General features: G+C 45.0%; 1 protein-coding gene across 3 annotated transcripts; it reads right to left on the reverse strand.

Annotated features, from left to right (window-relative positions):
• Nucleotides 1-13,689: 13,689 nt before the first annotated feature.
• On the reverse strand, nucleotides 13,690-61,380 carry LOC144799207 (SURP and G-patch domain-containing protein 2-like). Of its 3 annotated transcripts, none has more exons than XM_078670469.1 (11): nucleotides 61,221-61,380; nucleotides 59,480-59,608; nucleotides 57,414-58,652; nucleotides 56,422-56,521; nucleotides 54,557-54,960; nucleotides 51,313-51,424; nucleotides 49,572-50,074; nucleotides 37,804-37,859; nucleotides 28,162-28,307; nucleotides 21,054-21,168; nucleotides 13,690-13,937 (listed from the first exon to the last, which is right to left on the reverse strand). In XM_078670469.1, exons 2-10 carry the CDS (start codon nucleotides 59,598-59,600, stop codon nucleotides 21,054-21,056), a joined length of 2,796 nt encoding a protein of 931 aa, XP_078526595.1. In that variant the 5' UTR covers nucleotides 59,601-59,608; nucleotides 61,221-61,380; the 3' UTR covers nucleotides 13,690-13,937. The 3 variants fall into 3 exon arrangements, with proteins under 3 accessions (XP_078526595.1, XP_078526596.1, XP_078526597.1); XM_078670470.1 differs by lacking the exon at nucleotides 61,221-61,380 and adding an exon at nucleotides 61,008-61,218; XM_078670471.1 differs by lacking the exon at nucleotides 61,221-61,380 and adding an exon at nucleotides 61,026-61,137.
• Between the last annotated feature and the right edge of the window lie 63,850 nt (nucleotides 61,381-125,230).

The raw sequence follows: 125,230 nt of genomic DNA on the forward strand, positions 1-125,230 counted from the left end.
CGAACTTGTGGTGGCAGTTCTTGCAGAATTTAAATGGCGTCTTGTACATCCCTGTGCTCAGGGGGTCCCCTGTGTGCGCATTCCTTCAAGGGCGGTGAAGATTTCGAAGTTCTCTCCTTTCTTCGTCGCCTCCTCGCTAAAGGTCTTCTTCTGTCGATGTTCTCAGGTCTTCACCTGTGAGTTTTTGCTGTATTTTCCTTCTTTCTTCCTCCAAACTTCTGGAGCTTCACGCGACGATCCAGACCCAACGGCGGAAAAAAGAATCTGAAGATGGCGCCCACGGGTGGTAGCTTCCGCCGGAAGCACGCCGACGTCACCGAAAGGACACCAAATGGTGGGACGTCGACGCCCACCTGGGCTACAAAAAAAACAACAAAAAAAAACAAGAGAAGAAAGACTACGATTCCGGACCCAACCACCAGATTGCGGAATATGCACAGCATAGTGAATCCAGAAAGATTCACGCTGCAAAACGAATAGTTTCTTACCTGTCGGTGTAGTTTTGCAGCTTGAAGATCTTTCTGGATTCACTATGCTGTGCATATTCCGCAATCTGGTGGTTGGGTCCGGAATCGTAGTCTTTCTTCTCTTGTTTTTTTTTTTTTTTTTTGTAGCCCAGGTGGGCGTCGACGTCCCACCATTTGGTGTACCTTCGGTGACGTCGGCGTGCTTCCGGCGGAAGCTACCACCCGTGGGCGCCATCTTCGGATTCTTTTTTTTTTTTTCTGTCTCTTTTCCTTGTTTGTCTTTGTAGTGAATCCATGGCTATGTATGTTAATCGTTCTTTCAACGTTGGTGTTTCCACGTATTTTGTAATTGTTCCAACTTGCTTTCTTTTCCATGTTTTTCCACCCTCTTTTCCAGCCTCATCTTTCTGGCGGAGGCGGGTGGGTTCGCTAGTGAATCCAGAAAGATCTTCAAGCTGCAAAACTACACCGACCGGTAAGAAACTATTCGTTTTGCAGCGTGAATCTTTCTGGATTCACTATGCTGTGCATAGATTTTGTAGCGGTTTTCGTTACTTTTGTGGCGGTTGGGTGGAAGATGAGCGTTGGTTGCTAAAAATATGTTGAAGCACTTTTTGTCCTACTTGTGCTTCCTTGTTCATCTGTACATCCACACAGTAGTGCTTCGTGAAAGTGTGTATTGAAGCCCATGTTGCCGCCAGGCATATATCCTGAATCGGTGTATTGGCTAGGAAGGCAATTGTTGCTCCTTTCTTCCTGGTGGAGTGGGCTCGTGCCCCTCCCGTTAGCTTCTGGCCAGCTTGCTTGTGGCAGAACTGAATTGTTTGTGTGATCCATCGGGCTATGGTGTTTTTCGTAACTGGTTTGCCCATGTAACTGTTGGCGAAGGACACAAAGAATTGTTTCGTTTTCCTGTGGTCCTTCGTTCTTTCCATGTAGTGCATAACAGCCCTTCTTGCGTCTAGGGTGTGGAGCGACCTTTCAGCACTTGTAGTGGGGTTTTGGAAGAAGCTGGGGATATGAATACTCCGATTCGTGTGGAACCTTGACACCACCTTTGGAATGAAGTGTGGGTCCGTTCTCATCACGACCCTGTCACTGTGTATCTGTATGTAGGGTTCCTGCAGTGTGAGTGCCTGCAGTTCGCTCACCCTTCGTAGTGAGGTGATCGCCACCAGGAAGGCCGTCTTCATTGTTAACATTTGCAGTGATGCTTTGTGGATGGGTTCGAAGGGTGCTTTCATGAGCTCAGTCAGTACCACGTTTAAGTTCCAGGCCGGCGGCGGCATTCTCTTTGGCGGCGCTATTCTTTTAGCTCCTTCCAGGAATCTTTTCACGACCTGAGATGTGAAGAAGCTTCTCCCTGTTTCTCCTCTTGTGTATGCCACAATTGCTGCTAGGTGCACTCTCAGAGAGGATGAGCTTAGCTTTGCCTTGATTAGGTGTGTGAGGCACCTTAGCACCGTGGACTCCTTGGTCATTCTCCTTTGGAGTTGTTTCTTGCAACACCATTGAGTGAATCTTTTCCACTTTGCCCCATAGCACTTGCGTGTGCTTGGTCTTCTTGCCTCTCGCAGCACCCGCAGGGTGCTCTCTGGTAGTTTCAGGTGTGCAAATTCTAAGTCTTCAGGAGCCAGGCTGAGAGGTTGAGGCTCTCTGGCTCTGGGTGAAGGATTCCTCCGCTTTCCATGGAGAGTAGGTCTCTTCTTTTTGAGAACTTGTGGGGAGGCCCCTGCGCCATCTCCATTATCTGCGAATACCACGTCTGTCTGGCCCACTGTGGTGCCACCAGGATGACCGTCATGTTGCTCGTCATGCATTTGTTGAGCACCCTGGGGATCAGTGGTATCGGGGGAAAAGCGTAGGCAAATGTTTTTGACCAGCTTATCCATAGGGCATTCCCCTGTGACCGTGCCTCTGGTTGCCTGGATGCAAAGTATTGGCATTTTGCATTCCGGTGTGTTGCAAATAGGTCTATTGTTGGGGTGCCCCACTTCCTGAATAGACTCTGTTTCTTGACTGTTGAGTTCCCACTCGTGGGATGCTGAAGTCTGTCTGCTGAGCCAATCCGCTTCCACATTGTCCTTCCCTGGCAGGCGTATGGCTAGCAGGTCTATTTTTTGTGGTATGGCCCATTTCCAGATCTCTTGTGCCAAGTTTGACAGCGGGAACGATTGAGTTCCCCCCTGTTTGTTTATGTAAAACATTGTTGTGGTGTGGTCTGTTTGTATTAACACCATCCGGTTGTGTAGGTGTTTCTGAAAGGCCTTGAGGGCTAGCAACACCGTTTTCAGTTCCAGGTAGTTGATGTGTCTGACTGCATCTGTAGGGCTCCACAGACCCCTCACTCTGAGCCTGTTCATGTGTGCGCCCCACCCCTTCTGGGATGCGTCTGTGGTGATGGTCACTGTTGGGTCCGGTGGTGTTAGAGGCTTCCCTTCTGTTATTCTCTCCTTGGTCCACCACCTTATCTCTTCCTGCACCCTGTGCGTTACAACCACTAGATCCTCCCAACTTCCTGTGGCTTGTGACCATTGTTGTTGCAGCCACTCTTGGAGTGGTCTCATCTGTAGGCGTACATTGGGGACCAGGTGGATGCATGATGCCATCATCCCCAAGATCTTGCTCACAGTCCTCACTGTCAGAGATCGCCCCTTCTGGTAGTGACGTTTCTCCCTCAGTAGGCTGAGCGTTCTCTTCTCGCTCGGTAAGACTCTGCATTGTTTGGTGTCGATCTGGGCTCCCAGGAAGATCTTCACCTGCTCTGGTTCCATCGAGCTTTTGCCCCAGTGTATGGAGAAACCCAGGTTTGCCAGCGTTCCTGTCACCTGTTCTTTGCATGTCCTGTAGCAGTTTGCTTTCACCAGCCAGTCGTCGAGGTAGGGGTACACGTGTATCACCTTTCTCCTTAGGTGTGCGGCCACTGCCGCAAGGCATTTGGTGAACACCCTTGGTGCGGACTTTAGGCCGAAAGCTAGGGTTGTGAATTGGTAGTGATCCTTGTTTACAGTGAACCTTAGCATGTGCTTGTGCTGCTTGTTCATGGGGATGTGCAGGTATGCATCCTTGAGGTCTATGGTAGACAAGAAGTCCCCTGCTTTTATCTGAGGAATGACCTCTTGTAGGGACGTCATTTTGAATTTTTGAGTTTTGACGTATTTGTTCAGGAACCGTAGATCCAGGATGGGTCTTAGGCTTTCGTCCACCTTTGGCACTAGGAAGTAGTTTGAGTACACTCCCATGTTCCGTCCTTTGAAGGGGACCCGTTCTATGGCCGCTTTGAGGAGGAGTTCTTGGGCTTCCTCTTGCAGTAGTTGCAGCTCTCTTCCTGAGTGCTGTCTTTTCCTTGGTCTTCTGTTTGGTGGCCTTTTTTCCAACTCTATGCAGTACCCGAACTGCATAATATTGAGTATCCACTTGTCTGTTATTTTTCTCCATTCCTGGAGAAAAAATCTCAATCTTCCTCCTACCGGAGTTACATGCTCCTTTGAGTCTTGTCCGTGTAGCCCTCTCCTCTTTGTTTTCCCGTGCTCCTCCCCCGGAGGGTGTGGGTGGTAAAGCACCTTCTCTCGTGTGAAGTCACTTTGAGGGGGGCTGTTCGCCGCCTCTTCTTCTCTGGCCCCGTCCATTTCCTCTCGATCGAAAGGACTGGCCCCTGCCTTGGTAGTTCCAGTTTTGCCTCTGCTGCCCCTGGTGGCCTTGGCTGTCACTCTGTTGTCCCTGGTGGAAACTCTGGTGAGAATCTCCTCGCTGGTTTCCACCTCTGCCGTTCGGCCTCCGCGACGGAGTGCCCCTTCTCATCCCTCTGAACTGCAGGGCTCCCATGGACCTTGCCGTGTCGTTGTCCTTCTTCAGTTGGGTGAGCTTATCATCAACTGGGGCTCCGAACAAAGTTTCACCGCTGAAGGGCGTGTTCAGGATGTTGTTCTGGACTTCAGCCTTGAATCCTGAGATCCTGAGCCATGCTTGCCTTCTTTCAGTGATGCCTATAGCCATCAGTCTGCTGGATGTTTCTGCCCCGTCCAAGGCTGTCTTCAGGCATGAGTTGGCGATGTTCTTTCCTCCCTCTACCAGGTGTGCTCCTCTGTCACGGTATTGTTCCGGGAGGTGCTTGAGTAACTGTCCCATCTCCTCCCAGTGCTGGTATTGATGCCTATTCAGGAGGGCGTTGGAATTCGCCATCCGCCAGTGCGTCGCAGCGTTCCTCTCAATTTTTCTGCCCGTTAGGTCCATCCTCCTGCTTTCCTTGTCAGGGGGGGGTCCGGACGTTGTTGGGACGTTTGCCCTTTTCCTGGCCGTTGCAGCGATGATAGAATCTGCTGTGACGGAACCCTTGATGTAAGCTGGGTCTTCGGAGGAGAATTTGTACTTCTCGGTCCTCGGCGTTACAGATCTGCATGTAGCCGGGTCCCTGAAGGCCTCCTTTCCCTGGGCCGTGATGCTCTTGAGCATGGGCAGGAACTGGCTCCTTGTCTGTATGGGGAGCAGTGTCTCGAGCAGGAAGTCTGGTTCTGGCTTCTCCTCTTCCAGCTTAATTCCATAAGCTGTTGCCGCCTTTCTTACCACCTCATTGTATGCCCCAATGTCATCCGGTGGCGAAGGCCTCGAGGGGTATGTCTCTACCGCCTCCTCTGGGTTTTCGGTCTCGATGTCCTGCCATTCCTGGTCTTGGGCCGTCGAGGAACCTGAGCCGTAGCTCGACTGCTGTTCGCCATAATCCCCCTCTGTGTCGTAGAGGTCCTCCTCCTCTTCGTGCTCCGAAGGTTCCGGAGTTTTCGGCGGTTCTTCGATGTCGAACTCTTCGACCGCTTGTACCTCAGCGACGGTCGGTGCCGGCTTCAGGGGAATCTTGTAACTTTTCATTTTTTCATCGAATTCCTTCTTTCTCTGAAGGATATTCTCCATTTCGGCCTCGAGCCTTCTCTTTTTCCTCTGCATTTCTGCGGCCTGTTCGTCGTCGAGCGTTTCGGCCACCCTTTTCGGCGTCGTCGACGTCGAAGCTTTCTTCGGCTCTCTTTCTTTCGACGTCGAAGTCGAAGGCCCTTTTTCGGGGGCTTGCTTCGATGACCTTTGCTTTTCGCTGGCCTTCTGCCTCCGGGAGTCCTTCTCAGAGGATCCGCTGGGCTCTTTTTCGGCGGATGCAGCTTCGGTCGTCGATTTGCTCGGCGCCGGTGCTCCTTTCGAGGCTCTGTGCTCAGACTTTCGAGAGTCTGCCTCAGGTTTTCGAGGCCCTGTGGGATTTTTCGGGGTCGTAGACTCTCCTACCTTATCAGGCGTATTCTTATCGGTCTCAACAACCGTGGAGTCATCTAGTCCTTCGGCGATGTTGTCCTCATCGTCGGTGGAAAGGCCAAGATCATAAAGCGTCGGGGCTTGGCCTTTGCCCTGCATCGTGTGGTGAGCCGTCCGCTGTCTCTGTCGAATTCGGAGTGTCTTCGGCTTGAAGACGGAACAGGCGTTGCAGTCTCCGCTCTCGTGGTCGATTGGCAGGCAGAGGTTGTAGACTGGGTGCTGGTCCTTCTGTGCGAACTTGTGGTGGCAGTTCTTGCAGAATTTAAACGGAGTCTTGTACATCCCTGCGCTCAGGGGGTCCCCTGTGTGCGCATTCCTTCAAGAGCGGTGAAGATTTCGAAGTTCTCTCCTTTCTTCGTCGCCTCCTCGCTAAAGGTCTTCTTCTGTCGATGTTCTCAGGTCTTCACCTGTGAGTTTTCGCTGTATTTTCCTTCTTTCTTCCTCCAAACTTCTGGAGCTTCACGCGACGATCCAGACCCAACGGCGGAAAAAAGAATCTGAAGATGGCGCCCACGGGTGGTAGCTTCCGCCGGAAGCACGCCGACGTCACCGAAAGGACACCAAATGGTGTGACGTCGACGCCCACCTGGGCTACAAAAAAAAAAAAAAAACGAGAAGAAAGACTACGATTCCGGACCCAACCACCAGATTGCGGAATATGCACAGCATAGTGAATCCAGAAAGATTCACGCTGCAAAACTTCACTTATCCATTTTACTTTGTCTTTTTATTGTCAAATTAATCCCTTGCTTTTCACAGTTAAAGTTAGTTTTAACAATCACATGTGCGACGATAAATGTATTTCCAACATTTCAAATGTTGCAGTTTGCCATTACAGGCCTTTCATCCTGCAACACGACGGGTACATTTAAAACATCCTCAATCAAATGCATTTCGGGCATTTTTCACCCTTCATCAGGGATACACTGCAAATAAATAAAAAAACGTTACATCATGAAACTCACAACCTCGAATTAATATACAGGTTTACTTCACAATGCCGTAGTTTTCACTTGCCCCTATCTAACGTTTTCCCTCTAATCACAAACCATCAGAAACTCTGTCAGACGGACTTCTCCCACCCAGCGGCACACATATCCATCCAAAACCACCCTCTATTATTCCTGTTGCGCTCTACAACGCAGCCCCTCAATCCAAAGGTTTTCTTCCGTACTTACTTTTACAAATCTTCCTGCCACATTTCCTTCCATACTAGCTTCAATATGTGACCTCGCACTCTAAACTACGGGTGTCTTCTCTCCACCGCCTTATTCCGCCAAGCATCTGACTTCCTACTTACAAACTACTTATCCCAGAATGCCTCTTTCTGAAGAATTCATGTTATTGTGCTGAATTATGCATTTAAAGATGAAAATAAACATAACTCATATATTCTACCCCTCCCTCGGATGTTTCACAACACTTTAAATGTGACATTCGCCACGTTTCGTTTATCAACCTCAGCGAATGTACAATGTCATGGCGTTCATGCTTCCAGGTACGACTCACGATCATCCGTGTACTTTAAAACTGTCGATCTTACAGATGTCGTTACGTCTCGCATGTGTGCATCTGGATTAAATGGTGTGCATTTTGTCACTCGTGTTTGTAATTGTTACGGTTTGCCTGCCGACATGTTGCACCCAGCAAGGAACATTAAAGGATTCACCATAATCACATGCGAGACGCAAGGTCATTTGTTTGTAAGATCGACTGCGTTGTAGTAGAGCGCACCAAGAAAAAGAGAGGGTGGGTTTTGACGGATAAGTGCTCCGCTGGGTGGGAGAAGTCCGTTTTGACAGTGTTTCTGGTGATTAGAAGGAAAAAAGTTAGATAGGGGCAAGTGAAAACTAATGCATTGTGAAGCACACCTGTATATTGATTCGAGGTTGTGAGTTTCACGATGTAACGTTGAGGGAAAAGCATACTCAAATTTTTCTGACCAGTCTATTGATGGGGCACTTCCTTAGAACCAGTGGCTTGTATGCCTGGAAATAAAGGTTCAGCGTTTTGAGTTTTCTAGTCTAGCGAAAAGATCCATTTCTGCAGTGCCCCAGCGTTGAAAGACATTTTCTAATAGTTTGCGCTTTATTTCCCATTCGTGTGAAATATTTGAGGGTCTGCTTGGATTGCGTGCCTCCAAGTTTTGTAAACCTGGTAGGTGTATTACCATCAATATTATTTTCATTTGAATTGGCTATTTCTAACTGTTTGTGGCAAATTTACCCACCCATGCTTGTTGAGATAAATCACTGGTAGTTTTGTCCACATGTACAGCGGCCTTTGTTTTCCACTACGTCCCAATGTTCAGGTTCCCCATGTGTGCCGATACCAATGAAATGCCTCTACAATGATGGTCACTGAAGGAGCTGGCAGTACAAGAGGTCTGCTTACTGCTACAAAGTTTCACCATGTCATTTCCTTTTGAGTACCAACCACTAGATCCTCCCAACTCCCTGTTCTTTGAAACCATTGGTCTTGAATACATTCTTGAATTGGTCACATGTAGTCTGGCATGACGTATTAATGAAATATGCAAAGCCATCACAACCATTAGTTGCCAACTGTCGTCACTGTTGAAAGATTAACCTTTCTGGCAAGGGTGACCTTATTCTGTCAATGCCACAACTCCCTTGGTAGTGGGGAACAAATCAGACTCTCTGGAGTTGGATGTTGACCATAAAGACTTTCTCTCCTGCATTGGGGATGATTTCTATAAATGTATTGAAAGACCCAGTTTGTGTAGTGTGAACTACTGTCTCTCCCATCCTTTCCCACTGTTTAAACATTTTTATTAACCAAGAGTCTAGATATGGATATACATTTATTCAGTCTTCTTAGATATGCCGCTACTGCAGCAATACATTTCGTAAACAGTGTCCTGACGTTGTACCACAGTGAAGTACATTTAACCAATGCTGCACCTAATTGATGACAAAGTGAAGGAATCTCCTATGCGTTTTGTTGATTGGAATTTTTTATTTATTTATTTGTAAAGTTTTATATAGAGTTCAGGTTGTTTTTTTATTTAGGTTTACCGTTGCCATATACCTTTTGAAATCTCCATCTCTTGAACTTTGTCTTTGTGAGTTTGTTAAAGAACCGGAGAGCCAGAATTGGTCTGTGTTCTGTCTGGCTTTGGCATTAGGAGAAACCGTGGATTCTCTTGTTTATCTCTTCCCTTGGTACCTTCTTATTGCTCCATTCTGTGGTAATTCCTTCACTTCCTGCTACAAGCATTGTTACTACTCCTTTGTATGTGTTCTATTTTTTGGTTCAATACTTGGAAGGATTTTTTAAGAGCTCAATGCAGTAATCATGCTGCACAAATTTCAATATCCACTATAGCCAGAGGTGAACCCGCCCTCCTAGAAGAAGCCTCCTATTCTACCCCCACTGAAGTCATGTGGTTGGGCTGTCCATTGATGAAGTCAAATAGGGCTGCGCATTTGCCCTGGCTCTGCCACAAAAGGGCTGCTGAGGGGCTGATTGAAATTTGTACTGCGGTGGTGTGGTTACTATGAACCTGCTTGTTGATAGGCCTGCAAGGTTGAGTTTGGATGCCTCCACTTCCAAAAGATCATCTTATGGAGGTACTTTCCCTTCTCATGTTGCAGCAGAAATGCATGGCTTCACTGTCATGTTCTTTTTGGTTTGTTGAAAGGTTATCAACCGCCAATCAAGAAAGACAAACCAAATGTAAAAAGTTTTGAAAAAACTAGGATCATATTAGACATACCTTTCTTGCCAATAAATAGAATGATGGACGTATCTAATATATAAAAGATCTTTTTATGGAAGACTTCTTTCTTTTTTGTATGAAATAAGAGACAATGTAATCTGATGTAATAGAGGAGGATGATAAGCTTTATGTAACACTTCTGAGCTCTCACAATATGAACTAGTTTTTGATCTAAGGTAGTGTTATGTGCCCGAGTTAGGCCCAAGTAACTAAGCTGCACAATAACATTTCTGCTGTGACCGTTTGCACATATTCACATGTGTGACAACGTTGGCTTTGTTTCTCTTTAACTACAGCGGTTTACACATCTAGCTTTGCATAACATTATCACAATGCCTTGAACACCATGTACAAGGCCCTTTTACGTATTGTGCAAATTTATTTCTCTCTTTAACCACAGGGCATCAGGGCTATCTAAATATCCATAACATCGCTAATCTATATATATACATCACAAGGATGCGTTCTATTATAAATAATGAGCATACCAAGAGATTGGCAGAGGCATTTCAGCTGACAAAGAGGGTCCTTGCATGCTGAGACTTCACCACGCAGCACTCGGACATCTCAGTGAGGGTGTGGCCAGTTCATGACCAAGACAGGCTCCTACATTATCTCCCACCAGGAAATGGGGTTGGATCGTCCCCCGGGGAGGGGGTGTTCTTAGCTTCACAACTATACACACTCTAGGTGCACACAGAGTAGGGTTTGCATAGGAGGAGTACGCCCGATTACTGCCTTGTATCATATGCCTGCATATTCAGATGGTATTAGCACCATGGTAGAACTAAATCTGCTTTTTACTCTTTTGGTGCTTGTAATCACTTTCATCTGCCTCCATCTACTGATTATCGCAGCACATGTATTTTATACAAGAATAATGTTGTTTCAAGTAATATATTGCAAACTTCCCACTGTGTATGCTCTATTTCTCTGAGAACAAAAGAGCACAAGTGATTGCCAGAGAGGTTCTAATCGGTTACCACAATCCCAGAGGTGTCAGGGTGGCCATGCTCAGAGGTTGCCAGAAACCGTTCGCTCCTTGGTAGGGCTTGGGCGGGCGGGGGGTTCGGCACAGCTTATGGTGGCACCGTGATCTAGCTGGTCTCTAGGCCAACATATCCTGCGCGGGTGCCCGGAATCAGACTAGGCACCTCACCCAAAGTTTATGTTGTCCAAACAAAATGTGCAGATGCAACGGATTAGTGGAAACTACACAACAGTAGTATTCCTTTAAGAGGAGAGTTTTCAATTTCTTCCCAAATTGTAGGACAGTTGGTGCTGTTCTTATGTCGGAAGGGATCTAGTTCCATCCAGATCCTGATGCTTAGGTCGCTTTTCCTTTAGCTCCTGCAGTATTTAGTCTCTAATCAGGGGCTTTTAAGTGACTTGGCTGCTTTTGAGTTAATCCACTCTTCCAGGGAAGCTAATGTAAGTTTAGAGCAAGGGTGGTGTGATCAAATTTCTTTAATGCCTTCATAAGTCATATTGTTGCATGCAGGATGTCTTACAAGAGAGTGTGTGCTTTCTGCAATGCCATTAAGCAGGGTATTGCCTTAATCTACGAGCAGAAACCAGGGCTTGAACTGAACCGCTCTCCTGAAAAAACACTTTTTCCAGAGATGAATTGGACCAGCGTTCCTCAAGTGTTCTTGGCAAAATATTCTTTGCGTGAGAGGCTAGAGAAGAGTGTGAATCTGAAGGATTTGACCAGTCTGTCAGTTGGGATTGAGGTCGGTTACGTTTTATGAGTTGGAGAGCATTGGCTCAGTTAAAGAATCAGTGGCATGACTGTGTCTAGTCACGGAGAGCATGATTGAAATTAGGAGAGGATCAGCTGAGAAAGAGGGTTCAGTTCTGGAGGCACACTGGGACAGTGGTAGCCGTTGCTGGAGACAGGACGAGGGCAATGGTAGTTTCCAGAAGGTCATACATTAAAGCAGTGATACACAATATGGCCCGAAAGCCGCGTGCAACCCTCATGAACTTTACATGTAAAACATTTTTTTTTTTTTACAATTTGCCTTTTCCAAAAGAGAAATCACCGCTATGTATATAATGTAAAGGCTGCTCCAGAATATTTCAGTGTTTATGGTGATCAATGACGATACCTTTGTTGGGTAGTTCCTATAAATCTATAGAAGACCTGCGCATTTTGACAAACTGTGGAACTGGTGTCCAGACTGACTCTAGACACCCCCACCGAATATGTTCGCCTGTATAGCAGCTTAGCTCACAGTGCACTATGAACCCCTCTTACTAAAAAGAGAATGGTTTCTGGCAACTATCAAACATGACAACCCTGACCCCTCAGGGATTAGGAAACAGTAAAATACTTTTCGCTCAGTGACTTGTGCTCACTTTGTCTCACAGATACACCGAATAAACAATGGGGGCCTTTTTTCAATAAGCATTTGAGCCAGCGTCATTCTAGGGTAAAGAGTAAACGGATGGTAGATTTCTACCACCCTGCTAAAACAATAGATATATGTAGGTATACTGTATTGTAATTAAATTTATATAGCGCTTACTACCCCCGACAAGGCATCGAAGTATCATGCTACTCTGGAACTCATAAAGGATTAGTGTTGAAGTAGTATATTGAAAAATGAAAGTAATTTGAGTGATGGATAGGTTAGTTAGATATTTGGATTGAAAAGGATAGTGGAGGGATGGAAGAGGGAAATAGGTTAGCATTTATATAGTAATGCTTACCCCTGATGGGGCGTTGAAGCGCTTTTTTTCGGCGCGTAGCACGCTACTCCGGAACCCATAAAGGATTAGTGGTGAATTAGTATAGTATAGTATAGATACAAGACAGTAATAATGTGGACTCCTACGATGGTAGCCCTAACTAGATGTACCTAGCATGTATTTAAGTGTATAGCCAAGAATCCCCCTAGGACAAAGCCAACTATATTACCTGAAGTGAGAAACTGAAGGACCCAGTCTTTGCCTCGGGATGGACACCCCGCAAGGAATGTCAGACCACTGCGTGCTGGAGTGCCTGCGTCTAGGAGCTTCTGCGTCTAGGAGCTTCAGCGTCTCATGTCAGAACGGAAGTCTTTCTCCTCGGCCTCCCCCAGCAAAGATATGGTGTTTATATACCAAAAAGGTACCCACAGGGTTTCTACCATGCTGTGTCATGTCGGGCGAGGATGACCCTTATACATAGTTATTTTGCAGAAGATGGTAGTCCTGCTGTGATTCCGAGAAACCTTATGCACAATAAATGAGGCTAGTTTTCGGGGAAAACCACACGACATTTATGCACAACCCTGTTATATTGTACAATGGCACGGTAAAATGTAGGTGAAAGGTTAGGGGACTACCTAAGCCTATGTTGGGGTGCATTACAAATCATAACATCTTAGAGAATCACAAATTTAGCTGGGGTGCCAAGTGACACTAATGAGCTTAACTATCACCAGTTCTAAGCAGCCACATGTGCAGTACCTTGCCTCCTTAAGTTTAAACTCAATGTTGATCACAGATTAAATGTCCAGATAGCAGGCTAAATATTCATCTTCCTGAAGGAAATGATGACACCATTCACCCCAGCTTTGATGCACAACAATGATTGTGTGACCCAATCTCAGGCTTCCAAAGTAGATGTCAATCTGGAGCACTTCATGCTCTCTCTACAAGCTAATCTTGACTTTGGCTAGGAGAGCTAATAAAACAATTGAATTAGCATTAATTAACATAGCTATACCTCTGCCCATCAGCATGTCAGGGTGGAAATGGTGCTTGCATTCGGATTCTCCATATCCAGTTTTTTTTGCAGATTTCTGTGTGTGCTGTCCGCTTTAATTATGAAGCCGCCCCCATAAAGAGCTCGTTCACTCTGATGGGTTCTTACACCCCACTAAGAGCTGGGTGTTGCTAGTCCATTAACATCTATGCGACTACCACAGCCCTTACCGCCAACCTCTTTCGCCTCCTCAAAGGATCATAGGGAGAAGATTGCCGGACCTAGCCCAACGGCTGCTATGTTCCATGTCTTTTTTAAATTAGGTGGCACAATCTTTGTTTTACACAAATATATTTGTTTAAAAAAAAATTGCTTTGTATAGATGTTTACGTGTTCCCAGTAAACACAGTACCCACTAACATCATAAGACTGCTAATGATAAGCCCTTCAACGCATAGCAATTGATCACACCAATACTCAAAATAAAAACACAATTTGTTTAATTGCCACAAGTTGACATTTATTGACAAAAGAAAAAATACTTTCAAAGCCTTTTTTTTTTTTTAAACTAATCAATGGGCATGCAACAGGACAATTTCCATCAACCACTACTGTCATTTTATGCAGCAGAATAGATACTTTCACTGGATTCCGTATTAAAAACATAAAATATTGAATACGCCACAGAAGTTTTAACAAGTTTGTAGATGCTCGTTTTCGCCGCAGAAGGTAACCTGCAAAACTAAACAAAAAGAGCTGGTGAGTGTTTTAAAGTTATCATAGTTAGACAATGCTTTATTTTTGCACGTTAGTAGTTCTCAACTCGTTATTTTCCCGTATTGCAAAATCTATGTAATGGGAGGTCTTCAAAACTCAGTTGCATTGAATTGCAAATTGAACTCACTAAGAAAAAAAACTCAAGAACAAGAAATTAAATGTTTTGTAAGAAACTTTAAAAAAGCGCATCCAATAAACTGCCCTATTTAATTTCCGGTTGCAGCTTACTATGCCCTTAGAGATCTTGCCATGAAGGCATGGAACGTTATCCATACAGCAGGGGCAGATTGTAACTTACTAAAATGCTATAAAAAAAAGTGAAGGTTGCAGCAAATCAGAAACTTGGTGGTTGACAGTCAAAGTTCCAAAGCCTGCTTGAAATCAAAATTAGTCCCTGGTATCTTGAAGAAAGCATGCATCCCAGCACAAACTGCTGTGGAGAAGTGTCAATGGACTGCCTTGAAAGGAGAACATGAGCGAGCATCAGATATCTTGCACATGTTAAACCAATTAATCTACCTTAAGCCAACAACCTGAACAATACCTTAACTCGAAACTAAGAAATTAGTGATGTCCACCAGTTTTTAACAAGTGAGAATACCATGGTTTTACGCTTTTTTTGACAGCTGAACAGGGACAATTTGGTTGGCCAACTAGACGATAGGTGCAGGCTAAGCAGCAAAGAATACGGGTTTTGAGGCACCATAAGAGAAGCCTGATGAAGCAGAGAAAAACCCAGCAGCAAAAAGATTGCTCCACTCCTACAACTCAGAAGGCATAGAGGTTTATAGGCCACCGAGTCTGCTGAGAGAAATCAGTTCACTGAATGAGCGTGTGGTGCTCCAGGCGTTCGTCATCCTATCTACAGAGTCAGGCTGCAAAGGTTTGGGTACGGGTGTTTGTGCTTCTGTGTGTTTTCAAATCCATTGTGCAGATCCAATGCGTGGACCATAACCATAAGGAACCTAAAACCGCTATGTCACGAGTTCCAAGGAAAGAGAACGAATAGCTTCTAGTCTCTCTGATAGAGACCCGTGGAACAAAGAATCGTCAACCAAAGACATCAAAGCCGATTTAAGAGATAGGGAAGGTGGGCGGGGAGGAGAAGTCTGAGCAGAATACTCTCCAATAGCTTGGAGAGTGAAGGAGTTAAAGAGATTTAAGTGTCTCACGTTGGAGTACAAAATAAGAGGGCAGATTAAGACAAGATGATCCAGCCTAAGATTTGTAAGGTTAGTTGTATGGACTATGTTGTTTCTGTTCCACAAAATTCTGAAAGTGCAAAATTGACTTAATAGTTCGAACAGGCGACAATGCAGAGTGGAAACATTGATGGAGTAATATTGCTGGCAAACTATGGGACTTACTGGTGAAATAGAGAATTCTTTCTGACAAGAACACATTCTAAGTAGGGGTGTAGACTGCTAAATACTATAGATCAGCAAAGTCCAGATACACTAGGACCTTTGTAAAAAGTTTTTTTTAAACGAAAAAGAAAAAGTCAAGTCAAAGAACAGACAAAGTAAAGACTAACTAAGTTGGACACGGTCCTAAGGAAGGTACTTGAAAGGGCAAATTGAGGTGCCATAACGTTAAAACTGAAAAATAAAGACAGGATAGCACCTTCAATAGTTGGTAAAAACAGATGTGCCACACACTGCTTTAAACACTGATATAGGAAGCTTGCATATGTTTTTCTGGGGTCAGTTATGATTAAATTAGTTGTTTAAAAGTGAGGGCGGAGAAAGGAAGACCTAGAGAATTATGCAGCGTCAGGACGAGAAAAATGGAGAGGTCCGTCAATTGAAAGTAAGAGTAGCTTCCTGAAGGAGGTAGGCAACAAGGGGACTGGACAATATAAGAGCAAAAGAAAGTAAAGATAGACACTAAATACGTTTTTTATACATTATTATTCCCTTTTTGAAAATCCATGGTGCTATCTCTACAGGAGTGCATGTTTTACAAAAGGATGCTACGAAGTTCCAACAAAGGAGGTACCAGCAGGTATACTTTGTTTCGACAAAAGGAAAAAAAAGGACGGGTGGGGGACAAAACAAATCTCCACACCATATGCAGAGAAATTACAAAAACTTCAGGAAAGAGACAGATAATTAGGAGTGATTGGGGGGGGGGGGGGGGGGGGGGGGATTGCGAGAGAACTGTGTCAAATTCACTGTAGGGAACCTAAAGTATACCAGAAGGCTTTCCTCTTCTAGGAAGTGGATGTGATGGAGACATTTTGGAGATGCTTGGGCAGCACCACAATGCATTGTAATATTTTGATATACTAAAATGAACCGGTCTTCCAAAACAACAGCATACAAATACCTCAAGAACAAAATCTCGGGAGTGAGACTACATATTGCAAAGAGGTGTACAAAGACAACGCATTTTCTCACATGTATGCTGAACATACTCACAAATCCATGGGATCAGACGAGGAGCTGCTCCAGCATCTGCAGGCAGCATATTATCTGAAGTTCATCCACTGCTTATGCTCAAAGTAGACCTTTGTGCAACATTAAGCCAGCAGAGGCTTATTCTCCCTCTAAGACCCCAATCTGAAAAGTATATCCATTATCTGTTGATGCCCTCTTCAGCTGCAGATCAGATTGGCCCAGATCATAAGTTAACGAAAGGTGCAAGTGACACCTTCTAGCCAAGATACCTCTTAATTGGGTTTTAGTTTCATTGCTTTCGCACATATTCCATTTAAGAGAAGTTTTGTTTAGTGTTCACCTTAATTGTAATTCTTGTGCATATTGTTTTATATACAAAAAAAAAAGGAGTTCACATTTGAAGCTGATGTGCTTCTCACCCTAGATGGCTCATTGTAGCCCTGCGCTCTTTCAAGGCGGAGGATAGCCAACACATATGCATATATAAATATACTCTAGTTACAGTAATTGACACAGGACTATAAACAGCATAAAATACAAAAAACAACCAGTGTGAATGCACAGCAAACCTATCCGATTGACTTCCATGTTTGTTTCCTCATACAATCTGTAAAATAGATTGAGTTCAGTGATGGCTATTAATTATATATTCATGTGTGAATAGTTGTACGCACTAACCTGTAGAGTCCTACATATTAATGCTTAGATCATGTTTGAACTAAACTATATGACAATGTAGAAAATAAAATGACTGGAACAATATCCGTTGTGTACAAAGTAAAGGTACTTGTATACTATCAAATTCTTGAATGAATAAGGTTTGTGGCTGTAAGGATGTACGACAGAGTTGCATTTAGTAAAAGGCAGTATCACCACGTCAACTTTAGTTAATGGGTTTGACAAAAAAAATTGCTGCTTACCCATTGACGTCCGTTGCATAATAAAAGTCATAACAAATTCTCCAAACTGATGTACGTAAACATAGGCGTGGACTGGGTGGTCTATTTAAAGAGATCCATTGAAGGTCTAGGATAAACTGTTGGTGAACCTAAAGATGTACTAGAGGCAGAGGGTTTAATCTGTGCGTGCTGGAGCGTATGATTATGGATATCATGCTGGGTTTGCCCAAGTCCAGTAACATGATTTATGCTATGTTAAGCACCATATAAATTATCGGTTAGAACATCAGCATATCATATCGTCCAAACTGGGGTATAATAGATTTGGTTTAGATTTCATATGGAATCTGGAGCTGCACAGGGCAGAGGTGACACACTGGATCAACATCTGTACTCCTCGATGTTAAAATACACACAAGAATTAAAACCCAACAACACTAAACATTTCTTCTCTGAAATAGAATGTATGGTCATGGTATAAAGCAAAACGAATTATTGGCATGCTTATTCTGTATATTATTCCACTATACATGTATCTACGCCACTCCCGCTTGAAGTCCATTTGAATAGGACAAAGACTAGAGGAAGGTGCAATGATTATGAAGCACATATATAGGTGTCCACAAGAGACTGCAGTGGACTGGCTGAAATGTGCATAGTGAAGTTGATTTGGTGACCATTAAATATCTTAAAGGCAGTAATTGGAGGGAACTAGATAGCAATCAAAGACCAGATGAATTAATAAGAGGCTAAATATACGAAAAGCAGAACACTCAACCCTATGTGGCAGAGCAAAATAAGGCCACAGCTATAAGCTAATTACTGAAATTGAGACCATGCTTTTGTAACACAGAGGGTGTTTAGGTCTTCGAGGATATCTGGCTGTGTGGCACAGAAGTTAACAAAATAAATGAAAGTACTGTTTCAAGAAAAAGGATTCAAACGAAAAATGATACCCAATGGCACAGAAAATAGAAGCATCTGAAGTAAATATTGCCTAGACCTAAAAACTTAACTGGGTGAAATAAACTCCTTTCTGAACCACATCTAAGCACCTACTGTGAATGCCTGGGAATTTTACAAGTTCTCCTCAATGTAATTTGAAGGCCATTTGCAGTTCTCAAGTGGGAAGATGTTTATGCTATTTTTGGGGGGAGAAAGTATAAAGATCTGCTTAAATTGCCTTATATTGAAAGGGCACAAAGATTATTCAGATCGGTTAGAAAACGTGAACAGGAATTCAGAGATTCTGTGTAGAAATGTAGTAAGTCAAAATGGGAAGGACAGAACCAAGCCAAACTATAGCATACTAGTGGCCCACATCATATCGGAGAAGGTGGAACTAAAACTAAAACACACCAAATATAATAGAAAATACACTTACTAGTTAAAGTGCACAAATAGGAATCGAAAATACCCTACTGGGATTAAAAGGAAGAGAAAACAGTTTTCAAAATCTACGTTCAGCGCGTTATTGCAAAAGGCATTTATGGAGTTTTACAAAAATAAACATTCACATCCTGAATTTCCAATATTCACTGAAAACAAATGTCTTACATTACCATATTACGTCATACATTTTATTTGAATGCCAACCAAGATTAAGGACGTTCACTTCCAAAACAAAGCAGATGAGGAGATCAAGGCTTACGAAATCCAAATATTTTGTGTAATTAGACGCTCTAAAAGAAGGCTGAATTTATGAAGCACCCTAATTCTTAAAAAGGTTGAAGCCTACATGTAAACAGAGTGCAATAGGTAGCTTTGATCAATTCTCACAATTCTGGCTAAGAAGTTACTGGTGCAAAGTAGAACGAAGAGCACCATTAGTTCACGTAGTTTACCTGAAACCCAATTGTACATATTCAATAAATCACAATTTGTGGGGTTTTTTGGGAATGAGAAAAGCAAAGGTAACTTCGAATAGGCATTTGGCAAACATGTCAGATGGAAAACAATTAGCCTGATTGAAATAGCCTAGCAGGATGCTGGGTTTTAATCACTTACATTATGAGAGGAGCAGGTAATAAAGATAGGCTGTAGTCATTTAGAAAATTCCAAGTTAAAAAATCTGTAGGCTAGCTGATTCGTTTCCGGCCCGGGATTATGAAATGAACATTCTATTCCTTAGCAGCCTGAACAGATGAGTGCCTGCCTTTCTCTCTTGAAGCAAGGGGGCAAGAGTCCAGCTGCAGTGGACAATCACAGATACAAGTCTCCTTAGCACACTGGGTTGATAGTGAGCTTTAATATAAGCAAGCGTGAGCAAGTTAAATGCCCGATGGATAATGCAAAGGCTCTTAAGAAAGTCACTGCAGTTTACCAAGAAACAGAAAGATATGCATGCCTCTATATAGACCCAGCATCAGGCGTGCTGCCAATCCGAAAAGCAAACCTTAAGAAGCATCTGAATACAGCACATTACAGTATTCCAGCATAAATAAAACTGGCCTGGAATGCGGTTTTCTTACCACAAAAAAAAGGTAGGGTTTTCCCAATTTCATTAATATAAGATGCGGTTAGCTTGTAGTCTACAAAACTATTTACCACTGAGAAAGGAGCCGGTGGGAATGGTTGGTGTAGGGCTAATAGTGGTGGGGGTTTGGTATGGGTGAATGAAAAGGTTACTAACTTGTATCCCTGGTTGTGCATCAAAGGAATTTTCATTGAAGTCAAACAATAGATTAATTCCACACAGGCAGCGAGGAATTATTCAAGAGTTTATGACTATCAATTAAGATCCTAAGATGCAGAAACCTAAATATGGGGGTCACTAGCTTTCAGATCAAAGATACTGGGAGTTTCAAAATAGGACAACCTCAGTCTACAAGACAGTTTTTCCCCCCATCTAGAACCCAGCTGCAGAGAGGCAATGTTAAAAACTACCAGATTATCCAAGCGAATGATTAGCTGTGCATCTCCAACTTAAGCTCCAATGTGAACTTGTATCGAATCTTAAGTGATACCAAACTACTAACTTTATAGGATGTAAAAGGAAAATGTATAAAGTATAGTGAAAAAGCAAAAAAATTTATTGAAAGCTTGGTTCGAACTAGTAAGGAAACGTTTTGTTATAGTACCAAATGAGTTTTATATTACAAGCAACCACGAAAAAGTAGGGTAGGAAATGTAATGATTCCAAACTTTAACGCTCACTTTGATACTATGAACAGAGAAATATGTGTCTTTCAATATCTAGGTCTGTTTTCGTAGAGACAAAAATATGCCCTAGCAAAGGCCCATTTTCCATCCTGATGACAATACGTGCAAAAGTTGTAACGAAAAGGCTTTTGAAAGGGGCTATAAAGACAACTGTAATGTAAGCTCCTGGTAAAAAACACAACTAAGTAGGTAAACCTGTCCAGCTAGGGTATTTTTCACATTAAGATTTAGCAAGTACCCAGCTATAACCAGAATACACAAGCCGGTAACAAGTTTAACAAATGCCTTTTTTTTAAGCAAAGATTTTTCAATGTAACCAAAAGGTAACGATGAACGAGGGATAAAAATTGAATAAAATAAAGACTCTTTAAAAATGTACATTTTTAAAATAAACATACATTGCTTTAGATACCACATTTGGGTGAAATTCTAGGAAAGATGTTGCATTACAGTAAAATGCATCATACTCTTGGTTACTGCAACTGTTAAAAGGTTGATCACCTGGACTACCATAAAATATTTTGCTGTACTCTAAAACAGTTTCTGAAAACAAAACACTTATAATTGTATAATGTTTCATAATAAATAGAAAATCATAAAAGCAACCGCCACTTCACTTACCTAACTGTTGACTATTTTATCCCTGTACATTTGGATCATCCTTTGACGAAAAGACTCAAATGAATCTTCTTTCGGTTCTTCAACACCCAAGCCCTCCCCTCCAGTGATTGAACCCCTGTGGAATAAAATGCAGAGTCAGCACTATTTTTGCATTTTGCCTTGCTTTAGGAATTACCAGTTTCCATTGGAGATATTCAACTCATTTAATACAAGGAATCAATTAATGAAAAATTAACTTCGCAAAGCACCCAAAATAAAGAATACACTTACCTAATTAACTGCGAGAACAGTGTAAGACACCCGATACCGAAATATACAGATAATCAGAACTAAGAAAAAAATCTACAAGTCTAACAATGAAGGATCACAAAGTAAGAACCACTGCCAGAATATTCATGCAATTTTGTAATGCCACAAATAGGAACAGAAAAGAAAGTTCCTAATAAGTTTTAATGTCCATGGCTATTTACAAAAATGTTAATACCAATACAGAGATAATATCCTCAAGTTTGAGTCCCAAACATACAAAAAAGAAAATTCGCAGTTATAGACCGGACAACCCTCAGATGAAAGGCAGAAGGAAAACAGACAGCCAGCAACTGGGACTAGCATCAGTACCGACAGGCAGCAGGTAGCTGATCCCCACCATCTACAGGATCAGAATGAATTATGAAAGCTGCAGTGAGACCATGCATCCGCAGAAAACATCATGCAAGAAGCACAACCTCGACCTACAAGGTAGCACCCTACCAGCAAGACACCACCTGAAAGGAACACTAGCAAGACTATCAGAGACCCAAAGATTAAGAATTGCCAAGACGGTTCATCTGATGAGGAACTGCACACAAAACTAGGTAATATTTACAAAGCAGAGACAAATGTGTAAACTGATGCTCTGCTAATGAGAAATGCATTCCTTAGGTTTGCTTTATGATGAAAATCAATAAAATGTTTAAAAAAAAGTGAGTTTCAAATATTTATAAAGTAACATAATAGCTCTTGCTCACATAACGGGGGAATTGTCACTAAATGTCAAAGTATAAAACTAAACAATATCTACAGCAACAATGGATTAAAATGTCCAAAGTATTTTTTATTAGCGGCTGGCGAGCAAAATTAATTACATAACTGAGGTATAGCAAGAGTGCATAACACAGTGGCTGCCTGGAGGGTGCAAGAGGAATTAGTCTAAATCAGAATTATTTCATTTATGGAATCTGTAGTCCAATAGTGTCCTGCAAAGTTGCTGCAGAACGGTTCAATATCTATGCTTCAGTGCTTGGCACAGAGCTTACACTACTATTGAGTCAATAACAACGATTCGCCACTATTAAGCCCAACATTACGGTTTATTTCTTCATTATAAGGATTAACAGACATACTTTGTACAATAAACTGCAACACCAGGGTAGATGAAGTAACTAATGATCTGCTAACCGATGCAAATCAAATTAACAAATTGTAAGGAAAGGCATCAGGATAATACTCTACAAACACTAAACAAGACGGCGCAACCCAGAATACCCCATGTCTGGAACTAGAAGTCAAGACAAAGATGCCCAGCTGCAGACAGCATTTTCACAAATACCAAGGCGCTCTCAACATTGCACCGTAAAAGCATTAACTACTGCACTGACTAGATGTAGTGAACAGTGAAGGCACTGAGCGATTACTATAAAACACTGTTTAGGAATTACAACATGTTCTTGGACTACACAAAGACATCTCACGTGATAATGCAAGGTCTTCAAATAGACACCGTCCTCAAGGAATGGTAAATCAGTTTGAGAGAATCAAATTAGCAGGAGAAAACCTTTTCTACTAAAGAGTAATCAATTTAAAAAATTCAACACAGAACGTGGCTTAAAAAAAAAAGACATTAAGAGAGCTTACACAACAGAAATTATGCTAGAAATCAATCCTTTTGTGGATAAAGAATGGGTTTTGCAATTAGTGATTAATAAGTGAGCATATCCTTCCATTTATCTACTGAAAGACAAACATCGAAATTATTCCAAAATATGCAATGCAAAAAAGTATAAACTGTTTAGATTTACTTTACATACAGACAAAAGGCATATAATCTATTTATTACATGTTGAAGATTAAATTGGAATAAGCAGGGTGAGAAACACTAGCCAAACCTCAATGTGCTTCTAAATAGACACTTTGGTACAGGATTTCACTAATTAAGAAAAGAAATCTTAAATACAAAACATCACTGACCGCAGAAGAAATTGAAAAACTATATAGAAATGGGTTAAGAAAACAGAGGCCTGAGCCACAAAGGAATGACGAGTTTTCCACAAAGTGATTATTATCCTGCCCACCATGAAGCGGCTGAACTAATAGTCGCTGAGGATCACAAAATTGTTATAGGCTAATTAAAAAGCGTATGCAAAAAGAGTTCTTGCATAACAATTCCATAAAGTGAAGAATTCTTTGTTTACGGGACCTAGAAAGAATATTAGCTGGCCACCTAAAACAATCTATTTTAAGTTAGATATTTTAGTGTGAAAGTCAGTCAAGGGATATACAGAGGATCCCCAAATGTAGTACTGTCTTCACTAACCACATCCAACTTTTAGGATGAGCAACAATGAAAGGTGAAGAATTAGGAAACAATGGTTCGGAGAGGAACAGGAAAGATGAAGGGGGGGGGGGGGGGGAAATCACATAAAAATAAATGTAACGGCAAGAGAAAGTAAAATATAGGTTTAAGACATGAAAGACTTTACAATTTATTAGATCAACAAAATCATATTCTTCCAAAACGTCCGGTGTGCTTCAATAGGTCCAGGGACACTTCATGCAATCAGCAGTGAATAAAGTTTCACACTCCACATAGGTCTCCATATTTTTCTTCCTCCAGCTTCCTAATGTCCTCCGGGAACATTTGTGCCACCTCAGAAGGGCAAGGTGAACATAACACCAGAGAAAAGCAGCAAAAATACTTCAAAAACACAAAGAAGATTCAATAAGCACCCTTTCCAATCACCAGGGCCATCCTTTAAGCAAGATAGTCTATTTGCCACCGACACAACTCACTCTACTTTGTGATTGTGAGGTGCAAGACACTCTTAGGAGTAAGTTAAAGATATATCTGCATGAAGGCCAGGTAACCCAACATGTGCACCGTGACTTAAATTCCCCAACATTTTAACCCGCTATCTAGGGTAAGAAGAGCTCTCGTCAACCTTCAAATATATTCTAATGTTGCCACAGGTTATTCCTTCATCCGATGTATTGGGAGTTTGAGCTACTGCACCTTAGATGCCCATCCCAATCACAGAGAACTCAAACCCCCTCTAATTACTTTCTAATCGCTTTAGGCCCCACTCCACTGCGGCCTTTTCTAAATTTGTACAGAAAGAGTGCAGGTGTACCATTATTTCTCAGGGGCCCTCTGCCATGTCCCCGATAGCTTTTCTAGACGTCCTATTTTTCGAGACGTTTGGTTGGGGACATTTTTTGTTGCATTTCTGGTCTTTTTATGCCGAGGTGCACCACTGTTGCAGTGTTCTCATTCAGAGATTAAATATTCACAGTGATCTGATCCTTACTAACCGCATGGGTGCGGGCGGAATTCCGCTCGTACGCTGAGATTTTTTAAAGCGCACTTTACGTGACGAGCTGGGCTCGTCATCAGCATGCGAGGAGGCTACGCCATGACGAGCCCAGCTCGTCATCAGCGTGGAAGGGGCTAACAAGCCTGGCAAGTGCCTTCTTTGAGTGTATGTTCCCGATCCCAGCTCAACCATGCTAAAAGGACCCGCTGTTCGCAGCAGAGTGAGAGCAGTTTAATTCCGCTCCACCCAATTCTCTCATTAGGGGTCCGCAGAAAAACTCAGGTAGCCACCGACATCAGATTGTCATTGCCACCACTTAAAGTACGCTGCAAGCTCTATATTCGCTTAAGTCATCAAATTTAGATGTAGAAGGCTATCTTGGATGCATGGGGTACATATTTTTCGGACTGTACTTGCGGAGCATAGATTTCCAAAGTAGTTCATTTGTTTATTTAGCAAAAAAATGTTAACACGGCAAACAAGAGAACAAGCAAAAAACAGGAGGCGTCCCTGTACTACTACTCAAGCATGAAGTAAACCTACTTCTGCTCGAACTGATCTAAACTAACAGCGTTTCACCTGGGACTGCACTATCATAGCAGTAATAAAACACCTTCCTCCCAACTCGACAATTAGCCCACTGGGCAGAACCACGTACATCACACATCAGGGAATGTATGTGATAACGGAGCAAGAGTAAATAGTCTGCAAAAAAATTAAAACATTTCCAAAATTCGCAAATAACTCCTTCACGTGAACAAGCGCAGGCACTATCCACTTAGAAATAATTCCAATAACTTTTGGCACAACACAAGTCAAATTTACCATGTCGTACAACACAAGTCGGCAAGGGAAAATTAAAATAGTTTGAACTCTATCAAAGCACTCTGCCCTCCTAAAAAGCACATTTACCTCCGCTGAGCACTTTATCGAAATACTTACAAAGAACAGGATAATTGCATCCACTGCATCAGGACTCGGACACTCTTTAGTGGACAGAACTCATCTCTCAAAGCAATGCCCCACAATCAAGTTCTCAAGACTGAGCAACACAAATAAACCACTTCTTTTAAGTGAATGAACACAGCATTGAATTCTAGACTACCACGAGACCAGATGCCATGCCAGAGAAGTCAGTCCAAAAGGACTGGTTTACTTAATCCAGTCATCGTGTTTATGCTTAGAGGAAGTCTTTCTTATAACTGAAGATGATTTGTGGACTTCAAAATAAGAAAAGTTGCCTCAAAACCACACTTAGCAATCAGTTTAATTTAGAGATACTAAAAACTAACACGAAACAAGGAGATTGTCACCAACTTGACATCATGCATCCAAAGGGAAAACATTTTGGGGCAGAAGCCAAGTTACTGATCTATTAGGGAATTAAACATTTCTGCTCTGATGAACATGTAGGTTAGTTGTATCAGAAACTTAGTAAAAAAGCAATCTCACCACGATATAAGAGGCGATAAAGCAATTAGACATGTGCTGATCTCCTGTTTAGAGAAGGCGTCTGCTGGAGAAATAACTGGTTTTAAGAAATATGTGTAATGTTCTACCAAGTTGTGATTTTGTAGTGGGAAGCGAAGTATAAAAAGTAATTTTTATTGACCTCTTGTATTGTTATGAAGCTATTCTATTAAAAAGCTTTCAAAATGACTTGCGAAAATGGTAAAATGGTGAAGGTGCAAGAGAGTTTTACACTAACTTGCTTAAGTTACAAGAAGAAAACGAACATCTGGATCTGTGGTGTAGCCATGCCGGATGACATCAGATTGATATCTGAAAATTGTCCTTGAAACAAAACCTATCGAGCACAATTTGATTCCAGTTTCCCAATTACCATCCTCATCTTTAATTTTCTAAAATGATTTTAGCCTTTCAACTGCTTAACCAGCACTACGCTCACTAACGAAAACGGTGTTAAGTGCAATATGCGTTAGATGAATAACTTCTTGTGATTAGATTTTAATTAAAAAATAGTCTGTGTGTCTGTGCGACTGTACACAGTGATTAATTTGTAAAATAATGAGCATACAGCTCTGAATGCCACGACCGGTGCAATTAGATGTCAGCACGCCAAATACCGAGGCTGCGTAGTCCGGAATCCACCTCAGGCCTCTTTAATCCACCACAATAGACTTCTTGTCCCTCTATCTCCATCTTGCAGGTTCTTGTCTTCTACCTTTGGGAATGCCTTTTCACTTCTTTTCCTCCTCCATTCCGGTTTGTTTTTCCCTCTCTTGCTAAGTACCAGTCCCCAAAAATGAGTGCTGGTGCCAACCAAAATTAAGCACGGTGTACACACACGTCCCCTTATCAAACGCCCACAATAAAACCCCTGAGGGCAAGAAGAGGGTCAGTGGTGTCTTAACCCCTTAAGTGCTGCCGTCGGCCAACGGTCGTCACGGGCACTACCTCCCCAGTGCTGCGTGCGACCGCTGGACGTCCAGTTCAGCACCGGATAATGGACAGCGCAGCACTGGGGAGGTTTGTTTACTAGCTCCCAAGTGGTTAACTGAGGCACATAACTACAGAGGGTCCAGAACAAGTGGTTCACCCACTGAATTGGACTATGTTCAAATATGTTAAGCAGCATCCAAATAAGTTCAAGGAAAGGACAATCGTGCAATCTGAAAAACTGTTGCATGTAGGAGGTTAAAAAGGGGTCTTGTGCAACCTTTGACAATCTAACTATTAGTATCCCATAACTAGAAGTTGGGGAGAAGGGAAACTGGAGGGAAACAAGTCTTCAATAGGTTACGCCCTACTTGAGACATTTTCTTTAACCAGACATCCGATAATAGATGGTCAAAAAAACCTCAAGACATAATACCATAAACTGTTTTTCAAAAACGTGGAAGCTGAACAGGATTACTTCAAAATTAACCTATTTAAACAAAGGACAGTATCCAGTAACATGAATGGATCTTGGAAATTGTTTACAAGAGATATAGGGATTCAAAATCCTAAAAGATTTGAGAGACAGATGTAGTAATTAGAAGACGTCTAAGAAGAACAGCAATATAGTTAAGTCTACTTATACCACAGAATCGTAGGCCCCTACAATCCAATCTAAAAATATCACACACATGCCCTTCTATTCTTAACACAACAGTTTGTTGTTAGCAGTATTTAAATAGGTGTTTTACCAAGAAAAACACCAAACCATCTCTGCTCCGATTAAGACAAATTTCCTTGAAAACTGTTTTCAGACTTGTACTCTCCAATAAAGGCAGGTATCAAAAATTGACGCAAAGCTGAAGGGCAAGTAAAACAGGAGTTGTCCCTAAACGAATTGTGTTACATAAATAAATAATAATCATGAACAACTTTGTTGAAGGATAAAACAGGAACGCAAATTTCTTTTACTATTTCCAACACCATACAGACTGCTATACCACCACAGCAGATTGCATGCCATTTGCAATCAATGTTCAACAACAAATTTTCATTTGTGCGATTCCATGAGAAGCAAATTATTATATTCCCCTGACAAAAACACGAATATGTAATAAAATGACATTCCTACTACATACACTTTGACGGGCTCTTTGATTCCAGCTCCCACAGTACCAAGACCTTGCCCTTCTTGCCATCCCATCTTCTGCAGCATCTTAAAACCCACATTCCCGTCTGTGATTTTCTTGTCCTCGTACACTAAATCCTTTGGTTTTGGTACTTTCTATACAAGGAAAAAAAACATTTAGTTGCTATGTACATTTGAACATCTTAACTGCAGAGAAATCCGAAAGTCGAATTTCAAACTCAAGCAGCATGACAGGAAACTTGTTTGTGATTTACCTTGCACCAAAGTAAAACAAACTAATTTGTCTGGCATGTGCAGCTACATTTTCTACATTTAAGAATCAGGTTTTTATTTACAGCAAATTAGAAAGTTACTCGCCAGGAACTCCTGTGTAAAGTATACAACATTTCAGGAAAAATACATAAATCATCGACATGCATTTCAGATCATCTCAACCTGTAGTTCCTCTGCATGCCTCTTGAAGAGGGCAACTAATAGCTCCCTATACTAAACCTGAAGTCGAAGCCTAGACTGGAAGAAAGGTATGGTTGGTAGCAATAGAAGACTGTTCAGCAAGTAACTCCTACATTTCACTGACCAGTTCCCATATCTGACTCAAGAATTTCGGTAATGGAACTACTTTACTTTCTCGATCAGCTCTTCAAGGAAGGCTATATCTTTCCTTGCTCCTTTCTACCCATGTGCAGTATCCCCTCACACATGCAAACTCTGGGTTCCTGTGTTACTCACCCACCACACAAAGTTTGTTGATTTCTCGCCCTAGTCTGTCCAGCTCAGCGCATTCTCTATTTAATGATTCCTACCACCACCATCTAGCAGCCCTGTTGTAGTGCTCTCCCCCAAAGATAACATGCACCGCAATTTAATTTACCTCCCTCCACCTCCATCACTCTTACCCACACCACAACACCAATAATTGGAAGGACTCTTCAGCTGCAACCTGAAAAAAATCTATAAAGAAAAAAAAAACTTGGGTGCACTTTTTACGCTATTCTCCACAATGGGAATATGACACCTTGGAATGGTAAGCTAAAGAGAAATAAAATGCTGCAGCATGTGTGCACAAGCATACGATACCACAGATTGACCACCATAGCATCACAATGTAGAAACATGCATACACGATGACAACTGTATGTATGACGATACATGGGCACGTATTTATCAGATCCTACACCTTTCAGGTGCATGGCACTCGTAAAGCAAAATTCAAAGACAACTGTTGAGATGGCATATTTATGTACTCGTTGAAGAGAAAAACACCAAAAGAGCTTTTTAAAATATTCCACAAAAATGGCGAAAAATAATCAGCAAATCACTTTTTATCCAATAGCCCCACAATGTAGGTTTCTGGAAGAGAATTGTAAACCATGTCTGGCTAAATATTCAAGGTTTGGAAAAGTGGTCTCTACCCAATACATTTTGCGATTAAGACTCCGCAAAGCAGCAAATTTAGAACCTTTGGCAGAAAACGAATAGTTTTCTTACCTGTCGGTGTAGTTTTGCAGCTTGAAGATCTTTCTGGATTCACTATGCTGTGCATTATTCCGCGGTCTTGTGGTTGGGTCCGGATTCGTAGTCTTTTCTTTGTTTTTTTTTTTTTTTTTCTCTTTGCCCAGGTGGGCGTCGGCGTCACACCCCCTTTGGGTGTATTTCCGGTGACGTCGGCATGCTTCCTGCGGAAGCTCCCACTCTTGGGCGCCATCTTCGGGTTCTTTTTTTCCGTGTTTCTTTCGTTTCCGAAGTAATGGCAATGTTCTTCTTAGTTTGTATTTACCGCTTTGTATTTTCAAAGTCTATTCTTTAGTTAACCACCTCTTCTCTCTCCAGCCTCATCTTTCTGGCGGAGGTGGGTGGGTTCGCTAGTGAATCCAGAAAGATCTTCAAGCTGCAAAACTACACCGACAGGTAAGAAAACTATTCGTTTTGCAGCGTGAATCTTTCTGGATTCACTATGCTGTGCATAGATTTTGTAGCGGTTTCTCATCTCTGTGGCGGCTGGGTGGAAGATGAGCGTTGGGTGTTGAATATGTGCTGTAGCACCTTCTGTCCCACTTGAGCTTCCTTGTTCATTTGTATGTCCACACAGTAGTGCTTCGTGAACGTGTGCACCGAAGCCCATGTTGCCGCCAGGCATATGTCCTCTATGGGTGTGTTAGCCAGGAAGGCTATTGTAGCGCCCTTCTTCCTGGTGGAGTGGGCACGTGTCCCCTCAGCCAGTTCCTGTCCTGCCCGTTTGTGGCAGAGTTGGATTGTTTGTGCGATCCATCGTGCAATGGTCCTTTTGGTTACTGCTTTGCCCATGAAGCTGTTTGCGAAGGACACAAAAAACTGTTTCGTTTTCCTGTGCCCCTTTGTCCTTTCAATGTAGTGCATGACTGCCCTTCTGGCGTCCAGGGTGTGCAGAGCTCTCTCTGCGCTGGTTGTGGGTTTTTGGAAAAAACTCGGTATCTGTATAGACTGGTTCATGTGAAAATTGGATACCACCTTCGGCATGAAGTGTGGGTCAGTCCTCATCACAACTCTATCGTTGTGTATTTGTATGTATGGTTCTTGTAGCGTCAGCGCTTGAAGCTCGCTTACTCTGCGTAAGGACGTTATCGCAACCAGGAAGGCTGTTTTCATAGTTAGCATCTTTAGGGAGGCCTTGTGAAGTGGTTCAAAGGGCTCTTTCATGAGTTCCGTTAGGACTGTGTTCAAGTTCCATGCAGGTGGCGGCACCCGCTTGGGTGGTGCGATCCTTTTCGCTCCTTCTAGGAATCTCTTCACCACCTGTGATGTGAAGAAGCTCCTGCACGTTTCTCCCCTTGTGTAGGCTACTATCGCTGCCAAGTGAACTCTTAACGAGGATGAGCTAAGGTTCTTCTCCAGTAAGTGCGTCAGGTACCTTAGCACTGTGGAGTCCCTCTTCATCTTATTGTGGAGTCTTTCCTGTCTGCACCATATTGTGAATCTTTTCCATTTCGCAACGTAGCACTTTCGAGTGCTGGGCCTTCGTGCCTCCCGAAGTACCCTCAGGGTGCTTTCTGGTAGTCTCAAATGTGCGAACTCTATGTCCTCAGGAGCCACGCTACTAGGCTCATGCTCTCTGGCTCTGGATGCAGTACCTCTCCGTTCTGCATGGACAGTAGATCTTTCCTCCTGCTGAATCTGTGGGGTGCACACTGTGTCATCTCCATGATCTGCGAGTACCAGGTCTGCCTCGCCCACTGCGGTGCGACCAGTATCAGTGTCATGTTGCTCGCTCTGCACTTGCTCAGTACTCTGTGCATCAGTGGTATCGGGGGAAAGGCGTAGGCAAATGTCCTTGACCAATCTATCCATAGGGCATTCCCCAGTGTCCCCTCCTCGGGCTGCCTGGATGCGAAGTTTTGGCATTTTGCATTCTGGCGTGTGGCAAACAGGTCCACCGATGGTGTCCCCCACCTGTCGAACAGGTATCTTGTCTCCTGAGCATTGAGCTCCCACTCGTGGGATGCCGATGTCTGCCTGCTGAGCCAATCGGCTTGTATGTTGTCCTTCCCTGGTAGGTGTATGGCTAGCAGGTCTATCTTGAGAGGGATGGCCCATCTCCATATCTCCTGCGCCAGCGTTGAAAGCGGTGCGGACTGTGTGCCCCCCTGCTTGTTGATGTAGAACATCGCAGTGGTGTTGTCTGTTTGTATCAATACCCTGTGCTTGTACAGTCTTGTTTGAAAGGCCTTCAGTGCAAGGAAGATTGTCTTCAATTCTAAGTAATTGATGTGCTTTGTGGCATCCGTCGGTGTCCACAGTCCCCTCACCTTGAGCTCCTCCATGTGAGCGCCCCATCCCTTCAGGGATGCGTCTGTGGTGATGGTCACTGTTGGCGTTGGGGGCGTTAGAGGCTTTCCCCTTGCTATGTTCTCCATGGTCCACCATGTCATCTCCTTCTGCACTGCGTGCGTTACAACCACTAGATCCTCCCAACTGCCTGTAGCTTGTGACCATTGCTCCTGTAGCCATTCTTGAATGGGTCTCATGTGGAGTCGTACATTCGGTACCAGGTGGATGCATGATGCCATCATCCCCATGATCTTGCTCGCCGTCCTCACTGTCCGAGCTTGTCCCTTCCGGTAGAGGCGAGTTTCCTTCACCAGCGCCCTCGCCCTCTTCTCGCTGGGGAACACCTTGCCCTGTAAGGTGTTGATCTGTGCTCCCAGGAAGATCTTCACTTGTTCCGGCTCCATTGATGATTTCTTCCAATGGATGGAGAACCCCAGGTTTATGAGCGTGCTGGTCACTGTATGTGCGTGCAGCTTGCATTTCTGGTATGAGTTTGCTTTCACCAGCCAGTCGTCCAGGTAAGGGTATACATGTATTCCCTGCCTTCTTAGGTGCGCTGCGACTGCTGCGAGGCACTTTGTGAAAACTCTTGGTGCCGATTTTAGACCGAAGGCCAGTGTCGTGAACTGGTAGTGGCTTTCTCCGACGGTGAACCTGAGCATGTGCTTGTGCTTCCTGTTCATTGGGATGTGCAGGTATGCGTCTTTGAGGTCTATAGTGACCATGAAGTCCCCGGTCTGCAACTGTGGGAGCACCTCTTGCAGGGAGGTCATTTTGAATTTTTGCGTTCTTATGAATTTGTTCACGAACCGTAAATCGAGAATGGGCCTCATTGTCTCGTCTACTTTTGGTACCAGGAAGTATGTTGAGTATACTCCTGTGTTTCTTTCCTTGAAGGGTACCCTTTCTATGGCCTGCTTCTGCAGGAGTTCTTTTGCTTCTTCCTGAAGGCACTGCAGCTGCTTGCTTGCTAGCGGCTTTCTTCTTGGTTTTCTGTTTGTTGGCCTCGCCTCCAACTCTATGCAGTATCTGAATTGGATAATGTTGAGGATCCATTTGTCTGATGTGATTCCTCTCCACTCCTGGAGGTGGAATCTTAATCTTCCTCCCACTGGTGTCCTGTGGTCGTAGGTGTCTAGTTTGTCTTGACCCATCTGTACGTGCTGCCCCCTGGGATCTTTTTTGTGGGTGGGCACACGGATTTTTTTGAAGTCACTTGGAGGTGGGCTGCTGGCCCCCTCTTCTATTTTGTCCCCGTCCATTTCTCCCTCGAAAGGACTGGCCTCTTTGTTGGTACTGCCAGGGCTGTTTCTGATGGCCCTGCTGACCCTGCGAGTCTGCCTGGTGCGTTTGCTGGAAAGCCTGGTGTGATGTACCTGGCTGGTTTCCGCCTCTTCCGCCGGGCCTCCGTGACGGGGTGCCCCTCTTGTTCCCTCTGAACTGCAATGCTCCCATGGATCTTGCTGTTTCGTTATCCTTCTTAAGTTGGCTGAGTTGCTCATCAACTGTTTGTCCGAAAAGCGTACTGCCGTTGAATGGTGTGTTCAGGATGCTGTGTTGCACCTCCGGTTTGAAACCGGATATCCTGAGCCAGGCGTGTCTCCTTTCCGTGACGCCCATCATCATGAGCCTGCTGGCGGTGTCTGCCCCATCCAGGGCCGTCTTAAGGCAAGAATTTGCAGCATTCTTCCCCTCTTCAATTAGCTTTTCGGCTTTCTGCTTGGCATCCTGGGGCAAGTCCTTCACCAACTGCCCCAGTCCCTCCATGATTTGGTACATGTGTCTGTTTACCAGGGCGTTGGAATTAGCCATGCGCCAGTGGGTCGCGGCATTCCGTTCGATCCTTCTGCCCACCAGATCCATCCTTTTGCTCTCTTTATCCGGTGGCGGGCCCGAGGTAGTGGGTACGTTAGCCCTCCTCCTTGCTGTGGCCGTGATAATGGAGTCTGCGGAGACCGTGCCCTGAATGTAGGCCGGGTCCTTTGCGGCATGCTTGTACTTCTTCTCAGTTCTGGGAGTTACTGCCTTGCATGTTGCGGGCTCCCTGAAAGCTTCCTTCCCCTGAGCCAAGACGCTCTCGAGCATCGGGAGGAACTGGCTCCTCGTTTGTGTTGGGAGCAATGTTTCCAGAAGGAAGTCTGCTTTCTGCTTCTCTTCGTCGAGCTTGAGCTTGAAAGCTGCTGCGGCAGATTGTATCACCGCGTTGTAGGCCCCGATGTCGTCCGGCGGCGAGGGCCTCGAGGGGTAGGTGTCGACCACCTCCTCCGGGCTGTCGGTGTCGACATCGATGTAATCTACCTCCTGAAGGTCATAGGGCGCCGACTCTGTGTCTGTCCTGCCCTCATCTTCCTCCCCATAGCTGTAGCTCTCGTGGGGATTCTCGTACTCCTCCTGGTCGTCGAACACCTCGACGTCCTGGTCTTGCTCGGTGACTTCGGCGACCTCTTCTTCTTCCTCCTCGACCGCCTCCAGCACTGGTGGCTTGGTCTTGTGAGGGATCGTGAAGGCCTTCATCCTTGCGTCGAAATCTTTTTTCCGCTGCATGAAGTTCTCCATTTCTGCCTCGAGGCGCCTTCTTTTCTTTTCCATCTCGGCCGCGTGTTCCGCGTCGGATGGTTCCGCCGCTCTCTTCGACGGATGGCTCGTCGCCGTGCCTCTCGGAGTCGAAGTTTTCGACGTCGAACCGGATATCGGGTCTCTGGTCGTCGTCGACAGTTTCGGGTCTTTCTCCCTCGTCGATCGATCCTTTTCGGGGACGATTTTCGACGTCTTCTGCTGATCAGCAGCTCTCGGCGCCGGGGACTCCTTCTCTGAGGATCCGCTGGGCCTGGGAGTAGTCGCGGACGCCGCCTTTTTTGGCGTCGGCGCTTTCGGGGTCTTGCCCTCGATTTTTCGAGACTCAGAGTCTCTCGGGTTCTTGGGGGCCGAAGAGTCTCCTACCTTGTCAGAAGTCTTCGTGTAATCGGTCTCTACGACCGTGTAGCTGTCGTCTTCGGCGGCAGCGTTGTCTTCTTCCTCGGAGGACATCCCCAGCTCGTAGAGCGACGGGGTCGGGGCCTTCCCCTGCAGGGCGGCGTGTGCTACCCTCTGCCTCTCTCTCACACGAAGGGTCTTCGGGGTGAAGGCGGAACAGGCGTTGCAGTCTCCGCTTTCGTGGTCCACCGGTAGGCAAAGGTTGCATACCGGGTGCTGGTCCTTCTGCGCGTACTTGTGGTGGCAGTTACGGCAGAACTTGAACGGCGTGTTGTCCATCCTCGAGCGTCCAGGGCCTCTCTGGTCGCGTGTTCGTCGACGGTCGTCGAAGATCTGGATGGAAAACGCCTTATCTTTGCTTGTCTTTCGTCGGTGAAGTCCCCTGGAGTCTTCAGATGACTTCTCCTCGTCTTTTCTGTATTTTCTTTCTTCTTTCTCCAAAAATGTCTGGAGCCCAAACGGGAACGATCCAGACCCGACCGCGGAAAAAAAGAATCTGAAGATGGCGCCCAAGAGTGGGAGCTTCCGCAGGAAGCATGCCGACGTCACCGGAAATACACCCAAAGGGGGTGTGACGCAGACGCCCACCTGGGCAAAGAGAAAAAAAAAAAAAAAAACAAAGAAAAGACTACGAATCCGGACCCAACCACAAGACCGCGGAATAATGCACAGCATAGTGAATCCAGAAAGATTCACGCTGCAAAAGGATACATTATCGTTTAAGAACGTTTACCCTCCTTAAGGAATTCCTTTTCAGACTGGCAACAGACTAAGTTAACTTCAAAGGAGGTACTCGGGACTCATCTTGCCAAATTTAAGGCAAAGCATTCTACTATAAGGGAGTGACAGTTTGCTTGGCAACTTCGGATGCATGGAGGTGCTCCAAGGCAAAAACAGACAAGAACTCGCTGCCTAATTGGGCTTACCCTTTGTCCCAAAACGCTCATAATTGAGAACACTCATGATCAGTATCATGGACCAAAACAGCACAAAGAAGCATGCTGGTCTCCCTCCTTAAAAGGTTATTGTCTAAAGTGATCAGAAAGAAAAAGGTATAGTTTGGGCATCTTTATTTGCAACTATAAAAATGTGCATTTTAGAGAAGCCACATGAATAACTATCTAATAAGACATGTTTAGGTCCTAATTAGAATTTTCTTTCCAAGTTTTGCTTACGGTATCTGCTACTATGTACAGGGAAGAAATGATACAACAGCTACTTGTATATCATGAGCAAAGAAATTAAGGTTTTGGGCATGACCATCATGGGCGAATGTGTCCATAAAATAATCCAAAATGACATATTTTCAAAGAAGGTGGATTTCTGCCTTGGTGGCTTAAGGAGAGACACCATCTCATAATGGACTTGAGTAATGTTATGCTTTAACAGGTCCTCCCTCTAGGCTATGGTCTTGAATGATCTCCAGATGCTTCAAAGCAAGGTTTGGGTTTGCCATGTTTCGGGAAAAGAGTCTAGACGCAGATATCGTCAAAGCAGAGGTCCTCAACATCAAGACTGTATACAACCCGTTCTCAAGCTTCAAGGAAGATATGGATGCTTAGGGATTGATACTGTTGAGTGGTGTTTTGAGCTGGATTACAAAAACATTAAGCTGAAAAGAAAGTTAACATAATACCGTCCCAGTTGTTGAGTTCCATTTCACCATCACGGGCATTGAAATAATACAATCACTAGGACAGGACCGCAGGGAGCAGCGATAGAAGAACGTCTGATGCAATTGAAGCATTACAAAGAGGGGACCCACTAGGAACGGAAACAATTCTATATACAGGCAAACACACGTGATAAGTATGTGGTTCTGTAACAGGCCTAACCTAGGAACATAAGTTTGGACAAAATTAAGTTTGTGAATCAAAGCAACCGGAAGGTCCAAATAGACAATTGTAATAATCTAATTATGATGAACTAAGATTTAAGAATTTGAATCTTGAGAGGAATGTAAAACAATCATAAGATGTGTTTCAAGGTTCAAAGATGAAAACAGCAGACACAAACAGCAGACATGGTCAGCCCAGAATCTAATTTAAGATCTACGATTTTGATGGGTTTGTAGTTAGTAATGTGCAGTCATTTTTTTTTTTTTTAAAGCAGATGAGTATAACGAAAAGACAACTCTAGGGAACGGAACCTCTTGCTTAAAACGCATTCAACACAGCCTCTGGGGTTGAATAGTCCAAGACTATCAGGTGCTTTATAACGTTAGATTAAAGTAAATAACAGAAAGTAGTCATCCGTTAGAAGAATAAACTGAGACTGCAAGTTACTTAACCCAACGGATGGAACTTGGGGCAGCAGAAATGGCTGTAGCAGGCTATAATCAAAGCTGGAAGTTGTCACTGCGAAGATTTGGTTAAAAAATAATGTCACCTGTAAGATCACACTGGACATATATTGCCACGGACTAAAGAAAAAGGCGATTAGACTGGAGGTAAGACAGACTGGAAAAATAAGACTTTACTGAATCTTCTCAATATTTGCATTTACAGTCAAAATTAAGTAATCATCATTTTTGTCCATTCCAGTTATTAGAACAATAAAAACTTGGGCCGCAAGGGAGAGCTTCAAATAAAAATAAGGTGGAATGAGTAGCTCTGGCAGGGAAGAGTTAACCTATCAATAGGTGATTAACAGTTTACGCAACTATCTTGTGTGGCATCTCCTACTGGCAGATCAGATTTCCATATACTAGTAATTATCAGTTGTATTAAAGCACAGAGAAGTGTTCCAAAAGGTACAACTGGGATTCAGAAGTAACTTAAAAAACTGTAAAGAATTCAAAATGTTATACATATGATCTTTTTGTATAAATTATTTCAACAGACAGCTTACTTACCTTCTTGTTTGTTCGTCCCTGTGGCCTCTCATAGGCAATTCTGACAGGGTCGTGAACTAAAATTTAAACCAGACAGATCAGATCTTCGTTATTTAACATTAAAAAGGGGGATGCAAAATATTGCCACCAGTAATGCATAATTTACATCAAGTCAAACATTTAAAAGGCAGGAATTTGGAGCGCACAAAATCAGATAACTATATTTGCAATGCTTACAAGAAATTTTAAGTTGGCAAAAAAAAAGTGTGCACTTACCTGTTGACATCATCGGTTTCTTTTTTAATGTAAGGGAGTGGCAAGTTTTTAACTTTAACATACTGTATCACAATTTTCAACACTCCTCCCCCTGCTGGAATAAGCTTTTATGCTAGAACACGCTATTTTAAGAAAGTCAAGGGTATAAATTGAGTAAATTGGCCATACAATATAAGTACACCAGTGATGTGATCCATGGATGTCAGCAGTAATATTGTCGGTAGCCACTGACCGCTCTAGGGCCTCATCTCTTAGAGAAGGATGCTTCACACAACTGACAGACCAGTGCTTGCTCAACAGGTTCTGGACCGCCCTGGTTAACCCACAGAGAGCTCAAAGATCATGGAAGGCCACTAAAGGTGTTCCCTGTAGTGTAACACTTATCAACTGCAATGTCACCCAACTGCCTACCAAACCGCCCTTGGATAGGTCTATCAAGGCCACATAATTAAGATCCTTTGCCTTTGGGATAGATTGTTTATATTTGGTATGTCGGAATAGACAATCAAGAAAAAATGTTTCATATTTTCAGAGCTCCAAAGGAACACAAAACACCACAGAAAGTGTTAGACATACATAACAAGAAGAAAATAATTCACTTATCCGGGACCTGGCCAATTTCTTGTAAAAAAGACAGCAGTGAGCCCTGCCGTTGTAGACTGTCCATTATCATATTTAAAATCTCACATTAAGGTATTAAACTTTTGTGATAAAATGAATCCAGAAACTGCACTAGCATAATACAAAGCGTGTGGCAGCATTTACAGTTCCAATAGGTTTTCTATGTTCAGAAAGTACACTTCAGGTGCTTTTTATTGTTGTTGGACAACAAGCTCTGGATATCGCCATTGGAATCTGTTACACTAATGTCACCAGAGCTTAGTAGACTAAAAAGAGATAGGGGTTTTTGGATCACAGCACTCCCCGTAGTGTGGCCTCCATTGCAAACCTTGAGGAGCTGGAATAAAAACTGCTGGCCAGCTAAACTTTATTGAACAAACTGGTCTGAAGTAAAGACAAAATTAAAATCTTCACAAAGGGATGCTCCAGGAACCGCTCCATAGGCAAATTTAAGGCCCTAGGATAGAAAGGACAGGTTTTGATTTCACGACGGGGTAAAGCCAAACTCCAACGGTATCGGAGGAGCAAAATACCAACCTTCCCAAAAAAAAAAAAAGCATTTACAATGCAATGGTCTCGGCATCATTAAAGGTAGAGCTATTGGCATTGCTCATGACATTTCTTTTTTTTCCCTTTAAATCATAAATAAATGGCATTGTCATTTACATTGTCAATACACACCACTCTGCACTCACCTGCACTGCACTGCACTGCACTCACCTGCACTGCACTCACCTGCACTGCACTCACCTGCACTGCACTCACCTGCACTGCACTCACCTGCACTGCACTGCACTCACCTGCACTGCACTCACCTGCACTGCACTCACCTGCACTGCACTCACCTGCACTGCACTCACCTGCACTGCACTCACCTGCACGCCACTGCACTGCACGCCACTGCACTGCACTCACCTGCACTGCACTCACCTGCACTGCACTGCACTCACCTGCACTGCACTCATCTGCACTGCACTGCACTCACCTGCACTGCACTCACCTGCACTGCACTCACCTGCACTGCACTGCACTCACCTGCACTGCACTCACCTGCACTGCACTCACCTGCACTGCACTCACCTGCACTGCACCCACCTACACTGCACCCACCTACACTGCACTGCACTCACCTGCACTGCACTCACCTGCACTGCACTCACCTGCACTGCACTCACCTGCACTGCACCCACCTACACTGCACTACACTCACCTGCACTGCACTGCACTCACCTGCACTGCACTCACCTGCACTGCACTCACCTGCACTGCACTGTACTCACCTGCACTGCACTGCACCCACCTACACTGCACTGCACTCACCTGCACTGCACTCACCTGCACTGCACTCACCTGCACTGCACTGCACTCACCTGCACTGCACTCACCTGCACTGCACTCACCTGCACTGCACTCACCTGCACTGCACTCACCTGCACTGCACTCACCTGCACTGCACTCACCTGCACTGCACTCACCTGCACTGCACTCACCTGCACTGCACTCACCTGCACTGCACTCACCTGCACTGCACTCACCTGCACTGCACTCACCTGCACTGCACTCACCTGCACTGCACTCACCTGCACTGCACTCACCTGCACTGCACTGCACTCACCTGCACTGCACTGCACTCACCTGCACTGCACTGCACTCACCTGCACTGCACTGCACTCACCTGCACTGCACTGCACTCACCTGCACTGCACTGCACTCACCTGCACTGCACTGCACTCACCTGCACTGCACTCACCTGCACTGCACTCACCTGCACTGCACTCACCTGCACTGCACTCACCTGCACTGCACTCACCTGCACTGCACTCACCTGCACTGCACTCACCTGCACTGCACTCACCTGCACTGCACTCACCTGCACTGCACTCTGCACTCACTACTCTGCACTCTGCACTCTGCACTCACTACTCTGCACTCACTACTCTGCACTCACTACTCTGCACTCACTACTCTGCACTCACTACTCTGCACTCACTACTCTGCACTCACTACTCTGCACTCACTACTCTGCACTCACTACTCTGCACTCACTACTCTGCACTCACTACTCTGCACTCACTACTCTGCACTCACTACTCTGCACACTCACTCTGCACTGTACACGCCGCTGATATCATGGAATCTTCCACCACACTTTCTAAAACTCTATAGTCCGAAGCATAATAGGCACAGAACCAAAAGAAGGGTAGACATTGCTTAAAATAATCTTATTGTATTTATGAGAAGCAAAAGCGAGACTGTGAAATGTGCTGAATATCAGTTTGTTATGAATCAACAGAGTGGAGTTAGAGAACCAAGAAATAGTAATTTAGATTCCGGGTTAGAAGGAGTAGTAATCACAAGCTGAGGATCAACGGGCGCGAAACAGCGTGGTGGGCGCGCAGGAGACGCAGCGTGAGCGTGCACATCAGCTGAAGATCGCCGGAGAAGACACCGAGCCTGCCTGCTGCCGTGACTGACCCGCTGCAGAGGGAAAGAGCCCGGTGAGTGGGGGTAGAGGGGGGGGCGGCAGAGAGGGAGTGGGCAGAGAGGGAGGGTGTGTGTGTGTGTGTGTGTGTGTGTGTGCGTGTGTCTGTCTGTGTCTGTCTGGTGTGTGCCTGCCTGCCTGCGTGTGTGCGCGTCCACAGACCCTGGTCGGCTCGTGCACCGCTCTGTACTCCCTTCCCAGCTTACATGGCGACAATAGTTCTCGTTGCCGAGACCTAAAAAAACGGATGGTAAGCTTACTGGGAGGGCTAAGAATTGTAAAATGCTTTTATCCCAACAGAATGTTCTTATAAGGGCTGGAGAGCACCAAAATTGAACCTGGATTTTTTCATGTTTCTCTACTCTAAAGAAGTTTGGCCTGTCATGCACCTATAAAAGTAACCTAAAATGTGTACCAGAGGGATCTTTGTACTTCTCTAGCCTCAAAAGAGCAGCATGAGAAGAAACACAATAGCACATGGTAATACGCCTTACTAAGGAGAGTTGTTTGTGGACAATGGACAACTACAATAAACAAGCATTTGCAATGCATAAGGTCTCGCATTAGGAAAGTTTGAGCTATTGGTATTGTAAATGACACATTTGTTATATATGTGTTGGTTTTGAAAATAGCAAAAATAATAGCTTTGTCATTTACAATGCCAATAGTTATAACTTGTGACACCTATAGCATTTGTAATGCAATATGTGTTGTATTCACGTGACTTAGATGTATTGATATTACAAATAACAATGGCTTTGAATTTTTTTAATAATTAACCACTTGGATGCTAGGCATCTTGCGCCGCTTCAATGTAATTTCCATTTAAATCAATGGAAACTCCATGACGAGTTACCCTTGTCATTAGCACTGAAGGGGTTAATACTTAAATAAAAGTTATTGTAATTTATAATGGCAATAGCTTAAACTTTTGTAAATAACTTTTCTGAAGAATATGTTCAGTGTATTTTATTGTGACGAAAATCCAAGAACAGAAGTGAAATACTAACCTCTTTTTGTGACATTTGTAATAAAGCTTGAAACATTGAGAGATCATATTTGACCCAGTTGTTGGTAAATGGTTGCACAGATTGATGCTGTGGTGGGGCTGAGAGATGTTGTGGTGGCGACTAGTGATGCTGTGGCATTCAATGATCCTGTGGTAGCGCATAGTGATGTTGTTGTGGTAGCGCATAGTGATGTTGTTGTGCCCCTTAGTGATGCTGTGGTGATGCGATAGATAGAGTGAGTGGGATAGATAGATAGAGTGAGTGGGATAGATAGAGGGAGGGCGATAGAGAGATTGAGTGAGCGAGATAGATATGTAGATAGATAGATAGGAGTGAGGGCGATAGATAGCTAGACAGATAGATAGAGTGATGGCGATCAGTATCTAAATAAGTAGATAGAATGAGGGCGATAGATCGATAGAAAGATAGATAGAGTGAGGGCGATAGATAGAGTGAGGGCGATAGATAGATAGCGTGAGGGCGATAGATAGATAGAGTGAGGGCGATAGATAGATTGATAGAGTGAGGGCGATAGATAGCGTGAGGGCGATAGATAGAGTGAGGGCGATAGATAGCGTGAGGGTGATAGAGTGAGGGCGATAGATAGAGTGAGGCCGATAGATAGACAGATAGAGTGAGGGCGATTAGATAGATAGACTGAGGCCGATAGATAGAGTGAGGGCGATAGACAGATAGAGTGAGGGCTATAGATAGATAGATAGATAGTTGTGTGTGTGGTTGTGTGTGGTTGTGGTTGTGTGTGTGGTTGTGGTTATGTGTGCGTGGTTGTGTGTGTGTGGTTGTGTGTGTTATGCTTTGTTTTTCTATGTTTTGTTATGCTGTTTTGTTGTGTTTGGTATGCTATGTTTTGCTAGGCTATGATATGTTTTGTTTTGTTATGCTATGCAATGTTTTGTTTTGCTATTCTATGCTTTGTTATGCTATGCTATGTTTTTTTGCTATCCTATGCTTTGTTTTGTTATGCTATGCAATGCTTTGTTGTGTTTGTTATGCTATTCTTTGTTATGCTATGTTGTGTTGTGTTTTGCTATGCTATGCTTTGTTTTGCTATGCTATGTTTTGTTATGCTATGTTTTGTTATGCTATGCTTTGTTATGCTATGCTTTGTTATGCTATGCTTTTTTATGCTATGCTTTTTTATGCTATGCTTTGTTATGCTCTGTTTTGCTATGCTCTGTTTTGCTATGCTATGCTCTGTTTTGCTATGCTATGCTTTGTTTTGCTATGCTAGGTTTTGTTATGCCATGTTTTGTTATGCCATGTTTTGTTAGGCTATGTTTTGTTTTGCTATCCTATGCTTTGTTTTGTTATGCTATGCTCGGTTTAGTTTTGCTATCCTATGCTATGTTGTGTTATGCTATGCTATGTTGTGTTTTGTTATGCTATGCTATGCTATGTTATGCTATGTTTTGTTATGTTATGTTTTGTTATGCTTTGTTATGCTATGCTATCTTTTGCTATGCTATGCTTTGTTTTGCTATGCTATGTTTTGTTGTGTTTGATATGCTATGTTTTGCTATGCTATTATATGTTTTGCTATGCTATGTTTTGCTATGCCATGTTTTGCTATGCCATGTTTTGTTATGCCATGTTTTGTTATGCCATGTTTTGTTATGCCATGTTTTGTTAGGCTATGTTTTGTTTTGCTATCCTATGCTTTGGTATGCTATGCTCGGTTTAGTTTTGCTATCCTATGCTATGTTGTGTTATGCTATGCTATGTTGTGTTTTGTTATGCTATGCTATGTTATGCTATGTTTTGTTATGTTATGTTTTGTTATGCTATGCTATGCTTTGTTATGCTATGCTATCTTTTGCTATGCTATGCTTTGTTTTGCTATGCTATGTTTTGTTGTGTTTGATATGCTATGTTTTGCTATGCTATTATATGTTTTGCTATGCTATGTTTTGCTATGCCATGTTTTGCTATGCCATGTTTTGTTATGCCATGTTTTGTTATGCCATGTTTTGTTATGCCATGTTTTGTTATGCCATGTTTTGTTATGCCATGTTTTGTTATGCCATGTTTTGTTATGCCATGTTTTGTTATGCCATGTTTTGTTATGCCATGTTTTGTTTTGCTATCCTATGCTTTGTTTTGTTATCCTATGCTATGTTGTGTTTTGTTATGCTATGATATGTTGTGTTTTGTTATGCTATGCTATGTTGTGTTTTGTTATGCAATGTTTTGTTATGCTATGCTGTTTTGTTGTGTTTGTTATGCTATGCTTTGTTATGCTATGCTATGTTGTGTTGTGTTTTGCTATGCTATGCTTTGTTTTGCTATGCTATGCTTTGTTTTGCTATGCTATGTTTTGTTATGCTATGTTTTGCTATGCTCTGTTTTGCTATGCTATGCTCTGTTTTGCTATGCTATGCTTTGTTTTGCTATGCTATGTTTTGTTATGCCATGTTTTGTTATGCCATGTTTTGTTAGGCTATGTTTTGTTTTGCTATCCTATGCTTTGTTTTGTTATGCTATGCTCGGTTTAGTTTTGCTATCCTATGCTATGTTGTGTTATGCTATGCTATGTTGTGTTTTGTTATGCTATGCTATGTTATGCTATGTTTTGTTATGTTATGTTTTGTTATGCTATGCTTTGTTATGCTATGCTATCTTTTGCTATGCTATGCTTTGTTTTGCTATGCTATGTTTTGTTGTGTTTGATATGCTATGTTTTGCTATGCTATTATATGTTTTGCTATGCTATGTTTTGCTATGCCATGTTTTGCTATGCCATGTTTTGTTATGCCATGTTTTGTTATGCCATGTTTTGTTATGCCATGTTTTGTTAGGCTATGTTTTGTTTTGCTATCCTATGCTTTGTTTTGGTATGCTATGCTCGGTTTAGTTTTGCTATCCTATGCTATGTTGTGTTATGCTATGCTATGTTGTGTTTTGTTATGCTATGCTATGTTATGCTATGTTTTGTTATGTTATGTTTTGTTATGCTATGCTATGCTTTGTTATGCTATGCTATCTTTTGCTATGCTATGCTTTGTTTTGCTATGCTATGTTTTGTTGTGTTTGATATGCTATGTTTTGCTATGCTATTATATGTTTTGCTATGCTATGTTTTGCTATGCCATGTTTTGCTATGCCATGTTTTGTTATGCCATGTTTTGTTATGCCATGTTTTGTTATGCCATGTTTTGTTATGCCATGTTTTGTTATGCCATGTTTTGTTATGCCATGTTTTGTTATGCCATGTTTTGTTATGCCATGTTTTGTTATGCCATGTTTTGTTTTGCTATCCTATGCTTTGTTTTGTTATCCTATGCTATGTTGTGTTTTGTTATGCTATGATATGTTGTGTTTTGTTATGCTATGCTATGTTGTGTTTTGTTATGCAATGTTTTGTTATGCTATGCTGTTTTGTTGTGTTTGTTATGCTATGCTTTGTTATGCTATGCTATGTTGTGTTGTGTTTTGCTATGCTATGCTTTGTTTTGCTATGCTATGCTTTGTTGTGTTATGCTATTTTTTGTTATGCTATTTTTTGTTGTGCTTGGTTATGCTGCGCTTGGTTATGCTGCGCTTGGTTGGGCTGTGCTTGGTTGGGCTGTGCTTGGTTGGGCTGTGCTTGCTTGGTTGTGCTGTGCTTGGTTGTGCTGTGCTTGGTTGTGCTGTGCTTGGTTGTGCTGTGCTTGGTTGTGCTGTGCTTGGTTGTGCTGTGCTTGGTTGTGCTGTGCTTGGTTGTGCTGTGCTGTGCTGTGCTTGGTTGTGCTGTGCTGTGCTTGGTTGTGCTGTGCTGTGCTTGGTTGTGCTGTGCTGTGCTTGGTTGTGCTGTGCTGTGTTTTGCTGTGCTTGCTGTGTTTTGCTGTGCTTGCTGTGTTTTGCTGTGCTTGCTGTGTTTTGCTGTGCTGTGTTTTGCTGTCCTGTGCTGTGCTGTGCTGTGTTTTGCTGTGCTGTGTTTTGCTGTGCTTTGCTTTGCTGTGTTTTGCTGTGCTGTGCGGTGTTTTGCTGTGCTGTGCGGTGTTTTGCTGTGCTGTGCTTTGCTGTGCTGTGTGTTGCTGTGCTGTGTGTTGCTATGCTGTGCTGTGTGTTGCTATGCTGTGCTTTGCTGTGCTTTGCTGTGTTGTGCTGTGCTGTGTTTTGCTGTGCTGTGTTTTGCTGTGTTGTGCTGTGTTGTGTTGTGCTGTGTTTTGCTGTGTTTTGATGTGCTGTGCGGTGTTTTGCTGTGCGGTGCGGTGTTTTGCTGTGCTGTGTTTTGCTGTGCTGTGCTGTGTTTTGCTGTGCTGTGTGTTGCTATGCTGTGCTATGCTTTGCTGTGCTTTGCTGTGTTGTGCTGTGTTTTGCTGTGCTATGTTGTGCTGTGTTGTGTTGTGTTGTGCTGTGTTTTGCTGTGCTGTGTTTTGCTGTGCTGTGTTTTGCTGTGCTGTGTTTTGCTGTGCTGTGTTTTGCTGTGCTGTGTTTTGCTGTGCTGTGTTTTGCTGTGCTATGTTGTGCTGTGCTGTGTTTTGCTGTGCTGTGCTGTGCTGTGCTGTACTGTGTTTTGCTGTGCTGTACTGTGTTTTGCTGTGTTGTGCTGTGCTTTGCTGTGCTGTCCTGTGCTTTGCTGTGCTGTGTTTTGCTGTGCTGTGTTGTGCTGTGCTGTGTTTTGCTGTACTGTGCTGTGTTGTGTTTTGCTGTGCTGTACTGTGTTTTGCTGTGTTGTGCTGTGCTTTGCTGTGCTGTCCTGTGCTTTGCTGTGTTGTGTTTTGCTGTGCTGTGTTGTGCTGTGTTTTGCTGTACTGTGCTGTGTTGTGTTTTGCTGTGCTGTGTTTTGCTGTGCTGTGCTGTGTTTTGCTGTGCTGTGTTGTGCTGTGCTGTGCTGTGTTGTGTTTTGCTGTACTGTGCTGTGTTGTGTTTTGCTGTGCTGTGTTGTGTTTTGCTGTGCTGGTAAGGGTATGTGAGGGTGTGTGTGAGGGGGTGTGAAGGTGAGGGTGTGAGGGTGAGGAGGTGTGTGAGGGGTGAGGGGGTGAGGGCGTGAGGGTTGTGTTGTGTTTTGCTGTGCTGTGTTGTGCTGTGCTGTGTTTTGCTGTGCTGTGTTGTGTTTTGCTGTGCTGTGCTGTGCTTTGCTTTGCTGTGTTGTGCTGTGCTGTGCTGTGCTGTGTTGTGCTGTGTTGTGCTGTGTTGTGCTGTGTTGTGCTGTGTTGTGCTGTGTTGTGCTGTGTTGTGCTGTGTTGTGCTGTGCTGTGTTTTGCTGTGTTGTGTTTTGCTGTGCTTTGCTGTGTTTTGATGTGCTGTGTTGTGTTTTGCTGTGCTGTGTTTTGCTGTGCTTTGCTGACCTGTGCTGTGCTTTGCTGTGCTGTGCTGTGTTGTGTTGTGCTGTGCTGGTAAGGGTGTGTGTGAGGGGGTGTGAGGGTGAGGAGGTGTGTGAGGGTGATGAGGTGTGTGAGGGGTGAGGGCTGTGTTGTGTTGTGTGTTGCTGTGCTGTGCTGTGTTTTGCTCTGTTGTGCTGTGTTGTGCTGTGCTTTGCTGTGCGGTGTTGTTTTTTGCTGTGCTGTGTTTTGCTGTGCTGTGTTTTGCTGTGCTGTGCTTTGCTGTGCTGTGCTTTGCTGTGCTGTGTTGTGTTTTGCTGTGCTTTGCTGTGCTGTGTTGTGTTTTGCTGTGCTGTGCTGTGTTTTGCTGTGCTGTGCTTTGCTGTGCTGTGCTGTGTTGGGTTGTGTTTTGCTGTGTTGTGCTGTGCTGCGTTGTGCTGTGTGTTGCTGTGCTGTGTGTTGCTGTGCTGTGTTGTGTTTTGCTCTGTTGTGTTTTGTTGTGCTGTGCTTTGCTGTGCTGTGTTGTGTTTTGCTGTGCTGTGTTTTGCTGTGCTGTGTTGTGTTGTGTTTTGCTGTGCTGTGCTGTGTTGTGTTTTGCTGTGCTGTGTTGTGTTGTGTTTTGCTGTGCTGGTAAGGGTATGTGAGGGTGTGTGTGAGGGGGTGTGAAGGTGGGGGTGTGAAGGTGAGGGTGTGAGGGTGAGGTGTGTGAGGGGTGAGGGGGTGAGGGCGAGTGTCTCAATGAATGTCACTGCTTCGCCTTCTTTGAAAATGTTCAGTGCTGCAAATAGAGCATGCCGCCGTAATTATCACAGCATGAGGCCCCAAAGATATAATTATCACAGCATGCAGAGAGGCGCCCCACGCTGCTGGAGCACTCAACTGCACATTAATTATAGTTGAGTGCTCCAGCAGCCTGGGGCGCCTGTTGACATGCTGTGATAAGTGGGTCTCATGCTGTGATAATTGTTGCAGCGCCTGAGGAAGTGGAGACTCCTGCTGGGATAATTGGTCTTGTGGCGCCTCAGGAAGTAGAGTTTCATGCTGGGATAATTGGTCTGGCGGGCTTGCAGCGCCTGACGTCCAACAAACGTGCACAAGCTGCTCAACCTTGAAGCTCGTTCACAGACCTGGGTCGGCTCGTTCCCAGCTCTGTGTCGGGCTCGTTCACAGCTGCTACTCCCTTGACAGGGAGCAAGGCGGCTATAGAACTCGCTGGCGGGAGCGCTTCGCGCTCCAACGCCAGGCGAGCCCTAAAAAGTAAGCACAGAGTCTGCTCAAAGAATGTGCCTTCCACATGGATGCTCTGTAGCGCATAAAATACAAGAGTGAATTCAATGGAGAAGTGATGCATAACCAGAAACTGAGTAAGAAACACAAAAATGGTTTCTAGATTCAAACCAGGGAACCTGCTCAACCTCAATAAATCCTCTACCTCCATATGGTACATCGACTAAACCATGATACAATTGAGACCAATATTTCAATATGGCTCTAGTGATGAATAAACACAACCATCTATGCCAGGATGTTCCATACTTGGACACAACTGACTTGAGATTATCTTTAAAGTCCCAAAAAGAACAGAACTCCTGCATAAACAAGATTGCATGGACAGAGATGAGAAGGGTTAGGGTTGAAAAACCAATATACACAATATTTAGGCCAGTCACTGGCAGAAAACAAGCAGTGTGACCTTCAGTACTCTGAGGTCAGTGAACTTTGATATACAATGAAGACATTAAACTATAGAAGTGTGGAGGTACTATTAAGACAAAAGAGTGGCACAAGAAAATAAGCCAGTGTGAACAGGAACAAATGCAGTTATAAGCTATGTTCTGCCACCTAAACTCAAAAACAGGAATGATGTACGGAGCGATATTTGCATTTCATGAGGCAAGGTTTGTGCACTAAATTCTTCCACTTTCTGGCACCCGCTCTGGAACGTACAAGCCTGAAGACATGGTAGTGGAACAGAAGTTAATGATCAAGTGAAGGCAACAATCATTATAAAATTAGAGATAAAAGATGGGAACAAATGTTTCTACGGGCTTCCCAAATATCAATGCCCAAATAAAATACTGATCCCTAATAAAGCCATAGTAAGCATTTAGTAGGCACGTTTGCCAAAAGACTTGCCTTTCAAGTCCTCCACCAGGCACACCCTCTTTGATGGAAGCATTCCAACCTTAAGTGCTCCAACTCTCTTCCTTGGAAGCGAAGCAGGAGCAGGAGCGGACGTAGTGGATGTCGCCTGCGAGACATCAGTTAAGGCCATACTTTGCTTCCATTCACCGAAGGCAGCCTGTGGCAAAACAGCTGCCATTTGTTCAAGGAGCTGGAAGGGTTGTTTCGCCGGCACACTGGTGCCTGCCACTACTGGTTTCTGATCTTGAGTTTCTGAGGTGGTGCCCGTGGATGGCCGTTTTGAAGCTCCGGGTCCTGAAGCTTTCTTTTCGGGCGCCTGATCTTTACTTTCGGTCTCTGGTACTTTAGAAGCTTCCGCGAGCGCTTGTGCTTTAGCTGCTTCTTCAAGGGCTAATCTTTCAAAATAGTCATCAGGTATTCCCATGGCTCGACGAAACTCTGTAATCTTCAATTGATAATATTTGTAACCTGGACTATTTTTTGCATGTAAAAACCTGTGAAACAAAAATTATAATTTAACGATTGAACTTAATACTGCTACTCCAAGCTTATGTGTTATCCACAATGAACTTCTTATAACTCAAGGGTCAATTCAAAAGTGCTTCGAAATGTAGACGTCTAGAAGTGTGCAGCAAGTACCACACACACAAAGCAGTCAAAAACAAAAATCACAGGTAAAGGAGCCGATATTCCAGTCAGAGGCCAAATTCTGCTAAAAGAGTATTAATGACTGGCTAGCAGGATAACCATTCACCACCGACAAATGCTATATGCCCTTGACTTCCACAGACCACTACTGGATAAAACGGCGTCCATTGCTGTTGGAAGACAACATGCCCAGACAAATACCCGCTACTGTAAGAAAACACAGTGCCCTTCTCCAACATTATACCCTGTAATATAACATTGCAGTTTTGACTAACACTCACCCCCACTTATGATAATGTGCCACTGACTGAAAGAGGAGCCCACAGCACAATTTGTCTAAACTAACTGCCCTCCTCAACAGATTAGGGTTACATAGGTCTAAAAAATTGAAGATGACCCCCTTCTGGAAAATAATGGCAATTAACATATTGACCACGTAATTAGGTTCTGGCATCAGGTATGCCCCAGGAGTTCAAGTTTTTGTTTTTAATCTGGACATGGATTAATTCAGGTAATAAAAATAAATATAGTGAAATCCAGAACAAACTTCAAACTCTTACTAATCTACTCTACACCAACCTGTTCCAGAAAAGCAGACATGTACTTTTTGGCCCAGCTTGGCATCACGGGCTGAGAAAAGACCACCACTCACCCAATGTGGAGAGTGACCCTGTGATGAGGCATGCCATTTCGGTGAGGAAGGGTTAGTGCATCCTGAAAGGGCTATACCTCGCATCTTGATGGGGCCAGCCTGCAAAATTTACTTGTGGAACTACAGTATTGTTGCATATTTTTAAAAGGGATGGGGGGGGGGGTCCACAGACATCTGATGTTCTAATTTCTCTCATTCCCCTAGTTTGTGAATAAAGTTTACAACACAATGGAGAGAATGGACAGAGATGGGCGAGCAGCTAAGTGGTCGGTAGTAGACCCACTATACATAAAGCCATGCATAACTTTAGTTTAAATAAACACTGGAGTGCCAGTTTTGGGCCACACAGAGTCAGAAGTTCGTAGGTTAGCCATTATAAGGAAATTTGAAGGCACGAGCATTTTAACATTTATTTTTCTGATTAAAACTCACCAAAATTCTGGATTACTTTCACTGTTCTCCATACTGAATTTTTCAATTTCTGGTCCCATCTGCGCAACAAACTGGGCCAGTTTCTCAGCTGTATCCTTTGTTGCAGCATCAACTGTGGAAAAAATAAAAGAAACAGACTTAAAGAAGTTTACAGCTGCCAAAACAAAACACTGTGTGTCCCAGTCTATAATCTGTAACTCTGAATGTACAGCTTCTTCAAAGAAAGTTTACTGAAATAAGAAAATACAATCATGTAGGGCGGCTCAAACCTACTACTTGCTTGTAGTGCTGGAAACCCACAGAACACGCAGCAGTCTGTCATCTAGTATTGGGCTCGGACTGCTGTAACAAGTTGTTTTCTCTTTGAATGATCATTGCTTTCAAGAGGACTGGTGATACATCAAAAACAAGGTTGGTGGAGGGTCTGGTGATCCATCCCTTGAAACTCACACAGACTCCACCCCGGGTTGTTGTTTATCCCAAGCATGAAAGTGTAAGCTAGTCAATACTAAGCATTAGGTCAATGAACTGGAGAAGGAATATGTGATTAAAGTAATTCATCATTAAAGACATCACAAGTCTTGCAGTAAGCTGGCATCCAAGAAGGTGGGTAGGGTATGTTATTCTACAATAATACAAACCCCAAACTTTACCAGTAAGGTTTTCCGCTTAACGCATATACTGCAGTAGTTTGCGTACAGCGCATAGACAGAGAAGCATTATACAACTCTGTATAGCGATGGATCCTTAAGCACAATAAAAGACATATGGAATAATAATATATGAAGAACGAGCAGTTTGATTCAATAAAGACTTCCTACTTCTGCTAAGAGAATACTGCCAAGGAAAGCCACTGTGGCTTCGTTTCAGCGTGTAGAATCTGCCTTATGCACAGACTGCAATGTATGTCTGGCTTTGGCATAACAAACCCGAATACACTTCACAATCCTCCATGCAAGGCCAGTTTTTGCAATTCAGTTACCAAGTCACAGCTGAGAGAACACAATAAACAGATGCTTACTTTTTTCTAATGGACTTAATGTGTTGAAGCTGGGTCATTCTGTGAGGTTTTTCGTCATGAGGACCCTTGATCGTTAGAGGAGAAAAGCGTAAACATTTCCCTAACCAAGTAATCGAAAACGCTTTCCTTTAAAGTTGGGGTACCACCAGTTGCCTGTGAAGTATTGCCATTGGTTGATGTCGGTAATATATCTAATTAGGGTTTGCACTACAGTGGGAATAGTCAATCTGATTGGAGTTCAAAGCTCAATTTTTGTGGCAGTCTGTCTCCTGCTGGATGGGTCTGCAAGCCTAATTCATAATCATCCCAATAGTCCTTTACTTGATTTCACAGTTTGTCCAATTCTTGATGCGCTCTCATTCTAAAAACAGCACTGTGATATGAGAGGAATACTGAATGATAATATTCCTAGATAAACTTTGAATTTTCGTACGGTTAACCAACTTATTTTAGCTATCGCTTCTAGTAAGATTAAACTTCATTCTTCTGTTTTGATTGTTAAGCCTTTTTAAGTGGTTCATACAAAGGTCTGCACCTCAGAATACTCACTACTACTTGTATGTGGGAGACAAGTCTAATGGTCACAGAATATTTATTGTTGGATTCATTTTATTCACGGTTTGTTTTGATGAGCCAGTCGTTGAACCATGGGTATACTCTTCTCTTAACAGTGCAAGTAAGGAGCTACCGGAGCAGGCAAGGGTTACAGGAATCTGGCTCTGTATATACTATACTAAAGTACGGTATAGTGTGCACAGAGCCTTTGTAAATGTAAATGTGCTGGACTTGTAAAGCGCACAGCTGCCCGTAAGCGTCCCGGCGCTTGCTTAGGGAACCTGTCCTGGTATTCCCCTGTGAGAAACCCCGGCAGGGTGTCCACAAGGTGAAAGCCAGGCATCCCGCCGCGAGGGGCCGTAGTGGAGATTAATAAAGCTATTGCCCAGAGTTGCAGAGTGTGACCCCGTGAGTTGAGTAGGCACCAGAGCGAGAATTGTCAAGTCCGTGGAATTTTGAGCCCGAGACCCACCGAGGCGGGGAATCGAACCCTGGTCCACGGTCGATCTCAGCTTCCGGGTCTGCCACCTCTAACCACTGAGCCACGCTTCTCCACGATGAGTGACATCCTTCTCCTTTGAGTGAGTGACATCATTTGCTGCCTGAGTGTGCACAACAAATACTTAACACTACCCTCTGATAAAGCCTTAGTGCTCGCCCACACTACCACAAATGGAGAGTTAGGTGCTATCTACGTTTACCTCTGGGATTCCACTGGACTGTGCACACTATACCCAATTTTGGTATAGTATATACAGAGCTAGCTTCCTACAGTAAATTATCAAGGAACTGAGTTCTAATCATTCGACATTTGTCAATCATATCTGTAATACTACATCTACATGGCAGATAAGGTAGTTTTAACATACTTTTCCCCCACAAAACAGTAACATCTTTTGTAGTTACCAGGCAAATGGGATGAAACTATGTGGAGAGCTTAATTAAATGTAATTCAACTCTTTATAGATGTGAACACCCCCGTTCTCAAAAGCCATGTCTACTATACAATTAGGAAACGGTACTTCACCAGTTTAAGTTTATTGCAATGTAGCAGTGTTTTGGTCTCATCACCCATCTGTCGAATTTCCGCTTCTCTATTCCCATACCTTGTTTTCCTGGTTTGTCTTGACGCACTTCTTGTGTAAATGTTTTCCTAGCAGCACTTCTTCGTGTGGTCCCCTCTCTAGGCCTCTCTTGTTGATAGCTATGACTAGTAAATATATGTTGCATCTTTTTCTTTACACCCCATATGTAGAGTTGTTAACTTGTTATGAAAAAAAGTTGTGTGGGTGGATGCATCTTTGACTGCTGACATTGTTTTACATATTAAAATCTAACATGGCATGTGCTGCTAACAGAATAGATACAATGAGGCTCCTTTCAAGTATGTACATTCTACATGTACTGATTAAAACTGTCATGCACAAGATCAACTGATTTTAAACAAAGAATGCCGTTAATAGCCTTCTCTCTCTCTCTGTCACTCCATAACACTGATATGCGTCAATAGGAAAGTACTTTCAAATACAAGGGAAAGAAATGTAAAAAGGATATGAGAATACAGTCAAGCGACTCAAGAAAATTCAATTTTTAAAAGGAGCATGCATGATGAATACCAGTCTCTCACTATCTGGAGTCAAGAGAGTAGAACACATTCAATGAGCCTACCTCCAAGGGATTCAGCATCAATAGTTTCCTTCTTTGGAGTTCCGCTTTTGGAAGATGCAGAGTCTGTTGTGGACTTTTTATCACCGGACTTCCGCTGGTGTGAACCACGTTTTGCCTTTAGCTTTAACATCAGAGAAGCAGAGAGGACGGTCTGGGTACCTATATTCCAGCGCTTCACCTTCCTTCGTCTTGACTCTGATAATCCCTTCGCAAGTTTTCTCTTGACCTCCAGGGCCCTTCGAGCATACCTTACCGCTCTCATGGACTCAGTAGCAAGGTCTTCCGGTGTCTTTGTTTTTTCTGTCTGCATTTCAGACTCCTTTGTAAATTTGTTCACCTTCCGTAATTCTGCCAGCTTTTTCTGATAATACTTGTACTCCTTACTCTTTTCAGCAAACAAAAACCTAAAAATGCATAACAAAGGAGTGACTCATTCTTACATTAAAAGACCGCTATAAATAGGTTTTCAAACAGTAACATGTTTTCAATCTAGAGTGACACTTTCCAAAAGTTGACACAAGGGAATGTCAGCCTAGCCAAGCACGCGTGAAATATCAAATGTGCCTACCAAGCACTTTTTATCCGATTTAACAGTCCACTGCTCATTGGTCAAAACAAAATGAGTAATTTCACAGGTATGAAGCCTGACCTATTCAACAGCCTAATACAGCCCTGCTGAATGACCTCCAAGTTTTTCAAATATTCAATTATTTATTCTGTTAAATAAAAAATTAAAATATCCAAAACAGTTCTAAATAAAGTCAAACTTATCTTGGATTTTAAATAATAGTTTTGATAGCTACCCTGTGGCTTTTTAAGTTTCTCTTTCTTTGTTCAAAGATAATTTGTCTTTAGCTCATAAAAAAGATCTTTAACATCTCCTGGAACTTATTGCCACTTATTTTTACATTTTGTGAAGAATACCAATTTTTAGGAATATAAATTGGTTGTTAGATGTTTTACTGATACGGTAAGCACTTTACCAGGATGCACGGTGCTCCTGGCTAGGGCTAGAACGGTAGGACTACCAGAAGGTGTCAGCATGCCCCTTGTCAGTCACGGCAGATACAAGGGGCCCGTACATCATATAGGGAATAAAAAAAAATTCTAAATAAAAACTTTACTTTACATTATGAAGGATACTACAAGTCACCTCAGTAAATGAGTTCGGCATGTGGCCTTGAGCTTCTGCGTTGTGAAAACTCTGTGGTGCCTTGGAGGGCTCAGAAGGTACAGAAGTGGAGGTCTTTAGAACATTACTAATAAAGTATCTAAACTCATAATATACAATGTACATTTAAAAAAAGGTTCCAACATACATGCGGCAGGGTTAGACAGTTACTATCTATTGCAAAGCTGGCTTAATTAAGAGTCAACGCTTTTCAATGGAGTTCTTTGTTGCAATATGGACAGAAGACAAAAAGCACAGGTACACAGTGCCAAAGGACCACTTGATACAGCAGAACTTTCATAAGCAGGCCCAATAACCCCTGTCTCCCTCAAACGTCAGTCATATGCCCTATGCACCAGTTTCAATTCCCATCTCTGCCTGTTCAGCTCATGTAAGAAAGGTAAGAGCTGATCCTGTATGTCGAAAGCTCAACCTTCTTAGTTTGCAAATAGTTAAACACTAAGCCAGTACATGAAACATTAGCATGGATACCTTGAATACAATATTTCCATTCCAATTAAGAAGTAGTCTATTGCCTTTAAACAAGATGGAAATTGACTTCCTTCAGGGATTGACTTAACAGATTCAAATAAGAGAAGGCAATTACTTTTTTTTACGAGTGTAGCAGTAGCAGTTTCTAACCTGTACATGAAAGCTCCTGACTCAAAAATTAAATCACTGCTCCTTAACTTACCAGAATGCAGGTCTCTTTGCCTTATTGTCTGTAGTTCTTGATCTCCGAGAGTCCATGGCATGCTCAAGAAGACGATCAATCGTCTGAAACACATCAGAATCTATAGGGCGACACAAGGTACACTGAACTATAACTGTGCTTGTCTACAATTATTTGAGTGGCAGCTTTTTATGCAGTGCACCAACCAAAGGTTTAGTCAGAAAATTATCTGACGTGAATCAAAAAGATCATTGCATGTGGAATGCTGTGCAAGTAATATAGCCTCAAAGTAAGCAAAATTTCTAAATATCCTCCCACCCAACAAGGATAGAGTTGCACTGGTAATCACAACTATACACAGCAGTCAACTCTCCCAAAGGGGTCATTGCAAAACCAACACAAAGGCAATTTTAAATAAAAAAATGGGGGGGGGGGGGGGGGGGGTGAGATGAAAGGGTAATCCCCATCCTATTGCCTCTTGTAAGATGAAAATTGAGGAGGGGCTTAGCTGGGGTCAGAAAGGGCTCCCTCAGCCCATCATCCGTGGGGACATGGTAGTGGGGCTCATGCATGGAGCCAGTGGCCCACATTAATTCCATTGCAGAAAATCCCCATTGGGGGGGGGGGCTTCAAGAGCAAAGGAGAGGATCTACCCTTTCCCATGGTGCCTTTCCATCCCCCCGTACAATAGTGAGCATAAAATTAGATCTTAAGGTGGAGTTTAGAAGCCCTTCCCTGCACAATTAACACCATTTTAACCTGGTGACTACATTCAACACAAATTCGAAGCAATAAGAATAGTTCAAAACATCAATTCAAATGCCTATTCTCATTCATTCTGTAGCACAATAAATCACTGCTCTAGCTTTGATAATTCCACAGTAAAGCATTCAAATGACCCAACTATACTGTGAATCCCTCATCTACAAGTCAACGTACACCCCCACTCCACCCCCCCCCCCCAGAGTCTGGAACCCCGATTAGCATCTGAGAACCAGGTTTTGCACATTTACCTTCAGGCTGCGACTTGATCTGCGAATCACCTTTTTCCTTTTCTGTAGAATTGGTATTGGACTTCATGCGGAACGGTGTGCCACTGTTTTCAAGATAGGATTTAAGATGAGACATGTACTCTTTCCCAAACAGAAAGGAATCATCAAGATTTGGGAATCCGGAAGGTTTTGCCACCTTGCCTCTTAAGCCAATGGTTTCAAGAATTCTCTCCTGCCTCAACCATGTAGCGAGTGAGTAGGTTTGGCCAAAGAGCACCAGGGATTTACGACACAAAGAGATTGTATTTTCTAGAGCAGCAGGCAGCTCAGCAGGTTCAAAGCCTTTCTTGAGTTCAAAGGTATTGCAGGCCATAAGCAGGGGAACAACACTCCTCAGAAGCGACTCTTGGATGCTCATCATGCTTTTATCAAATGGTTTAATCAGTGCAAAGAAGTCATTCTTTGCTACTACCGCATTTTTATTCACCAGCAGGTTTAAAAGATCGTTATCGACTTTGGGACTCTTCAAAGCTGGGTGCTTTAACTCTCTGACCATACTGAAACAGTAATCTCTATGCTCAGGTTTCAGGGAGCATTTGAAAGAAGCTAGAGTTTTGGCACATGCCTCCGTTTCCGCCAAGAAGAGTGCATTGTGCTGCTGAAGAAACTCCGGGGAGTATTTAACTTTGTGAAACTCCGCCCAGTGAATCAACTGACTTCCAACTTTAGAAAAAACATCGCTGTCGTTCACATCAATCTTGGGTTCTCTAACATTCCATGCTTCTTCATCTCTTGTAGGACCAAGCTGAGCAAACGAACCCTCCTGTGCCTGTGCTGCTTGGGCTCTGATTTTCTGCCGCACTGATTCATAATCTGGACTCGTTATTCCTCTAAATGCTTCTACCCTTCGACTGCCTTCAAAGTCACGTTCTTGTGCTCGAAGGGGGCTACGATCTCTGCGTCGAGAAAGAATAAGTTCCTGTTCTCGCAACCAAGCAGAATCTATAGCAGCTGAGTTTAACTCTCGCCCCCTTAACTCGGGACTAGCGAAATCTCCCTTAAAGTACAGCTGTTCACCTATTGGAGGGCTACGAGACCTTCTACGATCTGGAAAAACATAATGAAGACTTGCAGACACTTCATCTTCTAACTCCCGAGTGGATGGTCCTGGAAATTCACCTCTACTTGATCGGAAATACCTTTCAATGTCTCGCAAATCACTTTCATGTCTCTCCATTCTTGGGACAGACCTTGAAGGACCTGAAAGTAATAAAAAGAAAAAAAAGCTTTAGCCTACTTTATAACCAACTATTGTCACAGAGATACGGATACCATTTGAAATAGGTGCGGGGGGGGCGAAAAGGGAACCAAACAGCATACAATGGCCACAACTTGCATTCAGTCAAGCATTTGATGGGCTTTCAATATGAACTACATTGCATTTAAAGACATGAATACCAAGACATCCAATCATGTATTTCGTGTAATTACCTCACCTAGTTTATAGTAACAATATTTAGCGTGCACAAACATTATAGAATGCTGCATTCCTCCAAAACGTTATACGAGTAGTGGCATGGACCGTCTGACTATACAGTGAAAAGTGGCAGTAGAAAGCCCTTTCTAGAGCTCCAGTCTTCGGGGTAAGGTTGCCTAGAAAGATTTTAAAGCTTGAAAAGGTATTTAGGCTGTTTTATGTTCCACGGCCTGCAAAGAAACATTAGTCCTACTTCAAATTGTAGTTTCTCAATGCCTACATAGACTTTCTGCAAGGTGAGCTTGTGTTTCTAGTAATGTTAATTAAGAATCAATTGTTAGTTAGGAAATGTCACTTCTAATTATAGTTCAACAAAGGAATCACCTCAGACATCATACAACTTTCATTAAAATTGAAATCAGAAGCCCTGCAAAAAGTAACTATTTGCCAGAGAGGAGCTGGTGGACAGTTGTGTTCTCGTTAAAGCAACAATTTTAACTTCTGAAATCTGCCATGTGGAACACTTCACATTGATTTTTTTAAATGGCTTTATTTAATTTATAATACCCTTATTCACAAGTTGCCTGAGCATGTTTCCAGTGGTACCTACCATGCAGTTGTAATTCGCGTAGAGTTTCTCGAATAGCTTCATCCTTGGTTAGGTTGTATTTCCGAACTTTATCTAGTACCAAAGCATCAAATGCATCTCGGGTAATTCTCTGTTCCGGCATGTTTTAAACTGAAAAACACAGTAAAGTCATTAAGTAAATAAACCTTAATTTTAAATTAGAACAACATTTGAAGGATTATTCAAACACTAAAATCTCAATACCATCTTTGCTACATACAATGCGATGCATTTGAAAAATTACTAAAAGTTAGGACAACTCAAACCACACAGGCAAATTCACTGTATAAACCGCTTTTGAAATAGACACCAAAGAGCCAGAAGAATAAAAAAATTATATTGTAAGCCTCCTTCAGCTCTAGACAAAAGTCAACGAAATCGGCTTCAGAATACAATAGGTCAGAGAGATGCAGATTCAGATGACCCCATTGTAGTTGCCCGAGACCACCTGGGGGTCTAGCAGCATGTTGGAGATCATCATGGAGAGAGAAGTGTTATCCTACGCCAAATCCAACAGATGGTGATGAATCCATCAAAAGAGGCTCTACAACACGTTTCTCTATGTCTAGTGAAAAGAAAGAAATACATAGAAATATAAACCAGTCTCATAGTACAATCTTAACTGGAAACATACACAATAGCCTGCAACTTATCTCTCGACTGCGGAACAGTTTCAATTGCACAGCAAAGTCCTGCAAATACGCCTTGAACACAGTAACTCCTGATCAGATACGGACAGAATTTAGAGCCACCCGGATGCCCCAAAAGTGGGATTTAACAATCTTGAGGTACATATAGTAGCGCTATAAAACTGAAAGCCCTAATATGCAACGAGTGTTGGCCTTCTCTGCCCAGGTTTCTATAACAAGTACCAGCTTCAAATGAGGCAGGGGGGTTGCTGTACTACAGCGTCTTGCTCCAGGTGGGTAGAAGTAAGCTTTTCCACATAGATGGTGGTAGTGATGAAACGAGGCACGAGAGCTCAGTTCAGAATACTCTTAATGGCAAGAAACATGGCAGTAACCTAAACGGGTAATGCAATCACCTCTCACAAATTATTTATTCAGTTCAGAATTGTTTTAAATTATATTTTATATAGAGAGCTGGCAACCAGCCTACAGAGGCCCTAATGAGGTTCGGGGAAGAGCTGCACAAAGAACCAATCTCGCCGTGATCAATGGCACACGAGGCCAAAGTGTGCATGTCAACCTCACGCCAATGCAAGGAAGTCACTTGGGTAATATTAAGGTGTTTTGATTACAAGACTAGTTAAAGAAAAGGGGGGGGGGGGGGGGGAAGAGTTCCAAAAGACAGTTTTACCTCCAACCCCCCAACAAAAATAAAACTAATATATATTAATCAAATACAAGAATAAAGAGATCTAACCCGTTCATAAATTATAGTTACAATTACACAAAGCTTCCACATTAAATACAAGTGTGTGTATGTGTATATATATATTTTTTTCCCTTTCTTAAAATGGCACCTCCAGGACCTTTCAAACACCCACCCCTCCCTGTTTGGCTACCGCTTGTATTCATAGAAAGGATCAGGGGCGCTTTGGGCTGAGGTCCAGGCCCACAGACGGCCGGAGGCGGCGGTTTCATCCTCTTACAACCAGGGAGACGTTCCCTTCACTCAAAATGGCGTCCGCAGCCGTTGCCGAGCCGCGGGGTTACACGGCCCGGATGCGGAAGCGGGGGTTCGGGAGAGGGACTCTTACCGGCCGGAGGGGGGGGGGGAGGGAGGTTGTCTGCTCCTTGCCGCCGGTCACCGGAGTCCAACGCACCGACCCGACCTCTCGCCGCCGCGCGCCCCTGACGTCACAACAGGAACAACGCACTGCGAGGGTCGCATCAGAAACAAACAAAGGACCAACCTCCGAGGAAAACGGAAGTACGTCCCTACTCTGCGACCGTGACGGCCATTTTCTATTTATTTATTTAATGCGATTTTCTATAGCGCGAGCTTTACCCGAAGGTGTCAGAGCGCTTCACATAAGAACATACATGCCAACATTTCAGGAGAGCAAAGTGGCAGATTTAAAAAACAACATTGGAAATGCAATAGGTCTCGCAATAAAAAAGTTTGAGTTTTTGGTGTGGTAAATTTAAATATTTACATTTTTTTATGTTGTGCAAATTATAAAAGGTTTTTTTTGTTATTATAAATGCCAATAGTTATAAAATTATCAAATGTGACATCTATAGCATTAGTAAAGGTACATGTTTAGTTTTCCCCTGTCTTACATGTATTGATCTGACAAATCACCAACAACTTCCGCCCCATCACTAACCTTCCCTTTCTTGCGAAGATCACAGAAAGATGTGTAGCAAAACAACTCTCTCGTCATATCAAGGACAATGATCTTCTTGACAATTGTCAGTCCGGCTTCATCCAAAACTGCAGCACTGAAACAGCCCTTCTGCAAGTGGTTGATGATGCGCTGAGGATACTCGACTCAGGGGGGTCCTGTCTGCTAATTCTCCTCGACCTTTCCGCAGCCTTCGACACTGTTAATCACAACACCCTCCTCAATATTCTTCAACAGAGAATGGGCATGGAGGGCACTGTGCTTAAATGGTTTGCATCCTTCCTGTCTGACAGATCTCAAATGATCAAAATAGCGAACAGTCTCTCTTCTCCTGTGGCGGTGGGTCAAGGTGTTCCCCAAGGTTCGATACTAGCACCAACATTGTTCAATCTCTACTTAGAACCACTGGGAAACCTCCTAAGCAAATCTGGGATTCACTATCATCTCTATGCAGACGACACTACCTCAAGGTTGCCTCCACTCATGATCTCTCCATCCTAAGATCTACTCTTGACTCCATTCAAAACTGGATGTCAACTCATCAATTGATTCTGAATCCCTCCAAAACTGAATTCCTCCTCTTCTCCTCCTCACTCTCTCCTCCCCCGGTTCAATCATGGATGGATCAGATGAATCTACTAAACAATAAACCCATCATTGTCGACAGTGCAAAATCCCTTGGTGTCATTCTAGACAAAAAACTCAATCTAACTCCCCACATCAACTCTATTGCAAAATCTGCTCGCTACCAACTGCGCCTTCTTTGGGGAATCCGTCGCTTCTTCCCGGAGCAGGACCTTATAGCCCTGGTGCAATCGCTGGTCCTCTCTAGACTAGACTACTGCAATTCTCTTCTTACTGGCCTCCCCAAATCTCACCTGTCCCCACTTAAGTCTGTCAGCAGCTCGTTTCATTTATGGGGCCAAAAGAAGCGATCACATCACACCGATGTTATCCACCCTCCGCTGGCTTCCCTTCGAGGCTAGAGCTATCTACAAGACTGCCTGCATTACCCACAAAGCCTTGCACTCCTCATCTCCCCGCTACCTGGCGAATAAACTGAAACTCTCTGGTGGCTCTAGACTTTCACGCAATGCGGAGAATCTACTGCTTGAACCTCCCACTTTCAAGAAGGAAAGAACAATGGCCCAATCCTTTTCAGGCAACGCAGTGAGAATCTGGAACTCCTTTCCACCTCAGCTCCGGACCACCGCCTCCTCCCAGGCCTTCAAAAGGGACCTCAAAGTTCTCCTCCTCCAGAGACACCTCCAAAAGTAATTCACGTCCTCTTGCTATTTGTGAGGAAGACTTCCCACTACTGATAATTTCTACTTTTCATGACCATGGAAGTGCCTTCCCAGTGTATGCCTGTGATTGGAGGGTCTGCCTTTTTGCAGTATTTTCCATGTACTGGTGTTCGGTGCCCTTTTGTAACATGCACACACCACTCTGCCCTTGCAACACACGGCTGCTACCTCTCACATGTTTTTACCTTTGATACTTGCACAAGTGCCACCTTGCCCACGTAACGCTTGTTCCTGTGCCTGAGTGTCTAGCACTTATTGCAGTACTATACCTCAAATTATACTCTGTTTTCTCTTATAACTGCACACTTGTCACTTTCATCTCTTCTTGTGCACTTTTGACTACCTCATGTATTTTTGGTTGCTCACAATTTTTACTCAAGTATTTTGTTTGCTCACGATTGTCACTATTACCTTTACTACCTCATGTATTTTTGGTTGCTCACAGTTTTTACTACCTCATGTATTTTGTTTGCTCACAATTGTCACTATTACCTTATGTAAGTAACGTATGTTTTTGCAATCTGTTCTTTTGTAATGTTTCTCATTATGTTTCATTTCTGTTCCTAATGTGAAGCGCTCTGACGCCTTCGGGTAAAGTCCGCGCTATATAAAAATGCATAAATAAAATAAAATAAAATAAATCAGAGCGCTCAGCAGAGGCACCCCCCACATGGTCGCACCACCTGAAACCCAATAAATTCAGACCACACCATTATTTTTGTCTGGCGAGCCTGTGTCCTTACACCATCCGCTCTGCACTGTGCCCTACATTCAGTGCAGCTATCTTTGCCAAGGTGACCTATCACCGTCCTTAACCACATTTGCTCTGCACTGTGCCCTACATTCAGTGCAGCTATCTTTTCCCCGGTAACCCATCACCTGTGGACGCACCCTTTCCTTTCGCTCCGGGCAAGCTTCTGCTTCCAGCCCGACCGTGTAACCTTTTACCTCCGGTTCCCACGCACTACTTGGGTAAGCGTCTGCTTTAACCCAACCGGACGGCCCTTTTGCTTATGGTGTCCACTCACTCCCGGGTAACCATCGTGTTCCCACCCGGCCAGGTGACCTATCACTTCCGGTGTCCACACATGTCCTTCCGGGTAAGTGTCTGTTCCCACCCCAGCCCAGGGCCTCTTCCCTTCCAGTGCGTACCCTCTTGTTACCTGGGCAAGCCGATGTGCTTCCTGCCCGCCAAACCTGGTTGGCTGTTCCCCCACCCATCTCTGCGAGGTGCCCTGTTACCCGGTACCCAACTTCCTCTATGTCACAGGCTCTGCCCTCTGTTGTGTAATTGTTTACTTCCGGTTCACCTGAACACAGAGAGCTCGGGGAGCTTGCCAGTAACCCCCTGGGTCATGACTGCCCATTTGCGGTCTGTGCCCGCTTTGCAACCTGCTTTTTGTACTATTCTTGGATCGCTTTGTAAGTACCGCCATGCCTCGCTGGAAGCTATCGCTGCCCGCGAGGCCCCCCCATGCCATTACTGCGGCCCCATTCTTTATTTTTTAATTTTTTTTTTAAGAACCTTTATTATCACTCCACATAAATACAAGCATAGGCCTACAACCATCCCGGCCGGCCGCTAGGCAATTCGGAAATTCAGCAAAGCCATATAGAAAGATACAGCAGCCCATAATTCGGGGTCAGATAAGCATCCAGGATATAACTTGTATTCAAGCGTACAGCGTGATAATCAGGAGTCAAGAGGGTTAATTTTACAGTGAAGAAAAAATAAAAAATAAAAAATATCAGAATAATTGCCATACAGTCATACATGGTCCTACAATAGCAACATGAAACAGAAATCTGCAAAGAGTGCGAAAACACTTAAAGACATGGGGGCAAGGCATACGAGTCAGGATAAATGTAAACAACACATACAGGCCATGTCGAACAGCACCCCAGCCCTTAAAACAAAACAAACTGTAGGAAACATGAAAAACGACGACACCGGAAAGAAGAAAAGACAAAGGGCCATAGAGACAAAGAAAGAACAAATAAACAACCCCCTTCCCCCTACCCCCCACCCTGCACCCCTGCAGAAGGCTACGGCCTACCCCCCCCCCAGCAGCGTGCCTGTCGCCCTAAATGAGAACCCAAAATATAGAATAATAGAAAAAGGAAAAAGAAGGAAAAAATGTGGAGGAGGGCCCTCGATCAGACCACCCGCCCCCCCCTCACCCATCGCGCACAATAACCATCATAAAAGCAGGTCAGTATAGCCACAGTAAGCAATAATTATCAATTCAATCAATAACATCCCCGTTGAGTGTCCCTCTAATCACCGTCAGCCAACCATGCGTTCCACTATGTCCTATACGGTCTCACCCCTGGCCTTTCCTATCAATAGTACCCACATGCGGCCATTCATCAATCGGCATACAGAGCAGTGCGGTGGGTCCAACCGATCCGGGCGGACCGGGCAGCGCCATTACTCCATGGGACTGTAGCCCCCAAAACCCAGCCGAATACGGTTGGCGGAAATCCGTCTGTGTCAGTATCGATACCGGAAACATCCCCCAGTCCGAATACAGTCTCACCAGCCAGGAAGAGAGGGTCACACAATCCGGTAATCGTTGAAACGCCGCCGGGGCAGCCCGAACTATGGATCGATGTTGTTTCTTCAGCCGCCATACAGATAAGGGCCCTGACGAGTCACTCACACATACAACAGGGTAATCCAAAGCGGTATCAAGGACCGGGTCCATCGGCGTCTCCACGAACGTAGGCGCAGCTGGAACATCCATCACTGACGCAGAAGCGGGCACATCGGCGCTTCCTTGAGATTGAACCATGCCCATGTGGAGCGGCGGGACAACAATGGCGGCCATCCTTCTTCCCAGATCCCGAGCGTCCCGGATCAGGGTCAGATGCAGAGTTGTTAACGCAGCCAATATATCTCTGGACGTGGGCTCTTTCTCGTGTCGCCAGATCTCAGGACTCTCTCGCACAACGGCTTCTCTGCCCGGATGAGGTGTGCGTAAGAGGGTGCTATCCGCCATCTTAGCTGATCCGGCCTCGTCATTCTCCACCTCACCTCGGGACCGGCCCCACACCAGGGAGGGACAGGATTCACAACGGGAATCTCAAAAGTCAAGGCAGGGTTCTCAGCGGAGAGTCACCAAAAGGCTAAAAACTCCGCCTCTCCCTGGGGGCCGCACGCTGACTCCGGGAAAAGTCGTTAGTGTGCCCGGATACAACACCGGAATGGGGGCCAAGTATCACGCACTCCCCTCTACTCAGCTATAGCGCACTCCCCACATGGTTCTCCGCTAGTTGGGCTGGGTCGGCACTGTCGCCAGCGGCCATCAGGTCTTCAGTTCCCTCCGGCCGACTCCTCACCGTCACCAGAGGCCGCTGTTGTTGCAGTCACGGCCGGCCGCTCTTCGCACTCAAGACCCCGGTCCCAGCTCCGTGAAGGCCGCAAAACATTCTGGGACATTTCAACGGGTCTGCAGCAAGCAGAAGCCTCGGGAGCGAACGGTAAGTGAAAGTTATCCTTCACCTACATAAATATGCCGTTACGGCCCAGGATAGTTGCCAGGATATATGCGCGGGGTGAGAAGGCTCACGGAGCCGAGCGTTTACGCAGCCATCTCAGTCGCCATCTTGGCTCCTCCCCCTGCGGCCCTGTTGGACAGGCCACATGAAGGGCCGCTCTCCCCCGGCCCAACCAGGCCCGAACCAGCCACGCAAGTACCACACACCACCATTGCACGTCCACCGTCCCCGCAGGGACCCCTACACTCGAACCTGTTGACCGCGTAGGCCGACCCACTACCGGCCTGCGCGCCCATACTAGGCGCCATCTTGGACACTCCACCACGAGGCCGCCTGGCCCCCGATCGACCTCAACCCTGGGCCTGGCCAGGCCTCAGACATTCCGGCACCAACATCCACCCAGGAGGTGAGCGGGCTACTTGGTCAGTCAATGGGAGCAGGAGGTGTCGATGGCTCTCCCCCGCCAAGTGCCGCTCGCCCATCGCCTCCCCGGGCGCTGGCTCCACCCCCCTGCTGGGTGTCTGAACCCCCTCATCCCGGACCTCCCGACCTCCAAGTGCGAGGGTCCGGACATCAAAGCACACCAGCCCTATAACTGGGGCAGCTCCAGAGCAGGAGGGCAGTTGTATCTTGGAGTCGAGAGACGCAAAGAAGAACTCATCCTTGACGGACTACTGGCGCTGCCGTAGCTCTGTCTTGTGCACCCTCGTCTTGCCTGCTGGCGCTGCCGCGGCTTTGGGAACCACCCTATCCTTCATCATCGTCGGGACCTGCTGGCGTGGCCGCGGACCGTTTGTAACCACCACCTTCATCGGGACCTGCTGGCTCTGCCGCGGACCGTCGTCTTCCTTCATCCATCTCGGGACCTGCTGGCTCCGCCGCGGCCCGTTCATCTACACCACCGAGCTCGAGGATTGAGAGCTATTTTCCATCTTTTTGGTAACAAGACTGTCCCGCTACCCTTTTCCCAAACAGAGACCAGAATAGAGGGGACCCCTGAGTCCAGACCTCCTTGTACCATTCTACCGTACTTGAAGAATTGTCTATAAAGTATCGTTGAACTTTATCATTGTGTGGTGTCCGTCTGTGGGGGGGAAGTTACTTGTCTGTACGATTCACTGGAGACGGCTCTCCCCGGAGACCTCTCCCCGTATCCTCGGCCGACCCTCCCGGTCCGTCTAACATTGGTGGCCAGCGACGGGATCCGAATCACCGCATAAACCGTACAGAGAGTAGCTCACCCCACGGCGAATCACGATGTCAACTAAAGACAGCGGATCAACGGAGAAATTCCAGACGGAGAAATTGGGCGAGTACAGCCATCGTGAACTTAAACAGTTCTGTATCGAATTAGGTATCGCTACCACCGGACTAAATACCAAAGATGACTTTAAGCAGGCCCTGGAATCTTGGGCAGAAACCGGGGCTGCCGGAACCCCCGATCAAGACATCGCAGCACAAACCCCCATGGCCCCTGAAGAACGAAGAACGGGTCTCTCGCCAGACGAGATCCAGGAACGAGAAAGAACCCGACTACACGAGCTGGAAATGGCCCGGCTCAAAATGGACGTTGAACTAAAGTTGGCCGAACAGAAAATCAACTTAGAGCACCTGCGTCTCCGAGAAGAAAGAGAGGAGAAAGAGAGACAAAGGGAGCTCGAGGAAAAGAAACTGGCATATGAACATGAGCGGAAATTAGCTGAAATCGACCTACGCAAACAGAATAAAGAAACAGGGGTGCCCGAGCAACCCCACACTCCAGGGGCAACAGAGAAGAAGGTACACATCCCCAAGGATGTCGTTCGAGAGTACTTCCGAGAGGACGACATCCAGCAATGGTTTAAGGCCTATGAAATCGCTATGACTGCACACCGGATCGATAGAAGCGATTGGGGGGCCGGTCTGTGGGGGAGATTCCTCAATGAGGGCCGCGACGCCCTGCTGCAACTCCCGGACCAGCAGATGACCTCCTATGACCATATGAAAGCTGCACTCCTCACCCGCTATGGCCTCACACCCGAGATGTACCGTCAGAGGTTCCGAGACTGCACCCGCATCCCAGGTACAACTTGGGTGGACTATGTCAATTACTTTAGCCGAGCCTTCGAGGGCTGGATCAAAGGAAGCAAGGTCACAACTTACGAACAACTGTTCAATCTTATGGTATGGGAGCATCTGTCGAACAATTGCTTCATTGAACTTCGCCAGCACCTCCTCGACAGCAAGTTAACGGATCCCCGGCAGCTCGCAGCCGAAGCAGACCGGTGGGAGATCACCAGAGTGAGTCGAAATGGGTCCTCCGAACAGAACCGGAACAACAATGGTCAGCACCGTCCCCGAGGAGGTGGAGGCCAAGGACGCGGAAGAAGCAACGCTCCGGTCACCCCCACTACCAGCCCCACCCCCCCGGCCAACCGGGGCAGCACCCCAGCGCGACCGGGACATCGAGCCAATATTACCTGCCATCGATGTCAACGAGTCGGACACTATGCAAACGACCCAAACTGCCCCCAGTACCAGAGCCCAAGACCCCGCCAAGTAGCCGCTGCTGCTCTGGGGGAGGAACGGATCTCAGAGGAACAAGAAGAATATGAACAGGAACACCAAGAATGGGAGCCAGCCGCCATGGCTCTCGCCTGCCTAGGGGGGAGAGACATGGTCCCGCGGGTCCCCCTACCCGCTAATACCCAGAAGTACAGCCAATGGGTGGGCATCAATGGACGCCGGGCTGAAGCCCTTCGTGACACTGGGGCCAGTGTAACAGCCGTCCGCTGTCACCTGGTGACCCCCGAACAATACTTACCGAACATTCTCTGCCCTGTACGTTCAGCCGATAACTCAGAGAGTCTGTGTCGGATGGCCTGCGTCCCCTTCGAATGGGGAGGGGTCTCCGGCATGTTGAAGGTGACGGTCCGAGATGATGCCCCCGTAGACTGCCTCCTGGGTAATGACCTGGAAAGCTCTCCATGGGCAGCAGTCGAACGAAAAGAGCACCTGGGGATGCTGGGCGTCCCGGACTGGGCGTGCGTCACCACCCGGTCCATGACCGCCCGTGCCAACACCCGCCCAGAGGAACTCGAATGGCCGGCGCCACCGCCTCCGGTCGCCCCCGCCGAAACCACCGACCGTGACGTCCCCCCCGAACCAGCTCAACCTCCAGACCTCGCTAACCTCGACCAGTGGCCTCAAGAGGGGGGGCCCACGCAAGAACAATTTCGCCAAGAACAAAAGACCTGTCCCTCCCTCGAGGGACTCCGCCAGCAAGCGCTAGCCCAAAGCGCAGGGGATACCTCCGGAACTCACTGGGTCTACTGGGACAATGATCTGCTGTACAGTGAGCAAAGAATCGCGGAGCTGGGGGCCAGCCGAGTCCTAGTGGTACCCCTCCGTTTTAGAGACTTTCTGCTAAACCTGGCCCACGATGTCCCCCTGGCAGGACACTTGGGTCAAGACAAAACCTATAGCCGCCTGGTGACCCACTTCTTCTGGCCCAAAATGAGGGACAATGTACACCAGCATTGCCGATCTTGCCCCACGTGCCAAGCCAGTGGGAAGAGCGGCCGCAAACTGAAAGCCCCCCTGCAACCTTTTCCCGTGGTCACCACCCCGTTCGAGAGGGTCGGAATCGATATCGTAGGGCCCCTGGACCCGCGCACAAAACAAGGCCATCGATTCATCCTGGTGCTAGTGGACCACGCCACCCGCTACCCGGAGGCTGTTCCCCTGCGGACTGTGACAGCCCCGGTAGTCGGCCGGGCTCTGATGGGGATCTTCTCCCGGGTGGGCTTCCCCCGGGAGGTCGTCAGTGACAGAGGCACGAACTTTATTTCGAAATATATGAAATCTCTCTGGCAACAGTGCGGGGTTACCTACCGGTTCACGACCCCCTATCACCCTCAAGGAAACGGACTCGTGGAGCGGTTCAACCGCACGCTCAAAGGGATGATCGGGGGGTTGGAAGAGCCCCTCCGTCGCCAGTGGGATGTACTGTTGCCGTGCCTTCTCTTCGCATATCGAGAGGTTCCCCAGAAGTCCCTGGGCTTCAGCCCATTTGAACTGCTATATGGACACCCCGTGCGCGGGCCGCTCAGCCTAGTTAAGGAAGGCTGGGAGATGCCCCCTCTAAAGAACCCACCAGATGTTTTCCGCTACCTCCTAACACTCCGCAACCAGACCCGGCGATTCCGAGAACTAGCAAAAGCCAACCTAGAGGCCAGTCAGGAGGACATGAAAAGGTGGTATGACCGGAATGCCTCCTCCATCGAATTTGAACCTGGGCAACAGGTATGGGTGATGTCCCCCACCGAACCCTGCGCCCTACAAGACAAGTGGACAGGGCCCTTCAAAGTGGTCGAGCGCAAGGGTCCGGCTACCTATCTCATCGACTTGGAATCTTCCCGGAACCCCCTCCGGGTCCTCCACGCTAACAGACTGAAACCGCACTTTGTACGGACAGAACTCAGCCTCCTGATGGCCACAGACAATGGGGCTGAAGAGGACTCCGAGCCCCTCCCGGACCTCCTACGAACGCGGGAGAAAGACGGTTCCGTAGATGGGGTCCGACTCTCAGAGGCCCTCACCCGAGAGCAACACCAGGAGTGCCAAGTTCTCCTGTCACAATTCGCCAGCCTGTTCTCCCTCACCCCAGGTGTCACTTCCTGGTGTACGCACGATGTGGACACGGGGGACAGCCCCCCTATCCGCCACCGGGCCTACCGCGTGCCAGATCGGGTACGGGCCTGCATCCAGGAGGAAGTAGCCAAAATGCTCACGCTCGGGGTCATCGAGCCCTCAGACAGCCCCTGGGCCAGCCCTGTAGTACTGGTCCCCAAAGCAGCTGCCCCCGGCACCACACCAGAACTCCGGTTCTGCGTCGACTACCGGGGCTTGAATGCGGTCACCAGGACAGACGCACATCCCATCCCCCGGGCAGATGAACTAATCGACCGCATGGGAGCTGCCCGCTACCTCAGTATCTTCGACCTGACGGCGGGCTACTGGCAAATCGGCCTCACACCCCGGGCACAAGAACGTTCTGCCTTTTCCACGCCCGATGGCCATTACCATTTCACAGTCATGCCCTTCGGCATGAAGAATGCCCCAGCAACGTTCCAACGGCTCGTCAATCAGGTCCTGGCGGGGCTCGAAGGATTCAGCGCCGCCTACTTAGACGACATCGCTGTATACAGCAACCAGTGGTCCGAGCACCTCCACCACCTCCGAGCAGTACTGCACGCCCTTCAGCAAGCTGGCCTCACGATCAAGGCCAGCAAATGTCAAATTGGGCAAGGGTCTGTAACCTACCTCGGGCACCAGGTGGGAAGCGGCCTGGTGGCCCCTCTGCAGCTAAAAATTGCCGCCATCCAGTCCTGGCAGCCCCCCACTACCCAGACCGAGGTACGAGCCTTCCTGGGCCTCACGGGCTATTACCGAAGGTTCGTGAAAGACTATGGTACTATCGTGAGGCCCCTCACAGAGCTCACGTCAAAAAATCAGCCCCAGAAAGTCAACTGGACCCCAGAGTGTCAAGCTGCATTTGAACAATTGAAAGCCGCCATGTGCTCCGCCCCTGTGCTCCAGGCCCCCGACTACAGCCGGGAGTTCATTGTCCAGACGGATGCCTCCGACCATGGCATTGGGGCAGTCCTGTCCCAAGTGAACACCGAAGGCCATGACCAGCCGGTGGCCTTCATCAGCCGGCGACTCCTACCACGGGAACAACGCTGGAGCACCATAGAGAGGGAGGCCTTCGCGGTGGTATGGGCCCTCAAGAAGCTCCGGCCCTACCTCTTTGGCACACCCTTTCGAGTACAGACCGACCACCGACCCCTGCAGTGGCTGATGCAGATGCGGGGGGAAAACCCGAAGTTACTGCGCTGGTCCATCTCCCTACAAGGGATGGACTTCACAGTTGAGCATCGGCCTGGGCCCGATCACGCCAACGCAGATGGCCTGTCCCGGTTCTTCCGCCTCGACGAGAAGAGTCCCCAAGAGAATGGGTAACTCTCCCCGCCTTCAGCTGGGGGGGACGCATGTTGGACAGGCCACATGAAGGGCCGCTCTCCCCCGGCCCAACCAGGCCCGAACCAGCCACGCAAGTACCACACACCACCATTGCACGTCCACCGTCCCCGCAGGGACCCCTACACTCGAACCTGTTGACCGCGTAGGCCGACCCACTACCGGCCTGCGCGCCCATACTGGGCGCCATCTTGGACACTCCACCACGAGGCCGCCTGGCCCCCGATCGACCTCAACCCTGGGCCTGGCCAGGCCTCAGACATTCCGGCACCAACATCCACCCAGGAGGTGAGCGGGCTACTTGGTCAGTCAATGGGAGCAGGAGGTGTCGATGGCTCTCCCCCGCCAAGTGCCGCTCGCCCATCGCCTCCCCGGGCGCTGGCTCCACCCCCCTGCTGGGTGTCTGAACCCCCTCATCCCGGACCTCCCGACCTCCAAGTGCGAGGGTCCGGACATCAAAGCACACCAGCCCTATAACTGGGGCAGCTCCAGAGCAGGAGGGCAGTTGTATCTTGGAGTCGAGAGACGCAAAGAAGAACTCATCCTTGACGGACTACTGGCGCTGCCGTAGCTCTGTCTTGTGCACCCTCGTCTTGCCTGCTGGCGCTGCCGCGGCTTTGGGAACCACCCTATCCTTCATCATCGTCGGGACCTGCTGGCGTGGCCGCGGACCGTTTGTAACCACCACCTTCATCGGGACCTGCTGGCTCTGCCGCGGACCGTCGTCTTCCTTCATCCATCTCGGGACCTGCTGGCTCCGCCGCGGCCCGTTCATCTACACCACCGAGCTCGAGGATTGAGAGCTATTTTCCATCTTTTTGGTAACAAGACTGTCCCGCTACCCTTTTCCCAAACAGAGACCAGAATAGAGGGGACCCCTGAGTCCAGACCTCCTTGTACCATTCTACCGTACTTGAAGAATTGTCTATAAAGTATCGTTGAACTTTATCATTGTGTGGTGTCCGTCTGTGGGGGGGAAGTTACTTGTCTGTACGATTCACTGGAGACGGCTCTCCCCGGAGACCTCTCCCCGTATCCTCGGCCGACCCTCCCGGTCCGTCTAACAGGCCCCATTCTTACAAACCACCAACAGCCCCTTGCCTTCAATGCTGCTAGCATATTCCGTAGCCGGAAATCTGTTCCCGTGTCCGATAGGTACACACCATCTGCTTTGTAATAGTGCGTCTGCCGCAAGTTAATCATGGTGTGCCTGATGCTACCTAAACCTACCCCTTTTAACATGTCTTTATAAGGAGAAAAAAGTTGCCCCTACCTATAGATGGGAAGTTATTTCCCACACAAGTCAATAATCACAACATTAGCAGTAGTTGACTAGTTGCGGCATTATTTAATCTTTAAGCAGTGCACCCTTGACTGTTGAAAAGCAATGCTGAATTCCCCCTTTCTTGCCGCCAACTCTGTCTGTAGCCCTGGATCGTACTTGATCGCCCAACACCGCTCTGAACTCTGTGAAGTAGAACAAAAACACAGCAATAAGAGCAAAAATGGAAGGTGCACTCAAATAAAGTCAGTAGAGATAGTGATTTAAGTGTCTTCTTCTTTATTAAAAAAAAGTGTTCATGAAGTATAGGCACAGCCAACGCGTTTCGTTCCTCTTGCCTTTTCAGGAACTTCGTCAGGGCGAGTTCTTAGTTAGGTGTAAGCTGGACTCAAAACAGTCATGTAAAGTTGAGTCGGAGGTGGTAATAGTTCATAAGAAAGACGGAAGTATCCTTCAATGTCGAAGAAGAAAAGGCCCCGCAGTAGGTAATCACACGTTAATCCGGTCAGGGTTCTATGCTAGATGAATAATTGGAAGCTAAAGTCAGTGCCGGGGCAGAGAAATTGTTGGAATTGTTAGACTCGTATCATTTGCAACAGTGGTTCTGATGTGAGCCCCGTGGTACATATGACCACAGATCCCACGGAAAAGAACTCCAAGGTAAAGGAGTCGATCAGCTTGCTCAAGCGTTGCCAATTCGGTGAGGACCCACATTTTAAGGCAACTTTGGACACGGGCACCCTATCACAGGTGTTCCGTGGTTTGTGCCTTAAAATTTGGGTCCTCACTCTCTCCTGCATCGTAGTTAGCCTCAAACTAAGACGTTGTACTGGCAAGGTCGACTAAACATTTCCCATTAGTGCCTTCTTTTTTTTTTTTTTGGGAAGCAAAAGTATTCAGCCATAACATTGACATTTTGACATTTTCACTTCTTATCTTTGCTTTTAAAAAAAAATAATTTATTTTATTTTTTATTATTCAACCAAAACACCTTCTCACCAGCTCAGCTTCCTCCACCTGCTGTGTGCCCCCACTGTGCGTTGGCGTCGTAGTAGGTCCATACCTACACTTACCAATTATTCTCCTTTTCAGGACATGTGTGCCCACGAGCCACCAAAGACTCACCCCAACTACCTAGATCCCATCCTTTGCGGTGTGTCCTTACTGCATATTCGCATCTGTTATGGTGAATTGGCGCTAGCACGGCATCTGTGACCCGGCAAGTGCTCCTCCCTGGTCTGGATAAAGGAGGCACTATCTTGGTAGCACTTGCCGAGAACAATCCGACCCAATGACCAGCCAACTCTGACCTGGAAACCATGTTCCCCTGTTGCCAAAGTCTGCCAACCTGCAACATATGCATTACCCTGTCTGTTAACCTACCATCTCCCGCCCATGGTAGCTCTTAAAACCCCCACTTATGGCAATGAGCCTGACAGCAGTGGTGCATACCCTTGCCACTGTACCCCCCAGCGCTGTCTTGGCGGTGTTCCTTATACTTTCAAGCCAGCTGCCATCCCGCTTTTTTTTTTTTGCCCAGTCCGTGACCTCCACCACTACTGCCCCTTACTCCGTCCGAATGCACTGCTCCTTACTTATACTCCAAATTAAAAGCAACATATTAGCCCTCTTACTCGCACCACCTGAGCCCAGACTTCGTCCCACACGCCCTTGTTAACCGCACTGGCACTTTTTTTTTTTGTGGCCCTTGTCCACCTACAGGCACCCCCCTAGTGTTGAGCCCCAGGCGTGTCTATTGATGGTAGCATAACTCCCACTGCAATATACCACCAGTACCTAATCTCTTAATCACAACCCTGGTGCGCCGTATATTCCCTATGTTGTTACCCCAAACACATGTGGACTACTTCTCAGCGTGTGACCTACCAAGAACGTTCTATCCTCCTCACTGACCTTTTACCAAATTCATGCCACCCTTGCACTCCCCCCACCCACCCCCCACCATCCGGCATTGATGGAGGCGTGCTGGGGAAGAGGGCAGAGGGTGTTAGGAGCTCATCATTTATTGTTATCCCTTCATGGCAAAGTGAAACTTTTTCTTGTTCACTCTGCTAGGAGCCCCTTAATGGCCACCAAGATCCATGTTTACACAATCTATGCCTAATTCTTGTAGTATACCTTTAGTGTCTATTCACCACGAGTGCCATCCAAACGATATGCTGTTGCTACACATGATTAACTCTTCTTATTTCTGTTCCCTTTGCATCGAAGGCCTATTTTTCGAAAGGCACCAAACTGTGACTCCCTAGCCCGCGCCCATAACCTTATTACCCTACCTTCCTTCTCCGTGTAGGCCCCCTCCCCCCAACCCCATTCATCCCTCCTTTACCCTGCAACCTGACCTGTACTTGCTGACATAGTGCGCGAGGTAGTGGGCAATATTCGTAAGCAAATAGCCTTGTATGCTGGCATTGTTAGGTCAGTAGTTTTGGCAACATTTAAAAACATTCTTTATAAAGAGCATCATTACAAACAGTGGTCATCAAGAAGTGGCATGTGTGAGGCATATTTCAATTTACAGTGGTGACGAATGCGGAACAATTATAACCAACCATCAGTTAACAGAATTGAAAATAAAAGTTATAATGGAGAAGTGTGGCTCACTGGTTAGAAGCGGCAGACCCTGAAGCAGAGATCGGCCCGGGACCAGGGTTCAATTCCCGACGCGGCAGGGTCTTGGGTCAATGTCCGCAGACTCGATAATTCTCGCCGAGGTGCCTACACTAACCATGGGTCCCACTCTGCAACTCTGGGCAATAGCTTGCTTAATCTCCACAACGGCCCCATCAGCGCCGGGGATGCCTGGCTTCACCTTGGAGGTGCCCAGAAGAGACCATCTCACAGGGAAAGCCAGGACGGGTTCCCCAGCGGTATACAGCGCCAGGACACTCCGAGATGGAGTAACAGTGCGCTTTACAAGTATACTTACCTTACCATAATGACACAGGGTTAATCGCATAAAATTTGAGTGCTCACAGGAGCCAGTAATATATTGGTTTTCATGTATCAATACAACAGCCTTAGGGCAATTCTATACTATACAACCATGAGAATGCCGTCAGTGATTGACCTAGGTGTGGATGTGTACCGCATATAATTGCTCCGTAGATTACATGGGTCCGGGTTGCATGCAGGCTGTGTGCTCAATTGTAAAGGTCCAGGCTGTGTGCGTGTGGCACACTGTGAAACTACATGTTGGTAACCTTCTGACTGTGCAAACTCTTATATAGCTATTGAGAGTGTTGACAGTGCTCTACAACTACATATGATGGTAGGGGAGCTTATTGCATCCGTTTAAGCGTTTAGTCCTCATGCTGGTAACTCAACATAACCCTGTGGGTACCTCTGGCTTGGGTTGGAGGGGACCTTAATCTAGATGTAAGGTGCACTACGGCAGTGTATATAGATCTAGCGAATGCGGCTTAATGCGTTGTTCCAGTGAAGTGGGGGTTTAGCCGTTGTTCAAAATCAAGACCTGCTTGTTTATTTCCTCATATTCATTCAGGCCTTGTTTGATGGTGTCGAAAAGATGTATGTACTGACACTCGCGGATGCTCAGAATGTTGCTGAAATCTCCGCCCCTAGGGTTTGTTCTCACCTTTTCTATCACCCACCACCTGAGGCTGTCTGGTTTGTGACCAAATCTAGCAAAGTGATCTACCGAGCGCCGAAAGGTGCGCCAAAGGTAAGCCCGTCTGCGCCCGTCCGTGCCTGGACCGCGCCCAGCGCCAGGACCCCTGGCCCTCCCCGCCGAGGCAAGACGACCCGACTGACCTACGACGCCGCCACTCTCAACGCACTCAATGCCGGCCGGACCCACGCCTGCTGCCGAGCCACCCCAAGACGCACCCACGGACCCTTCACCTGCTGCACCTGCAAGTTCACCTGCCTCCGAACCTGCCCCGCACCCGCCAAGACAAACACCAACAGCAACCACCTCAAGTGCATCCTGATCAACACCCGCTCCGTCCACAGACACGCCGTGGAACTCTGGAACCTCCTCGACGCTACATCACCGGACGTCGCCTTCCTCACAGAAACCTGGATGAACGCCTCCTCTGCACCCGACATCGCCATCGCCATCCCGGATGGGTACAAGATCATCAGGAGGGACCGCATCAACCAGACCGGAGGTGGCATCGCCATCGTCCACAGGAACACCATCCGCATCATGACCGACGCCAACGACTCCTTCGCCGCAGCCGAACATCTCCACTTCCAGATTCACACCGACCCTAAGACGACCCTCAGAGGCACCCTCGTCTACAGACCCCCGGGACCACGCACACAATTCAGCGAAGACATCACAGACTTCATCAGCCCGCACGCCCTCCCCTCCACTGACTACATCCTCCTCGGGGACCTCAACTTCCACCTGGAGAACAACAAGGACCGCAACACCACCGCCCTGCTGGAAAACCTCGCCAACCTCGAACTCAAGCAACTGGTCAACACCCCCACCCTCTACGCCGGCCACACGCTTGATCGCGTCTTCTCTTCCAGCAAGTACATCACCTTCAGCCACGCCACCGGACTCCACTGGACCGACCACAGCTGCGTCCACTTCAGCTTCAAAAGATCCACGACCCACCACCACCCGCAACAGGTACCTCACAGGAATTGGAGCAAGATCACCGCAGACCAGCTCACCACCTCCCTCAGCCAGAGCCCACCCGCCAACACAACGGACCCCAACGAAGCAGCCCGCAACTTCACACAGTGGCTGACCGCCTGCGCTGACGACCTCGCGCCACTAAAGAACCCTCCCAGCAGACCCAGAAGCAAGAAGGCATCCTGGTTCACCGACGACCTCAAGGACTCCAAGAAGACCTGCCGCACCCTCGAGAAAGCCTGGCTCCTCGACCGGACCACCGACAACATGACCGCCCTCAAACACGCTACCCGCAAGCACCACCAGCTCATCCGCACCACCAAGAAGAAATCCCTGAAGGAACGACTGGACAACAACGCCCACGACAGCAAAGAGCTCTTCACTATCGTCAAGGAGTTCTCCAACCCCAGCACCGGCACCAACGACATCACTCCGTCACAAGACCTCTGCGACTCCCTCGCCTCGTTCTTCCACCGCAAGATCGCCGACATCCACAACAGCTTCGGCGCCCCACCCACGCACCCAACCGTCGAACCAACGCCCCCCACCGCCACCCTTCGCGCCTGGACCACGGTGACCACCGAAGACACAGCCCGCACGATGAACACCATCCACTCCGGATCACCGACCGACCCCTGCCCACACCACGTCTTCAACAAGGCCGACTCCACCATCGCACCCCAACTCCGGAACATCATCAACGCCTCCTTCAACACCGCCACCTTCCCGGAGAGCTGGAAGCACGCCGAGATCAGCGCCCTCCTGAAGAAACCTACAGCGGACCCCACCGATCTCAAAAACTTCCGCCCCATCTCGCTCCTCCCTTTTCCTGCTAAAGTCATCGAGAAGATCGTTAACAGACAGCTGACGGCCTTCCTCGAGACGAACGGATCCCTCGACCCCTCTCAGTCCGGCTTCAGAGCCAACCACAGCACCGAGACCGCCCTCATCGCAGCCACCGACGACATCCAGACCCTGCTCGACAAGGGGGAAACAGTGGCCCTCATCCTCCTGGACCTCTCTGCTGCGTTCGACACGGTCTGCCACCGCACCCTAGTCCAGCGCCTCAGCAACATCGGTATCCAAGAGAAGGCACTGGAGCTGATCATCTCGTTCCTCGCCGGAAGAACACAAAGAGTCCGCCTCCCCCCGTTTCGCTCCGAGGCCACCGAAGTCATCTGCGGCGTCCCGCAAGGATCTTCACTCAGCCCCACCCTCTTCAACATCTACATGAAACCTCTCGCAGCCATCGCACGCCAGCACAACCTCAACATCATCTCTTACGCCGACGACACCCAGCTGATCCTCTCCCTCACCAGAGACCCAGACACCGCCAGAACCTGCCTACACGAAGGGATGAAAGACGTTGCCGAGTGGATGAAGGACAGCCGCCTGAAACTGAACTCGGACAAGACGGAAGTCCTCATCCTGGGATCTTCGCCCTCCGCCTGGGACGACTCCTGGTGGCCCCCAGCCATGGGCACCGCACCCAAGCCAACCGACCACGCACGCAACCTGGGCTTCATCCTGGACCCCTCCCTCTCGATGACCAGACAAGTCAACGCCGTCTCCTCATCGTGCTTCAACACCCTGCGTATGCTTCGCAAGATCTTCCGCTGGATCCCGACCGAGACCAGGAAGACTATCACCCAGGCACTCGTCACCAGCCGACTGGACCACGGAAACGCCCTCTACGCCGGAACCACAGCCAAGCTACAGAAAAGACTCCAGCGCATCCAGAACGCCTTCGCCCGACTCATCCTGGATGTCCCCCGACGCAGCCACATCTCCAGCCACCTGAGGAACCTGCACTGGCTCCCCGTCGACAAGAGGATCACGTTCCGGCTCCTCACCCACGCACACAAGTCTCTCCACGACCTGGGCCCCAAGTACCTCAACGACCGCCTGACCTTCTACACGCCCACCCGCCAGCTACGGTCCACCAGCCTCGCCCTCGCAGCTGTACCACGCATCTGAAGAGCCACCGCCGGAGGAAGATCCTTCTCTTACCTGGCTGCCAAGACTTGGAACTCCCTCCCCATCCACCTTCGGCTGACCCAGGACCATCTCGCCTTCAGGAAACAACTCAAGACCTGGATGTTCGAGCAGTAGCATACCCCTCCCCCCAAGCGCCTTGAGACCCTCCCGGGTGAGTAGTGCGCTATACAAATGGCATGATTGATTGATTGATTACCAGGGGTGCCCCCGGTGTTTGGCATCTATTGAGGCTACAATGCTGCAGGATACGACACTTCACTTTCTGGAATGTTTGTCCTATATTCATAAAATTACACGGGCAGATGATGGCATATATGACACCCATGGTGTTGCAATTACTGTGCTCCTGTAATTCAATTGCCTGGTTGTTATGTGTAAAAACAAGTGGTTTCTTTTACCATCGGGCATGCTTTACATTGCCCGCATTTCGTGTGACCTTTGATAGGGGGTATGCCCCATAAGGCAGTCTGGTTGACAGTCGTAACTGGTGGTAATAATGACTTAACTACATGGTCTCTTACATTTTTCAGTTTTTTTAAAGCATGAAGAGGCGGGGGTGCATTATCAAGCTCATCTGAAACTAGGTGCCAATGCTCATTGATAATCTTTTAGACAGAGTTACTCTTAGGAGAGAAGGTCGTTACACAAACCAGTCAGTCCTCGTTGTCCTTTCTACTCATTCTGGTTGCCAGGAGGTGCTCTCTATTTTTGTGCCATGCCCGCTTACGTGCCTGTTTGAGAAGTCGAATGGGGTATCCCCTTTCGATCAGACGGGATAGTAGGCCAGCTGATTCGTCCTGTGACCTCAGTGACAGAGTCACTGTTGCTCTAGGGTGTGCTGCTTCATAGGCCTGCCCGCACAACTGGAGGTGAACTTCAGTATAGATTGTGGTGGACAAGCCTTGAAGGGTAACCTACACAATTGCCTCCGCTAGTGTCCACCTGCTGGTGCTAAGAAATCAGGGCTACTAAAGTCTTGCGGGGCTTTCTAAGGTCTATCATGGGAATGTGCTCCCTCAGGAAAATGGTCTGTGAGACTGGGCTTGAAGGCTAAACCTGGTTCTCCAGTTCCAAATTCAGCAGCTCTGGCCATAGTGCCACATCCTTTCCCCCACTGAACACCACACTGCCCCACTGAGAGAAACTCGCGCTGCCTTCAACTACAACCCAAGTGTGCCCCGCTATAAACACCTGTATGCGGCTCAATTTAAATTATGCATTTGACAAGAGCAATATGCTGCCTATAAAAATAAAGAAACAACATTCTGGGACAAGCAAACACTCATAGAGAATGCAAAATTAAGTAAAGCATGCGAAATGTAAGCAGGAACAACATGGTTACCCTAACGCTGTTATACTCACTATTCAGAAATCAGTGAGTGCTTTTGCCTGAAAAGTTAAGGACATGACTACAGGGCCCTGAATGGACCCGTTTCAATGTCCATTGCTTATAGCCTTACAAAACGTAAGCAGTATGGTAAAAAGACCCCATCCCTGAACACAGAGCTGCACTACACATTTTGTTTTCCAGTCCATGCATAGCAGTACCTCCAGGATTGGTGCACTAGTTCCCCGCCCGGGTAAAACAATGATGTTCAAAGAAAGACAAGAAAACAAAAGTAGCGCTTCACTTGCAAACTGTGTAAAGTGACGCTGATGTGGTTGGGTGTAAATAAAACCAATCTGGCCACTTTGCAAACACTCTGTCTTGCTTTATTTATTTATTTATTTATTGTTCAAATTTTGAAACTTTTATTCCAGAGGCTGCACTTAGGGTGTAGAAAATTTTCAAAAAAAGATGACTATTCCGGCAAAAGTGTTTTTCTTTTTTGTATACATTTCACAGTGTAACAAATAAACAAAAGAAGGAAAGAGAGGGTAAGAATCGTTTCTTGAAGTCACGGTTTTCAGTAAGTGAGGAGGAGCGAGACAGAAAGAAAGAGGAGAAGGGTAGCCATAGCAGCAGATTAGAAGTGAACAGTGTCTTTGTATTCTCTGGCAAAGAAGGAAAGGGAAGAGTCCTTTTCCTTCTCTGCCTGCCCCACCTGTCCCCGAAAGGCCACGAACACTGAGCCTTCTGTATCGGTCTTGGCTATTTCTGCTGTTCTGGAACGCATGTTCAAAATAAAAAAGTAGGGGAATGAAATCTATGGAATTAAAGAAGTAGGGGCACGCTGTGCCCTGCCAATTCCACCCACTTCGACACTGCCTATAGCACATTCTTTCCCAGCTCTCTACATCCACATATCTATTCTGGATATTCTCTTAACTAATAGTACATGGATGAGCATTGTTTTTCCTTCTAATTTTTGCATGACATTTGAGAACAATGCACCTCTTCCCACCCTTTTTGTCATTGGCAATTTCTGTCTTCCAACTATGATTAATGTATATATCTTACAGCCTTAAAAAAGTTACCTGGACGAAACGTGTCGGCTGTATCTTTCTGCTAAGAAGTCCTTAATCTGTATAAACACCTGGTTATTGAAGACTGTGTTTTTCTTTTAAAGATGCTTTCAAGGTGTATATACACATGGTTACGGAACCAGTAACTGTCTTTTATGAAGCGTTTGATAAAATCTGGTCATAGTCCTACATTACTAGTTCTGTCTAGGTACTTTTTCTACTGTAATTACAATTAGATTACTTGTGGACACCACTACGGTGGCAAGGACACGTCCACAGTAGCACCCATCACTTCTATATCTTTCTGTATGACTGCACTGCACACTTTGTACTGCCTCACGAGTTATCGGGTGTGCGGTTAGCATCATACACTGCTACCAGGTGTGAATTTGAGACATTAAAATACTGGTCATAACAGCAAAAAAAAGCACAGCCCCCACCGGATTCCGAAGCCTGGCGATTAATATTGCATCAGATCTGGGCCTCAGTGCACATCTGGGGAGGGGTTGCAGGGGCGGGGATGCCCAGAGAGCGCACTAACACCAATTTGTTGTGTGTGACCTGGAGGGATGGAAGCCCCCATGCACCGTATGGGATGTAGGGGCCTGCTTTAGGCCCCTGGTACTCCTGCCTTAAGTTTTTACAACTTAAACACCATGCAAAGTGTGTTTGTATGGGAAACAACTGTTACAACGCATGCATTACAACGCATGATTTTACCCTGCATGCCATTACATCGAAAATGGCTTGCTTTAGGGGATGTAAGGTGGATTTTACTCCAACACCTTCCCTACTGTTGCATGGACTGGAGTTGAAATAGTAAATTGTACTATTCCAAACTCCAGTTCACCCCGACAGCAAGTAGGGGTAAAAAATTGCGTTGTAACGGCATGCAGGGTAAAAGCATGCGCTGTAACGTCATACAACCCGAAGCCACTGTTGTTGAATGGTAAGTGTGCCTATGACGGAATTCACAAGAGAAACAACCCTTTCTGAATATATGACGTCACAAACCCCTCTTTATAGAACCAAAATGAGGTCATTATGTGTTTATCCACCTTGGGCTTTAGGGCGAAATGGTAATGCCCCCACAGGAGTGACAGAAAGACAGAACAGGCAACAGCTTTTTTCCAGGGTCGAGCTGACCTGTAGAGCAATCACGCAGGGCCCGATTACTTGGTCTCAGCGATGAGTATGTGGGCCAGCTCTTTTGCAGCTTTTGAGCCTGTTTTATGGTCTGCTGGGTCGGTTTTTACGGTTGGATTCCCTGATATTATCAAACCATTGACCGAAGAAAGCACAAATGTATGCATTCTCCCACACCTTGCACAATACCCATACATGTTCCTTCACAAGCTCTACACTGGCCTGAGTTGCAAAGTGGGCCACTTTTTCATCTATCTGGTACGCTAACAGGGGCACTTTTATTTTGGTGCCTGGGCTTATTTTTGTCCCCGTCCGACCCTGCTATTCTCTATATGCACTGGCAGTAACCGCAACTGTCTTCTATAGAATTTATTTGTTTTTAGGGAAGAAAGGTTGGGCCAACCCACAATGGGTCATTGCTAAAACTGATGGGGCTACATGGAAAGGGGTCTTGTAAAGAGTTCTTTGTGCACATGTCTGAATGCAAATATATATATATACTAGCAGCCCGTCCCGACCTTGTCCGGGAGCAATCAGGCTTCCCCGACCCCCGCCTACCCCGACATTGTCCAGCATTTTGGGCCCTCGCCCGCTCCTTCCCTGCCTGCCCTGACCCCCGCCTGCCCCGATATTGTCCCCCGGAGCCTTAAAAAGGCGACATATGATAGTCACAGCAGTGCACTATAATGTAAAACCGTCTCACTGTATTGCAGCTATTACTCCAGCCTTCGCCTGGAAATGACCATTTTCATGTGTTTAGAGTGGGGATAAACCGAACCAGATTTCCTGGCTTTCCTTCGGGCTGCTTGCTTTCCCCGTCCCCGCCCGCCCCGTCCCCCGCCTGCCCCGACCCCTGCCTGCACCGACATTGTCCCCCGGACTCTTAAAAATGCGACATATGATAGTCACAGCAGTGCGCTTCGGGCTGTTTGCTTTCCCCGTCCACATGAAAAGTACCACGAAAAGAGGGCACATTTAAACACAGCTCCGAGGTTGACGGATCACTTTTGCCTGTGGGGTCTCTTTGAGCGGGGTTTACCCTTGACGGAGCTTGGCGTGCCGAGATTCCAGCATGGTAACATAATGCCCGCGTGTCAACCTAATGTCCCTTAAAGCTCAAACGCTGGCGCTCTGCAGTTAACCTGTTCCATGCTCATGACGAGCTCAGCTCGTCATGAGGCACACTGGAGCTGTGCTCATGACAAGGTGAGCTCGTCATGATCAATGGGATTGAAAAAATATCAGCACCCAGCGGGAATTGCCTTAGCAGTCAAGGTGTTAAACTTCCTGAGCTGTTATGAGCGTGATCGTGGTAGTTTAGAGCCTTACATCACCCTGTCCCCCGTCCCCCGCCTGCCCCGACCCCCGCTGCCTTACCTCAGCCGCCGCTCCTCAGTCTACCGCTCCTCGCCGCTCGTCACCGCTCCACCCCCGTGCCATGTCCGCCGCTCCTGGACGCCGTTCCTCCCTGTGCTCCTGATGTCAGCACGCAGGTCGCGGCCGGCGCTACTTCGAGGGGACTACTTTTTTATAATATAAAATTTTTAAATATAACATCTTTTTTAACTTTATATAGCCATCTGCACACCCTGAGGATTCCAACGATGTATCGGGTGTGTGGATTGGCGCTGTGGTACCCGAGTTTACCCGCCTCAAAGTTCTTCCTTTATAATAGCAGTATATATATATACACAACGTCCCTCAATCCTCGGGACTGATTTCAGAAAAGAGCACTCAGAGTCGCTCCAGCGTGGTTTGCCATGTTTTATTCCAGAGTTTGCAGTTTGGCAAGGTTACAAACGCGTTTTGGCGTTGCCGCCTTCGTCAGTGTAAACCAGCAAATTTTTTTGTTGTGATTTAAATAAAGTTCATTGTGACTTCCTGTCACGTGCTATAAAAACAAACATAAAAAACGGCACAATTCATGTAATTTAAGCATTAATCATGGCGGCCATCTTATAGGTAATGTGAGCAGTCAATCACAGAATGTAACTTCAAAGCATTTCATTAACATTATCAAGCATTCGTATGCTCCATTTTTATAGGTATGTACATCTATTTATATACAATTGTTTTCAATATGCATATGTAATATTTTCAAACATATAGTTGGTCGCCTATTTTTATCTACTGGTGCCGTTGACTCGCAAAGCTCCCAACGATCCCGCTGGGAACCTTGTTGAGTAATTCACGGATTTGTGACCCAGGAATCATTTTGAATTATAGATTGATTGTGGTTTTTTCCAATCAAGCCCTGAATGGGCTATTTCCACATGTTTTGTCATATTTCATTACAACATTTATCAGATAACAAAATTCTATTGTTTCATTTTCACTATGGTTGGGCAGATACATTAGTCTTGGGGATAAAATATTCTCCTTAAATTATCTATTCTAGTTTGCCAAAGGATTAGAGATGACAACGCTTCAGATATGTGTCCACATTTCTTTTTCGTTGTTCAACCCTCCTGGGCTCTTAGTCTGGAGCTGGATGATGAACCTAGATTCTAGAGTTCGTAGTTTTTTTCTCCCAGTTCCCTCCCCTCTCAGTTCTGACTAGTTGATCCAGTGCAAAATAGGTGAGTAGATTGCTGTTGCTATTATGCATTACCTCGAAATCCCGAGCCACAGGGTAGCTTTGGTCCTTCGAGGTAATGGCCCTCATGTGTTCAAGGACCCTAAGTTTTGTTTGTTTGATTGTGCTCCCTATATATTTTTTCCCACAGGGGCACATTAAGCAATACACAGTGTATTCTGAATTACAATTAAGTAATTTAGAGATCTTGGTCTTGTTCTTTTTCCTCGGTACTTGGTATTCCTTGACCTTGTGTGAATTCTTACAGGCCTTGCATTTCATACAGGGAAAAAAGCCCCAAACCGTCGGTTTCTTCCTACTTCTGCACTCATAATGACTGTCGACAAGATGGTCCTTGAATGAGTTCCCTTTTCTATAGGAGATGAGGGGATAATTAGGTAGCATTTTCCCCATTACAGAATCTGTCTTCAAAATTTTCCAGTTTCTTCTCATAATGTTGAAGACTTCTGGTGACTTCTCTGAATAGCCTGTGATCATTCTAATTTCTGACTCGCCTGATTTAGGTTTGTCTATCAGTAGGTCATTTCTCCCCACTGTATTGCTCTTTTTTTCTGCTTGATCCAGTATTCCTTTACAATATCCCCTCTGTCTGAATCTTTTCCCAGATTCTCCTCTTTCTTTCTCAAATTCTTCGTCTGTTGAGCAGTTGCGTTTCATGCGCAAAAAATCTCCCAATGGGATGTTGTTGATTACACTTCGCGGATGATAACTTCCCGAGTGTAAAATTGTGTTACCTGCTGTGGGTTTGGATAATGTCATCCTCAACATAGACTTGAAGGTCCAAGTAGAAGACTTCATTCTTGCTCATATTACTGGTGAAGCTGAGATTTAAGCTATTATTGTTTAAATCATTGATGTATTCTTCAGCCTCACTCTGTGAGCCCCACCATACCAAGAACCAGACGTCGATATAGCGGGTCCACAGCATGATGTTATTCATCCATCGCTCATTCCTCCCCGCCCAGGCCACGTGCTTCTCCCACCAGCCCACGAATAAATTTGTGTATCTGGGGGCGAAGCACGTGCCCATTGTGGTCCCCTGGAGTTGTAAATAAAGCTGTCCTGAGAATAAAAGATGTTATTTCTCAGACAGAAGTTTGTTAGTTCTAACAACATCCTATTGTGACTGCGAAATTTAAGAGCCCTTTTATCTAGGAAACTCTTCATTGTCAATAGTCCATCTTCATGCCTGATCGAGGTATATAAGCTGGCAATGTCTAGTGTGATTAGGATCATATCCTCTTCCCATTTCACACCCTGAATGATTCTTAGAAAATCTTTTGTATCTTTCAAGTATGAACTAAGGTCCTTGACAAATGGAGAAATTAAACTGTCAATGTAAATAGAGGTATTCTCTAACAGGCTGTTACATTCCAGTCTTTAAAATCCAAGATTCCATCATCCTTCCATTTGGTAATCAATTTGTTGAAGGCCACAATGCTTTCCACATGTTTGTCTCTCTTAATTTGGATATAATGTTCTTTATTTCTCAGTTGAGAAAGAGCCTCATCCTCGTATTGGCTGCGTTTTAAAATGACGATGTTCCCGCCTTTATCACTAGGTTTAATTATGATATTCTCATCTTCTTTGAGGCTTTTGATTATCTCCCATTCCTCTTTTTTCAAATTATTTCTCCTCCAGTTAAAGTCCTCTTCCTGTAATTTCTTCAACTCTTCAATTACAATTTCCTGGAAGGTGTCGATTCCATCATGTGGAGTTCTTGGATTTGTTTTAGATCTTATCATCATGGTGCTTTTGCAACCTTTTTGAGTGATCCCACTTTCTTCCAGCATCTGTGTGGGTTGTGTCTCCCAATCCTGTACATTGCTTGTTCCGATCAGGGTTTGTGCTATTGCAATAGCATCAAGATCATCACCTGTTAATGTTTCAAGGGGATCATTTTCCTCAATTTCTAATATGTCCATATTTTTGGGATGCATCGTATGGATTTTTTGTAATTTGATCTTTCTAATAAATCTAAACAGATCTATTCTTGTCTGCGTGTAATCGAAAGCAGGAGTGGGACAGAAAGTTAGTCCAAGCTGTAATTTTTTTTTCTTCTTTCTCTGTCAGTTCTCTATCAGATACATTGACTATAGTATTCTGCACTGGAAGCTTTGTGTTTATTTCCAATTCTTCCCTCGAGTGCTCACTATTGGGGTAGACCGTCCTGGAGCGACCCCTCCTGCCCCTCCTCGTTTTCCTCTTGATGCCTTTGGAGGGTGTGTTGTTGCTGCTGGTCAACAAAAAAATAAATAAATAAATAAATAAATAAAAAATAATTAAAAATAAATAAATATATATATATATATGCCACAAACACCCCTCCTTGCAGAGAAGAACAGAGGACACCAGGGGAGGGTTTCAGCTGCTTTAATAAAGAGCAAACGGCAGACCGGTTTCGGCTGTGCGCCTTCTTCAATGCCTAAGTTCCTGTTGCGAGCGTTCTGCAAAGTTCATAAAATACGTCCCTCCTGTCATGTGATGAAGGGCTCACCTGCAATCCATATGCTGGGATTGTGTCACCACAGTTCAATGCGGGACTGCAGCTCCCATAATGCCGCTTGATGGTGAAATACCTGGTTGCAGCAGTAGGCTCGCGGAAAATCCTGGACTAAAGTAGCCTCGGGTCCCCCACTTACAACCAGCCCGTTCTTTCTGCTGCCAAGGCTGGAAACGTGTGGCAAATTCCAGGCGTCTCCCCAAGTAATCTTGGGTCGCCCATTGACGACAGTCTCACGGCGGGCAGTAGAAGGGCATGGCGTGCCTCGAAAATCCGATACCTCGGCTTCAAATTCAGAACAAAGTTACTATTTGCCCATGAGTTCGAGACAGCTTTGCGTAAGGGCCACTCTGTAGCGCACCATGAGCTGCGCGCAAATTATGCCACAAACACCCCTCCTTGCAGAGAAGAACAGAGGACTCGAGGGGAGGGTTTCAGCTGCTTTAATAAAGAACAAACGGCAGACCGGTTTCGGCTGTGCGCCTTCTTCAATGCCTCAGTTCCTGTTGCGAGCGTTCTGCAAAGTTCATAAAATACGCCCCTCCTGTCATGTGATGAAGGGCTCACCTGCAATCCATATGCTGGGATTGTGTCACCACAGTTCAATGCCGGACTGCAGCTCCCACAATGCCGCTTGATGGTGAAATACCTGGTTTATATCACTGAAAAAAACTAAGGTTAAAGGAACATAATAGTTAGGTGGAAATTTCAGTGACAGTGTAACATTTTATACAGACAAAACCGCAGAAATTCAGTAGTTATAGTTATTGCAAGTAACTAGGAATCGCACTTTGAGGTAACTATGATACATGCCCCCGCCATGCACAGTTTTTTCATTAATAATTTAATGGCAAATGTTGCAGTAATATTATCAATGATATCATCGAAGATGTCATGAGTGATGTAAAATGTGGGGTAATTAGCACTGCATGGCGAGGGTGCGAGTTATAATTACCTTAGAGCACAAGTTATAGTTACTTTTTGTAATTACTGGTTTTGTACATTGAAAAGGTTATGTTGTCACGGAAATTTTCACCTGACTATAATGTTACTATAACCTTTGATTGTTTTCAGTGAATTTCTAGGGGTATTTTCAATGTAAAGTAATATTTTATTACCATCTGTAAAGCCTGTGGCCAGGCCCTGCTGTCAAACCCGCCAGAGGCTGCCAACTCCACACCGAGCACAGCCAAAGGCCGTGTGCAGCGTGGGGTTGGCCAAAGGGGCTGGTGCCAGCCAACCTGAATCCACAAACCCTGCGCCACACAGACAAAGGCCTTGCGCAGCATTGGGTTGTGGCCAGACCCTGTGGCTAACCCCCAGAAGGCAGCTAACCCCACGATGCACACAGCTAAAGGCCAAGCACAGCGTTGGGTTGGCAGCAGTGCCTGGCTTTATTGGCGCAACCCTGTTCCCAATCCACCTGGGCCCTAGGGTGTCACGAAGCTGACAGCTGGCGGAGATTCTTTGGCTGCGGGTTGGACAGGAGTCCCAGGTTTTCACAGTTCTTCACTGCCAGAGGTATGGGCGACCCCTTCCAGTAGCCATGTTGCTGCAGACACACCAAGCACCTAAGTAGAACATGCCTTCTGTAGTTGGCCTTAGAAAGGAGGGAAAAGCCAGAGGGCAAAAAACCTCAGAGATGACGTCTAGACGCAGATGAAATGTCAAAGCAGGAAAGAAGGCAGAGAGACCAACCAACAAGAGATGACGGGAGACAAACTTCAATCAAACAGAAAGGAGACAGTCAATTCCCAGAGAAGCTAAGGAAGGACTAGAGTGCTGGAACCCCCCACAGGAGACCTGGAAGCCTTGCAACGCAATAAGTGAATAGAAAACCACTCCTTAAATAGGTCCAGGACAGCAATTACTCCCACAGAAAGTTAGACCACCATATTATATTGGGAACGTCCTATGGAGAAGAATGGAAAAACTGCCATCTTCGATAGAGTACTATATCCTATTCCTGAGATCCTCTCCAGAGGAAAGGATAGGATAGGGATTTATAAAGCGCACTAAAATTCGAAGGTGCCATGGCGCTGAGCGGACGAGAAGAGGAGAGGAGAATGAGAGGCTGGTGGATAAACTGAGAAAAGCCAAGTCTTCAACAGTTTTTTGAACACCGGAAGGGATTACACCTGGGAGATCGAGGAGGGTACTGTATTCCAAAGTTTGGCTGCCACCACCGAGAAGGAACGGCCGTCCCATCTGGCTTTGTGAACTCTAGGAATGATCAGTTTTTTCTGGGATGGAGATCTCAAAGTCCTCCCAAGCATATACCATTTAAACATGGTTTTCAGCTGCTGCAAACCTATATTATGCAGGGCCTTGTGAACCATACACAAAGCTTTAAAGGAGATTCACTTCCTAATAGGGAGCCAGTGTAGAGTGCAAAGCCCCTCCTTTGCTGAATGCCTTTTCGGTATATCAAGGATCAGCCTGGCAGCCGCGTTTTGTACGACCTGAAACCTGTTCCTAGAGGCCGTACTAGTATTCAAATACAAGGCATTACAGTAGTCATGCCGGGAGGTAACCAGTGCAATGACCATGGGCCGATGGAGTGCTGATGGAATGTACGGGAGCACCTTTCTGAGAGTCTTCAGAATGTAAGAGCAAGTACTGACAGTGCGACTGACCTGAGCCTCAAAGATCAGACCTGCGTCAAAAATTACCCCCAATTTTTTAACTATCTTGGAGGATTCTGGGAAGAAGAAACACACCCCGGAGAGGACTGCCGCGCAAGGGTGCACCGGTGAGCTGGCCACCTTAAAGTGAGTGTGTTTAGGGACTGTGTTTTTAGTCAAAGTTGGAGGATTGCCGGAGATTATGGAAAACAAACTGGTGCAAGCATTGCAAGGCACCCCCCATGGATTCTCCCAGGTGTCTAGTTTTAAAATATGTGCAGGTTTGCTAGGTTTTCCTAGGTGCTGGCTATGCTAGGGTCCAAAAACCCACAGCTACCCACTTTGCAAGAAAAGTTTCAGTTTTGAGTGAAAAATGTGTCCATGTTGCGTTTTGGGCCATTTCCTGTTGCAGGCAGTAGGCCAACCCACACAAGTAGGATACCATTTTTATCAGGAGACTTGGTGAAATGCCAGGTGGAAGAAAGTTTATAGCCACCTGCAAAATTCCAGAAGTTTCCATCACAGAAATGTGAGGAAAATATGTTTTATTAGTCAAAGGTTGAGGATGAGCCATGGAAGCCCCCCCCACCCTGGATTCCCCCAGGTGTCTAGTTTTAAAAGATGTGCAAGTTTGATAGGCTTTCTTGGTGGCCGGTCTACGGTCCAAAAGCCACAGCTGCCTACTTTTAAAAAAAAAGAGGCAGTTTTCAGTGGAAAACAGTGATGTACTCATGTCGCGTTTTGGTCCATTTCCTGTTGCAGATAGTAGGCCTCCTGATACAAGTGAGGTTCAATTTTTATCGGGAGACTTGGTGGAGTGTTGAGAGTAAGGAAGTTTACGGCTCCCCGCATATTCCAGAACTTTCCATCACAGAAATATGAGTAAAGAGTGTATTTTTAGACAAGGTTCGAGGTTTGCAAGGGATTCTGGGTAAAAAAAACTATTAAGAGCCACACAAGTCACCTCACCTTGGATACCCCAAGCTGTATAGTTTTATAAAATGTGCAGGTTTGACAGGTTTCCCCAGGTGCCGGCTGAGCTATGGCCCAAAATCTACAGCTACACACATTGTGGAAGAAAGGGTCAATTTTCAGTAGACAAATGTGATGAGCCCATGTTGTCTTTTGGGCTGTTTCCAGGTGCGGGCACTTGGCCTACCCACATATGTGAAGTACAGTTTTTATCAGGAGACTTGGGGGCATGTCGGGTAAAGGAAGTTTGTGGTTTCCTGCAGATTCCAGAACTTTTTAAAGACAGAAATTCGAGGAAAATGTGTTTTTTAGTCAAAGTTTGAGGTTTCCAAGTGGTTCTGGGTAAAACTCACCCCACCCTAGATACGTCTAGGTGCCTAGTTTAAAAACATTTACAGGTTTGCTAGGTTTCTCTATGTGGCGGCTGAGTTAGGGTTAAAAATCTAAAGCTACGCTGGGCTTCATTTATATTTTTTATTTCAGAAGTCAGGATACAATGACCTGTTTGTTATCATGTCTGATAAATGCTTTTCATGTATAATGTATAATGCATATGCCTGAAGCTTGTTTTGTTTAATAAAAAGAAATTAAAAAATAAATTAAAATCTACAGCTACCTACTTAAAAAAATAGTATCCGTTTTCAGTGGAAAAATGTCGCAGTCCGGCATGACCAGGGCGCTTATTTACAATCCCTTTGCACTGCCGGTAGGGCACTTTTTACCATACAAAAAGTGATGCACCGGCGGCGCAAGGGGTTTATAAATAACCCCCCAGATATCCACAGTTGGTCCTTCATGCATGTTGGCGCTATTTTTATGAAAATCTTTAAATCTGAATATCTCTGGTTCTGCTGATTGGCTTTTTGTTGTTTTGGTCTTGTTTTGTTGATTAAACATTACTCTATTTTTCCAACTCTTTTGTGGGATCCTTTTATGTGTTATTTCACTGTGTGGCTTCTTGAACTTTTGCACAAATACTTAACGCATTGCCTCTAAATTAAGCCTGACTGCTCTGTGCCAAGCTACCCGAGAGACGAGCACAGGTTAATTTAGGGTTTGCTTGTGACTTCACCCTGAGAGGAATTGTGGTTGCTGCTTAAGTAGGGGTTCAGCCCACTCAACCTGTAACCCAGGTTCTTACACCTACTAACTCCAGAGTAGCGTTTTTTTTCGTTTAACAACAAAGAAGCGCTTATATGCCTCAGGGGTCGTAATCAATATATAAATATATTTACAATTACAGTTAATCAATGCTTCAGTTTAATTAGTTGTTTTATTTAAGAAATTATCCAATATCAATAATGTTTTTCTATTTTTTAATTTCAATTGTTTAATGCTATTTTTATTTGTTTTGGCAGTAGGCAGGGAAGTGTATTTATTTTTTTAATTATATTTTTTTCTATATATATATGATGATAATGATGTTCATCCATCCTTGTCGATGAAGACCTCAACATCTCAATAATTGGTTGATCGGGTTCTGTGCTTCTGAAGATGATTGAAGATTTGGGCTTGGAGCATCCTGGCACAAGTTGGGCAGACATGTGATGACACTGCCGGTGATGTGCGTTCATCTGTGGACATGCGCAGATCACCCTTTCTTTGAGCCTCAGCAGTATTCCTCACCTCGGAGGTTTGGCAGCCTTTGTATAACCTCTTTAGTGCTCATGACGAGCTCAGCTCGTCACGAGCTACACCTCTCCGGTGCTCATGACGAGCTCAGCTCGTCATGACCGCGCCCGTTCGATGGAACGCTCGCACGCTGGGCTGATTCCCCTACTGTGGTGAGCGTTCCATTGAAACGGGTGCGGTCATGACGAGCTCAGCTCGTCATGAGCACTGGAGAGGTGTAGCTCATGATGAGCTGAGCTCGTCATGAGCACCGGAGCGCCGTACGCATCCCCCGTTCCCCAACACAGCGGGGGGAAACAACCCCATGCCAGACGGTACAGTGTGAGGATTTACCAAGTGGCAGTGTTGATCTCGAGGGACTTCAGGGAGGCCTTCAGCGTGTCCTTGAGCAGCTTCTTTTGTCCTCCTGAGAGAGTTCTCAGTAGAAGAGCTCTACAGGAAAGCGCTTATCTGACATTCTGATCACATGTGCAGTCCATCTGGTCTTGGCTTTCATCAGCAGTGTATGAACTGACGGCAGACTGGCTCTGGGAAGGACTTCAGTGTCCGGCACTTTGTCCTGCCATCTGATCAGAAGCTTGGGCAGACAGGTGGTAGATAGTGAGCTGTCGTGCACGACTTAAAGAGGCAGTCCACGTCTCGCAGGCGTGCACCAGAGTTAGAAGCACAACTGCTCGGTAGTGCCTCAGCCTCTTTGGTAGACAGATCTCTGGACGTTTCCCAAATGTTGGTGCACAATATGCTGAAGGGAGAGCAGACTTTCACAATTCGGCAGTTTACTTTGGTATCGATAGACACTGCTCGGGAAAGGGTAATTCCCAGGTACATGAAGTGATCCACTGCCTGCAGTCTCTGTGCATTTATAGTGATGGATGGTTCTGTTTACGAAGTGGGTGAAGCTGAAGGCATATTATCCTAGACTTCTTGATGTACATGAAATTGTATTTCTAAAATATCATTACTTTTAATGCGTGTGTAATTAATATATTTTTTATGTTAAATATGTTACAAAACAATGTGTGCTATTTGTAAATGTTGCTTAATAGATTGGAGTTGGAATGGTAAATCTAACCCCTCCAAAGCCCAACACGTTCCCTTCTGTTGCTCAGATTGGAGTTGGAATGGTAAATCTAACCCCTCCAAAGTCCAACACTTTCCCTTCTGTTGGTCAGATTGGAGTTGGAATAGTAAATTTAACCCCTCCAAAGTCCAGCACTTCCCCTGCTTTTGCTTATGTTGCAGTGGCAAGAGTAAATTTGACCTCTTCAAAGGCCAAAACTTTCCCTTCTTTTCTTTATGTTGCAGTGAGAATAATGTGTCTGACTCCTCCAACATCCAACACTTTCCCTACTATGTTTAGCTGTGATTGTTAATAGTAATATAATATTTGTAAATGTTTTTTTTTTATTTTGTCGTCATTTTATTTTTTAATATAATTTGATACACGTATTATACCTATGTTTACTATTTTATTTTTATTATTAAAATAATTGTATATACTTAATTTGTTATTCTTATATTTTTACGTTATCATTTATGTTATATGTATATTTTTACACTAATTATTTTACATATGTTTTGTATGTATTTTTAATATATTATTGAACTTCAATAGTTAAAATGACTTCAATATAATGATGTATATGTATATAGACACTTTGATATACTTACTTATTGTTTATTGATATTCTGGTCCACAATATTTAAAAAATTTTTTTAGCTAACATACAATCAATCAATCGGGGAATTTTGAAGCACGCTACTCACCCGGGAGGGTCTCAAGTTGCTGTACAAAGTATGTAAACTCAATATTTAGTTTCCCATAATTTTTGTGATAATATTTGTGTATTGCAATTTTTTTTGCTCCTGTTATTTTGCCATACAAGCATCACAGAGAACAGTAGGTTGAATGATTTGCAAATACATGGAGATTTCTCATGCAGAATTCCATAAAGAACTGACGCTGTAATGTTTCTGAAAATATAAAGCTACAACACTATCTAAATCAATTGAATAATTTCCAACATGATACATACTATTTAAGTTCTACTTCATTCATAGCTAGGGCTTTCTCATTTTCAACAATTGTTTGACCGAGAGTATCCTGATTACCTGTGCCTGACGTTTGACTTCTTAAATATTTATGTGGCTATTTCAGCTGCAATTGTCTCTTCTGGTTGAATTTCGTTATTCAGCATTTTCAAATAAGTAGAAAAGACTGGACACTAAGATCGATTAGTATGGAGGACGGAAACCTTCCGAACTTCGGTCGGAGGCTTTCAAACCCTCATCGTCGGTTTCAATTACTACTATCACGAGTATCAGCTGGTCGGTATTGAATCCGGGCTGTCATTCCAGCTGGATTCCGACGGGCTCAAGGAGCTCGCCTGCCAGTCGGAACTAGCTCGTAATCCCAAAGGGCGGGCCTTTACGGCCTTGGGATTAGGATGCACGATTGCCGGCATGGTTTCCATGCTGGTCTGTACGACATGGAGACCTTGTCGAAACCGTGTTTGGGGGCCCCCTGCAGGACCCCCTTGTGTATGCAGCGTCCAATTGTGGACTGAGGGGGCACCTAAGGTGCCCCCCTGTTGATCCCTGTACCTCGTGGCAGGCATCTCCCATCTCCCTATTGGAGTATGTATTACAAACTGTTTACATCCGTAATGCATGATCCCTTAGGAATAAGTGTTTGGTCCCATCCTAATTAGGTGGACTGGACCGCCGACCGGAGGTTGGTCGGTTTCAAGACCGAGACGGTGTTCCCCGACATCGTAATTAGGCCTTAAATGTTGTCTTTAACTGCATTAAAAGCATCCTTGTAAAAATCATACTGGCCTAAACGTTCATCCTCATTACGCCATGGTTTCAATAATTGCCAAAGACCTTCTTTTTTTTGCAGTATGACCACTTAGTTTACAATGGTTAATGAGACTTGTCTTTTTATGTCTCATTAAACAAGCATGGCAGCCTGAAACTGCAAAACAACCTGCTTCTATATTTCCTTCAAGATTGTTTCCGTATTTGTAGAACTGAACTACTTCATGCAGACATATGTTCTCTAAATGTGCACTTCGTTCAGAATGCGTGTCCAACATGTTAGTTTTACCTATGTCTGTACTATCAGGGTCTTCATAAACGAGATACTGTATTTCTGCAAAGGACTTTAAGACTCTTTTTCATGTTGATGCTAGACCTAAACTCAATCGAAGCATTTCCTTACTCTCACTCAGTGCTTAATTTGAGCCGGTGGTTTCCTGTGCTTGGCATCAGTACTGAATTGTCAGCACTGGCGCTTGTGACAGTCTGCCAGAAGCTGGCGCTGTCTGACCACAACAACAATTGATTACTTATTCAATATACATTAAAATTGACTATTATGTACAGCCCAAGCCTTTCTTATAGCTTTGGGGGCCTGAAATTGTCTGAAAAGTCACACTTGTAGGAGTGTGATAGTTAGTAGTTGTGCTGTTTCTATGATTGGCAATGAGTGGTACTGGCATGCAGTGGCCTCCTTATGAGAGCCCTGGCACTTATTGTTTTACAAATTAAGCACTGCTCTTACTATATAACCTAGTCCACTAATGCGATCACATGACTCATATGAGACGGTCTCTCAATGTGAAAGCATATTCAAGCTAAAGCCATTCAATTTACTAGAGTAAGATTTGTTTCTGAGATCTCTTTCCAGACTTTTTTTGTCTTTTCACACTTTGTTATATAGGAAGTTACATAGCGTGCAACAGCAATAGAATTATCTGCAACAAACTGAATGTTCATAATTGCACTCCACATATATATGAAAAAAAGGTTTATAGTCATTGATGAGTTTGGAAGCCTTACTTCTTTTAATGTTTTACATATTTTGGTGGTTTACTAGTCTCACTATGTCTTACTACAGACATGATACTGTTTACTTTAGAAGTGACATGCCTAGGGAAACCAAAGTGACATTGGTGCAGTAGTTCCTTTTTGTTCTGTATCTACAACAACAGTATTTTCCACAGTTGTATGACTAAATGTGTGACATTTAACTTTGTCTTTTTGTCCTAGACTTATTTGGAATATCATAAATGACAAAGCAGATTCATTAGGGTCTACCCCATGTGAATATGTGGCGCTTCTTGTTTGCCATTTCTTAATCCAGTAGTAGTCAAAATCCTCACCAAGGAATATAGCATGTTACAAAGCATGCTATTACATCGCGTGCTTTTACAACCCGGTCGTTACAATGACCGCGTTGTTAGTACACTATACCTTTACATCGCAAGTCCTTAGAACGACTTGCTGTAGGGGGCGTTCTGGACTTAGGAATAGTATTATTTACTATTCCTACTCCAGTTTGTGCAACAGCAGAGAAAGTGTTGGATTTCATATCCAATACCTATAGCAAGTCGTTCTAATGACTTGCGATTTAAAGGTATTGCGTACTAACAACGCGGTTGTTGTAAAGACTGCAATGTGATGACAGCATTGTAAACGCTGTTTCCCTTACCAAGCAGAGGATTTATTTTGTTGATGATGAAGCAAAGTATGGCTTGAAATCTCTGACTGAAGGACCTGCAGACATTTGCTGGGTGCATAGAGCATAATAATGCATTTATTTTTAAATTCATACCAGCAATATTTAAGTTTGCCTCTCTCAAAAAGTTGTGAAGATCATCCCAAGCATAACCTGGATAACCGAGAGTTAAAAACCAAGCAGGTATTCCAAAATGATGTAACATGCACTAATTTAACTAAGCTTGTTTACTGAGCTAATTCTCATTATTTTCACATTGAAATGCCATAACATTTATCAAGTTACACACAGGAATTTTTTCTTTACCAAATATTTTTCCGAGAAATTCTCTTGCCCTCATATTAAGAAATCTTGCTCCTGTTTTAAGAATATGTGCTACAGCATAGCACATAAGACCAAGGGCCAGATGTAGGTAAATCTATTTTACCGACTCATAAATACCGAATTTTACCGATTCGGTATTTATGAATCGGTAAAATAGAAGCAGGGAGATGTAGGTACATCCAGATGTTTTTTTACCGAATCGGTAAAAATCGGTATTTACCGATTCGGTAAATACCGACCGGTAATGCCCATTCATTCCTATGGGCTTTGAAGCCCATAGGAATGCATGGGCATTACCGATTCGGTATTTACCGAATCGGTAAATACCGAATGTCACAAGGGTGCAGGGGGTGTCACTTTGACACCCTCTGGCACCCCCAAAAGAGGCTCGGGTGCCATGTGGCAGGCATACCTGCCCTAAGGGCAGGTCTGCCTGTCATATGGCACAGGTGTGCATGCACACATGTGCATGCACACCGGAATCGGTATTTTACCATCAAATTGAATTTGATAGTAAAATACCGATTCTGTAAGGCTTGTGGGACTCAGTAGAGTCCCACCTACATCTCAAAATTACAGAATCGGTAAAAATACCGATTCGGTAATTTACAGAATCGGTAAATTTACCGATCGGTAAATTTACAGATTCTGTAATAATTTGCCCCCTACATCTCAAATTCCTTTTACCGGTCGGTAACGGCCGAATTCGGCCGTTACCGACCGGTAAATCCCTACCTACATCTGGCCCTAAGTTAACTTTCAAACAGGAGATGAAAAATATATTCAATCTTCTATCTGAAATGTGAATTTTCAGATTATAATCTGGTTGACCGATACTTCACAGCAGGGGTCTGTGCTCGACAATTAGCACAACAATCGACCTCCTTCTCCCGTAGGAAACAATAGAGGGAAACAACAGGCTTCTAAACTCTTTTCCCATACATTAAACAGCTCACCTTTTACTTGTCTCATTTGATATAACTCCAAAGCATCCCCAACAACATCAATTAATCGATCAGTTTATCAATCGATCAGCATTTGTATAGCGCAGCACTGTCACCACTAGGGGTATCTGGGCGCTGTGGATGCGACATCAGAATAAAGGTCAGAAACGGGCAGAAAGAGGCAAAATAAAGGTCAGCATTATTTGAGGGAAGGAGAAGAGGTCCTAAAGGCATTCCTCTAAATTGGGGTCGATCTCGCCAATGAACATTGAACCGAGTCAAAGATCTGGGCTTGGCTCTTAGAGCACCTGCACTAGCTGAGCCCAAAGTGTGTTTAAAATTAAAAAAAGATTTTTATTTTACTTAGGGCACTGTTTAAATATAATGAGACAGATTTACAAGTCCCTTGCGCCACTTTTGCGTCACTTTTCCCATGTTAAAAGTGACGCAAAAGTGGCGCAAGGGGCTTGTAAATCTGCCCCCATGAGTCTGAGAAACACTGGATTCAGTAAACGTGCACAATTCAACAAACACAGGACTAGTAAGGTGCGTAAAAGCTTAAAACATATATTTTTTTCCTGAGCACCATTACAATGTCATTAGTATGAGTGAGGTTCGGAATTGCATATCCTGGTTACATATCACACCCTTGTCAGACAACAGTGAGTTACATTGAAAAAATACAGCTTTATTTTTTTGGACAAAAATCGCTACTGCTCGTGTACACACATTCACTTGAGATCCTCGTTAAAAAATTATGGGGCATATTAAAAAGATGTGCGATAATAAAAGCACATCGCACATTTCCATATCGCCGGCTATCGCTGGATTTAATCGCCGTGATAGCGCGTAATTATCAACGCGAAACACGTAGGTGAAATTAAATCCGGCGATAGTCGGCAATAGGGAACATTAGCGCATGAAAACAAGCGTTGTTTTCACGCGCTAATGTGTGCCTTGATAATATGGGGGGGTGGATTCAGCTTTATGATCCACACCCCAATGTTATCAATGCCTAACACCTGATCAAAGCAGGCGTTGGGAGACCTGCGATAAACGAGTTTATCGCAGGTCTCCTTCTCCCAACGTCTGCCTTGATAATAGGGTGTTACCACCTCCAACCACATTTTACATGTGGTTGGACGTGGGAACGCCCACCCTGCATCCCATTAGCGTTATCTATCGCCCCCAGCGCGGGGCGATAGATGACGTCAAAAAGACGTCTCTAACTCAGGTTAGAGACGTATTGGTAATAGTGCGATGAAAAAAAAAATGCATTAGCGACTTTAAAAAGTCGCTAACGCATTTATCGCGGGCTTGGTAATATGCCCCTATATTTTTTAAACATGAACTTGGAGACATTCTTGCCTCCCTGTTCTAACAACAATGCTATTACTTATTAAGAGGCAAGTTTGGCTTGTCCATGTCCATATGGCCTAATTTCTTTTGATGCATGAAGCAACGCTATTTTTTGATTAAATATATTATGTTCTTGCAAAAAGCATATCCTGAACTTATGTATTTTAAGGTGCACTTATATGTGATAAAGAAGAAAACGGAGGCTCTGTGAAATATTTGCCTAGGATGACACCGTTTGGTCAAGCAGGGAAGCTGGGATTGATCCAAGGATGTATGCTTTCACATTGTGCAGTTCCTTTAGATCTTGGGACCATACGGCTGTCTGTCTTGTGCTGTGAAAGTTGGAATGAATTTATATGCCACATCTCGTTAATAAGTCACCAGCCGCCACTGTGAATGACTGCGAACAAAGGCAGCCCAGGAGGGGGGAGAAGTCTTATCCAACCCTGAAATATTATGAACTTATTTTACATTTCATGTTCTATTATTGTCCAATAACCTGGAATTATGGGGTCGATTTATAATTTGGTGGATAGAGGTTTTGCAGTCAGGATGACAGAGTAATTTACTCTGTCGATTTGACTGCGCCTTCCCCACCAAATTATGAAATGACCCCATATCTGGTAGTCCTTTCTTAAAACATTGCTAGGAACTGCAGTCACTGCAGCTCCTGTCTATTCTTTTTGCAGTTCGAGGCACAGCACCATCATGCATGAAGGAACTCTGTTGCAAAATGTTTTCTGTTTTCTTTTCAATGAGAAAATCCAGAAACGGGATTAAAAAAAAAAAAAATAAGTAAAGTGCTCTTCTCCCACAGCAAGGGGAGCATATTTGTAGCTTTCACTGCCCCCTACGGCCAGAGTTTTCCTGACAGTGACAGGCGGGGAAAACTGACCTCTAATTCCACCAATCAAAATTAGTTGGGGGGAATCAGAGGTCATCCACCAGTGGCCCTTATTCTGTCCGGCCATTAGAGGGGTTTAATCATGACGGAGACGGAGTAGTCTTCACTGTGATTAAACCAAAGGTCTTGTCGGTATGGATAATCTTTGCCGTTGTGACAGAGTAGCCATACCACCTAGATATAAATCAGGCCCTATTTCAGAGACTGCAAGACTCAAGATCTGATCCAGATGTAATTAACTTTATTTCTGAGTTTTTAAAAAAATATCCTTTGTGGAAAACAAACGTTCACATATATCTGTTGACCCAAACATGCAAATTAATTTCTGGGCTAGTGTAAAATGGAGAGGAAATTTATCAGAGGACACACTTTTCCAGACTTCTGTTTCCCGACCCCAAAAAGATGCTTCAAGAACTGAATTATGCTGCATGTCCATCAGCTCCATTTCTTTTTGTGTTTGAAAAGCTTTATTAGCAATTAATAATATATAAACATACAAGCACTATATAGAGAAAATTCGAATACAGAAATTAAACAAACAAATTGGCAGATATTGGAAGAGAAGAGTAAAAGAACATTTTTGGGATTTTATATAAGGTAGGAGGGAAGAAGGGGGTTGGGGGAGCAGAAGAAGGGGAAAAGGGGGAGGGGAGGAGGAGGGATCTCAACACTATGATGTAAAGAAATAAAACAGAGAAAGGCATACTAGGTTGCATATTGTAGATATGTGAATATGAAACATCGAGTAAATAAATAAATTAATCAGCTTAACAGGATAAAAAATGAAGAACAGATATAATAACATTCAAGGAGGTTTGACATTTTCAGAATATAGACATAAAATATTCTTTAAGACAATTCAGTCTAAATAGGTGGTAAGGGGCAACCAGAATGAAGGAACGAGTCTGCGAGTCAGAATGAGTCCCAATGCGGAGGAGCTCCTCGATCAGGCGGCCATCTTGATCGGCACCGATGTAGTGTAGTTCCTATTATCCCAATAGGCTCTGCGCATTGGAATAATACCTTCAATAGTATAGGCCTAGACCAGACGTTAACTAGGTCTTCTATTGTCGATATTAGACTTAAAGTTTTGGGTTTGCCAGCTAGCTCAGAGTTCACTAGAAACTTTCTCGAATAGGCAAGGAGGAGTTGAACCTCCCTGGATAGACAAGAAGGGATTTAGTTTCTGACAACCATAGAACATGACAACTTTGCTCTCCCCTAATCAAGAGTGTATCTCTAGAGTCATGTGAAAACAAAAGACAACTTATTTTACTCAGTCAGTACGTGCATTCTTAGTCTCACCAGATTGTAGAGAAAAGGAAGAGACGGGCGTGTTCAATAAAAGATGTTATTTATTGATCAGTCTCTTTTCTCATACAAGAGAAATGGATCGATATTATCGCAATACTTATGGTTAAGTAAAGTGCATACAATAAAAGCAGAAGTATAAAATAATACTGTAAAAACATTTATATGGTTTCTAAGCCATAAGGTGGTTTAAAATGGATAAAATAGATACATACACATATACATTTGACTAATCGTACTCAACTGGTGTTTCTAACTACGCCTACCCCGGTGTACCTGACCTAAGCCTAATACGTGGGCGGGAATAGAAAGTAGCAGTTTAAGTTAAGTTTGTTTTGCCAAGTGACTGACTCAAGAATTCTCTGCAAGGGGTTATTCAGTTCTGTACCTTGAATCTAGGATGAATGAGGGATGGTATCTCTCGTCTCTGGTCTCGATATTCCAGGCTGCCTGCGAGGGCTACCCGGAAGCGCCAGAGCTGGATTTCTCGGCAGGAGAAAGCAGCGTCTCGTTCTCAGCGCGTCAGGAAGGCGGGGCTGCGCCAGCGGGGTCTGCTCTGCTCTGGGCTTCGGCAAGTCTGGCTGCTCCGATCTCGTCACCACCGCGAGTGTTTGCTTAAGGCAATACCGGTAATATTTATACCTGTAAGGTGCCGAGATTGACGTAAGGATGGACATAGATACGTCAATAAGGATGTCATACGACTTGGTCGTTAGCACATTCTTTTGCTGAAGTTCTCGATGAAATCAAAACAATGGCCGCAGGGTTTTTCCCAGGTTGTCATAGGTTTGATTTGTTTTGAGAACTCCGTATGCCTTATCAGGGGCTGGAGGAATATCGCTTGTCTAATTAGATGGCAAGCGTTATGTCCTAATCAGATAACACGTTCCTGTGCCGTAGTGTGGCTTAATCAGATAACGGTTTCTGCATCATGGGATGGCTGTTAGTTAACTTGTTAACCAGAACAGGGTCAGGAATAGGGGGATCGATACAGAACCTATAAGAATACATCACACCCACTCCACGCTAACTATGGCCATGTTTACGAATCTAGGCATAGTAAAACATACTGTAGAGTATCGTGTATACCTTACCACCCCAAAATACATATAATGCATTTCGAATAATGTAATGAAATAATGTAATATACGGAAAAAAATATTCACATGTACTATATGCACTCAAGCTGTAGAATAATGCTAAAGTAATCACGCATATGTATACATTATTGCTAATTGGTATATGAGAATTTACACATGAAATGGCTCTTAATACAGAAGAAAAAGGTTCGAGACCATTTCATCACAGAATAAAAATAATTATGAACATACCAGCGGGCAGCTAATGTCTATAAAGTTTCTAAAAATAGAAATTTTAGTTCTCTAAGAATAGTTCTTACTTTAAGCAGAAGGTAAGTGTCTCGAAAAATCGTAAAAATATTTTGGGGCTGCTGAAAAAATCGCTGTCCGTGAACTGGAGGGAAAATTGTTCATGTTATTTTGCTATTAAGTTGAAGGCCAAATTCAGGGTGTTGGGAACGCCGTGTGCTAGCTTGCTAAAAAGTCTCTATTTCTGCTCTGGTGAGAACATCATATCATTTAGACTGTCGAAAAAGCTGTCAACAGCTTCCTGGGAGAGTTCCACTAACTCGGAAAAAGGTGTAACCATGCATTCGTGCGCATGATTGTCTCCATTGACGTTTTGATTAGTATTGCTGACAGAAGGTCGTACCTGATCGATGCTGCTTTCATCTTGAACTCCACTACCCCTTAATCGTAGTGGTGAAGTTTCCACGAATGCCGTCATCAGGATTGGCAGCCGTTGAGGGCAGCACAAAGCATGAGCCTTTATCGGACCCAACAATGTTTCTGCATCCATAGGCGCATCCGATTGTAGCGTCAGACAGGTGTCCAACACGCATTCTTCTCCGCACAGCAGGCACCTTAATACAGGTAAAACACATCGATGCCATATTGGTCGAAATGAAAGAAACCAAGTCATGTTCAGGTCTCTAAGCCGGGATAGTCCCAGGATTTTTGATATCCGGTCCTGGTATCCAATGGCTCGGATTGTTTCTTCCCTTGTCGCAGGTGTTTTGTCTGTGACATGGTTTGCCATAACGAAATATTAGGACCAGGAATAGGATTCCGGCAATTAGTCCCAAAATGAGGGGAAGTCCGCCAAAAATCGAATGGACGAAATCTGGAAAAATACCCAGTATGGCTTTGAATGGTGTTAATGCCATCGAAAATACTGTCTTAAATACCTTTGAGACTCCACTGGTATCAGAAATATTTAAGATTTCATTCAGGATTTCCGCGAAATGTATGGGGGAATTAGTTGATAACAATGAATGAATCTCTGCAGTCGTCCTTGCGACTAGGAGATCATACTTTTCTTTTGATGACGTGAGTCTGGTCGGCGTCTGAAGAAGCACTGTTTTCATTCTGCTTAAAGTATCTATTCGAATAGAAGTAATTTTCAAGTTAGGCCATGCCCTTGCCTCCCTGTCTGGAAAGGAGCTGGGGAACAATGAGTGTCCACAGCACATGACCTTCGCAGTCGTAGTTACGAGATAAGGAGTCCCGGGCATAAGACTACAACATCTGCGATCCACAATTAGAATGTAACTCCCGTTATAGAGTCTTTTAAGGAATGGTTCTATCTCTGTTGCAGGTGCGCCTAGCTGGTGACATGAAAGGTTATTTGAGTTCCCTTCACAGGCTCCATGCAAACTAATTCCATTACACAGAAGTGTACCGCTTAGTGACATCGCACAATTATTGCCACTAAGAAACACTTTCTGTCCTTTATTACTGACACATGCATGTGAATAGGGCAAATTCCATGTTGTCTTAATGTACCCTTTCCCCAATTTTTCGTACATGCCAGCCTGTATATATTTTTGGCAGTATTGAAACCTGAAGGTTGATATTGGAATATTAATTATCCCATGTATTATCCATTCACTGACAGGTCGTTCTGACAATGTCATTGGTAATCTCTCTAGTTTCTCAATGCTCAGGATTGTATAATCAGCACCCTTCTGTGCCATACTGATTTGTTTATCAGTAAGGTTAAAGATATTGAATAGTGACGTTGTGTTGATTAAACGCCAAGGCACATAGCCTGAACATACTGATAGAGCGCGCGGGTCACCCGACCAATAATTTCGCCACTTCCGGCTTCGGGCCCATATATTTCAAATCACCATATACATTGATCGGATGACCTCACGTTCTGCTATCAGATATTTGTGAGTTCCTTTCGTTATTCCTCAGAGTACCCGACTTACCATCCACCGATGCGGGTACCTATGACCACAATGGATCAGGGAGCTAGCTGTAAAAGGAAAGGCAGCAAAATACAAACCCAACAAATAACATTCAATACTTTTTTGTAAAATGACCACGGACAACTGGAAGTTTTAAAGTCTTTATCTAATTTAGTAAAATTCAGAAATCATCAAATTCACAGTAATTAAGCAATCGATAATCAGAATAACAGAAAGTACATAGCTAAAGAGCAAATAAGTCAGTGCAACCATTTATAAACTAATGGAACCAGGACACAATTAAAATGAAGGATCAGGAATTTAGAACGTTTAAGATGAATCACTAAAGATGTGATAGGCTTTGATTAGGACTAGTATTCTAGAATTATCTCAAAAATATGAGACAGGAGTTCGAGACATTTATATAACTATAGGAGAGTCTATGGAGAGAGACACTATGGTTTAAGGCAAAAGTTCTTTAGACAGTTTAAGTAAGGATGTTCTAGACCATATCAGGAAATGACAAACTGCAATGCAAAATATAATTTCTAACAGGTAGGGTAACATAGGAACACGTTATGAAACAAATGCAAATGACTTTATGATTCAATGGTTGCGGGAGAAAGCATGGAAAATAAATTCACGTGCAAAGGTATTGTCTTTATTGAAGCAAAGACAGAAAAATAGAAAGGTGCAGTTTCAGGAGATTCAGAGCAATATTTACCTAGACTGGTGTGGAAACCAAACCCTGGCCACGGGTCAGTTAAGGACAGGAAACCCTCAAGGAAGGATACCCCTCAATGGACAGCAGGTGCAGAATGAACACCCAGGACAGGACAGGAAAACCAGTTTAGGATCAGGACAGGACCGTCAGGACAGGACCCTCAGGACAGAACCCTCAGGACAGGACCGGCACCCGCAGTTCGGAAGCAACGCCTGCGCTCCACCCTCTCTGCAGCTATCGATCAAGACCCCGATTGGGTCAGCGAACTCCCAGCAAAGTGCTCCGCCAGCACTTAAGGTTCAGTAAAACCTTCAGAGTCTATGGTCAAATTTCGGACAGAGAGCTCCGCAGCTCCTCTGTATCAAGTCACCTATTGAGTGCGTTGGGTCAGTGACAGGTCAGCTAAACCAGACAAGTCGGACAATTTCCCTAGGTGAACCCAGGGTAGATATACTGTTTTGGGACGGTGTACCACCCCCCAATGTTTCAAAGTGTCAGAATCCCTCAATTTGGATTGGTCCTAAGGTAGGGTCTGGGTAACACACCAATCAGAATAGACTATTTGGAGGCCTACTTTGCTTCTCTGGGTACCGCCTAGCGAGATTGGGGTTCCCATGAGAAAGCCGCACAGAATACAATGAAAAGAATATATTTCGATACAATAGAACATAATCATGATGCCTCTGCTGGGTGAAGGTACACTTTCCCAGGGTGGCTCTGGCATCAACCTTCTTTGGCCTGAGTTCAATGCTATGGCAGCTTCTAGCGATTCTGCGCAGAAATACCCTCCAAGATGGACTCCCCAGCCCAGCACCCCTCCGAGTCGAGGATACATGAAAAGTAAGCGAAAACAAATTAAAACATAGAAGTGACGGTATGAAAAACACATCATTGGTTTTGTACTTTAAACTTATCATTATAAAAATATACTATGCAGTTTAAATGTTAGCAACATATACACACTCACAAGAGCATCACCACGTTATTCACGAAAGCTGTGTATTACGCATGCGCACCTTTTCCCACCAACTTATAACTACGTCAGGTCACGTGAGTGTGACTGACGCATGCGCAGAAGCCATTTACCAAGCGGCGGCCATGTTTAGGAACACGGATTAGTTGTATTAGAAATACACATACGCAAGCTTCCTCTACTTCGTTCGAATATAAAAATAAAAGATTAGTAAGACGTACAAATTTATTAATTGATTACACAGGGGCGAGGTTCATGACTCGAGCAAGTCGCAATGCGAAGCTTGCTCTATCAATCCCCTCTTTGATGATATTTACTATCATCACAAAAATAATGGAACCAGATGCCAACTTCTCACACTTTATACAACTCTATCTCTTCCAGCAAGCGATCCAGCTTCTCTTTTTCATTTTTGGTAGGGTGAGAATTTTTCACCTTTTTGTATATCTGATTATTCATTTCCTCTAATTCAAGCTCATCCACACTTCGTTTCACTCCTCTGGCATTCACTTGATGCTTTCTGGTGTGCTTACGGCATTTGCAACAGACAAATATGAAAAATAGGATAAGACCTATAATTCCAATTGGCATCAGTACCTTGAACAATAAGCTTTTACCTAAACTAGCAAACCAATGACCTACATTTGAGAGACCATCTACCAGTCTCTTCCAGGCACTGTCAACCTCGAGTGGTTTGAGTTCCTTTTCCAAATTAGTAATGTTTTTCACATATCTTTTGAGCTGCACACTTTTGTCCGGAATATAAGTGCAACAATGTTGCGCCTTCAACATCCGGCAGACTCCGCCCTCTTTTGCTAATAAGGTGTCAAGAGCAAGTCTGTTCTGCAAAACCATTGATCTGATCGCAACCATTTCGGTATTGACCAGCAGAAATCCATGAGCTGTGTCCGTAGACAACACATCCACTATAGTGGACAATTTGCAAATTCTGTGAGTGTTCAGAACCACTCCCACTCCAGGTATCAGTGCACTGAAAATACTACCCATTATTTCACCTACGCTTTCTCTTTTACTACGCACTAAGCCATTAGTATTTTCACTGCTTCCAGCAACTTCATTCACATGGTATATTTTCGGGAAGACAATGCCAAAATAGCAGCTTCCATACCAGTGATCCGGCAATTTGAAATAAGCCTTGTCTCCACATATATAATAGATTCCAGGAAACACAGGCTCTGACCCATTTTTGAAACCCCATCCTCCAATTACCTTGTAATTATGTTCACATTCACTGGAACCAATGAAAATGTTATTATAATAGCTAGTCTTCTCGCGGTGAAGACATAGCTTTCCCTTCCTTTCAAAATCCAGCAACAGAGCAGGTCCCGCCCCACCCTTTGAGGTGCCTTCCATGTCTTCAGCCCATTTTGGCGTTTTCTGTTTTTCGTCATCTGCCTTTCTTTTTCTTTTTATTCTCCTCTTCTCTGCCATGTTCAGGAAAATCTTTTCCTGCTCACGCAAAGAGCAGGTCAAGTTATCTCTGTGTGCGTCACCTATGTCTATATTACCTATAGTCAGAAAGTATTCACCCATATAGCGAGTAACGTCACTTTTGGTATGTACAGGATTCAGGTTCCCACGTATAGGAAGTTCAGAAAAGATCACGTCATTGTTAGAGTAATAGTACTGTAACGGTCCTCTTTTGTAAAATAAGCTTGCTAAAATGCTACAGGATATTCCGTATGTCAGGGGCAAGTGATGGTATGTCACGCCTTCAGCCACAGAGGTAGGTAGCTTCATGCAGACATAGCAATCTTCAATTTCCATAGTCTCTACATAGTGTATTAACAAGTTTGCGAAAACATTTAAATGTGTCTTGTTTCTAACTCCGTGGTAATGTAGTCCTTCCTCATCTGATGCTTCTAGGTCTTGTTTTGTTTGTTTGAGTGCTCTCTCATGTCTTGCCACACTTTGTGTTGTCAGTTCTTCAGTGTCAGTATTTACAATCTCAGTAGGGTCAATATTAGTATTTTTGCTCACCGCAAAAGGAATGAAAACTGTTAGTCCTATCCAAACTAATATCACTATAACTATACTACATACACATACCTTGCAGCATGTTTTGCAACAACTGCGACTAGTTTGAATCGGACATTTTGGCTCAGAAGAAGTTTTTCGACCCCTCTTTGTGTCTTTGCACGAGTAGCTTACTTTGTGCAAGTTCACGGTGGCTCGTCTTCTTCTTCGGCAGAGTACTCAGCGACTCGTTCTCCGTCGCTTTCGTCAGTTATATCAAGATCTTCAAATTCTTCCAAAACGAGCGTCCATTCAGGAGACTTGTACTTTTTGTTTTGTCTTTTTATTCGATCGCTCCTTCTTTTGGAAGTGTCTTCTGGTTGCTCTGCTATGCGAGAACTCCTCCTTTCTTCGGCACGTTTTTCTTCTACCGTTTTTATCCTCAGCCTCAATTTCTTTATGAATCCAGGCTCAAGGTGCTTTCTTTTCTTAAGTCTTTTAGTTGGTACTGGGATTTCGTTTTCTTTTATTGCCCTTTTATTTTCATTTGCTGGTGGCAATTCTGCTTCCTTTACTTCTCTTCCTATCTGACTAGTTCCAGGGCTCGTATCTATTTCTTCTGCCTGGTTACTAAACTGGCCTTGTTCAGGAGAGTTTTGCTTTTGCTTTTCAAATGTCTCTGTTTCTGTTTCCTGAACACGTTCTTCTAACCCTGTCTGATCCTGTTCGAGCACTTCGATCCCTTGATTTTCTTCTGCTCGAACTATTACACTATGTCTAGTCTGTTCCTTTTCGACATCAGGAGTCAGTGGAGGTGTATCAATTACTTGCTCAGTCCCTGTCTGACCTTCTCCTTCCTCAGGTTTGATGTGAATCTCAATAGTCTGAGGTTCTTCGCCTTGTGCCTTGCTTTTCCTCTCTATTCCACTCTCTATCTTCCCAAATTCGTTCTCTTGTTCTGATGGGGTCTTCGGTGAGGTCAATCAAGGGTATCCACTCATCTGGCCATATGCTCGGCAGCTCGTCATCAGCTACTTCTGGACCAACTTCTGGGCACCCCTCAGCAGGCGGGACTCTTGGTAGCTCGTCATCAACTACTCCTGGACCAACGTCTGCGGACCCCTCAGCTTGACTGGTACTGGGCTGTACGTCGTCAGTTACTTCTGGTCTTGCTTCTGCAGGCCCCTCTGCTGGACAGCCTTCTTCTCCAGGCTCCTGGTCTGGTAGTACCTTCTGGGTGTGGCTGGCGTGGATCCAATGGGGAACACCTGCACACTTCACTGCTGTGGTCGTCACCAGGATTACTTGGCGCTTCTGTCCCCACCTTGGTTCCAGGCAGCTTGACCGAGTATGCTTCTTGATTTTGACCCAGTCCCCTGGAACCAGTTTGTGGAGAGGAGTCGTGGGATTGGTGACGGCGTCTTCTCCGATCTGGCGAGAGATATAATGTACTTGGTCACCTAATCTCTTGCAGTATTCAAGCACCAAATCATCAGTAATACTCAACAGTTTGCTTCCTGGTACCCACGCTTGTCTCATCACTCTTCCCATCAGGATTTCATGTGGGCTCAGGCCTGTCTTCCGGTCTGGAATACTTCGGAGTCCCATCAGAACCAGAGGCAGGGCCTTTACCCAGGTCATGCCAGATGCATCACACAATTTCGCTAGTCTTGTTTTGATAGTCCCGTTTATTTGTTCCACTACTCCAGAAGCCTCTGGATGATATGCACAGTGGAGTTTTTGCGAGATCCCAAATGCCTTACAGAGTTGGTCGATCACATCATTCTGAAAATGTCGGCCTCTATCTGATTCAATAGTGACTGGAACCCCGAATCTAGGAATCAGTTCTTTCAGTAAACACTTTGCTACTGTCAGTGCGTCACTTTGGGGAGTAGGGAAAGCTTCCACCCACTTTGAAAATAGGCAGACAATGACAAGGACATAACGTTTCCCCTCACAACGTGGCATGGTGATGAAATCAACCTGTATTCTCACAAAGGGACCCCCTGACCTCCCAATTTTCCCTAGTTCCACCATTGTTCTCTTGCCTGGATTCATCTGTTGACATGACAGGCACCTCTGGCAGAGGGACTCTGCTACTTTCCTGAACTTTTTGCTGTACCAAGTCTGTTGGAATACCAGAATCATGGCGTCCCTACCAATGTGTGATCCCTCATGTATCAATCTCGCCATTGTGCCAAGCAAGTGTCTGGGTAACACAGGCATACCATTTGGGCCCAAGATGACACCATCCTCACGTCTTGGTCTACACCCTTCTTCCTTCCACTTCTCTCTCTCTTGCCAGGGTGTTGCCTGCTGCCATTCTCTCACTTCATCCCATGTAGGCACTTCTTCAAACACTCGAAGTTGGCAGCTGGTTCCGGGCCCCCCCCGTTTTGGATTTATAATCAATCGATCCCTGGCGCATAATTGTGCCACTCGATCAGCGAAATCATTTCCCAATGATACAGGGTCAAAGTCCTTCTTATGGGCAACACACTTGACCACTGCCAATTCTTTTAGTAATTGGATTGCCTCTAAAAGGTCTTGAACAACTTTTCCATTTCGAATAGGGGTACCTGATGAAGTCAGGAACTCCCTCTGTAGCCATAATTGGCCAAAGTCATGCACAACTCCAAAACAGTACTGACTGTCAGTATACACTGTTAGGCGTAAGTTTTTCCCCAATTTGCAAGCTTTTATCATAGCGATCAATTCGGCTACTTGTGCAGACTTTACTTCAAATAAATAACCTGCTTCTACAATTTTGGTTAAGGAGACTACCGCATAGGCAGCACTCAGGCCTCCTTGTTCATGTCTTAGGCATGAACCATCCACAAACAATTCCATGTCATGTTTAGGCAAAGGTGTTTCTTTAATGTCTGGGCGTGGTTTTGTGCAAAATTCGGTTAAATCAATGCAGTTATGCTCATCTTCCTCCCCATCTTCCATATCCATTGAGTTGGGAAGCAGAGTGGCGGGATTCAGAATGTTGCACCTGACAATTGTTATATTTGCAGCACCCACGAGAATCCTCTCGTATTTAGTCAGCCGACTAGGGGTGAGATACTGAGTTTTCGTTCTGGTTAGTAAAATCACCACTCCATGTGGAACATACACAGTTACAGGATGTCCCATGATAATGGATTCACTCTGCTCTAAACTTGTGCAAGTAGCAGCTACTGCTTTCAGACATCCTGGTAATCCAGCAGCCACTGGATCCAGGGTGGCAGAGAAATATGCCACTGGCCTCCTGGTTGTGCCATGCTCTTGTGTTAGGACTGACAACGCGCAATTATCGCGAGTGTCACAGAACAGGGCAAATTCCTTGGAATAGTCTGGCATTCCTAATGCAGGGGCTGTACACAGACAATCTCGCAATTTTGTGAAGGCTGTTAAGCTTTCATCATCCCATTCTACAACATCCGGTGTTCCTCTCTTGGTCATTTTTATCAAAGGTCTGGCTAGGACTGCAAATCCCAGAATCCATTGCCTGCAGTATCCTATCACCCCAAGGAACATTCTGATTTCTTTCTGAGTACGGGGTAACTGCATCTTTTGAATTATTCTCACTCTTTCTGACGTTACTTTCCTGATGCCTTTCTCTATCTGGTGCCCCAGATATTTTACTGATTTTGCACAGAACTGTAATTTTTCAGGGGCCACTTTATGTCCCTTCTCACTCAGGTGATTCAGTAGGGCAATGGTGTCAATCACACAGTCCTTATGACTTTTGGACGCCACCAAGAGGTCGTCAATGTATTGCACCAGGACAGAATTTCCAGGTACGACCAAAGTTTCCAAACATTTTTTCAAGATCTGATTAAAGATAGAGGGGCTCTCTGTGTACCCCTGGGGGACCCTGTTCCAGACATACACGTGACTGTTGAAAGCAAATGAGAAAAGAAATTTGCTGTCTGGATGCAAGGGAATGGAAAAGAATGCATGACATAGGTCTATTACAGTGAACCACTCAGCATCCCAGGGAATCTGGTACAGAATCACTGCTGGGTTCGGGACAATAGGGCAGCAGGGAACCACTATTTTGTTTACCTTTCTTAGGTCCTGCACTACTCTATACTTGCCACTAGGCTTTTTGATGCCCATAATCGGTGAGTTGCATGGGCTACTCATTACTTCCTGTATGATGTTTCCTTCTAGCAGTTTCTGTATTTACAGGGCAACACCTGTTCTCACTTCTGCATTCATTCTGTAGGGTTTAGTATTAGGGTATACTGCATTGTCTTTTATGGCTATCTGTATGGGGTCTATGTTTTTCATTAACCCTACATCTTTCCCGGTAAAGTCCCATACCTCTGGTTTCACTGTTTCTTGGAGTTCTTTGGGCAAATCCTGCATAGTCATTCGTTTAATTTCTGAGTCAGGTCTTATTAACATTAATTTATAAATGCCATCTTCATCTGGGGTCTGAATTTCAACACCCTTTGGTGTGCAAAAGATGGTACAGTTCATTTTGCACAGCAAATCACGTCCCAGTAAGTTCACTGGACTGGTGTCACAAACGACAAATCTATGCATTTCTTTAAAGTTTCCAATTGAGATCTCCATGGGCTCGGTAACAGGAGTACTAATCAGTTGATTAGATACCCCCACTACTTGGATTGCTTCTCCCGAGAGGGGTAGGTTTGGAACGTCCACTGTTCTCACAGTAGAACGGGTAGCGCCAGTGTCCAACAGAAAAGTGACATCATTTCCGTCAACCTTTCCTTCAATGTATGGCCCTGACTGGTCTACCGGCAAGGAGGCGCCAATCATGCACTCCTCGTCCTCCCCTCTCAGGCCCCGTCAGTACTGGTCATCACAAAAGAAGGTATCATTTAGTAAATACTGCGAAGTTGCTGCATTTCTGTTCTCATTGCTCCGCCAGACTTCTACGTCCTCACCCTGTGTGGATTTTCCCTTAAACACTTGCTTTGGTGCTCGGGGCAACTGAATCGTTTTTACCTGTTGTTGGGTCTTTCTTGGTCTTTCATTCTGCGTCTGTGGAGTTAAATCAGGTGTTTGGGAGTTATCATCCTGCAAATAGGGACACTCGTCTCGCCAGTGTCCAATTTCTCCGCACTGGTGGCAGGGAAATTTCTTCTTAGCCTCCTCCCTGCTCATTTTGGGCCGGGGTTTTCCTCCACCCCCACCCCCAGGACCTTGGTTCTGAGTAGTTTTGGCCATCTTATTCAATTGTTTTTCCTGCTGTTCTGCGAGCTTCACTTGAGCCCACATAACCTTCTCCTTGAGAGCCTTTTTCTTTTCTGCCATCTCGTCCTCACAGTACTTTACGTACCGTAGGACCTCATCCATCTTTTTAGTATGCCAACAGATTTTGTTATCTTTTATCCACTGACAAATTTCGGGTCTTAAACCATTTACAAACCTGTAAATAAAATGTGTCATATCCTTCATCTCGATGTTATCTATACCACTGTATGTTTTGAACACCTGCAACAGCCTTTCATAAAAGGAGTGCACTGTCTCGTCTCTTTCCTGCGTGGTTCTATCTATCTTGGTCCAATCAGTTTCCTTTGCTGGCACTTTTAGTTTCAGATGCTGAATTACTTGTTCATATTTTCTCATCACTTCTTTCGATGGTTCCCCTGTTTTGTCATCTCTCGGGTATTCCTCACTAGGCCAAGCTATGGCTATTTTACACTCGGTCCACAGATCTACCGGGACCACTATGTCGAAAAACCCATCCAGGTCTTTCCACAGGCATTTTTGCACCTTTACGAACCTTTCCACCTGCCTGTACCAGTCGACTGGCTTTTCGCGCAATTTCGGGAAATCGTTAGTAAAGGACACAATATCCTGTCTGGACCATGGAACGTGCACATATTTTCCACCTGGTACTTCGCGCATAGGGCATAACTGTTCTTGCTTGTCAGCTTCTCTTAGAGCGAATTTGGGAGTTGCCTGCCTAGACCTGGCCTCATCCTTTTTCTTGACCCATCGGGCTTTCCACCTTTCCACATCTCCCCATTTTTGCAATACGGTCAATAGTTCCTTGACCTGTGCTTTCTTCCCTGAAACATTCAAGTTTTCCAGATCCTTGTCTGAGAAATCTGCCCTATATGGTTTCTGCAGCGGTTTCGATCTTGAAATATCTATTCCCATGCTAGCAGCAGTGTCGGTCAGTTTTTCATGAAGTACTCGGGTATTTCGGGTGAGACTCTTGCAGATAAACAGCATTTCGTCTTCAGAGTAGGTATTTAATCTGTCTAATCCTACGTTTCCTGCCATCAATTCCTCTATCTATATTCTCAGCTTGTAGAGATCTGAAGGTTTCGTTGGGGACGCTTGTTTTTCAAATTCTTGACTCCATCTTTCGATTTCTTCAGGAGTCACCAAGGTGACACTCTTAGTACCTGAGGTCGATTCCATCTGAATTTCCCTCGCGTAAAAAGGATTATGTCTTTTCTGTATCCTTTTTCCTGTATTTCTAACGGGCAGATCTAGCAGCGAGACCTCCGACTCGCACTCACTTGTCTGGTCATCTACAATTAATGGTTCTGGTCTGGTCGGTGCAATGACAGGAGTAATTACTGGAGTTTTCGGACTTCCTTGACGGTCCCCGTACAACGGAACCACTGGTCCGATAGTTACTGGGATTGTTAAGGCTTCAGGACTTGCATTTAGTTGTGACATTTTCCGTATTATTTCAGCTCTCTGATTTCCTAGCGCTTCTCGCTCTTTCTCTTCTAATAACCTGTCCAAAGATTTGTCATGTAACACCTGCGGGGTCAGAATAGGAGCATAACTCGGGGCAGTGGGATGTGTCTCACTCGGCCCTCCACCATAATTAGGTTTCTGAAACAAACTTCCTGTGCCTAGGATTCTCGGATCTTCCTCATCCCGGGGCTGTAATAACGGCATTCCTGAACCTAAGGACCTCACCTCACCTCCGTAGGGGGGATGAGAGCAAAAATCTCCTTCCCGTGAATATCCCATTTCCCCACCTACAGGTCTCCTGGGGTAAATACTTCTGGTTTCTACGGGTCCTAGATTCTCAGTATAAGGAGGAATTAGATAATCCCCTCCTACACTTGCGGACCTGACCTCTTCCCTTTGTAGGGGTCTCCGGGGAATATCTCCTGCACTCGAAGGTCGGTGTCCCTCATTATAAGGAGGCGGACTTCTCATGCATATGTCATCTAACAATTCGTCATCTGATTCTCCGAGGGGCCCCCAGTGCTTGGACTTCTCCGTCCTTTTTCCCCCCCAGGAGGATCTTCTGCTGGCATCATGGGAAACAGTCCCTCAACAATCATGCTCTGTCTCCATTGTTTCATCTTTTTGTCTCGGGTTTCTTGTTTCAGTTTTGGGTAATACTTTGTCAGCCCTTTGTCCATTCGGGGCTTTTCTCTTTGGAAAGCCTCAATCTCCCATTCCTCTAATGCCTCATACTGCGTTAGTCTCGGACTGGGATGTAATTCATTCATTCGGGTTCTTAAATTGAATAAGATCCTACCATTAAAGGTACCTTCTAACGGAAAGGCCATTATTCCGTCATCTTGTGTGTATTTCGACCAATTTTCTAACCACACACATGTATTGTACCCTCTGTCGAACATCATGAAAGAGGCGGGAGTATTTGGTGGTGGAATAACAATGCCTTCTCTAGTTTTGATCGGCTTGTCCTTTTTGAAGTAATTCTTTACCTTATTTACAAGGGATAATTTTCGCTTATTTCCGTACATAATGCCGTATCTATTAGCCTTCCACTGATCCCTTTCAAACCCTAGGTTTCTTGGATCGGGTCTAGTCTCTGGAGTATACGAGTGCCACATACGATTCCTACGCCTAACTTTGTTTACAAAATTACCTCCAATCAGAATGCGTCTTGTAATTCCGTGCGACCAATGGGGTGCACGAGTTCAAATATTTTCGGCCAATGGGTGCGCGGCCCTTTCGCGAGACCGTTCTCTCGCTCCGGCGCTCACCCCTCCTTCACAATTCCAGCCCCGCTACCCGCCCGCTGTTTCTACCAATCCCAGCGCGGCACGGAGTGACGTCAGAGACGCTTCGCGACTGACTCCCTCCCTTCACAAGGTAACGGAAACTTTCTTTCTTTCTAAAGTGCTTAGTACTTGGTTATTTTACGACGAATACACATTCGCCACAGTGCTCAAGGGTCTAGACAGGAAAGCTTTGTTTTACTGCAAGTAAACTACTTCCATTTACTTTTCACACACTACGAGTAGATCTCTTCCGCCTACCCTTCACTCTAGCATCAGTGAACCTGTTACTTCCCTAGACCCATCCACTCTTTCCGGGATATATCCGAGTCTAAGGTTTCCCAGCGGACCCCTTTGCTTTCACCCAAGCTCCGATGAACCTGCTACTCTTCCGATGTGACCCTTATTAGGTTACGCCACTATGGGAATTTTGCCAATGCACCTCGTTACTAACATTTATTCACACATGTATTCAGAAAAAACCCTAGTTAGTGCTTCTGGTTCTACCTAACCTGCACCTAACTTTCCTTGAGCCTGCGACCTCAAGGCAAATGGATTCTATTCACCACTTGCCATTCAATTTCCCCGGGGAGTTCCGACAACACTTAACAAAACGTTTTACATACGCATGGATTAATACATATAACAATATAAGAACAAGAATAACAAATTTCAAACAATTCATATATTTCAAAAGCAGCGCATTCTCAAGAGAGTGATCAAGTCCCCCGAAATGGCCGCTCTTATAGCAGCAATAATGTTTAGCAGCTACCGACTTGACTAGCCTAACTAGTCCTACCTAACTTTTAACTATTCCCTAACCATACCTCTGCTACCAGAAAATACTGATAGAGCGCGCGGGTCACCCGACCAATAATTTCGCCACTCCCGGCCCATATATTTCAAATCACCATATACATTGATCGGATGACCTCACGTTCTGCTATCAGATATTTGTGAGTTCATTTCGTTATTCCTCAGAGTACCCGACTTACCATCCACCGATGCGGGTACCTATGACCACAATGGATCAGGGAGCTAGCTGTAAAAGGAAAGGCAGCAAAATACAAACCCAACAAATAACATTCAATACTTTTTTGTAAAATGACCACGGACAACTGGAAGTTTTAAAGTCTTTATCTAATTTAGTAAAATTCAGAAATCATCAAATTCACAGTAATTAAGCAATCGATAATCAGAATAACAGAAAGTACATAGCTAAAGAGCAAATAAGTCAGTGCAACCATTTATAAACTAATGGAACCAGGACACAATTAAAATGAAGGATCAGGAATTTAGAACGTTTAAGATGAATCACTAAAGATGTGATAGGCTTTGATTAGGACTAGTATTCTAGAATTATCTCAAAAATATGAGACAGGAGTTCGAGACATTTATATAACTATAGGAGAGTCTATGGAGAGAGACACTAGGGTTTAAGGCAAAAGTTCTTTAGACAGTTTAAGTAAGGATGTTCTAGACCATATCAGGAAATGACAAACTGCAATGCAAAATATAATTTCTAACAGGTAGGGTAACATAGGAACACGTTATGAAACAAATGCAAATGACTTTATGATTCAATGGTTGCGGGAGAAAGCATGGAAAATAAATTCACGTGCAAAGGTATTGTCTTTATTGAAGCAAAGACAGAAAAATAGAAAGGTGCAGTTTCAGGAGATTCAGAGCAATATTTACCTAGACTGGTGTGGAAACCAAACCCTGGCCACGGGTCAGTTAAGGACAGGAAACCCTCAAGGAAGGATACCCCTCAATGGACAGCAGGTGCAGAATGGACACCCAGGACAGGACAGGAAAACCAGATTAGGATCAGGACAGGACCGTCAGGACAGGACCCTCAGGACAGAACCCTCAGGACAGGACCGGCACCCGCAGTTCGGAAGCAACGCCTGCGCTCCACCCTCTCTGCAGCTATCGATCAAGACCCCGATTGGGTCAGCGAACTCCCAGCAAAGTGCTCCGCCAGCACTTAAGGTTCAGTAAAACCTTCAGAGTCTATGGTCAAATTTCGGACAGAGAGCTCCGCAGCTCCTCTGTATCAAGTCACCTATTGAGTGCGTTGGGTCAGTGACAGGTCAGCTAAACCAGACAAGTCGGACAATTTCCCGAGGTGAACCCAGGGTAGATATACTGTTTTGGGACGGTGTACCACCCCCCAATGTTGCAAAGTGTCAGAATCCCTCAATTTGGATTGGTCCTAAGGGAGGATTTGGGTAACACACCAATCAGAACAGACTATTTGGAGGCCTACTTTGCATCTCTGGGTACCGCCTAGCAAGATTGGGGTTCCCATGGGAAGTCGCAGAGAATACAATGGAAAGAATACATTTCGATACAATAGAACATAATCATGATGCTTTTGCTGGGTGAAGGTGCACTTTCCCAGGGTGGCTCTGGCATCAACCTTCTTTGGCCTGAGTTCAATGTGGTGGCAGCCTCTAGTGATTCTGCGCAGAAATACCCTCCAAGATGGACTCCCCAGCCCCAGCACCCCTCCGAGTCGAGGATACATGAAAAGTACGCGAAAACAAATTAAAACATAGAAGTGACGGTATGAAAAACACATCATTGGTTTTGTACTTTAAACTTATCATTATAAAAATATACTATGCAGTTTAAACATTAGCAACATATACACGAACACAAGAGCATTCACCACGTTATTCACGAAAGCTGTGTATTACGCATGCGCACCTTTTCCCACCAAACTTATAACTACATCAGGTCACGTGAGTGTGACTGACGCATGCGCAGAAGCAGTTTTCCAAGCGGCGGCCATGTTTTAGAGACATGGATTAGTTGTATTAGAAAACACATATGCAAGCTTCATCTACTTCGTTCGAATATAAAAATAAAAGATTAGTAAGACGTACAAATTTATTAATTGATTACACAGGGGCGAGTTCATGACTCGAGCAAGTCGCGATGCGAAGCTTGCTCTATCAATCCCCTCTTTGATGATATTTACTATCATCACAAAAATAATGGAACCAGATGCCAACTTCTCACACTTTATACAACTCTATCTCTTCCAGTAAGCGATCCAGCTTCTCTTTTTCATTTTTGGTAGGGTTAGAATTGTTCACCTTTTTGTATATCTGATTATTCATTTCCTCTAATTCCAGCTCATCCACACTTCGTTTCACTCCTCTGGCATTCACTTGATGCTTTCTGGTGTGCTTACGGCATTTGCAACAGACAAATATGAAAAATAAGATAAGACCTATAATTCCAATTGGCATCAGTACCTTAAACAATAAGCTTTTACCTAAGCTAGCAAGCCAATGACCTACATTTGAGAGACCATCTACCAGTCTCTTCCAGGCACTGTCAACCTCGAGTGGTTTGAGTTCCTTTTCCAAATTAGTAATGTTTTTCACATATCTTTTGAGCTGCACACTTTTGTCCGGAATATAAGTGCAACAATGTTGCGCCTTCAACATCCGGCAGACTCCGCCCTCTTTTGCTAATAAGGTGTCAAGAGCAAGTCTGTTCTGCAAAACCATTGATCTGATCGCAACCATTTCGGTATTGACCAGCAGAAATCCATGAGCTGTGTCCGTAGACAACACATCCACTATAGTGGACAATTTGCAAATTCTGTGAGTGTTCAGAACCACTCCCACTCCAGGTATCAGTGCACTGAAAATACTACCCATTATTTCACCTACGCTTTCTCTTTTACTACGCACTAAGCCATTAGTATTTTCACTGCTTCCAGTAACTTCATTCACATGGTATATTTTCGGGAAGACAATGCCAAAGTAGCAGCTTCCATACCAGTGATCCGGCACTTTGAAATAAGCCTTGTCTCCACATATGTAATAAATTCCAGGAAACACAGGCTCTGACCCATTTTTGAAACCCCATCCTCCAATTACCTTGTAATTATGTTCACATTCACTGGAACCAATGAAAATGTTATTATAATAGCTAGTCTTCTCGCGGTGAAGACATAGCTTTCCTTTCCTTTCAAAATCCAGCAACAGAGCAGGTCCCGCCCCACCCTTTGAGGTGCCTTCCATGTCCTCAGCCCATTTTGGCGTTTTCTGTTTTTCGTCATCTGCCTTTCTTTTTATTTTTATTCTCCTCTTCTCTGCCATGTTCAGGAACATCTTTTCCTGCTCACGCAAAGAGCAGGTCAAGTTATCTCTGTGTGCGTCACCTATGTCTATATTACCTATAGTCAGGAAGTATTCGCCAATATAGCGAGTAACGTCACCTTTGGTATGTACAGGATTCAGGTTCCCACGTATAGGAAGTTCAGAAAAGATCACGTCATTGTTAGAGTAATAGTACTGTAACGGTCCTCTTTTGTAAAATAAGCTTGCTAAAATGCTACAGGATATTCCGTATGTCAGGGGCAGGTGATGGTATGTCACGCCTTCAGCCACAGAGGTAGGTAGCTTCATGCAGACATAGCAATCCTCAATGTCCATAGTCTCTACATAGTGTATTAACAAGTTTGCGAAAACATTTAAATGTGTCTTGTTTCTAACTCCGTGGTAATGTAGTCCTTCCTCATCTGATGCTTCTAAGTCACGTTTTGTCTGTCTGAGTGCTCTCTCATGTCTTGCTACACTCTGTGTTGTCAGTTCTTCAATGTCAGTATTTACAATTTCAGTAGGGTCAATATTAGTATTTTTGCTCACCGCAAAAGGAATGAAAACTGTTAGTCCTATCCAAACTAATATCACTATAATTATACTACATACACATACCTTGCAGCATGTTTTGCAACAACTGCGACTAGGTCTACCACTCACGTTTGAATCAGACATTTTGGCTCAGAAGAAGTTTCTCGACCCCTCTTTGTGTCTCTGCACTAGTAGTTTATTTTGAGCAATTTCACGGTGGCTCGTCTTCTTCTTCGGCAGAGTACTCAGCGACTCGTTCTCCGTCGCTTTCGTCAGTTATATCAAGATCTTCAAATTCTTCCAAAACGAGCGTCCATTCAGGAGACTTGTACTTTTTGTTTTGTCTTTTTATTCGATCGCTCCTTCTTTTGGAAGTGTCTTCTGGTTGCTCTGCTATGCGAGAACTCCTCCTTTCTTCGGCCCGTTTTTCTTCTACCGTTTTTATCCTCAGCCTCAATTTCTTTATGAATCCATGCTCAATGTGCTTTCTTTTCTTAAGTCTTTTAGTTGGTACTGGTATTTCGTTTTCTTTTATTGCCCTTTTATTTTCATTTGCTTGTGGCAATTCTGCTTCCTTTTCTTCCCTTCCTATCTGACTAGTTCCAGGGCTCGTATCTATTTCTTCTGCCTGGTTACTAAACTGGCCTTGTTCAGGAGAGTTTTGTGTTTGCTTTTCAAATGTCTCTGTTTCTGTGTCCTGAACACGTTCTTCTAACCCTATCTGATCCTGTTCGAGCACTTCGATCCCTTGATTTTCTTCTGCTCGAACTATTACACTATGTCTAGTCTGTCCCTTTTCGACATCAGGAGTCAGTGGAGGTGTATCAATTATTTGCTCAGTCCCTGTCTGACCTTCTCCTTCCTCAGGTTTGATGTGAATCTCAATAGTCTGAGGTTCTTCGCCTGTGCCTTGCTTTTCCTCTCTATTCCACTCTCTACCTTCCCAAATTCGCTCCCTTGTTCTGATGGGGTCTTCGGTGAGGTCAATCAAGGGTATCCACTCATCTGGCCATATGCTTGGCAGCTCGTCATCAGCTACTTCTGGACCATCTTCTGGGAACCCCTCAGCAGGCTTGACTCTTGGTAGCTCGTCATCAACTACCCCCGGACCAACGTCTGCGGACCCCTCAGCTTGACTGGTACTGGGCTGTACGTCGTCAGTTACTTCTGGTCTTGCTTCTGTAGGCCCCTCTGCTGGACGGCCTTCTTCTCCAGGCTCCTTGTCTGGTAGTACCTTCTGGGTGTGGCTGGCGTGGATCCAATGGGGTACACCTGCACACTTCACTGCTGTGGTTGTTACCAGGATTACTTGGCGCTTCTGTCCCCACCTTGGTGCCAGGCAGCTCGACCGAGTATGCTTCTTGATTTTGACCCAGTCCCCTGGAACCAGTTTGTGGAGAGGAGTCGATGGATTGGCGACGGCGTCTTCTCCGATCTGGCGAGAGATATAACGCACTTGGTCACCTAATCTCTTGCAGTATTCAAGCACTAAATCATCAGTAATACTCAACAGTTTGCTTCCTGGTACCCATGCTTGTCTCATCACTCTTCCCATCAGGATTTCATGGGGGCTCAGGCCTGTCTTCCGGTCTGGAATACTTCGGAGTCCCATCAGAACCAGAGGCAGGGACTTTACTCAGGTCATGCCAGATGCATCACACAATTTCGCTAGTCTTGTTTTGATAGTCTCGTTTATTTGTTCCACCACTCCAGAAGCCTCTGGATGATATGCACAGTGGAGTTTTTGCGAGATCCCAAAGGCCTTACAGAGCTGATCGATCACATCATTCTGAAAATGTCGGCCTCTATCTGATTCAATAGTGACTGGAACCCCGAATCTAGGTATCAGTTCTTTCAGTAA

This window comes from Lissotriton helveticus, chromosome 12, assembly GCF_964261635.1.
Source record: "Lissotriton helveticus chromosome 12, aLisHel1.1, whole genome shotgun sequence".
NCBI lineage: Eukaryota > Metazoa > Chordata > Amphibia > Caudata > Salamandridae > Lissotriton > Lissotriton helveticus.

Coding starts and splice junctions, on each gene's coding strand:
- LOC144799207 (XM_078670469.1), bottom strand. CDS start 59,600: ATGCCGGAACAGAGAATTACCCGAGATGCATTTGATGCTTTGGTACTA. Junction 56,522..57,413: donor GATCAAGTCGCAGCCTGAAG/GTAAATGTGCAA, acceptor GTCGCCCTATAG/ATTCTGATGTGTTTCAGACG. Junction 50,075..51,312: donor GAAAGTAATCCAGAATTTTG/GTGAGTTTTAAT, acceptor TTTGTTTCACAG/GTTTTTACATGCAAAAAATA.